The 144,179-nt window shown below is 44.6% G+C and overlaps 1 protein-coding gene across 2 annotated transcripts; it reads right to left on the reverse strand.

Moving 5' to 3' along the window:
• Nucleotides 1-37,830: 37,830 nt before the first annotated feature.
• ZNF703 (zinc finger protein 703) lies at nt 37,831-77,082 on the reverse strand. 2 transcript variants are annotated; one of them, XR_009758716.1, is made up of 5 exons: nt 76,559-77,082; nt 72,991-75,628; nt 47,628-47,697; nt 42,089-42,155; nt 37,831-38,081 (listed from the first exon to the last, which is right to left on the reverse strand). XR_009758716.1 is itself a non-coding variant. In XM_061593116.1 (2 exons), exons 1-2 carry the CDS (start codon nt 76,841-76,843, stop codon nt 74,171-74,173), a joined length of 1,743 nt encoding a protein of 580 aa, XP_061449100.1. In that variant the 5' UTR covers nt 76,844-77,082; the 3' UTR covers nt 72,782-74,170. The 2 variants fall into 2 exon arrangements, 1 of the variants encoding a protein (XP_061449100.1); XM_061593116.1 differs by lacking the exons at nt 37,831-38,081; nt 42,089-42,155; nt 47,628-47,697 and having other exon boundaries at nt 72,782-75,628.
• Nucleotides 77,083-144,179: the final 67,097 nt, after the last annotated feature.

Here is a 144,179-nt window from a genome sequence, read left to right on the forward strand (position 1 = left end):
ATCAGCATCCAGTGCAGCTTTCAGCAGTTCAGCCTCCCCCTTGTTGTGCCCCTTCCACCTCCCAAGAAGACACACCTTGCTCTGTTGGAGCCAGTGAGAAATCGTTTTGCACTTTTTACGAGCCAGCAAACGAGACAGGTTCAAAGGTCTTTGAAATATTCTCATTAAACACCATTGTCTCCAGCCTGTCTGCAGAGGCAGAGCTGCAAAACAACCTCCCCCGCCCACACTTTTGCACAGAGATGCACTATTTTATTGCATTACCTTCTGCTGGCCTTTTGCAAACTCCAGCAACACAGGCATGGGAGGGGCGGGACTGGTAATGGATTTAAACAGGTGGTCACACACCACCTTCCTCGGTCTTTGGGTTCTTTTGTCTTAATGGGGAAACCAAACATTAACTCTTTGTCTAGGAAACCTGGTGGTTGAGTGAAGCTCAGCAGGAGACAAAACTTTCTCACTCTCCCCAGACAACTAAAGTGGTGTGTAAAAAGTCTGTCTAACCTTATTAACTGCCATAAGTAACAATACTGAGCTGGCATTAAAGGCAATTTTGAGCTTGTTGGTCATTAATCACCTCCTGACAGTCATAAATAGAGGTGAACTCTCCCCTGTCTCTTTTGAGTTTAAGGTTACCTCTGTTTGGACTCGTATGTGCTTATGAAGGCAGCATCTGTGAGAAGCTGTGAGTGATGGTCATTAATTGTTAATAACGTTAGTAACAACACTAGCATCATGGCACAAGAATCTCATTCTTTCATTTAGATAAGGAGTTGTGGAACTGGGCCCTGGGTGATCTTTCAGGGTGTTCTTGATGTTGGAGGCGCAACAGCGGGAATAATTAACTTTGTAACTTAAGGATTAATTCTCTTATCAGTAAGTCAGCCAGCCAAGAAGGGTGGTGGAGGAGATGTTGCTTAACAACTAGGCAAAGCAGCATGATCTTTGCTGAGTTAGCACATGATCTGATTGGCTGTGTAGTAGGTCTGAGAGAGTTCCTCCCCTGTGTATGTTTGGTTATACGTCTCCCTGATCTGAACAAGGGCTGGACTAAGAAAGACAATATCTCTCTATTTGTTTCTCCTGGAATTATACTCTTCTTGTTCAGTTTACCCAGTAAAGTATTATCAGGATCTTTTCTCTCCGACCTCTGTTTGCATTATTTAAGTGACTTTGCTAACACTTGAGACCACAATGAAACTAATAAGGGGTGGAGGGAAAATGCTAAAGAGCCAGAGGGTTCTTTCAGATCTCCACCACATGCTGAAGAGGCAACTTACTTTTCAGTTTCAGTTCTAATACTGAACCTGAACAGAGGCTTGTCTCTTCAGCAGCACAAGATACAGCAGTCAAACCAGTGCTGGGATTGAACTAGATAGATTTAACAAAGTTCACTGAATTGGTTCAAAAATCTCTGACCTACACCTGAAAGTTGCTCCCATAATTGCCGGGAGAACTGAAGGTGAATTAAAGCCACACAGAGCTACAATTGTCAAAGTGGTTTAAGAGTCAGTCCCTTTTCCCAGAGAAGTCTGGGTATTGTACACAGACATCCAACGAAGCTGAATGTTGGAAGATTCAGGACAGACAAAAGAAAGTACTTCTCCACATAGCGCATAGTTAAACTATGGAATTCAGTCCCACAAGAGGCAGTGATGGTCACCAACCTGGATGGCTTTAAAACAGGGTGAGACAAATTCATGGAGGATGAGGCTGTCAATGGCTACTAGTCATGATGTCTGTGCTCTGCCTTCATAGGCAGAGGCTGTATGGGTCTAAACACCAGTTGCTGGAAACCGCAGGAAGGGAGAGGAAAAATGTAAAAAAAATGTAAATTTAATTTTTAGGTCGCCTATCTGGCTGAAGCCACTCTAGGCAACGTACATATCAAATTTCAATAAAATACAATAAAATACAGTAAATACAATAAAATACAATATAATCAGCAGTAATAAAAATAACAGCATATGCAGTACACAACAACGGGCATTCAGTATGTAATTAGCCCATCCTTTTGCATTCAGGTCCTGCTGCAGGTTTCCCCCAGGCATCTGGTCAGTCACTGTGAGAACAGGATGCCAGACTATATGGGCTATTGGCCTGACCTAGCAGGCTCTTCTTATGTTCTTATGTAGCTCTGTAAAGGGGAATAGGGGTCTTCTAACAACTCTCAGCGCTTTTCACAAACTACATTTCCTAGGATTCTTTGGGGGAAGCCATGACTGTTAAAAGGGGAGTAATAGTGGAATAAATATATGGTGTGAATGTGGCCTATGCTTGTTTGGGGTAGAATTTTTAATAATTTCTAGTTCATCTTCAGATTCATTCTCTTACATGTGTTTTTTTTCTCTTTCAGACTCTATGTGCCTTTAAGTTTAAAGATAATAATTTTGGGGGGAAATTAATTAAACAATTCACATTCCACTGTGTGTGTGTTTTCTTAGTCTTCTTAAGTATATTTTATACTTCAGCACAGCAGCTTGTGATGTTCTGAATGCTGGGGGGAAATTGCCAAAGATCATTTGGATAAACTTGAATTGAAATGTGAACTGAACATGAACCGATGTAGTTTCTTCTGTAAAGGGACTGGGGTTAGTTCCTTTTGAGACATGTTGAACTTGAACCAGAGCTAGTTCCTTTTAAAAAATGAACTTTCCATGCTCTGAGTCAAATTCTCTGTACCATTCTCTCCAAGATGGGCATATAGCTTTCTCATACCACATTTACAAAGGACAAATTGAAGTGGCGGTTGGCATGTCGGACTCAGACTGATGTCTTAGTTCATGTTCTGGCTATGTCTGAGCAGCAGCTTGGATTCCGGCCAGGGAATGCTGCCTAACTGACTGTGGGGGAGGGAGAGAAAGATCTGTCAATTTCAGTTCTCTGAGTTGCTCATGTTTTCCATTTGAAATTCAGTTCTCCACATTACTGCAGCAATTTGCACATTGTTTTAAAATCCTCATGAAAATGTTCCAGCATTTTAGTGCAAATTTCTCTTAATAAACACATTTTTGTAGGCAGTTTTGATTAATGCACACATTTTTGCAAGCATTGTCTCCTAATATATTTTTGTATGTTGTTTTCACTCATATGTTCATTTTTAGACACACTTAGCCCTAATAGATGCATTTTTGAAAATATTGTTTGCTTGGCGAACTGCACCGCAAAGTTCAAATGAGAGTGAATTTCGAAGGATGGCTGTGTTTGGGTTCTCATATTGGTTTGGAAAGTGGGGATTTGATAGACCTGGCTGTAAATTCAAACTGAATCGAATTATCCCCCATCCCTAGGGGGGTGGATGAAAAATCTTTTGGGGGGGAGGAAAAAAGAGGAATGGAATGTCCTGGAAGAGGATATGGCTGGTTGAAACCATGAGCAGGAGCACATTATGCTGCAACATTTTGTTGTGGGCCCCACTTTTAATAATTGCTGAGAATAAAATCCTACCCTCCCTCCCCGTTTTCTGAAAAGGTCTTTAATTTCCTGTCTGATGCCACATTTCAGTTCCAATGAGTTTGGGCAAAATTACTGGAAGGAAGAGACGAGGCGCTTCTAATCTTCTCTAATAGCCATGCTTAATAGTTATTTAATATGTTGTTTGTAAAGCGCCTTGAAGATGAAACACTTTATAGAAGCATGATTACTGTTTACAGGCATGCCTAGCCTGATCAAATGGAATTGAAAGGTGGCTGCTTTGACAGAAAGACATAAGCGGGCTTCTTTTTATCTGCCTTTTATTCCTTCTTAACGTCTTTCAAAAATGTTTTAGGGGAAGTTTTTGGAGAACGTTTTATGGACACGTGGCAACTTTCCTTAAAATCAAAGGGAGACTGGCACTTAGATAGCTTAGACCTTTTTTTTTTTTGCAAAATAATAAAAAAACAATAGCATCTCCCCCCTCCCCAGTATCAGCTTTGCAAGAGCTTTTCTACTCGAGGCTGACTCCAAGTTTGTGCAGATCTCAATCGAGCATCCTATTTCCCACAGCAAGCTGCTTTCAGGAAGCCCATACACAAAGCATGAAGATAATAACCCCCCACACACACACACACACTGTTGATCCCAGCAGTTGGCATTCAGCAACATACTACCTCAAAACCTGAATGTTCCTGGCTAAATAGGAAGATATCACACTTCCACTTTCCCATCTTAATCATTATAGTTGCTAGAGGATAGTTTTCCATTAAAAGGTGGTAAACATTGCTTTCGAAGCACTTCCTACTGGGGATGGAAGGATCTGTCTTCATTTCTCTTAGTTTCTCATTTTTCCAATCTTACATTCAGTTCTCCAAATTTCTGCAGAAATTTGTGCATTTTTCTTTAAAAAATCATCATGAAAATTCTTCATCATTTTAGTGCAAATTTCTCCTAATGAGCACATTTTGTATGCCTTTCTCCTAATATAATTCATTGCTGTATGTTGTTTTCACTAATATATTCATCTTTATGTACTCTTTCTCCTAATATACGGATTTTGCAAACTTTGGTTAAAGACCTGCATTGCAAAATTTGGGTAAGCACAAATTTCAAATGATGGCTGTGTTTCTGAACTCATACTGATTCAGAAAGTGCAAATTTGATAGATTCAGCTTTAAATGCAAACTGAATTGAATTTCTCCCCCCCAGCCCCACTTCCTACACTGTTGTCATTAATTAATTAAGTAATTAAACACACACACCCAACTTTCTGAGCATCAGGTGCCCCAAGCAATTTACAACACTTTAAAATATGATAGCATGTTCTTAACACCTCAAGTTGCAATACCTTCACCCTAGCTAAATGATTCCATTTTAGCCTATCCCTATCTGACATCTTATAGTCCATTCCTCCTCTCTATTTTGTAACTAATAAACAAAGCACAATTTCCCCACCCAGTAACTGCATGTCTCTAAATAGACGATACTGAGCTAGATAAACCAATGGTTGATCTCTGTTTAAGGCAGCTGCCTATGGCCCTGTGTGATAGCAGATACACACAATGAGTAGTCAGTTACCAGTACTCGCTAACTATTGTTTGCACTGATGAGCAACAGCTCTCCAGGGTTTCAGACAGGGAGGTTCCCAGCCCTACCTGGAGATGCCTGGAATTGATTCTGGGACCTTCCGCATGTAGTGGTGGCTGGACTGGAGCCCATTGGAACTGGTGGGGCGGAAGTCAGGGAAACCAACACTAGGTGGAGCCAGAGCCAATGACAGGCAGAGCAAAAGCCAATGACAGGCAGAGCCAACTGATTCTACTTTTGTCCCCATCCTCCTACTGGCTGAGTTCTACAAGGGCAACACTGACACTAAGGAGAAGGAATTTTACAGCCAGGGACACCCCGTGGACTAGTTGTAAGTAAGAAGGCAGGTGGGTGGGCTGGTTGAGGGCAGACTGAGGTTGGTGGGGCAGTGTCCCATTTGCCCTAATGGACTGTCTGCATGCAAGGCAGATACTCCATCACAGTCCTTCCCCAACGTCATGCTAATGGTTTAATGAAAGAGGGTTTTGAAGGAATGGGGATGGTGCCCTGTAGCATCCATTCTTGAGATGGTGTGTTAGAAGGTGTGGTTCACTCATGGTCATCACAGGTTGGATCAAATGACATTTACCCTGCACATAGCGGAGAGAGAATGTGCATCTCCCCGGCCTGCCAATCTGCTGTGTCTCTCATTCCTCCAGTGCCACCATGTGCAGAGTTTTAACTATTCTTTGTGATTATTATGAACATACCCAAAATCCTCATAATATATAAATCACCCCCCTTTAAAGATAAAAGTATATATATTTATATAAAATGTATCGTTGAAATTTACTACCACAACAATGCAGGTCACACTTGTCGCAGTGAAAATAATGTATACAATTAAATAGGTTGACATTTTGTATCCCAGCAATTTATAGATAAGCTCCATTTTTCAACACACTTGTCAGGTGAGTGTCTTTTTTTTAAAAAAAACTCTTATGGCAGGAGTGGGGAACCTTTTTCATCCCGTGGGCCGTATTCCCTTTCAGGCCACCTTCTGGGATCACGTTATAGCGGTGGGTGGGGCAGAGGCAAAAGTGGGTGGAGCAAAAAAATGTAAATTTTACTTTTGTACGGTGGGCTTATTTCTCCATGGGCTCTACACTCCCCTTTCTATCCTCCGTACAGGCAAGCGGGAGGCACTGTCAGAGTTCATTCCAGCCAGGCGAAAACACTCAAGCAGGGTGTGAAGAAGTGCCGATGAGGGGTGTGGCCTGGGGAGAGGAGGGCTGTCTGAGGGAGGTGTCCTGACCAGCTCCATTGGATTCAGACTCAGACTCACTGGCGTGTGTTTTTCTCCGTTATGTTTAATGTGAAACGTCAGCTCAGAGTGTTTCATAGATCAGCTTACAGATTACATAGAACTCTGCATTTCTACACAGCATAATCAGGGGTAACTCCTCAAGTGAAGACGTTGCACAGCAACTAGACACCCCCATCAAAACCCTTTAAATGGGCTTGGGGTGGGCATTCTATTCACGTGGGGAGGGTTTCTCTGAATGGGATTGGGCTAGCAATCTGGCCCTTCTACGAACAGGCCGACAAGCTGGTGCCCTCTGTGAGTGCCTGTGTATCTGTCTGCACATCTTTGGTCATGGTGACAGTGGTACTTCCTCAAGATCCTTGGCCAGCACCTCTGGTTGAGCCCCTGGTCCCTCCTCCTCAAGAGGAGGTGCGAGCGGAGGCGACTTAGGCAATGAGGGAAGGCTATGGGAAGGAAAAGGCACTGGCTCATTCTCAGACAGCTTTTCTTCAGCTGCAACTGGAACTATAGGAACAGATTTGTCACTGTCAAAAGTGCCAAAACCTCCTCCTCTTTCAGTCCCCTCCTGCTGCAGCCTACTGGGCCCCTACCCAGGACCCCAGAATTCCCTCTCTTCCTCCTTGTGATCGTTCCAGGAACACTCTACAGTGCCCTTGATGTAAAGGGTGTAGCCATGGGAGACGTGGGAGCCAGATAGAGAGGGCTGCATTTGGCCCCTGGGCCTGAGGTTCCCCACCCCTGATCTAACATGCAGCATGACCCTATGAAATCACTGCAGAGGGGGAGTTATAGAGGTATGGGTCACCCAGAGCATCCTGGAGATGGGAAAAGGACATTCTAGGACAGAGCCTTGGCTTGTGCTGCATGGTAATCTGGATTGCAAATATTTTTTGGGTGGTTTGTTGGTTGGCCCTGCCTTGGTCTGCTCCAGTTCTGTTATGAATCCAACGGCATTTATCATCAAAGAGTGCTTCTAATGAAGAGCATAGGTGTTCCCGTGTTGCTCCATTTCACTTCAATGGTGATGGCTTAGATTGGTGAGGCTCTCTAAGGATCTGCCTGCCCTTCTGCTTCTAACTGATTAAAAGGCATGACCTTCAGCCCCAGTGATGCCTAGTTGCCCAAAGAGAAGGCCTTAGAACAGGGATGAGGAACCTATGGCCCTCCTGATACTGTTGGACTCCAGCACCCATCCTCCATAACCATTGGCTGGCTGGGGCTGTTCTGTGGTCCTATTCTTAAAGTTTTAAATTGTCTTAGTATTTTAAGTGTATGTTTTATGGTTTTAATGTTACGAATAGTTTAATTCTATTTTAATTGTATATTTTTGTATGTCTTTTACCTATGTGTAGTTTTTATTTGTAAGCCGCCCTGAGTTCCAGTTTTGGAAAAAGGGCGGGGTAAAAATAAAGATTGATTGATTGATCGAAGGCGCAACAACATCTGGACACCCATAGGCTCTCCATCCCTGCTCTGAGGCCTTCTCCATTGGCAACTGGCCATTACTGATGTCACCTTCATAGCAATAGTTGCCATGGGGAGTAGAATGTTGGGGATGAAGGGAAAGAAGGTGGGAAAGGTCGGCTGGAGAGGAGAGCTGGAGCTGCTCTGTGAGGAGACTGAAGAAGAAAGATTTAGGAAGTGAGATCAAAAGAGAGTCAACATGGGACAGAACGGCCATGAGGAGCAGGGGATCCCGCAGCCTGCTATGCGTGTGTTCAGGAGGAGACATATTCATCTCATGTACCTGGGCAACAGGCAGGGCCCTGCAGAAGCAAAGGAGAACTAAGCTATAGGGCTTTATTCGGGACTTGGTTCCTTTTATGAGGTCCCAACATTTGTGAAGGGTTTGTTTGATAATAATTGTTTTTTCTAAAAGTCTGAAGTGCTTGCCTGGTTTCACTGTACACCTTCCAGATTCCCCGACCCTTGGTTACACCGGGGTTGACGGTCAAGCCTCGCCATAAATCAGAAGCTCCCATCATCCCTGCATATTGGCTGGGGCTGATAGGGACAGAGGAAGCTGCCTTATATTGAGCATGAGGCCATAAGTCCATCAAGCTCAGTACTGTCAACACCAGCTGGCAGCAGCTCTCCAAGGTTGCAGACAGGGTTCTCTCCTGCCCCAACCTGGAGACATCAGGGACTGAGCCTGAGACATTCTGTGTGCAAAGCACATGCACTGCCAGTGAGCTTTGACACTTCCCCAGCGAGCCCAGGGAGGAGGGTGAAGAGCAGAGAAAGACAATAATAGCAACTCACTGATAAAATCAGAGCTTGGAAAAGTTACTTTTTTGAAATACAACTCCCATCAGCCCAATCCAGTGGCCATGCTGGCTGGGGCTGATGGGAGTCGTAGTTCAAAAAAGTAACTTTTCCAAGCTCTGGATAAAATATTATTAAAAGGCAAGAAAGCAGGAATAAATGAAGAGAGAGTGGTATTCCAGGGGTAGGCCCCAGAAAACTGGCTGTATCAGATAAAGAGGAACAGTGGGTGCAAATGAGAGGCTTGAGGTTCTCCCCTAGCCTTATCTGGAGATGCCGGGGATTGACCTTGAGACCTTCTGCATGCAAAGCAGATGCTCGACCAGTGAGTGATGGCTCTTTCTCATAATTAGAACTGGAGCCCAACTGCAACTGGAAGGCGATAGGTTCCCCATCCCTGCTTTAGAGTGGTTGCCCAGGTTGAAGGGTTACACAATGATCAGATGCCAAGTTAGTTAAAGGGATGGGAAAGCTGGAGAGGGAGCTCCTAGCTATGCAGGTGTCCTGAGCGGGGAGAGGCCCTAAACCAGAACACCCTGATCAAAGAGATAATGCTGACAGAAGGGATTAGGATCTGAAGGAGAAGCTCCAGGCAAAACCCTGACGAAATGACAGCAGGGATTAGAGCTGGAAAATAACCTAATACAAAGGAGTGACTCAAATGAGAATTGTTTGACTATGAGAAGGGAGAAAGGATGGATGGATGATTCAATCAAAGGAAAGGGAGTGGAAGAAGAATTAAGTTTCCAAAATACCCTTCCCACAAGAACTCAGCTGGCTCCACAAATCAATCAATCGCTTAGATTTCAGTTCTATACACCGGAGGTGGGCAACCTTTGGCCCTCCAGATGTTACTGAGCTACAGCTCCCATCAGCCCCAGCAAGCATGGCCAATGACCAGGGATGATGGGAGTTGCAGTTCAGCAACATCTGGAAGGCCAAATGTTCCCCATGCCTGAAATGCACACTTACTTGGAAGTAGGCTCCATTGGATGTAGTGAGACTTACTTCTGGGTAGACATGCATAGGATTGCTCTGTTAATAACAGTTATTTCCCACGTTGACATCATTTGACATGCAACCTTTGATCAACTAAAAAACGTAATACCTTTTTGTTTACTAAAAAGGCACCAGACAACTTTTCAACAGATTAATTAATTTTAATGTAATATATTTCTAAAAACAGCAGGTGCATCAACTTAGAAGGGGCATGCCTGCTTCACTCACAGGGATTGCTTCTCAGAAGATGCCTTTGGATGTGGGGTGGGGGCTGACCAGATAGGTGCATGTCTCTATGTGAGGGAGTGATGTCTGCTGCCCTTAAACAAGCAGTTGTGCATCCACTCCTGAAGAAGCCAACCCTGGACTTTTGTGATTTACAATAACTACTGCCTGGTCTCAAATACCCCCTTTTTGGACAAAGTGGCGGAGCAGTGGCTAGAAGATACAAACTATCTGGATCCATTTCGGGCATTGTTTTGGGACTGCATCAGTCTTGGTTGCCCTGATAGATGACCTGTACTGAGAGCAGGACTGAGGGAATGCATCTCTTCTCCTGCTTCTTGATCATTCTGCAATTTTTTATAGCATTGACCAGTAACTAGGGAGAGCAAGATGTGTTGGATGAGGTAGCACAGGATGTATACTGCTGTTCTATTCCTATGAATAACATTCTGTCCAGGATTATGCTAATTTAAAACTGGTTCTTCCAGCTGGATGCAGAAGCAGGCAATGCATAGCACTGATTGGCTTGCTCAGGTGACATCATGAACATTCTCTCTCCCATCCCAGGAGCAGTTTTTGCAAAGTTTTTAAAAAGTATCTGATTTTGTTTTTACAAAATGAGGGAGTGAATGTGCGCTTAATTGAACAAATATCTATCTATCTAATCATATGGCATTTAATTTTTAAAAAAAAGTTGGACAGAACTCCTGAAGTGAGGGAGGGTGAGCAAGCTTGAGGACTGGATCAGTGCTGGAACCATTGGTATGTATGGCTGTCATTTGCTGGTCCAGTACCTAATCTCCAGCCTCCAGTGTGTTGTAACCCACCCTGGGACCTGCTGGTAAAGGGCAGGTAATAACAATAACAACAATAACAATAGCTCAGCCAATCAGCACCAAAGACTCCTTTGCCACAAGTTCAATACAATATATTTACCAGCATGCCACATAGCAATGGCTACTGGCTTTCCTATGTAGCATAAGGGGGAAGAGATTGTACTCAGCCTGGGTAACAATGAGTGAACAACATCTGAGAGTGAACAGTTCAGACTTCAGCCACAGATGGTCAGGATATTCATATGTAATCTATCAAAGCATGCCTCAATTGAATCTTAGCTTAGGTGAACTCCTCACTCTAGCTCTCAATAGAGTGATGTTTCATCTGCACATAATAATTCCAAATCCCCCCTGGAATATTGCCCATAGCTAACATTCTGATTATGCCTGAACTGTCTGAATGTAGCCCTCTGAACTGTCGGCCTGTGATGCTGATCTGTGCTGGATCCACCACGCTGGAGTCTGATACTGATGCTGCCTTTGGCATGCCCCGGCCCTGCCTATAATCTGTTCATGATCTATCCAAGAAATAAAACAAAGGATGATGTCCATACAGAATTCTGTTTGCCAAAGAATAATGGAGTAGAAGCAAGGTAAATTCGGGATGACACTCACAATAGTGAAGATTGTTTTGTTCTTTGCTGGGATGTATATTTACTACAGTTGTACTCCATTATGATATCCAAGTTATAACCCCAACTTGTAACAACAAGTGACAACACATGTAAAATAACTTTTGCAAATTAAAAATTAACTAAACAAAACAGCATTAAAAAGACCTAGAGATGAGGAAGGAATTTGATTCTGTTTGCATTTAAAGCCAAATCTATCAAATTTGCACTTTCTGAAACATCATGAGAATCAAAACACAGCCATCCCCCGAGATTTGCACATACCTGAAATTTTTCAGCGCAGTTCTCCAGTCAAACAAAATGCATATATTAAGGGGAAATGTGCATAAAAAGGCATATATTCGTGAAAATAATATACAAAAATGCATCATATTGGCAGAAAAAGCATGCAAAAAATGTGTACATAGGACAGAACTGCATACAAAAATACCTTTAGCAGGAGTAATTCACACAAAAATGCTGAAGAATTTTCATGATGATATTTTTTTAAAAAAAAATCACAAATTGCTACAGAAATGTGAAGTGACTTTAAATTGGAAAAATGAGAAACTGAGAGAACCAAAATTGAGAGTCTTCCATACCTAGAAAGAACACAATGTAGCCATCAGCTAGATTAAAAGTTGCCCAAACAGCATTGTTCTAGCTGCATGCCTAAAAGCAGATAAAGAGAGGGCCTGGCAGGTTGCCCCAGGCCTCTGAGTTAGATTTGAAAATGTGGGTAGGTTCCTATGGGGAAAGGGGAGGGGGTCCTTAAGATGTCCTGGTCCCAGGCTGTTGTAGGGTGGCTCGTTAACATTGCCAAAAAAAATAAGACACAGATTTGCATGAAATACTAATTTATAGGTATAGATGCCAATTTAGAAATAATGACTATAAATTGAATAGAAATACGCTCTATGTCATCAGAGCAGGGAAAACGTAACTTGTGTGTGTATGCTAAGTCTGCTGTCCAGGTGCTGTTAATGGGCAACTTCAAGGTCTCTCTTGCTCTCCCTTCTTATGGCTCTTTATCTTTCAACCACAGTTGGACTGCACAGTCCTTCAAACAGAGTAGTGTCCTGTTGCAATCCTTCAAAGAGAGGGCTGTAAAGCAGTCCACATGGCCACCCTAGGCTACCAGCACCTTGAATTGACTCTAGAGACAAACGGTTAGCCAAAGAAGATGGAAGATCAGAGCTGCAGGCGCCAGCTTCCACTCCTAACTATGGCAGTTGGATTTTGGGGCTGAAGCATTCAGATTTAACTTTAGGTCTGCCCATTGTTAGGCATGCACATACACAGACATTCCCATATTAACTGCCAGATAATGAGATTGCCTAGGGAGGCACGACTCTGGGTGCTCCCCCAATCTGGCATAAGGTGACTTACTGCCATAGACAGGACCTTCTTAGTAGTGGCACCTCAATTATGGACCACCCCTCTTGGGCCATATCTGCACCTTACATTTAAAGCATTATTATCCCACTTTAAACAGTCATGGCTTACCGCAAAGAATCCAGGGAATCCGGGGAACCATCATTTATAAAGGGTGCCCTCACAGAGATACAGTTCTCAAGAGTGAGTAACAATCAATTTCTCTTCCCAGGGAATCCTGGGAATTATAGTTTTCTGAGGGAAATGGATGTCTCCTAACACTCTCAGCATCTCTTAACAAACTACAGTTCCCAGGATTCTTAGGGGGGGAAGTGTGATGTTCCTATATTAATGTATATATGGTAAGTGTTGTTGTTTTAGAAGATACATGGTAAGTGGAGTGAAAGAGGGGGAGTGAATGGGCAGTAGAATGCGAGATGATTGGCTGAGTGTTTAAAATGGCTGAATGTATAAAAGGAAATGTGAGGTGGTGAATTGTGGAATCTGGGGGGAGAAGAGAAAGAGTGGATTGCTTGGTGGGGTTTGAGAGAGTTGTTTTCCAGGAGAGAGTGATGAAGGAGGGGGGTGGAGTTCAGATTAGTATTGAGTAAAACCATATGCTTATGTGCCTTAAGAAGAAATCTTGTTAATCTTGTTAGCTTTGTTATCTTTAATAAATACTTAATTTGGTTTACCAAAGGCCTGATCCTTGGCTGGGGTTTCACAGACCAGAAGGGAGGGTAAGGTAATGGCCAAGGCTGAAGGGGAACTGTAACAAATGGTGGCAGCGGTGAAGAGAATAACAATACCAGTATTCAGAGTCTCTGGGAATACTAGTATTGGGACGTTACTGGTGGTTGCCTAGCAGGGGGATCTGTTGAGATCTGTGCTAGAGCGGATAGGTAAACCATAAGAGAGTGCGGTCCGGACTGGTGGAGTCCCTGGTGGTGCCTAGAGACAGGCAGTAACCACGAGCAGGTAGGAACCTGACAGGGAGAGCCAGGGAAGGACGCATCACAGAAGCCATGACTGGTTATAATGGTATAATAATACTTTAAATGTATAGATGCAGGTGGGGACTTGGTTTGCCTGGCACCAAATTTATTAACCTTTAAGCACCTGAGCATTTAACAGTTTTTAAAATGGCTTTTAGTAGCATTCTAAGTTGCCATTATGTTTTTAAAATGTGTTTGCCATTGTACTTTAAAATACCTTGGAATTTTTGGAATTTATCTTGGAATTTTTTTCCTGACACCATGAAAGGTGGAGAGACATTATCCTAAATAAATAAAGTCCTGCGAATAATGCTTCGGCAGTCCACATCCCATATTGATTGGGCAAAAGCGTAGGCCAGCTGCTAATTAGCAGCCCAATTAGGCAAAACAAGCACATTCCTTAATGTGATCTAGGAAGCCAGCCTGGTTTTGCAATGTACCTGTGGCTTTGGAGCCTGGCACAGAAAGGAAACACCTGGTTTAAAGGGATGGGAAGGGGAGAAAATAAAGTTTTGTAATCCAGAATAGCTCGTAGGGGGTGACTGGTGAGACCTCTACAAGGCTGAAAGTCTGAAATAAGAAATCATGTTTCACAGGATATTAACTGCCAGGCTTTATCCAGCCTCCCAAGGACAACCATCAAAGTCAGTGGGAGAGCTGCAAACACATGCTTCTTGGCAGTGGAATTCCAACAGAGGTTTGCTGCATGCAGTTCTGGCATCAGAGGTTGGAATGATTGGGCAGCTGCTGGGACCACATCTCTCGGGGGGGCACTGGCTTCTGATGCTCCTCACCATTGCTGTATGGCTCACTCCCAGGCGACCTGTTTATTGAGCCTTTATCCTGATTTGTTCACACAAAATTTGTTGGTGGGGGTAGATAGGGATGTGCTAGAATATCACCCAATTCAGATTTGGTACCGAATTTTCCATTGACTCACTTATTCTCTATTGTTGTGGATTTTTTACGTAGCAATTTTCTGCAGCTATTTTCAAAAATTATTTTTTTAAAAAAATCTGCTTCTAAAATATTGATATTGATTTTATTGATATTTTCTTTCATGTATCAATATTTCTTTTCAAATATTGATATTTTCTTTAAAATTATCGATATTTTAGCACCTTGGGCAGCTCCTTGAAAGTTCAGAATAAAACCCAGAGTGGATTCACTGCCCCGTGACATTGGAGCCACCTGCTTTCACTGCCGCTTGGCAGGTCACAACAAGAAATATACAAATCCAAATCAAATCACAAATACTATACGGTTAAAAGAATAACGTGAAAAATAAGACCAACGTCAAGCAAACCATTCAAAACCAAGAGCAGCTAAAAACAACACATCAAAAAAGAGACAAAATCATCAATCGACACCAGATGTATTAACATATATTAAGCACACATACTGACCTAATAGGCCGAAAGCTTGTCCAAACAAGAACCGTACAGATAAAAGAGCAATATTTACAGGAATAAGGCAATATAAAAACAGACCAGATAAAGGAAGCAGCTAAACACACACACACACAAAGATAAAAGCACCAGTCAGGAGCAGAAGGATCAACACATATTGAGCACACTGGGATGTTCCTCTTGGCAAACAGAGGGTGGGAGGATGGGGAGGGGCAGAGGAATGTAGTCAGAGCTCCAATCCTACCTCTTACTGCAGAAGAGGCTTGGCGAGCCCCTTGTTTCTAATAAGGGAATACTGGGAGCTCAGCTCCTCATCAGACATTTCTTTCTGTCTTGACAGCCAGTGTGGTATAGTGGGTAGAGTGCTGGTCTAGGACCTGGGAGACCAGGGTTCAGATCCCCACTCAACCAAGAAGCTCACTGGGTGACCTTGGGCCAGTCACAGGCTCTCACCCTCACCTACCTCGCAGGTTGTTGTGAGGATAAAATGATGAGAGGGGAAACCATGTATGCCACCATGAGCTGCTTGGAGGAAAGGGGAGAGATAATTGTAATAAATAAATAATATACACCCACTGCTTTCCTCTACTCTTCCCTCTTTGTGATATCTACCACCTAGTCTCCTGCTTTGTGATCTCTGGGTCTTGTGACCCCCTCCAGACTGATTTTTATTCCCCTGTGGGTGTATTGTGCAACATGGCATTGATGCAATGATAGCGTGTTAATGGTGGATTACTTACAAGATCTGATCAGGGTGGTTTATAACAGATGCTATTGGAGGTCACTGATTCATAGGGTTGCCACAAGTCGTAATTGACTTGAAGGCACATAACAACAGTGGTGGATTTATCCTGGACCATTCACACACCATTCTGTTTGACTAGTTGTTCTGTGATCCTTCCCCAGTGACAACACATTATTATCATCTGGAGGGGCACCTTTGTGCAACAGCGCAACCACAGTGGGACAACCAGAAGACTATGTAGACAATACAAAACTAGATGAACCATTGGTCTGACTCAATACAAGCAGCTTCCTATGTTCCTATGAGAATGCTGTTGCACTCTTATCCAGGTTGTGGGCTTCCTGTAGGCATCTGGTTGCCCACTGTGAGAATAAGATGCTGGACTAGATGGGCCACTGTCCTGACCCAACTGAATTCTTTTTATATTCTTATGATTGTGCACAGCCGTAGTATTCTGATGCTCCCATCTGAAGCAAATATGTGTTGTTGTAGTAGATCTTTGGATTACAGCAAAAGCAATTTTGGATCACCTTGAGACCAAGTTTGTGCATGCCTTCTGAGTGAAAGGTTCACTGTCTTTCTCTCTGGACCAGCCCCTTTTGATTATATGTAGATTCTAAGGGAACATTCATATCAGGCTTCAGCGCGCCTCCTGGATATGCACAAAAGGAAATGCAAACTGAGCATTTTGTCGCTGCTGGAAATGTATCCTTGTCTGTTCATATATAAAAAGCTCTTGCTTGCAGCTTTGAATGTTTCTCTGACATATACTAAGACAGGCACCTAGGAAGGAGGCAGTGTTTCCCTCCATGTCCCCAGCACAATTCCACCTACCAAACTGCTAAACCCCCTTTCAGAAGGACCATTATTCCATCCGACAATATGGCAAGCCTTTAACCCTCTCTCTGGATGCTTTTTTGACACCATCTTGAAAAAGAAGTGGGGAAGGGAGAAAAAATACTTAACAAATTAACCGTCTATCAAACATTATTTGCAGATGATGGTGCCGAATTGTGTTCAAGTATGTCCAGGCTCATTAAATGTCAGCATTAACAATACAGCACTTGGCAATCAAGGCAGAGCTCTGGCTGTTAGTCATTAATCACCCTTTGACAGGCCTGAAGTGGAAACCAGGAAACTGCTTGCCTGTGTTCTGTGTACCTGTTTACTTGCTGCTGCAATCACGGCATGAACCATGTGCTTTGACAGCCTACCAAAAGCTTAGCTATGGTGATAAGGAAAAAGGGCCCTTATTTCATCCCACTCAGATTTATGGGAAACTAAAGTGTGTGTGTGTGTGTGTATCATAAATGAAAGACTTGTTTACTACTGTAAATAGTTTAATAGCACATGTATAGGGATATTGTCACTTAGGCATATTTTTCACAGAGAGGGTAAAACTTTGTCTCAAATGTATCTAGAAAATTAATGAATTCAAGGAGGCTCTTAGCCTACCTCTCCTTTTTTGTATTTAAAAAAAAAATGGTATGGAGGAGAATTCCGTTATCTGAGCCACTCCCCACCCGCAGTTTGATGCAACCTGGTAAGAGGCCTTTAACAGGCTGTGCTGATTGCGTTTTGTTTTATTTTGATTGCTGGTCATGTTGGGTTCTATCCAGCTAAGTTCTACTCAGAGCACGGATGGGGTAGAAATTTGATTCAGTTCAATTTTAAAGGTGATTCTATCTAACTTACCCTTTCAGAAACAATATGTGAACTGAAACACAGCCATCCTTCAAAATCTGCGCTTCTCTGAATTTTGCCATGCAGTTCTCTTGCTGAGTAACGCCGAGAAAAATGCTTATACTGGGTAAAATGTGCCTACAAGTGCACATATTTGTGAAAATAATATAAAATGCATTCTATTAGGAAAACCCCTTTGCAAAAATGTATACATTATGCAACATTGCATACAATAAGGAATTTTTAATAAGAAAATTCACATACTTATATGGGAATGTAGAGAACTGAACTTAAGACTGGAAAAATAAGAATCCAAAATTGACAGATTTGCCCATCCATAACCCAAAGTTGAAATCAATGGACATGTCTAACTTAGCTCCATTAATTTGAACAGGTCTACTCTGGGTAGAATACAACCTATTATCTGGTTTTTCATTGTCTGCATTGTTTCATTGTTTGTATTTAAGTAGTGACTGGAGCGCCATCCCTCGGGGATGCTGTTGCATCCTACCTTATAGATCCTTCATTGAGCAAGTAGTTGGACTAGATGACCTGCAAGATCCTTACTCTAAATCTTTATGGTTCTATGATACTTATTCCCTTTACCCTAGTTCAATTAAAATGATGACTTTCAACAGTGACAAAAATGGGGACTCTCTGACACCCAGGCCAAATTTGGCCTGGCATAACCCCCAGTTTGACCCATGAGATCATTTTCCCTAAACCATGCTCACCTACCCCATATCTGATGTCATATGGGGTTAGGTAGAGTCACAGCTGGATCGACTGTGTGGCTGAGCTCCCTATGGAGAACTCAGTCATGCAGCTGATCCCCACAGGAAGCAGGGTTGAACTCATTGTCCATCAGTTGAAGTGCAAGCTATGGGGAATTCGATTGTGCAGCTGATCCCTGCAGAAAGCAGCTTTGCCAGTCCTATGCTCGGTGCTTCGCCGAGCACAGGGCTGGCAAAGTCCCTTGCACTGCAGTTCCCAAATGCCTGACAACCAACTGGCTATCAAGCATTTGGGAAACACTGTGCAAGGGACTTTGAAAGGTGGCCGAGACAAGCCACCTGCCAATCATTTGGCAATATAGTGACATCAGCTGATTGGCAAGTGGGTTGTCCTGCCCACCTGTCAAATTTGGCCCAAGGGATGGGAACAGATAGTGATCTCTCTCTCTGACACACACACACACACACACACACACACACACAGAGGCAATAAAGATTTCCCACCCCTGCTCTAGGATCACATAGCCTCTTATTTTTGTATCCACCCAGTGGATTCCTGCCTTGCACACTTCACTCTGACTTGTGAAAGAGGCTCTCTCTTCCTATGAGATTTTTCTGACTGTACCATCTGCCAAGTGGGTTCCCCATGGAATGCTGAGCTGAACAACAGTGACTTGATCACTCTGTGTTGGGCTGTTGTCATTCCCCCACCCCACAAGTGCTTGCCTGTTTATCCACACAAGCTTTCATTGGGTGATTTATTTATCTAGATGCCCCCCTTTAGCCTTTGAAATCCTCCTGCAAGAAGGAGGTCTTTGACTGACATAAGGGCCAGCCAACCAGCACTGTGCAAATCTTGCTTCTGCTCCAGGTTAGAAAAATGGGCTCCTCCTGAGCCCCTTCCAGGCAAGCATGTGCTGGAAAAAGTGGGCTCATCGCTGAAACTCTGCATGTCTATATCAAAGGGTTGGACAATCTTTTTTTTCCTGATGAGGGTCCCATTCCCTCATCTATTGGGGCCCACATACAGCTGTGGATGGGGCCAAAGCCAGTGGTGGGCAGAGCCAGAGATAAAAGTGGGTGGGGCCAGCTCTTTCCTCTCTGTTCTGGCATCTCCCTTTTATGCCAAGGGTCACACAAACTAGGTTGAGGGCTACAGGTTACTCGCCTGCAGTCTATAGGCAACCACAGGAGGCCGCGACATTTGTTGTTTTATCTTTGTTGAGAACATATTGGTGGTGCAGCTGGCCTAGGTGGATGTTTGCACACCTGGGCTAAAATTGGGACCCCAGTGCCATGGGTATCTGTTGGCATTGCCTGGGCAACTCCATCTCTAGAGAAGGACTGAGGGAGCAGATCCAAAGACTGCTGCAAAGAGCAGGTGATAGTAGCAGGAATGGCCTTGTGGGCATGCAGAAAACCAGAAGAAATGAAGCCATGCAAAGGCTTCCCTTCCCAAAGAGCTTTCTTGTGTCAAAATGTCCGAGGAAAGTCACCAGCATATCATCTAACCAGCCATGGGACAATGGAGGGTTCCCCGACTCAACAGAAAGACCTGGCTGATGATGTGGTGAGTCTGGGGAAGGGCGGTAGCTCAGTGGCAGAGCATCCGCTTTGTATGCAGACAGTCCCACTTTCTGTCTCTTGCATCTCCAGGCAGAGCTGGGAATGTCCCTTGCCTGAAACCCTTGAGAGCTGCTGCTAATCAGTGCAGACGATACTGAGCTGGAGTCGTTTGACTCAGTACGGCAGCTTCCTATGTTTCTGCATTCCCATGTCTTGGGCATGGGTTTCTGGAGTCAGCAGGGGTTGGTCTAGATCATTGTTCTTCAACCTTAGGTCCCCAGATGTCATTGCAGGACAACTCCCGTCACCCCCAGCCCGCTGAGCCAATGGTCAGGGATGGTGGGAGGTGTAGTCCATCAGTATCTGGGGACCCAAGGCTGAAGAACAGTGATCTAGATCATCTAGTCTGGGGTGGGGAACCTCAGGCCTGGGGATCATGTGTGGCCCTCCAGTCCTTTCTATGTGGCCCTCAGGTCTCTCCTTGTGCCATGCGCTCTTCCCAGTCACACCCCTTTCCCTCAGGTCACACCCCTCACTGGCCCTGCTTTGCACCCGCCTTGAGTGTTTTTGCCTGACTGGAACCTGTTTTTGAAATATCAGAGGTTGGAAAAGTTACTTTTTTAAAACTACAACTCCCATCAGCCCTAGCCAGCATGGCCACTGGATTGAGCTGATGGGAGTTGTAGTTCAAAAAAAGTAACTTTTCCAAGCTACGATAGTGCTTCTTGCTTGCCTGGATGAGGATAGAGAAGAGTGTGTGTGAGAGAGTGTGTGCGCATGTACGAAGGTAAAATTTGCGTTCATTGCTCCACCCAGATTTGCAACCGGTCTCACCCATCACTGATGTGGTCGCTGGAAGGTTGCCCAGAAGGCTGAAAAGGACCAGACAGCTTTGTAAGCCCCTGGACTAGAGAACCCTGTAAGGCCCTTCCAACTCTATGTCACCCTGGCCACATTGACACCATACATTTATTCCACTATCATTCCACTTTAGACAGTCATGGCTTCCCAAAGAAACCTGGGAAGTGTAGTTTGTGAGGCATGCTGAGAGTTGTTAGGAGATTTCTGTTCTCACAGTTACACTTGGCAGAGTGGTATAACAATCAGTCTCTCTTCCTAGAGAACTCTGAGCATTGTAGCTCTATGAGGGTAATAAGGAGTCTCCTAACAAGTCTCAGCAATCTTCACAAACTACCCTTCCCAGGATTTGTTTTGGGGAAGCCATGACTTTTAAAGTGGAATAATAGTGGAATAAATGTATAGTATGAATGTGGCCCCTGTCTCCTCACTGGATAAGGACCTCTCATGATGATTTCTGCTCAGGATAGTATCAGGTCAGTTATATGTGACTCCACTTTCAATACTGTTTGTGCCTCCAAAAGTTTTGGGCAAGTCATTCTGCTCCATTTCCAAAGTCCTGCAGCTTTCTGCTCAAATCCTATGATTGTTCATACCACAGGTTTTTTAGGGGGTGGGGTATTTGTACTTTTCTTGTGCTATAGCACAAGGGTGCCCCTCTAGATGGCAATAATGTGGTAACATCAGGGATGCATCACAAAACTTGTTATGTGCCTTCAAGTCGATTATGACTTATGGCAACCCTATGAATCAGCGACCTCCAATAGCATCTGTTATAAACCACCCTGTTCAGATCTTGTAAGTTTAGGACTGTGGCTTCCTTTGGGGAATCAATCCATCTCTTGTTAGGCCTTCCTCTTTTTCTACTCCCTTCTGTTTTTCCCAGCATTATGGTCTATTCTAGTGAATCATGGCTTCTCATTATGTGTCCAAATTATGGTAACCTCAGTTTCATCATTTTAGCTTCTAGTAATAGTTCTGGTTTAATTTGTTCTAACACCCAATTATTTGTCTTTTTCACAATCCATGGTATCTGCAAGGTTCTCCTCCAACACCACATTTCAAATGAATTGATTTTTCTCTTATCTGTTTTTTCCATTGTCCAACTTTCACATCCATACATACAGACTGGGAATACCATGGTCTGAATGATCCTGACTTTATTGTTTGCATCTGAGGAGCTTTTCTAGTTCTCTCATAGCTGCCCTCCCCAGTCCTAGCCGTCTTCTAATTTCTTGACTATTGTCTCCATTTTGGTTAATAACTGTGCCAAGGTATTTGATAATCCTTGACAAATTCAATGTCCCCATTGTCAATTTTAAAATTATATAAATCTTCTGTTGTCATTACTTTAGTCTTCTTGACGTTCAGCTGTAGTCCTGCTTTGTTCTTTCCTCTTTAACTTTCATCAGCATTCATTTAAAATCATTACTGGTTTCTGCTAGTAGTATGGTATCATCTGCATATCTTGATATTTCTCCCTCCAGTTTTCACATCTCCTTCATCTTGGTCCAATCCCTGTTTCCATATGATATGTTCTGCATATAGATTAAACAAATAGGGTGATAAAATACAATGCTGTATCACACCCTTTCCGATTGGGAACCAGTCGGTTTCTCCATATTCTGTCCTTACAGTAGCCTCTTGTCCAGAGGTCACACATCAGGACCATCAGATGCTGTGGCACCCCCATTTCTTTTAAAGCATTCCATTATTTTTCATGATCTACACAATCAAAGGCTTTGCTGTAATCTTTAAAGCACAGGGTGATTTTCTTCTGAAATTTCTTGGTCTGTTCCATTATCCAATGTATGTTTGTTTATTTATTTATTTAAAATATTTCTATCCTTCCCTTCTACCCTATAATACCCTACCCTATAATAGGGCATACTGTTTGCAATATGATCTCTGGTTCCTTTTCTAAATCCAGCTTGGACATCTGGCATTTCTCACTCCATATACGGTAAGAACCTTTGTTGTAGAATCTTAAGCATTACTTTACTTGCATGGGATATTAAGGCAATAGTTCGATAATTGCTGCATTCCCTGGGATCCCCTTTCTTTGGAATTGGGATATATATTGAACGCTTCCAGTCTGTGGGCCATTGTTTAGTTTTCCATATTTCTTGACAAACGTTTGTCAAAATTTGGACAGATTCATTCTCAGGTGGAATAATGTCTGGACTGTCCAGTTTAAATCCACCACTAATGCACTATTTTTGTGTCAATGACATGTTGCAGCATACACCCCCCCAAAAAAAGAAATGCAGTCTGAAGGATCCATAGCTCTGCATTGATCATGCTTCCTATCCAAGAGATCCTTCTGCTCCTGCTGCTGGGACTGTGCACATTGGTGCAGATTGGTGGAATGCTCCCAGCTCTTGGCTCCAGCTTCAACAATGCTGTGGGATTTGCTGAGCATTTGTGGTCCTGGCAGAAGCCCTCCCAGATGAGCCCAGTGTGTTTAGAGAGGGAAGGGTTGGGGGAAGGCAGAAGACTTGGGAGTCTGCTGTGGGGAATTTGCCCAGAGGCTTTTCCTTCACTTAATCTTCCAGACGCCAGCTCAGTGGACAGCTGCCAGGATGCCAGGTCATCTTGTCAGTAAATAAAAAGGAGCAATGTTTCCAGCTCCAGATCCCATTTGTAAAAGGAAAATGATTAATGGCACAAAGAAACCACAATTCATCCGGGGAAAGAAAGTCAACTTGCCTCCAAAAAAGCCACGCATGAGAATTAGAGCTCAGATTGGCTCCCGGGGGTGGGCGAGGGGAGGCTAATGGCAAACAGAACCCATCTGTGCTGAGGGGGAGAAGGCTTGCAGCAACAAAAGCTATGCTGGAGAAATATGTAGAGGAAACTGGGATGGGCAAACTCCAGCATAAGGAAGAAAATGTGGAAGAGCACTGAAACGGAAATGGGCAGCCGAACCGCTTAAAGGGTAGGTCCGGAAGGCAGTTCAGTTTCCAGCCTCATTGGGTACAGATGCTTTCTCTTCCTCCAGAAGGTGCACACCTCACCCAGGTCTTGCACCATCAGTGCTGTGGCAGCAAGAGCCTAGGATGGTGGCGGAAGTTGGCATTACCAGGCATCTGCTAAGGCTCATGACCCAATCAGGGGCCTACTGCCAAACCGTGGAACCTCTTGTCCCTGTGGCTGCTGCTCTTTGCCTGTTCATCTGACCTCCCTGAGTGAGCAGTGGGAGGCACAAAGAGAAGGAACAGTGACCTTCACCCATCTTGTCCCCTCTCTTTCTCTATTCTTTTTCTCTGAGTAGTAGGGATGGGATCCGTTGGCTGGTGCTGCTTTTCAAAGCATTCTGTGAACCTAACAGGCAATATCAATTTGAATTCATTCTGTGTCTGCAATCCATTGCTTTTACCAGTCTGATTTTCCCCTCCCCTAAAATATTAATATTAATATTTTGAAAGAAAGTATTGAAATTTTGAAAGAAACTAGCAATATTTTGAAAGGAATTATTGATATTTTGAAAGGGAAGCAGCTTCGCCACCTCCTCCTCCTCCTCTGCTATTATAGGCTGTTATAGGCTTGGCTTGCTTCCTCCCTGCTTGGAGTGTGGATTGTTCGAGAGGAGGTGGGGTGGCAGAGAGGGAGGGAGGGAGGGAGCTGCACTGCTGTGCTGTGAATAAAATCAATAAAATAATATATTTGAGGGGGGGGATCCAGTGATGTGGGAAAGCCGCTGAAGTGTGGAGCAAACAGGATTGCTCCACAAAGATGGAGAATATGCAGACCACTGAAAAATCTGGTGCTAAATCTGAATTCAGTGGAATTCTTGCCCATCACTACTGGATAGTGGCACAGATTGGGCCCAAACCCAAAGGGAGAGACAAGCAATTGGGCAGCACCAATAGTGGTGGTGGGGAGGCGGGTGCACCAGAGAAGGAGATCCAATGACAGCCTAGCCCAAAGCCCCCCTAAAATCTGGCACTGGCAGTGGCAGGAGACCACCACACAGACAGCTGGAGTGTGGGGCATGCCCAAAGCCTGAAATCAGCTATCTCGATATGTTTTAAGTGGTACTGTCAAGCAGGGGTGGGGAATCTCAGGCCCAGGGGCCGAACGTAGCCCTCCAGTCCTCTCTATCTGGCCCTCGGAACTCACTAGGCCACACCCCCTTTCAAGGCCACATCCTCCGTGGGCCCTGCCCCATGCAATCCTCAAGCACTTTTGCCTGGCTGAAATGTGCCCTTGAACTGTGATGGTGCCTTTTGATGGAGAGAGTGGTGTGTGTGTGTGGGAGGGGGGATATAGACACTTCTGGTTTTTGTTGCAGCTGGAATGCAGCCAATAGCAGAAAGGTAAGCAACACGTGCATTGATCTGTCCACATTCGCGTCTGGCCCTGCCCACCACTGGCATTTGGACTCTGGAAGGTTTCCCAGCAGGAAATGTGGCCCTTAGACTGAAAAAGTTTCCCCACCCCTGCTGTGAAGGAAGCTGACTTGTATAGGCCACACAAGGTGTCTGAAAGAAAAACAATGGTTTGTATGTAACATCAGAAGAGCCTGCTGGATCAGAGCAATGGCCCATCAAGTCCAGCTTCCTGTTCTCACAGTGGCCATCCGGTTGCCCCTGAGAAACCCGCAAGCAGGACCTGAGCGCAGAGAGCACCGTCCCCCCCCCTGCGGATTCCAGAAACTGCTATTTGGAAGCATACTGCCTCACCTATGAAAGCTGAGCACAGCCATTGATAGCCTTATCCTCCATGAATGTGTCTAATCTTATAAACCCATCCAAGTTGGTTGCCATCACTGCCTCTTGTGGCAAAACTCCTACTCAGAGCAGACTCATTAAAATGAATGAACCTATATGAGCCATGCCCATTCACCTCCATGGGTCTACTAAACTACCTCAACCCAATGTGTTTCCCCAGGGCAAAGGCATGCAGTCTAAAGCTGTTGAAAGCATCTCGTCATTATCCAAGCATATTAAAACAATAGCAAAACACATATAGCACAACACATGTTGGCAGAGTGTTTGGAAATGCTTAATTTCTTGAGTTTTATCCAAGGAACCCAGTGACAGCGAACTGTCACGACCATTTTAGAGAAGGATATGTAACAAGCAAACCTAACAGGACCCAGTGAAATTATAACTCAGCAGATTTGAATGTAGGCCTCTGATTCTCTTATGCACCCTTCGCCATCATGGTGTCCTCCCAAAATTTTGAACTACAACTCCCATGGTGGGAGTTGTAGTTCAAGACATTGGAAGGGCGCTGGGTTGGTGAAGGCTGCTCTAATAATTGCACCAGATCTCAGTTAAGTAACCCCTCATCATGCACTTCTTTTTAGTACAGCATGCTTCTACATGTTAAATACACCCAGATTGTGCTATATCTCACCCAAACATGCAGTTTCCTCCCAAATGAACACCCCCCTCCCAAGCCAAGGTCCTCCATTTCTAACATAAATATAAAATGTGGGAAGAGCAGGGGGCCTTTGTGGGTGCCTAAGGGATGTCTGAGAGTATTGTGGTATCCACAGGCATCACATTGGACACCCTAGCTCTGGATAACATTAACCAAGATATTGCCACATGTTGCAATACTATGTATTCAGCAGCAGTTCTCTTTCCCCACAGACCACTTGAAAATTGCAGAGAGTCTTGATGGACCACAATGATTTTTCTGCCTATTTTAGCAATTGTAATGCGCTAGATGGCTATATGTTTTTTTAAAATTGCATTTTTACATACATGCTGCACACCACCTGAATGAAGCTCATAAACCCCCAGTAGTCCATGGACCACAGTTTGGGTACCCCATCTTATGTTGTGAACAGCACTGTGCAGGTGTACTTTAAAATACTTTAAGCATGAGTTTCACTGAAAATTATCCAGGGTTAACAATTGATAGCCTCTGTGGGATCAGATGATAGAAAAGAAAGGTACAGTTGAATGCCATCAGTACACTAATGACACTCAACTCTACTTCTTTTTTCCATCTTTTGATTTCAGGGAAGCTGTTGAAGTCCTCATCCAGTGCCTGGAGCCAGTCTTGGGATGGATGAGGGCAAAGAAATTGAGGTTAAATATCACCAAGACAGAGGTGCTATGGGCTGGGAGATTACTGGCTCCAGAAGGAGTCCTACTGATGGTTCTGGATAGGATGGCATTCCACCTAGAGATCATGTATGCATTACTGGAGTCAGCGCTGATTGGAGAACCTAGGTGGCAATGGTAGCCAGGAGTGCGTTTTATCAGTTTCAGCTGGTACGCCAACTGCAGCCCTATCTGGAGAGATCTGACCTAGCCACATTGATGCATCCTCTGGTCATTTCCAGGCTTGATTACTGTAATGTGCTCTATGTGAGGTTGCTTTTAAAGACAGTTTGGAAACTTTAGCTGGCTCTGAATGCGGTAGCTAGAGACTTGATCAAGGTGAAACTATAATTTTTGGTAATAACTTTGCTGTATCAGCTGCACTGATGCATTTCCAAGCCCAATTTAAACCTTTCAAAACTTAGAACAGTATGGGCCCAAGCTATTTGATGGGCCATCTATACCTGTATTAGCCTGCCTGCACACTCAGATCTACAGTGGAGGCCCTCCTGGTGTGTCCAGTGAAATTAGCGGCCATGTGGGAGAGGGCTTTTCCTGTTGAGGACCCATGGTTTTGGAATTCCGTGCCAATTGATTTACAGTGGGCTACCACACTGCAAATGTATTGGAAGGTTTTAGAGATGTTTCTCTTCCGGCTAGCTTATTTTGGATGATATATGATTGTCTGGATTGTGGGCTGCTATTATGTGGGGAAAAGTTCTAATTGTCTGGTGGGGTATTTTTTATTGGTTTTACTTTGGGAAGCTTTGAAGGTTTCAGCTGTCTGTGTCGTTGATTTCTCTCTCTCTCTCTTTGTATTTTTATTGTTGTAAACTGCCTTGGGTGGGCATTACCTAGAAAGGCACCCTTGAAATATCTGTCTATCTGTCTATCTGTCTATCTATCTATCTATCTATCTATCTATCTATCTATCTATCTATCTATCTATCTATCTATCTATCTATCTATCTATCTATCTATCTATCTATCTATCTATCTGTCTGTCTGTCTGTCTGTCTGTCTGTCTGTCATCTATCTATCTGTCTGTCTGTCTGTCTGTCTGTTTGTCTGTCTAATCTATTATGCACCTCTTTACCCTTGCTCTTAATATAGGATTGTGTCCAACTAATTTCTACTCAAAGTAGACCCACTGAAATTAATAGACCTAAACAGTGATGGCTGGTGCTCTTTGTCAGTGGGGGAGTAGAATCTGCTCTGGGATTTAGTCCAGATGTTCAAGTAGCTGTACAAGGTGTACCTTGCCACCAGCCACCACTGTACCTAAGTTAGCCATGTCTATAAATTTAAAAGGGTGTACTCTGAATACAACTAGTGTTGAATACAACCAATATATTTTAGGACCCACATTATTTTCTTGGTTGTAATCTGTTTTAACTGTTTTTAATATTGTATCTTTAAATTGTTGAAACCTGCCCTGAGACCTCATGATGAATGTGGGTAAGAAATCAAAATCATCATCATCACCACCACCCTCACGATCATCATGACAACAATAGCCTTGTATACCGCACAGTGACCAAAGTATCTAGGCAGTGATATGCAACAGCCAATGGACTGAGCAACACATCAGAAAAGGTGATGCGTAAACAGAACGGTCTTCAGCAGGGGTTTGAAACAAAATACTGATGGTGCTTGCTTAATGTTAATAAGCAAATCATTCTCCAACCTAGGAATAAACACATTAAACATCCTATTTTTTTGAAGAAGCGAGGCAAACTTCTAGAGGCACCCTTAACAGTGACTCTCTGAATGTAAAGATCAGGCAGGTATATATGGGATGAGGCAATCCTTCGGGTAAGCCGGTCCCAAGCTGTTCAGGGCTTTAAGCTTTGCTGCCCTGGGCTCCTGCTGGGAGGAAGGGTGGGATATAAATCAAATAATAAATAAATAAATAAATAAAAGATCTTGAATTTGGCTCGGTAGCATATTGGCAGTCAGTGAAGATCTTTAAGCTGAGATGTTATATGCTGTTTTCAGTGGGAAGCGTCCATCAGCAGCCAGTCTGCTGTACACTAGTTGCAACTTCTGGACCAGTGGAGACCAGTGGCTCCAATGTCAGTGGGGCAGTGACTGCACTCTGGGTTTTAGTGTGAATTTACAAGGAGCTGTCCAAGGTGCTAAGCCCTTTGGGAATAAGATTCAGCACCTTGGACAGCTCCTTGAAAGTTCAGACTAAAACCTGGAGCCGATTCACCGCCTCATTGATATCAGAGTCACCAGTCTTCACTGTACTGGATGAAACACAAAGTGCAATGCCTGAGTTTCAGTGGCCAAGGCTGCAATCAGACAGCACATTATCCCATTTCCCCCGCATTTCCCTACCTGTTAAATTTCACATTTTAAATTCCCCATTTTATGTGTAATTTCACATGACATAAAAGCCACTTCTGAAAAGCTAGTGGAATCATGTGGAAGTTCAGTGCTCATTTCCATGTTAATTGCTTCTAGAAAAAAAACCCATTTGCTACCCCACTAACCAGAAAAATTGGAAGAGTTCCGAATTTTATTTTTCCTGTGGTTTCCTTGGGACCATGCCACCACCACTCACATAACAACATTTGGGGGCAGTATTCTGGCATAAAGAAGCACGCATGCACATAAAGGGTGGAGGGGGTGACATGTCTGATGATATCTGCTGTTGTGTCACACCACATGCTCATTGGTATGAGTGAAATTGAGCCAGATGTGGTGGTATATTGATGGGATAGGTGGGGAAAACCACAGAAACTCTAGCATTATAATCGGGAAGAACAACATAATAAACCCCATGTCTGAATGCAGATGAAGTATTCTGATCGAAGAATGGCTGCAGTTGTCTCGTCAGACAAAATTTACTGAAGAAACTCCTAGCCACCAAAACGACTTGGGCCTGTAATGTTAAAAACAAATTCCAAGCAGAGTTCCCTGCAACTGTCGGGGAGTATGATAGGTAAGTAATTAGGGTGGATGTGCATTGTAACAAGTGAAGGTGGACACCATAGGAACATTTAATAGCAGGAATCAACCAAGCTTTGGTCAGCCGGTGCCATGCAGGGGCATTGGACTTTGACAAAGGAGCAGGGATGGGTGAGAAATTGAGTTCACATTTTAAAGCAAATCTACCTAATGTGCACTTCCTGAAACAATGTGTAAACTTAATGGAAACTGATGGCTCCAATGTCAGTTGGTCAGTGAGCCGGCTCCAGCTTTTAGTCTGAACTTTCAAGGAAGGGTCAAGGTGCTGAAAGTACAGTCTCCACTGCACAAACTGAAGCAGAGCTATCATTTGAAGTTTGTGTTCTTCAACTCCAACCCCCCAAAAAGTGTAAGGAATTGCATACATTAGGAGAAAATGAACAGATTGGTGAAAATAACATATAAATGTACATTATATCAAGCAAAATTGCATGCAAAAATGTGTATAGAAGAAGCAATGTGCAGTAATATGCTGGCAAATTTTTGTGAGGACTTAAAAAAACCAAAACCCTAACTGATGCAGAAATGTGGCAAACTGAATGTAAGGCTGAAAAGATTAGAAACCAAAATTGAGTTTTGTCCATCCTTACCAGGGAGACTTTGATTAATATCCCCAGTTATCTATAAAGCTGATTGAACTAGGCCGTGGAGACTGGTGTCTCTAATGTCAGTGGAGTAGTGAATCTACTCCAGGTTTTAGTCTGAACTTTCAAGGAGCTGTCCAAGGTGCTCAGCACCTTGAAAATTTAGACTAAAACTCAGAGCCTATTCACTGCCCCACTAATATAGGCATCACCGGTCTCCACTGGAACTAGGCTATGTACACACCATATATCCAAGGCACATTTAAAACTCATTCCCCCCAAGAATCCTGGGAACTGTACTTTACCACTCACAGAGCTATAATTCCCAGCACCCTTAAGAAATGACAGTTCCCAGGATTCTTAGGGGGGAGTCACATGCTTTAAAATGTATGATGTGTAGGCAGTCTCTGTCACCTCGTCTCGATTTAATATACCCTACAGGATTGTTGTGAGAATCAAAGTAGGTAACCCCCATGTTTACTGTCCTGAGTAATCAACAGTTTCAGAACTGTTGTCCAATGTGAGGTCAACTCAAGACCATAGATGTTTGCCCCCAGTTTACAGGGTTTTCCCAACAGCATCTGTCTTGCTAACATTATTTTAACCCATTACACAGAGAGAAACAACATGCCCATGGCAGGAAATGAATTTCACCTGGGTCTGGGCTCCAGTCAAGATGGCCGTCACCTGCACTTTGTTGCATAAAGCCAACATCAGCTCTACTCTTGTTCTGGATCCAGAGCTGTATAATTCTCCTTGTCAGACTGTTGAGTGGGGAGCTGAGAGAAAACAGGGGCTGATTAGTTTGGAAATGCATAAAAAGAGTTTTCCAGCATGATTCCTGACTGTAATCCAAGCAGCTGTGTTCTCTCTGCTTTGGCATGTAAAGCCCTTGTGTAATTTTCTGGGCTTGAGGAAAGCTAGTGGTACAGATTTATCAAGGCCTAGGTTTTTTGTTTTAAAGGGGGAGAGGGCTCTGCTCTTAATCAGGCCACTGAAAGTTACAATGTGGTTCAGGGCAAACAAATAAAGTGAGGCAGACCAAACCAGGACTTATGACTGCAACAAAGGCTGTGTACACACCATACATTTCAAGCACATTCCCCTGTACTACTACTACTGCTACTACTACTACTACTAATAATAATAATGGGAACTGTAGATTATCCTTCACAGAGCTACAATTCCCAGCACCCTTAACAAACTACAGTTCCCAGAATTTGTGTGTGTGTGTGACTGCTTTAAGTGTATGGTGTGTATGCAGCCAAAATACAACATTGCAGCCGATAAGGCATGCTAAGCAGAGATTCCTTTAAAATGTCAAGCAAAGGTCCTAGTGTCCAGGTTGTACGGTTTGTAAAGGATAAACAAATATATATTAGGGTGAGCAGGACAGGATTCAAGATATTTAATTGGGAATGCATGGAAAGAGGAGTGGGGCCGTACACACTAGCCTCACCCCTAATGTCCCTCTGTTCCTGCCAGCTCCACCCCTGAACTCCACATGTTTGACTGAATCCTTCACAGAATCCTGCAAGCAAGGAGGAACACGCTGCAGTGGATCAGGCTGCCTCAGAAGGTGGTGCACTTTCTTTCACTGGTGGTGTTTAAGCAGCGGCTGAGCCGCTGTCTCTCACAGATGCAGTAGTTGTTTCCTGCATTCCAGATCCTGCACTGAGCAGGGGATTGGCTAGATTGACAGGTTCCCAAGCATTTCCTCCTATAGACTGCTTGAAAATTGATGAGGGCTTTGGCGAAACCCTTAATGATTTCCCTGCCTGTTGTAATGTGCTGTGCAAGATACTGTATGATTTTTAATTTTATTTTTAGTCTTTACTTATTCTGTGCAATGCAAATTGTCATACAATAAAATACAATAAAAGAAATAAAAGAATAAATGAAAATACAATTAAAAATCAATGTGAATATTTAATGCAACAGATGTGCATCTCCTGCCTTCAGTGACAAATCCAAAGACATACTGTGGACCACCTGAATGAAGTTCATGGACCACTGATGGCCTGCAGACCATAGTTTGGGAATCCCTGAAGTATATAGCCTCCAGGGTCCCAACTCTAAAATTCTTTGATCTCACTATTCCTCATTATTACAGTGCTTGCTCTTCCCTGCTGTTGCCAGTTCACACCTTGTTGGTTCAGGGAAACTGTAAGGACACAGATTTTGGTTAAATATTAGGAGAAACTTCCTAATGGCAAGAGCTGTTCAACCATGGAACTGTTGGGAGTAAAGCACCAATGCACGTTACAAGCAACTGAACCAATAGGGGGGATAGACAGAAAGGCAATCTATTCTTCCCTCTGCTGATTCTTCCTCTAAAATATTTTTGCAGTCTTTGCTGCTCCCCTTCCTCCCTTCTCTTCCTGTCTTTGTTCTCAGTATGTTAGCGATGGATGTCTGAGTGGAAATCACCTGGCTGCTTCAGCATGTATAACTTTACCTCTTTGTAGTAATAAACCTTATGTTTCTTTATTCTTTCGGCTTCAACAGACTTCCTCAGGAGATGGTCTTAGGTCCAGGCTATCTGTCAGAGCGCCTCTCCCTCTATGAACCTGCTCGGACTCTAAGATCCTCCAGCGAGATTCTACTCATTACCCCTTCCTTCCTGCAAGTTCATCTTGCAGAGACACAGAATAGGGCTTTTTCTGTGGTCGCCCCTAGACTGTGGAATTCTCTCCCTATTGAGGTCCGGTTGGCTTCCTCATTATCGAATTTTCGTGCACAGGTGAAGACTGTTCTATTTAGACGGGCTTTTAACCAATGTAGTTAGTTTTAACCTATGTTTATTTAATTTTAATTGTATTTTAAATTGCTTAAACTGAATATCATGTTTATTAATTATTTCTGTTTTAATGTAAGCCGCCCTGAGTTCCTAGGAAAAAGGGAGGGGTATAAATATTTTAAATAAATAAAATTAAATAAATGGTAGGCTCTCCTTCGCTGGAGGTATTTAAGCAGAGGCATGCTGCAGTTGCATTCTGCATTGCAGATCCCTGCAATGAGCGTGTCCCTACCCTACCAACTCTATGATTCTATGGTTTCACATGTTGCTGCAAAGTTAATGTTGAAAAGAATAGAATGTTACAGACCAACCGTGCTTTCCCAGTATAACCTTACCTTAAAGAATAAACAAACCCTTTTTTTTAAAAAAAAAAATTAAATTTCAATCTGCACTGTGTAATCAGTTCTGCCATTCATATGGAATTTGTTACAGAGGAGTAAAGTTAAAAACAATATAGAACATAACATAGAAAAGGAAAAAAAATACCCCCCGATGAGTAAGGTAAGGCTGCATATATACCATACATTTAATGCACCTGACTTCCCCAAAGAATCCTGGGAACAGTATGTTATTACTGGTGCTGAGATTTGTAGTTCTGTGAGGGGCATACTACAGTTCCCAGTATTCTTTTGGGGAAGCCATGTGCTTTAAATGTGTATGCAGCCTCAGAGTCATGTCTAGATTGTCAGATATGTGTAGTATCATTCACAGTACAGGACATAGGCGTTGCCTATTCTTATGTTATCAATCTTGACGGGTCCCTCCAGAGGCAGCTGTGAGAGTGCTCTTTCTTCTTATGTACTGAGTAAAGCAGTACCAGTTTTCAGCAAAATCACCATGGTCAGTGTTTCCTCTTAAAGCTTTTAACAGCTTAAGATAGTTTCTCCAAAAGGGTGGCCTTTGAAATAAGTGGAAGACAGAGTAAAGGGATACAGAATGCCATGGGAGGCTCAGATACCAGCTGGGAAGACAAACAAGAACTTTATTGTCATTCTCTATTCACAAGAACAGAACAGCAACAGGAAAGTCCTACCTCCGCCAAGACACAACTAAGTCCAGTGCCACCTAGTGACTACATTATATGAGGGGGTACTTTTTTGACCCCCAAGGGCCTCATTCCCTCATTGCCATTCCTTTGGGGGACCTGCATGCCAGTGGTGATTGGAGGCCAAAAGAAGGTGGGGCCAAAGTTGGCTGCAGGCCACACTATGACACGCATGCACATAGATGCACCTAGGGTTGGGTGACTCTCTCAATTTCAGTTTCTCTCAGTTTCTCAGTTTCCCAGTCTTAAGTTCAGTTCTCCACATTTCCTCATCAGTTAGCAAATTCTAGTTTTTAAAAGTCCTCATGAGAATTCTTCAGCATTTCAGTGCAAATTTCTTCTAATATACAATTTTGCTGAATGTACACATTTTTGCAAGCAATTTTCTCCAATAGAGTGCATTTTGGTATGTTATTATCACTAATGTTTCCATTGTTATGCCCAATTTATGATGTATATGCGTTATTGTACCATTGCTTGCTTGGAGAACTGCATTGCAAAACTCAGAGAACTGCAAATTTTGAAGGATCGCTATGTTGCAGTTCACATATTGTTTCAGGAAGTGTAGATTAGGTAAATTCACCTTTAAATGTGCTGAATTGGCATTCTCCCTAGTTCTAGTTTAAAAAAAAGTTCTGCAAGCCTAAAATATCCTATCCACTCCTTGTGAAGATCATTCATCAGGGTTTGATTGGGGTGGGGGGGGGGGTTGCAGGAAGGCTTTGATATGAAAATAGGTGCCTTACATTTGTCCCTATTTTAATATGTGAAATTTTATTTATTTATTTAGACAATTTATATACTGCATATATTTAGATGAAACTCTCAGGGGTGTCCAACATAGGTTTAACATCTTAAAAAGCAAACACAACAGCAACAAAAACTACACCAATGTGCATAGAGATGTTATAATCCTGTGAATTAACAAATAGAGGGGAGGTATCACAGCTCTGCCCAGCAGGGACAATCTGGAAGGTCCAAAGCAGGAACAGAAAATACTACATTTTCCCAGCTTCTCCCTTCAAATAAATCAGGACTCCAGAACCTTTCAACTTTGCAAGCTGATCTGTTCTAATAAGAAGGGAATGAAAGGCTATGTCCCTCTGGAAGCCACCAGTGCAATAAATCTCCAATGTACAAACACATCACCGATTCCCAGATGCATTCGTTTCATGGTATTGTTTTAACAGAGAAATTATGCTGTAATCAACACAGCCCTTGGCTGGATGGCTGTGTCCAACATGCTGCTGGCAGATGCGACCCGAAATAAAGGAATGCGAATGGAGGCCAAAAAAAGCCTGGCAGGAACCAACCTACGGGCCTAGCGGCTGGGCTCATGTATGTACTTCCTGTGGCTGCCTGAATGTGTGGACTGCCACTGGGGTTACATCTCCTATTTAGAGAGGATCCATAGAAAAGGCAGTTATGGTGGGGTGATGAGGACAGCTAGCATGTTCTTGAGCCATGTATTCTATTTACAGAGGAAAGTCCTTTATTTGAAGGACTGTCCTATCTAAGTTCGGTTTAAATGTAATAAAACCTTAATAAAGGAGAGCTGGAGCCTTGAAGTTGCCCATCACCAGAACTGAAATCACCTGATCACAGTCCTCCCCACTATGATGAGATTTACTGCTTTTCTTTTTAAAGTATAGGGTTGTATTCAACTAAGTCCTACTTAGAGCGGACCTACTGAAATTAATGGTCCCAAGACAGTCGTGCTCATTAACTTCAATAGATCTTCTGTGACTATGATAGCACTGTATATAATCCATAGTTATTAATTCTAACATTGCTTCTAGACATTTTAATAAGCACATGCACATTTTATGTAAATATGTCCTTTTTATTGTTGTTGTTGATACTTATGCTTTTTTTTTTTGACAATGCGCAAGTGACCATTCTATCCTGAGGTGGTTTCCAGCCTGGAATCAGCCCCCAGCCCCCTCAGGCACCTGCCAGGACCTGAAACCTATGGGGGATGCCATTTTATTTTCCCATAATGCTTTAGAGTGGCATTATATCAAGGGCACTGTGGAAAATTTATAGGGCAGCTCCCAGACACCCAGTGTTATTTAGAGTGCTGCTGCTACTCACCAAGACCCACTGACATAAGAATGGGGCTTCCTGAGGGCAATTTGCAAGTGACCCCTCAAATCTGGAGTCAGACCCAGTTGGTTCTCAAGTGAGAGAGGATCAAAGTTATGCTATCTGCTTTCATATTCTGCCCTCTTCCCAAAACATGATTCCTTCTATTTCAGAGGCTGAAGAAGAGTGACGTATAGAGGTCTTTTCACCTGCAACACCCACATCTCCTATTTGCTTGCACGTGGTAGACATTGGAGCCCTATTCATGTGTGAGGGGCATAATCATGTTCACTGTTCTTTAACCTTGGGTCCCAAGATGTTGTTGGACTAGAACTCCCATCATCCTTGGCCCTTAGTTAAGGGGCTGGGTTTGATGGGAGTTGTAGTCCAACAGCATCTGGGGACTCAAGGATGAAGACCAAGTATAGGAAACCTGTGACCTTCCAGATATTGTTGGACTCCAACTCTCATCAGCTCCAGCCAGCTTGGCCAAAGGTCGGGGTGATGGAAGTTGTAGTCTAGCAACATCAGAAGGACCACAGGTTCCTCATCCCAGTCATAGATTGAGGAGGAAAACCACACTTTTAACTTTACCTGGACATCATAACTTCTTCTTTAACAACCACATGTTGTGCATTGTTTTCTAAAGAAAACCCAGCATGTGACCACCCATTTATGTGTAGGGACTCCACATAATCAAGACACCTGCACAATCTCTGCTGTGGTCATCTGGAGCCCATGCTCATGACCAGGAGATTATGAGTTTCGCTTTCTTTATAGATGACTACATACAATATGTGAGTGTGAAGGAAGAAGATGCGATGTCAAGGCAGGGCAAAAGCACAGTCCTGTTCCACAATCCACACAGTTATGCCCTTCATGTAAGTAGCATGTGAACAGGGCTTGGGGGAGCTTAATTTTAAAAAATAGGGTTTGCAATAGTTAAGCTTGCCTGGAAGTTCTCCCCTTGCTTTGGAGACCTCTAATACTGTTATGGGAGTTTATTGTAGATGCAGGGTAGGGACACATTACTGCTTAAACACCCCTGATCTTTGACTCTGGGTACACACAAGGTCGCCCACAACTACCAGCAACCCACTGGTTTCTTCTGAAATACTGCGTTTTGGTGTGGTATAAACAAAACCAGCTGAGTTTAAAACTGTTTGAGTGGAGAATCCCAGGTGTATACAGTGGAAAATTTTCCTGGGGGTGGTCCTACATACCTTCTGCCCGGTGTGTGTGTGTATCATAGAGGAGCAACCCATTTCCCACCCACCCATTCCCTGTCCACTGCAATTCTACCTGTGTCTACTCAGAAGTAAGGTACATTGAATTCAGTGGGGCTTACTCCATGGTAAGTGGGTTAGGATTGTAAGTATTGTTCATTTTAAAATGGGGAGAGGGGAAGAGAGATGTGCTCATCTCTGCCCATGGTCTCTGTAAACAAGAAAGGGGGGGAGGAATCTGTCTCATCTCACTCACTTTGATTATTCATTTAAAGTGCCAACAACACCAGGAGAAACAAGAAGACGATTTCCAGGGGGGTGGAGTTGGAAGGATGAAAGCTTCACCAATCCGAGTTTGGGTGGGTGGAGAAGTGGGGAAACCGAGTACAGAGAGCAGGCTGCTGAAGCCCCTGGGATTTGCAAAGTCAAATTGAAATACAACAAGAAAAAACAGCCGTACTGTGTTTTAAGCCTTTAATGTGCACATAGCTGTAGAATTGGTGGGGAGTTACTTGTAGCTTTGGTGGCAGCTCAGGCTATGGGCACACTAGTCGCTTGACAAGCAGCCAGAATGGTTTTTCTGGCTGTATTTTGAAGTGACTCTGTCCTCTGCTGGCTACACCTCTCTTCCCCACTGCTGACTCCAGACCTTTCAGGACCGCCCACAGCAAAGCGCTGGGCCAGTCCCCATTGTTGCCTGAGCCTGCAGCAAAGTGTTTCCATTGACCACACCTGAAAGAGAAATTGATTGATTTACCAATCAGTTGCGTAATCTGCCTGAAGCTGAATTTTTTAAAAATGCACTCAATTGGATTTGACCAAGGTTTTAGAGTAAAAAGGGGTGGAGTTTGACTAGTATCATATACCCCCATTTTCAGAAACAAGAGGTGGAATGCACTGGAACCGGCATGACAGTAAATGCTTCTCTACTTTTAGGCACTCTCTTGGCTACCTCACCCAGAAGACTTTGCTCTGAAGGACCACCTTATTTATTTATTTAATTTATTTATTGTACTTATATACCGCCCCATAGCCGAAGCTGTCTGGGCAGTTTACAGTAACTAAAAACATTAAAACAAATATACAAATTTAAAAACACATCTTTTAAAAACAATTTAAAACACAATTTAAAATTTTTATAACAATTTACAACACATGCTAAAATGCCTGGGAGTGAGTCAAGACAGAGAGGAGGACGTGGAGGGGGAGCAAAGAGCCTTGCCTTGCCAGGTGGCTGGCCGATTGGCCAGCTGAACAGTCACCCAGCCAAGCTAATAATGGAAAGAGTAGGGAGCACCAATGTGTTGCTGTTGTACCCCATTGCCTGAGACAGTTGCCTCACTCTGCCTCATCACTGGGCCAGCCCTGCACGTCCTCTTCACTAAGGAAATCCCAGGATCAACCCCCAGTTAAAAGTAGCAGGCAATAGAAAAAGCTGGTCTGGCTGAAATCCTGGGCAGCTGCTCTCCTTAAGATTAGACAGAATTGCCCTTTGTTACCCTTCCCCATCCATGAATCCTCCAGATACTGCTGAATCATCCCTGACTTGGCCATGCATGCTAGGGCTGATGGGAAATGTAATCCAAAACATCTGAAGAGCACCAGGTTGGGGAAGGCCAGGATACATGGACCAATCTTCTTACTCAATACAAGGGAGCTTCACCTGTCCGTATTGTAGCCTCTCCGTTCTTTAGGCAGGAGTTGTGGCATTTTTATGTTCTGTGCATTGTCAGTCATGCCTTTGTATTGTATTGTTATGCTTATCTCCTCTTCTCCAGGCAGTGACAAGTTCCAGGCTTTTGTTTCCTTTGGAAGGGGGTCACTGGAGGATTATTGGCATTTTGTTAAACTTGATTTATTTACAAATATACAGGTTGAGCATAGGTAAAGACAATGTAAAACACTCCGGAATATAGCCACTCTCCCACCAGATTTCCAGGGAGACAGGCAGAACACTAAGAAGCTTACATTGTCCAAATTCAGAGTTCTCTTCCTCTGCCTCAAAAATATAGTTCTTTTTACACACGTATAGCACACTGCCCCCCAAAAAACTGTCTAATGTGGGGAATGAATTGAGATGAGTCATATTTTCTGACCATATCCGTCTTTCTTTGCTCCCACAGAGATATGTCACCGGAACACCATGGGCTAGCAGTACTCCTTTGTCAAGTCTGAGTATTGCCCCAGGGTAATCCATAATGATAGCCCTATTCAAAGATATCTGATAGGATACCTATAACAATATGTTTGGGACCATGGCACTGCATGTGAACATCTGGTTCTCCAGGCCACTTTCCTAATTAGAATACCCTCCACTCCCTCAAATCTGCTGTTCTCCTTGTGGCAAACATAGGAAGCTGCCTTATACTGAATCAGTTAATTGGTCCATCTAAGTGAGTGTTGTCTACACTGACTGGCAGTGTCTCTCCAGGGTTTCAGGCAGAAGTCTCTCCCAGCCCTACCTGGAGATGCCAGGGACTGAACTTGGGACCTTCTGCATGCAAGGCAGATGCTCTACCACTGATCTACAGCCCTTCACCCCAAAAGTACCTTTTCATGGATGTTTCATGTTCACATCCCCACCATACAATTAAAATATATTTAAAGCATGTGGATTCCCCTAAAGAATCCTAGGAACTGCAGTTTGTTAAGTGTGCTGGGAACTGTTGCTCTGTGAGGGGTAAACGACTGTTCCCAGGATTATGGGGGGGGGAGCCATGACTGTTAAAGTGATATAAATGTGCTTTAAATGTATGGTGTGGATGTGACCTGTTGGGTATGCTTTAAGTTGGATTCCTGCATTGAGCAGGGGGTTGGACTCAATGGCCTGACAGGCCCCTTCCAACTCTGTGAATCTATGACCTTCATGTACAGTTTGGCCCTTAAGTTGTTTTATCTGGAGTTGCTGAGGATTGAACCAAGGTCTTTTGCATGCAAAACAGATGCTGAGCTATCGGTCCTGGCCATAAACAAAAAGACAATTGGACTGCACTGAACTATATGCATATTTACTACCCCACATCTGCCCTTGCCTCCATCTCCCTCTATTATCTCCGTTGTTATCAGTTTTTAGATTGTATGTTCCTCCAGACAGGGACCCCTGTTCTTGTATTTTGCTGGCCCTCTCCCTCCCACCCTCCTTGCCACACACCCCTACCATCCATCAACACATGAAGCCATGAGACTAAACAGCTGTCTCAGGAAAGGGTTTTGCAATAGTATGTCCAAACTCATTACACATCAGGCCAAACAATACCCAAAGTGGCATCTGAGGGCAATTTCAAGGTTGTTGGTCATTAATCACATGCTGACAATTCTGACAGGGCCAGTCACTCCAAAGAGTTCAGCCATCTGGGGAAAAGCAAGAGAAGAGCCCAGGGACAGGCACTTGCTTCCTTCATGTGGCTTTCTGTTTGCAGTGGCACAAAGGATCCGGGCAGCTTTTGCAAAAAGCGTGTATGAGGCGTCCCGACATGCTCTTTCTCCACTAGGGATAGGTGGGTGGAATAGGGTTAGGGAAGGAGGAAATGATCCAGTATGTGTCCCTTGCATGCAAGTAAACAGGCACGTCTGTTCTGTCCAAAGTCCACACAGATTAAAAAAAAAAAATTCTAAAGGAAGGTACACTTTCAACAGATTGCAATTGTTTGGGATCTGTCCAGGTAAAACAACCTACGTTTAAGTTGTCCAGGTAAAACAACTTAAGGGCCAAACTGTACATGAAGGTCATAGAATCACAGAGTAGGAGAGTTGGAAGGGGCTTATCAGACCATTGGGTCCAACCCCCTGCTCAATGCAGGACCACTTATACGGTGGGCTGAGGGCTGCCCTGGTTCTTTCTTTGAAACAGCTAGAAAGTGCAGGATTTGCTTCACTTGTTGAAATTTTTTGAGTAAAAAGTCCCTGGATGAGGCTGTCCGTTGATGTGCCACCCCTTCCTGGGCCATTGTACGGAGGAAAAGATGGCTGCCCTCATGTACCTCTGGGAGCAGCCATCTTTGTTCCATACAATTGGCCAGAGACAGAGGAGCTGCTTCTCCCAGTATTCCTTTTTGTATTGTAAACTAGCAAGTGGGGACTGTCTTGTTTTTCAATACCTCCACAGCACTTAGAACATTTTAGGTGCTTTTAAAGACAGCAACGGTGACAACAACAACGACAACAACAGGACATTGCAGTTGGTGTGTGAAACTGGTACATAGGCTGTTTCTCATGGGACCATTGGCAGGATGATTTATCTTCACATGCTTATGTACAACAAATCAGATGCATCACTGGAGCACATGAGCCATGAATTGGAGCAGAAATGAAGACTGGAGGGTGATCAGTAGCTCCCCATCTTCTTGTTCTCTGTGACCTTTGAAAAACTAGAAGATTGTCAGCATACCTTCTCATAATCTTCTCCTGCCCCAGCCTACATATATCCATTTCCTTTAACCTTTCATCATAGGATTGGCCTCCAGTCCGCTGTCATCCTTGCAGCTTTGCCCTGATCCTTTCCAGCTTGTCAACACCCTTCTTGAACGATGGTACCAGCAACACAGTATTCCCAATGTGGTCATATCCTAAGGCTGACTGTAGCAGATGAGTCCACTTGGACTTGTGTGATATGTTTGAGCAAGGATTTCTGTTTAAGCCTGCATACTTACTTGGGGATAAGTCCATTTGCCCTCAGTGGGGCTTACGCAAGGGGCCAGGTGTTAGGAGTAAACCCTGCAAGGTCAGGAAAAAGCACTTACTTTGCCAATCTGGCTATTGCCACTTGGTGTATCGGTGATACTGGCCTCTCCTCTCGACTCCTGGGATCTTAATAATAACAGCAACAACAACGCCATCAATGTTATAAAGTACAAGAGATAATATACGGCTCCAAGGAGCTTAGAGTCCAAAAATTAGCACAGGGAAGTAGGGGTGGGGGGACAAATTAGATTCAGTTCACATTTAAAGCCAAATCTATCAAATCCACACTTTCTGAAACCACATGGGATATTTCTACTTAGTCACCTGAGCTACCTCATGACAAAGGAGGCAGTGAACTGGGATGGGGGGCTCAGACGCTTCATGGGGACCAAGGGAAGTTCTCAAGGGTGCCATTATGCCTCTGGGTACCAGGTTGGTGTCCACAGCAGTAGAGAATGAGAACAGACACAAGGGGACACTTCACACAGCACATAGTTCAACTATGGCATTCACTCCCATAACATGTAGTGATGATCATCAATTTGGAGAGCATTAAAAGGGGGATTAGACAAGTTCATAATTGATAAGAGCAGGGCCAGCACCAGAGGCAGCCAGGTCAGGCCCTGGCCAAGGGACCCTGGGTCCCAAGGAACCCCTGAAGGGCCCCTCCTTAGGGTGGGTGGGTAGTGCTCCCTTCCATGATCCACGGCAGTGTTGGCTCCCGACCCTGCCACTGATCGCAAGAGGGAGTTCCCAGACACCCCCCCTACTACCACGCAGGCCCGTGACACCCACCTGCATGCCCCACCTACCTCTCCCTTGATGTAAATGCTGGTTGTGCTGTAGGCACAAGCCTGCCATCAACTAAGATGGCGGGTTTTCCTAAGGGCAGATTCCCCTTCTGCCATCTCGGTTGATGGCAGGGATGCGCACGCATAGCATGCACTCATGCCACCAAGCAAGATGGCGGCAGAGGCATCAGCCCCTTAGGGAAACCTTGGCTCCCATCTTGGCCATCAGGAACTGATGCTGCCATGGATCGCGGAAGGTAGGTGGGTGTGGCACGCGTGCGGGTGCCAGGGCAGGCTGGTGCCCAAGGGCCCGGGCATGCCTGGCACCAGCCCTGGATAAGAGAGACCATCTTCACTGTGCCAGAGACCACCTTGACTGTGAGTGCTGCAACATCCTCTCCCTGCTTGCTGCCCTCTTTCCACCTGGCCTGGGAGGGTGGGGCCCTGACTGACTGACTGCACCTATAAAAGCTGCTGCTGCTGCTTGAAGATGCCAGAGACTGTCTTGAGTGGGAGCTGTTGTTTAGGCCTCAATTTAATTCGACTGGTCAATTATTTTTGCTGTTCTTGGGATTATGTTTTTGTATTTTATTGTTGGACCTTCGTATGGATTATAAGGATATTGTTTCAATCTATTGTATATTTTTCAGCAAGGTGTTTTCTTTAACTTATTGTTTTACTGTATGAATTTTGTTTTGCAACAGTGAATTCTGCAGCTTTTTTTTTCATGTTATGAGCTGCCTTGAGCATAGATTAATATGGAAAGGCAGCATACAAATAAACCACGATGATGATAAGGCTATTGATGGTTACTCTCCACAATGCTAGGATATTACCTCTGGCAGTGGAAGTGGTATTCCTTTGAATACTATTTGCTGGGGAACCTGAGTGAAAGTTGCATTCATGTCCTCCTGGCTTTCTAAAGACAGCTGGTTGGCCACCGTGAGATCAGGATGATGGAGTAGATGGGCTTTTGGCCTGATCCAGCTGGGCTCTTCTTATGTTGTGACCAAGGATTCCTGGGGAAAGTGGGTTTTGAGGAGGAAGTAAGTGTGGTGAAGATGTAGAAGGTCCCTGTTGAATCCTTAGCATCTCCAGGGAAGGCTGGGAGAGACCCCAGTCTGAAACACTGAAGAGCCACTGCCCGTCAGTGTAGACATTACTGAGCTAGATAGACCAATGGTCTGGCTCAGTATAAGGCTGCTTGCTATGTTCCTATGGTGGCATCTCATCCACGCTCATGTTCTGTATGGGAATTGAATGAATGAAGCCTGAGCGAAGCTCACTAGTTCCCCTGAACAATTCTTGAAAGGCACTGAATGGTGGGATAGAACAAAAGCCTCCACTGACCAACCTTATCCAGACTTGGGCAAGAGCTGAGCTACTGTGCCAATGTTTCAACACGTGCTCATACTCAGTACACGACCTACATTCCAGCCTCTTTTCAATGTTGTGTGACTTTACCTATAAATCTATGCCCGAGCAGAGATTAGAATCCAGGTCCAGGGTCAACATACTATCCAATACACCAGAAGTAGGGGGGGAAAGCCACGGCTCAGTGGTAGAGCATCTACCCTGCAAGCAGAAGGCCCCAAGTTCAATCCCTGGCATCTCCAGTTAGAGGCGGGAGAGACTGTTTTGTTTGCCATGCCTGAAACCCTGGAGAGCTGCTGCCAGTCAGTGTAGATAATACTGAGCTAGATGGACCAATGGTCCAACTCAGTATGAGGCAGCTTCTTGTGTTCCAAGTTTTCACAGGGGAAGGGCCATGGCTCAGTGGCAGAGCATCTGCTTTGCATGCAGAAGGTCCCAGACTGAATTCCCAGCACCTCCAGGTAGGGCTAGGAGAGAACCCAGCCTGGAACCCTGGACAGCCTCTGACAGCCACTGTAGAAGATAATGAGCTAGATGGAGCAATGGTCTCACTCAGTATAAGGCAGCCTGTGTTCCTATGAGCGGTGAACTTTTTTGTTTGTTTGAAGGCAGTGCAGGCGAGTGGCTCCGATGTCAGCGGGGAAGTGAATCCGCTCCAGGTTTTACTTAACTCAGCACCTTGGACAGCTCTTTGAAAGTTCAGACTAAAACCCAGAGCAGATTCACTGCCCCACTGACATCTGCACTACCAGCCTCCGCTGTTTGAGGGTCACATACCAGTATTGGTGAGGCCAGAGCCAGTGGTGGGTGGAAGCAGGGCCCAGAAGGGAGTCTTCTTGTCTCCCTCTTTATCTTTCTGTCACCCCCTTTCTCTCTGTTTGTTCCCCTCTTGGCCACCTGCAGGAAATTAGACTGAGGGCTGCATGAAATTAGGCCAAGGGCCACAGGTCGCTCACCTCTGCAGCATGCCCTGCTTGGCCACACTGTATGAAGTACATCTGGGGGAGCACTGTAGTTCCATTCACCAGTGGCAAAACAAATTGTTTTCATTCAAGAAATGCATACTGTGTGTCCCATACCTGGCTGTGTGAGGAGATTTTTCTCTTCCCTTTCAAATCCTGCACCAATCAGCAGGACTCTCTGGAGACAATGCACAATGTCCCTCCCTGCGAGCAATAGATCAGGCTGGTAATGGCTCAGCAGACACAAGTAGAAACCCAGACGTGAATGAATGAATGAATATAAGCTTCTCTATATGGCGGTAGTAGGGGGAATAGCCTTTCTTCTCTGGGTGCTCCCTGCAGCTTTGAGGCACTAGGCTGGAGAGATGTCCTGATGAACATGATGAATGGGGCTTGGATGCAGATCAAAGGCAAGCAAGGCTTAGCTTGATCTCTGCGTGCCTGCACGTGTTTGCACAGGGAAAACATTTCGCTTGGATGTTTCTATTTCAGCAGGTCAGTGGAAAGAATCTCTCTCCAACGATAGCTCTGTTGAGGCCACGCAAGGGCCCAGGTGTTAGATGAAGATGGCAGACCCCAGAACCTATGCAGGCAACTGGAGGAATAACGGGAGCCAATCTCCGTAAGTAAATCAAAGAGCGTAAAGAAAATCCATCAAAACGAAGAGAAAGGCAAAGAGCTTCTTCCCAATACTGGATAGGATGGAAACAGAAGAATCTGATCTGAATTCATGCGCCAAGTGCCCAAGGGACTCACTGTGATAATTCAGTGCATGAGTGCACACACACAAGCTAACTAATCAAGAAACTAACCTTTCATGGACAAGGGCTGTAGCTCAACGGTAGAGCACATGTTGTGCACACACAAAGTCCCAGATTCAGTTTCCAAGTAGGGCTGGGAAAAGACTCCTGGGTAAAATCCTGGAGAGCCACTGTCAGTCAGTGTACGTTGTATTCAGGGGAGCTTACTCCCACGAAACGATGCAATCATGTGGGTCCTAATAAGGTGGGTGTTATGCTATGTATTACCATTCCTTGTTCTGTGTGTGGCTGTGAGATACATGCATGATATTGCAACCAGATTTGCATGATGGTTCCTGAAATCAAGGAGCAGGTTTTCGTTTATGTGGGACACCATATTGGACACCATATTGAATCAAGATGGCGGACTGAACCTTCCAAAACTGTACCGATTTTAACCACTAATTTCAAAAGTGCATGGATTTTTTTGTTTTGTAGAATTCCCAACCAATGCTGGGTGTAAGGCTGCTTGTGTATGTATGTATATGTGTGTGTGTATTGGAGCAATACAGCTAGCTGTCTGCATCCTCAGAGGTCATGGCTATGGGAGTGATCATGATAAGCTCCCACACCAGAGTTAACTATTATGCCACCATAGAGGACTGTCCTCTGACAGCCCTTCAAATAGAAAATTGTGCTCTGTAAAAAAGGACACATGGGTCCCTTATGGCATGAACGACCTTCATCTAGCACACCACACTGGCTGGGTTCAGACACAATGCCAAATCATGGTTTGTTTTAAAATCTGAATCTAAGCCTGCCTATAAACTGTAGTTTGAAGTTGCTTTGCAAACCACAGTAAGGGTTCATTGTGATTTGCTATTATATCTGAAGTCACAGACCACTGACAAACCACACTTAGGACCATTGCTCCATCTCAAGAGGCTGCTGCACCAGGGAGACAGAAAAGAACATATAAACTCACAAAGCTGTGGCTTGCCTTCTGTATATCTTGAATCTAAAACCACAGCATGGATTCTTAACTAGTTTGCACACATCCCATGGTTTTGTGTTATGTTTGGATCCAGCTGATATCTGAGTGGTGAACCACATTCACCTAGGTGGCCCACAAATTATGCAGTCCTGGTGTGTGTGTGGGAAAAGAGCAACTCTACCAATATAGCTAAACAGAAATGTAGGTGTGGGCAACCTTTTTGAGCCCAAGGGCTGCATTATGTCATGGAAAAATGTCTGGGGCCATATACCATTACTAGGCAGGGCCATATGCAAAAATGAGCATGTGACTGTTATCCTTGTATGGTAGTATATATTCCAGTCATGCAAAAGTCAGAGGTTTCTACACCCCCACATCTCTCCATCCAGGCAAGCAAGTGGCATTATCACAGTTCAAGGACACATTCCACCCAGGTAAAACCACTCAAGGAGGGGGTGCCTGTGGGAGTGGCCCAGAGAGAACCCTAAGGGCCAAATAGAGAGCCTGGAGGCCACATTTGGCTCCCAGGCCTGAGTTTCCACACCAATGCAGAAGGGCAAACCAAGGACATGCATTGATGGATGGGTGTCAAGCTGAATAAACCCTGTGGATTGACAATGCCGGGATGGAATTGCGGGTGAAGAGTTTCTGTCCGCCTTCTCAGAAAACCATAAATAAAGCCAAGGCTGCCTAAATGGGAGATGTAAAAGAGCCAAGTTCCGTCCGTCTCGTCTCACCCAATTTATGGCACTGCAAATTTCAGAGATCTAAGCAAGGTCTGGACTGTGTAGTCTGTTCTGCCGGTGCCTGGAGAAAGCAAGGAAGAAGAAAAATCCTGTCCTCACTGAATCATATTTATCATCTTTAAATACAGTATACATATGCAGGCCCATGTTCATCCCTGGATCCATAAACATCTTTTAACTAACTGGGCTCAGGCTAGGCTTCTTTCAGCAGTAATTTATATTTAACTTTTTCCATATGTGGAGCCTGTCGCCTTAGTGTCATTTCCGGGAAAACATGGGGGGTGGGGAAGAGAAAGAGAGAGAGAAAAGAGAGAGGGGGGAGAGTTATGGGGTGGGGGAAGTGAGGGAGCTCCATGTTCTAGCCTGCTAGAACAGGCTCACTGCCACTCCTGGCACCGCCAACAAAATCTACCCAGCGGAGCCAGCACTCATTAATCATTTGAACTACTAAACTGCCAGCTCCTTTCAAGATCTTTCAAGAAGTGTTTTCACCCAAAATAGAGCTTGAAAATGCGCCGGGGCCCTACTTTCAGAACCTCATCAATCTGGCTATTATGGGGAGTGTCAGGCAACCCCTGACAGACAAGGCTGCTCTGTTTGAGGGCCCCCGACTCCCTCAACCTGTCATATCAAGGACCTGATCAAATTGGACAGCTTCATTTGTACCTACAGAATAGATAAAAGGGCTGTTCATTGAAACAAATGGAGGGGAGGAGGGGAAGGAGCAGGGAGAAGGGCAAAGCAGGAGCCCTCTGTGTAGCGAGAGAGAGGGCAATCCAACACAGGGCAAGGTAGGAGGCAACTGGATAGCCTTTCAGGGGACACATGCCTAAGTTCACACTCGCAGCATGGTGTCCAGCAATACCAATTTAATAGGCACAGGCAGTGCTTTTCTTTTAGGTGTGTGTGTGTAAAAATGACATGCTGGTACTCATATCTTGATAAAGGTGCCATGAGTGTCAGCAGAAAATGGCTGCCAAAGGCAGGAAAAAAAGAGGCACCACTACTCTATACCGATGTATTAAGTGAGGCTGATGGCTCAACAATCAACTGATGATTAACTTTTTTGGGGCTAACTGAAGTTTCCTTCCTGAGAGAGAGGCCTGTTTCAAAGCTTTTACTAGTGATACTAAAAAAAGCTAACTAGCTTTGGCTTTATTTTATTTTGTTTGCTGACGACAACACACTTTTATCAATGACTGTAGTTTTCAGTAGCGCCTTGCATTCTAGCCTGGACATGCAAGCCTAGCTTTTAGCTGCTTTAAATCTATCACTTGGAGATTCCAGCCTCCTGCTTTTTTTCACTTAGAACAACCTAAGCTTTTTTAACCTAGGAAAACAGAGCTTGTTGGGGGGGGGTGTTCAAGGAAGGCTAAGCCTCCTCTTTTTAAAGCTGACTCTTCCATTGTACGTATTGGTGGAGTTTCCGTTTTACCCAATTCTCCAGAACTGGAGTTTAGCCTGGTTCACTGTGTTCCCTCAGGCTTTCCTGCTAGGGTAGTGTTGAAAACTAGGTTTCTATAGGCTTCCTATCTCTAGAATTCGGCTCATAAGTTCTTTCAAGATTTGGCTCCTAGCTCAAAGTGACCTAAGGTTGCCCTTATTACTCTGAGCTGTTTTGATTAAATAATGAAATGAATGGGTGTTACTTACCCTCTTCTTGCTCTGCTGCTTAACATGCCTTGATGCTTTGTCAGATGGGGCCTTGACGCTTCATCAGCTGGGTGCTTCCTCTAGCTTATGGTACTGTGAGTATTATCACTCACAAAAAAGTTCTGCATATAAGACTAATGCCAATACTTAACACTTGTATAGGGATTATATACCTTAGCACACTGTTTTTCTACCTTGGGTCCCCAGATGTCGATGGACTACAACTCCCATCATCCATGACCGTTGATCATGCTGTCTGGGGATGATGGAAGTTGTAGTCCAACAGCATCTGGGGACCCAAGGTTAATGAACCATGCCTTAGGGCTCCTTCAGATGACCTCTTTATTCAGCATTCATCCTGATTTGCTTGCATGAAGCTTACATGGAGGATAGCCTATGTCTGAACTTTATTAATCATTTGTTCTAATCTGTTGGCAGGGAGGTTACATGGCAATGAGCATTCATCCTGCATTAATCAGGATTTGCTTGGGTGGTGGTTCTATGTCTTCCCATTACTTATTTGTTACTCCCACCATTTTCAGTCCATTTCCCCATCAGTTTCCTAACCACAGTAAGTCTGGGTTTTTGTTGTTTTTAAAGAGGTTTGTTGCACCAGGGAGACAGAGCACTTTAATCCACTTCCATTGCGCAAACCTAGATTACCAGTATGTGCTTCATCCCCAAAAATAGTGACTGAAAGCGACCTCGGTGTCTGAGTACATGCTTTGCATGCAAAACAGCCCGTGTTCAGTCTCTGGTGTCTCCAGTTAAAAAGGGATCAGATCAGAGGTCCTCACATGAGAGTACAGTCCATGTACACCATAGCTGAGCTGTACACTCCTCGTAAGAGTTATCCAAATTGAATGTCCAATGAGGGCAGAGTCTGTGTATACAAGTGTTGAGCTATGCAAATCAGCAAGTGTATGCTCTTACACACGAACACTTGTGCATGTATACAGGCAGCTTGTACCAGTGTTAAGAAAATAAGAACACAATAAGAGCCTTCTGCATTGACCCAGTGGCCCAAATAATCCAGCATCCTGTTCTCACAGTGTCCAACCAGATGCCCATGGGAAGCCAAAAAGCAGGACATGAGCACAAGAGCACTCTGCCTTCCTGTGATTTTCATCAACTGGTACACGGGAGCGTGTTGCCTCCAACTATGGAGGCAGAGCACAGCTATCATGGATAGTAGCCTTTGATGCCATTATCCTCCATGAATTTGTCTCATCCTCTTTTAAATCCATCCAAATTGGTGGCCACCACTGCGTCTTGATGAAGCGAATCCCATGGTTTAACTATGTGCTCTGTGAAGAAGTACTTTCTTTTGTCTGCCCTGACTCTCCCAACATTCAGCTTCATTGGATGTCCACGAGTTCGAATGTTGAGAGACGGAGAAAATCTTTTCTATCCACGTTCTCCATGCCATGCATAATTTTATACAGTTCTACCATGTCACCACCTCTTACTCACCTTATCTCTAAACTAAAAATATGTTAGTTGGTGTAAAGTTACAGATGGATGAGAAATTCGATTCAGTTCGCATTTCAAGCTGAATCTATCAAATTCGCACTTTCTGAAACAATATGAGAGCCAAAACACAGCCATCCTTGGAAATTTACACTTACCTGAATTTTGCAATGCAGTCCGCCAACCAAACACTGTTTACAAAAATGCATGTTAGGGGACAATGTGCATAAAAATGAATATATGAGGGACGGCAACCCTGGACTTAATCCTCAGTGGGGACCGGGACCTGGTGTGAGATGTAAGTGTTGTTGAACTGATTGGGAGCAGTGACCACAGTGCTATTAAATTAAACATACATGTAACTGGCCAATTGCCACGAAAATCCAACACGGTCACATTTGACTTCAAAAGAGGAAACTTCACAAAAATGAGGGGATTGGTAAAAAGAAAGCTGAAAAACAAAGTCCAGAGGGTCACATCACTCGAAAATGCTTGGAAGTTGTTTAAAAACACTATATTAGAAGCTCAACTGGAGTGCATACCGCAGATCAGAAAAGGTACCGCCAGGGCCAAGAAGATGCCAGCATGGTTAACGAGCAAAGTCAAGGAAGCTCTTAGAGGCAAAAAGTCTTCCTTCAGAAAATGGAAGTCTTGTCCAAATGAAGAAAATAAAAAAGAACACAAACTCTGGCAAAAGAAATGCAAGAAGACAATAAGGGATGCTAAAAAAGAATTTGAGGAGCACATTGCTAAGAACATAAAAACCAACAACAAAAAATTCTATAAATACATTCAAAGCAGGAGACCATCTAGGGAGACAATTGGACCCTTGGATGATAAGGGAGTCAAAGGTGTACTAAAGAACGATAAGGAGATTGCAGAGAAGCTAAATGAATTCTTTGCATCTGTCTTCACAGTGGAAGATATAGGGCAGATCCCTGAACCTGAACTAACATTTGCAGGAAGGGATTCTGAGGAACTAAGACAAATAGTGGTAACGAGAGAGGAAGTTCTAAGCTTAATGGAGAATATAAAAACTGACAAATCACCGGGCCCGGATGGCATCCACCCGAGAGTTCTCAAAGAACTCAAAGGTGAAATTGCTGATCTGCTAACTAAAATATGTAACTTGTCCCTCGGGTCCTCCTCCGTGCCTGAGGACTGGAAAGTGGCAAATGTAACGCCAATCTTCAAAAGGGATCCAGAGGGGATCCCGGAAATTACAGGCCAGTTAGCTTAACTTCTGTCCCTGGAAAACTGGTAGAAAGTATTATTAAAGCTAGATTAACTAAGCACATAGAAGAACAAGCCTTGCTGAAGCAGAGCCAGCATGGATTCTGCAAGGGAAAGTCCTGTCTCAGTAACCTATTAGAATTCTTTGAGAGTGTCAACAAGCATATAGATAGAGGTGATCCAGTGGACATAGTGTACTTAGACTTTCAAAAAGCGTTTGACAAGGTACCTCACCAAAGGCTTCTGAGGAAGCTTAGCAGTCATGGAATAAGAGTAGAGGTCCTCTTGTGGATAAGGAATTGGTTAAGAAGCAGAAAGCAGAGAGTAGGAATAAACGGACAGTTCTCCCAATGGAGGGCTGTAGAAAGTGGAGTCCCTCAAGGATCGGTATTGGGACCTGTACTTTTCAACTTGTTCATTAATGACCTAGAATTAGGAGTGAGCAGTGAAGTGGCCAAGTTTGCTGATGACACTAAATTGTTCAGGGTTGTTAAAACAAAAAGGGATTGCGAAGAGCTCCAAAAAGATCTCTCCAAACTGAGTGAATGGGCGGAAAAATGGCAAATGCAATTCAATATAAACAAGTGTAAAATTATGCATATTGGAGCAAAAAATCTGAATTTCACATATACGCTCATGGGGTCTGAACTGGCGGTGACCGACCAGGAGAGAGACCTCGGGGTTGTGGTGGACAGCACGATGAAAATGTCGACCCAGTGTGCGGCAGCTGTGAAAAAGGCAAATTCCATGCTAGCAATAATTAGGAAAGGTATTGAAAATAAAACAGCCGATATCATAATGCCATTGTATAAATCTATGGTGCGGCCGCATTTGGAATACTGTGTACAGTTCTGGTCGCCTCATCTCAGAAAGGATATTCTAGAGTTGGAAAAGGTTCAGAAGAGGGCAACCAGAATGATCAAGGGGATGGAGCGACTCCTTTACGAGGAAAGGTTGCAGCATTTGGGGCTTTTTAGTTTAGAGAAAAGGCGGGTCAGAGGAGACATGATAGAAGTGTATAAAATTATGCATGGCATTGAGAAAGTGGATAGAGAAAAGTTCTTCTCCCTCTCTCATAATACTAGAACTCGTGGACATTCAAAGAAGCTGAATGTTGGAAGATTCAGGACAGACAAAAGGAAGTACTTCTTTACGCAGCGCATAGTTAAACTATGGAATTTGCTCCCACAAGATGCAGTAATGGCCACCAGCTTGGACGGCTTTAAAAGAAGATTAGACAAATTCATGGAGGACAGGGCTATCAATGGCTACTAGCCATGATGGCTGTGCTCTGCCACCCTAGTCAGAGGCAGCATGCTTCTGAAAACCAGTTGCCGGAAGCCTCAGGAGGGGAGAGTGTTCTTGCACTCGGGTCCTGCTTGCGGGCTTCCCCCAGGCACCTGGTAGGCCACTGTGAGAACAGGATGCTGGACTAGATGGGCCACTGGCCTGATCCAGCAGGCTCTTCTTATGTTCTTATGTTCTTATGAATGAAAATAACATACAAAAATGCATTAGATTATGAGAAATGGCTTGCAAAAATGTGTACATTAGTCAATAGTGCCTACAAAAATGGGTTTATTAGGAAAAATTCACACTAAAATGCTGGAGAATATTCATGAGGATGTAAAAAAAAATTGCAAATTGCTGCAGAAATGTGAAGAACTGGATTTAAGAATGGGAAAATGAGAAACGGAGAGAACCGAAATTGACAGATCTTTCCATCCTAACGGGGTGTTGCCAGTGATGGGAAAGACTCCCTGCCTGAGACTCTGAAGAGTCACTGCCAATCTGAGTAGATAGCATTGGGCTAGCATGGACAAATATATTCACCTGGTATAAGGCAGACTCCATTGCTCCCAGTGATGGATGGATGGTGCCTATTGGGACTAGCAGGGAGGAAGTCAGGGAGCCCATCAGTAGGTGAAGCCACAGCTAATGATAGGCTGAACAAACTACTTCTAGTTTTGACCCCATCCTCCTCCTCCCTGTTGAGTTTTACAAGGGTTGAGTTCTACAATTGAGCCTAAGCAGGAGGAAGGCAACAGCACGTGTCACCCCTTGGGCTAGAAGGGAGGCAGGTGGGAGCTGGTGGAGGTTAGTGGGGCAATGCTCCGTTTGCCCTAAGGGACCAGCCTCCACTGAATGCTCCTATCTGTATACTTACAACAGGCCTCTCTGATAAACTGCTATTATTATATCATCCTCACATTGAAGATTTGGGCGGGGGGTTAGCATTGAGGAAGCATCACAGGCTGAATTAAAGTGGAATAAATCCACCACAAATGCACTATTATTGTGTCAAGAACATGTGGCGGAATACACCTGAAATAAAACGCCAGTCTGGAGGGGCCCTTGCTTCAGCTTTCAGGCGACGTTTGCTGTATAACAGAGATGAGGAACTTGGGGCCCTCTGGATGTCATTGGACTCCAAATCCCATCAGCTCCAGCCAGCATGACTAATGGTCAGGGATGATGCAAGCTTAATCCAACAACATTTGGAAATGCCACAGGTTCCCTAGCCCTGCTGTATAAGCACCTTTTCAGTAGCAGTTGCAGTATTACGTTCTGGATTACATAGGATAGTTTCTGAGAAGCTGGTGGACGAAAGTTCTTATCTTTGGGAAAGGAGCTGGATTCTGATTTTTGGTCGCTTCCAGCTCTATGATTTTCTGAAAGTGGATTAACCTGGGAACAGCCAGAGTATGCTAATCATCTTGCAAAGAAAGGTATAGGCATCTGTTATGTTACGGAGGACCTCTGGACGATGCCATTTATTCATTCATTCACGGGGTAAATTTACAGAAGAGGAAATGATTGTAGAGTGATAATGACATGCCATAAAAGTACATGTTTTTTTTTTTGGATGAAAGACCCCTGCTAAATGAACCCTTCCAAAGCAGCCTGGTCACAATCTGTAGCTAGGGGGAGATTTAAACCCTACAGAGACTGGTACTCTTTCCAATTCACTTTTCAAAGTGCTGCAGTGATAAATACTTCCCTTCACTCCCCACTCTGGGTTTCACTCTTCCAAGAGAAGAATGCTTTTGCGGTTCCTTTCTGCTTTGCCAACAATGCTTAAACCGCTAGTTCAGCTTGTGGCCTGCAACAAATCAGCATGTGGCTAGCAAATGTGGATCATATTTAGTTCATGCTGAAGACTCTCTCTCTTCCTCCCTCTCTCCTTCCCCTCCAAACCCTAGCCTTCTTCAGTGTCTTTTAGGTATAGGTGAATCTGTCCATTTTGGTTTCTCTCCGTTTCTCATTTTTCCAGTCTTCAGTTTGTTCCTCCACATTTCCACATCGGGTTGCAATTTATTTATTTTTTCAAATAAAGTTCTCATGCAGATTCATCAGTATTTACATAGAGCTTGGAAAAGTTACTTTTTTGAACTACAACTCCCATCAGCCCAATCCAGTGGCCATGCTGGCTGGGGCTGATGGGAGTAGTAGTTCAAAAAAGTAACTTTCCCAAGCTCTACATGTGCATTTCTCCTCATATACACATTGTTGTAAGCATTTTTGCTAATTAACACCTTTTTGCAAAGCAATTCCCCATAACGCATACAATGCATGTATGCTATTTTCACCAATATATAAATTTACATGCATACTTTTCTGTCTTTGCTACCCTACTTCACAGGGTTGTTGTGAGGATAAAATGGGGGTGGGGGAGAGAAAAATGTGTGCCACCTAGAGCTCTTGGAAGGAAAAAGTGAGATATAAGGGGGAAGTAAGGCATAAATGTAATAAATCATATTTGAAAGGGTTTATCAACAAGAGGAACAGTGTGCAAGAAATGTTGAGACTGGAGCAAATTATTAGACTAAACAAAGCAGCATGTAGATGCATAATGTCTCTCGATGTGTGCATGCAAAAATAGGATTTTTTTGTTAGTGAACAGAAATGTAGTGTTTGGGGGCATTAGTGAAAAATAGGTATGCAGAGATAGCAACAGGAGCTCACAGAGTAGAGTAGAGAGGGGTGCAGGATGAATTTAAAGTTGTTGTTACTGGAGATTCTGGAAGTCTCATCCAGACAATATAAGCCTGAGCTAGCAGAAGGTACAAAACATGAAAGTATTTCTCTGGAATCATAAAAACTAGAAACCTGATTGTGTGTGTGTGTATCTGAAATTCATAGGATTCTGACTGATGCTAGTTATCCTATATAAAAAGTCAAGTTTTCATGGTACAGTTACCCACATATCTTTCCAAAAGGCCTAAGGCTACATCCTAACTACACTTGTTAGGATTGGACACAGGACAATTCACTCTTTCCTATTTGGATGTGTAAAAGGTAATTCTTCTGCGCTCAGTCATAGAATCATAGAACAGTAGAGTTGGAAGGGGCCTATAAGGCCACCGAGTCCAATTCCCTGCTCAGTGCAGGAATACAACTTAAACCATACCTGACAGGTCGCTGTCCAGCTGTCTCTTGAATGCCTCCAGTGTTGGAGAGCCCACCACCTCCCTAGGTAATTGGTTCCATTATAGTACTGCTCTAACACTTGGGAAGTTTTTCCTGATGTTCAGCCAAAATCTGGCTTCCTGTAACTTGAGCCTATTATTTAATGTCCTGCAGTGAACCTTTGGGGATTCAAGAAACCAGGAAGATACAAAACTACAATGCACAGAATCCTGAAGCTATTTCATTAGCAATAGTAGACACTGGCCAAATTATTTACACTGGATTATATCCAGCTAAATTCTACTCAGTGTAAACCCAACATAGCTCTTTACGATGTAGATTGGTACTCCTCTAGGACTGGGTGTTTCTTTTTGTATGGCCCCATCTGCACTATGCATTTAAAGCCACATCATACCCCTTGAAACAGTCCTGGGAAGTGTAATTTGTTAAGGGTGCTGAGAGTTGTTAGGAGATCCCCTATCCCCCTCACACAGCAACAATTGGTTTAAACAATTGGTTTAACAATCAATCCCTCTTCCCAGGGAACCCTATAATTTGACTATTTAAAGTGGAGTGATGCTGCTTGAAATGTGCAGTACAGATGAAGCCTATATCTTTGTCATATCTTACCTTTTGGCTGCTTTCCCCCTTCATTTCTGCTCATGTTCACTTCAGGAGCTCCTAAGCATCAAAGCATTTCACAGAGCAATCCTATATGTGGCTACTCAAAATTAAATCCCATTGAGTTCACTGGGGTTGATGCCCAGGAAAGCAGGGTTAGGCTGACTTTACTGTTCTTCTTGGTGTTGTTATTTAAACAGATTTTGGGTGCTTCCAGATGACCTCTTTACTGAGCGTTCATCCTGATTTGTTTGCAAGGAGGTTAGATGATGTTGCATCCAAGCAAGTGGGGAAGCAGGTTTGTTGCACAAGACCTCCCAATCATCTGTAATTGTGCAACTTGCATTTGCCAGGCTGCAGCTGAATCCCACCTGAAAATAGCAGCAGTCTTGAAGTGCCCTTTGCTAGGCCTGAAATCATGGCAATTCTGTAGCTCATATTTATATACATTTACCCCCCCCCCGGTGAAAAAGGTGCTACTATGATGTCTCCTCCTGCCTCGCTGAAAAAAGTCTCTGTAGCTGCAATCTATGGTTGAGTAGAGGTCTGTACTAAAAATCAACTCAGAAACTCATCCTTCTGAACACTAGTTGCTGGAAACCGCAGGAGGAGAAAGTGCTGTTGCGCTCAGGTCCTGTTTGCAGGCTTCCCAAGGGCATCTGGTTGGCTGGACAAGGGCCACATTCACACCATACATTTATTTCACTGTTATGCCACTTTAAACAGTTATGGCTCCCCCCAAAAAATTCTGGGAAGGGTAGTTTGTGAAGGGTGCTGAAAGTTGTTAGAAACAGGGCTGGTTCTAAAGGGCGGCCAGGTTGGGCACTGGCCTGACAGTCCCTGGAGCTACAGGGGGCCCCTCAGCTGCCCTTCCGCTCCCCTTCTGTGATCCACGGGGCCCCCATGCCCCCACACCCCCACCTACCTTTCTGCTGTCTTTTACCATTGCCCTTAATGAAGATGGCGGCTGTGGTTTCCCTAAGGTACTGAAGCCCCTGCCGCCATCTTAGTTGATGGCAGAGATGCCATCAACAAAGATGGCGGAGGAGGCATCATCCCGTTAGGGAAACAGCGGCCGCCATCTTCGTTAAGGGAATGGTAAAAGACAGCAGAAAGGTAGGTGGGCGCGCACGCATGCACACACACACCGGGGGCCAGAGCAAGCTGATGCCCAAGGGCCCCGGCATTTCTGGAGCCGGCCCTGGTTAGGAGACTCCTATTCTCCCCACAGAGCTACAGTTTTCAGAGTAGTTTAACAGTCAGTCCCTCTTCCCAGAGAACTTTGTGAATTGTAGCTCTGTGAGGGAAACAGAGGTCTAACAGCTCTCAGCGCCATTCACAAACTACGCTTCCCAGTATTCTTTGGGGGAAGCCATGACAGTTTAAAGTGGAATAATCGTGTAATAAATGTATGGTATGAATGTAGCCTAGATGAGCCATTGGCCTGATCTAGCAGGCTCTTCCTGTGTTCTTATCTGTGATCAGTTTCATTTTAAACATAGTCTTGTGAACTGAATGAATGCCAATATTAAAATACCTGATGTGTGTTCTTTCCTTTCCTTTCACCATGTGTCAAGGACAGAGGGTTTTGGGGGACAAAGAATGTTGAGTTTGATGGGGCCTGGGATTCTTGTATTCATATGCACCAGCTGTCCCTATTTACCAGGAACATTCTTTATTTTCTGGCATCTGTCTCTGGAAAACCACGGTCTCTGTTTTACCTTTTGGAGGAGATGTTGAGTAAGCCATTTAATATGTCTCTTAAGTGTATGTATACACACAGACCAGAGTTCATTGGGTTTCAGCCCACTCCTTGGAACATGTAGAACAGGAATGGGGAACATTCTGCCTGTGGGTCAGATGTGGCCCTTGGAGGATTCCCATCTGGCCTTCTCAGTCCCATACCTTCCTCCTTGGCTCCCATGCTGGCTCCAGAGGGAGCTGTGGTAGATGTTGCCCATTGGGACTGGTAGGGCAGAAGGCAAGGTGCCCACACTGTCGGTGAACCCAGAGCCAATGAAGGCTGGAGTTCTAACCAGGCCTACTCAGTTGTAAGTCTTATTGAAGTAAGTGGATTGCAGCCTTATTCTAGTGTTGTCCTAGCCTCTTCTTCCCTGTTGAGTCCTACATGGACAACACTGAGACTACGGAGGAGGAAGAAGATGGCAGGCAGTATTACTCCCTGGACTTCTAATATCTCAGAAGGCAGGCAGGGAAGGTTGAGGTCGGTGGGGCCTTAATGGAATAGCCTCCACTGAGATGGAGAAATGTCCCTTCCTCCTCCAACCAGCGTGGAAATACAGCACATTGGAGGTGCAGTTGTATTTGTGTTTGCAACCCAGATGAGGTCTCTGGCGTGAGGATATGGTTTAAATCCCCCACTGGCATCTCCATCTAGATCAGGGCCTTGTGCCTGCAGTTTGTGTTATGGAGGGGGGGAGGAGTTACTTATTTATTTATTATTACATATGTATCCCACCTTTCCTCCAAGGAGCTCAAGGTGGCATACAGATATGGTTCTCCCCCTCCCGATTTTATCCTCCCAACAACCCTGTGAGGGAGATAAGGCTGAGAGACAGTGACTTGTCCAAGGTCACCCAGTAAGCTTCATGGCCAAGGGGAGATTTGAACCCTGGTCTCCCAGGTCCCAATCCAACACTCTAACCACTATACCACACCGTTCCATTGGATCAAATGGGAGGTTTTCCCCAGTGCATATTACGGAGAGGCATGTGTGTGTTAGGGATGGAAAGATCTGTCCATTTTGATTCTCTCAGTTTCTTATTTTTCCAGTTCAGTTCTCCACATTTCTACAGCAATCTGCGATTTTTTTAAAAAAAAATCCTCATGAAAATTCTCCAGCATTTTAGTGTGAATTTCTCCTAATAAACACATTTTTGTTTGCATTTTAATGCACACATTTTTGCAAGCCATTTCTCATCATGTAATACATTTTTGTATGTTATTTTCACTCATATATTCATTTTTATGCACACTTTCCCCTAACATAAGCATTTTTGTGAACATTGCTTGGTTGGCAAACAGCATTGCAAAATTCAAATAAGCATGAATTTCCAAGGATGGCTGTGTTTCGGTTTTCATGTTGTTTTGGAAAGTGCGAATTTGATAGATCTTGCCCGACCCTAGTGTGTCTGTGTGTCTTTAGCAGAGAAAATGGATGGGTAGTTGGATGTGTCTGTAAGTCAACTCTCCGACAGTCCAGGGGAGGTACATCTTGACATACTGGCTCACATCTAGTTCCCTCCAGTAAGTGTGTACATGTGAGTTTGTTGCTTGTGTTGCTTCTATTGAGTAATGGTTGTTTTGTTATATTGGATTGTTTTTAACATTTTAGTGCATGTTGCCTGGAGGTTGTGGCAGCAGGCAACTAACAAATTTAGTTAAGATGATGATGAATGTAAGTGTACACTTCCCATTTGTTCCCCAACCAGATACTTGTTTTTGTAGCAACTGGGCTATATAACATACAGTGAGATTCACTATGATGTTAGATGTATGGAGGATGAGTCTCTTGATGGTTACCAGTCATGGCAACTGTATGCCATCTCCAGATTTCAGAGGAGCAGCAGTGAGACCGAGGGGCTCCAGGGATTGGCAGGGAAGCCCCTGTAGAGATATGGGTCTTTGGGAGGTGCTGGACAATGCCAGCTTCTGAGGCTGGCCCGGTGTGTTGCAACAGGTACACAAGAGTGGCTCTTGTTTGCATTGAAGGCAGGGGTGGGGAACCTCAGGACCAGGGGCCACCTGCAGCCCTTCAGATCTTGCTCTCTGGCCCTCAGAACTCTCCCTAGGCCCAGAGCTTGGAAAAGTTACTTTATAAAACTACAACTCCCATCAGCTCCAGCCAGCATGGCCACTGGATTGGGCTGGTGGGAGTTGTAGTTAAAAAAACTAACTTTTCCAAGCTCTGCCTAGGCCACACCCTTCGTTGTCCCTGCTTCACACCTTCCTTGAATGTTTTGGCTTGGCTGGAATGTTGACCTTGAGTGTTGATAAAGGCTCTTGCTTGCCTGGATGGAGGCTGGAGAGGGCTGTGTGTGTGTTGAAAGAGGCCAGCTGACTGTAAAATGGAAACATTTACACTTGTTGCTCCACCTTTTTTTGCCAATGACTCCAAACACTGGCATATGGCCCTCAGAAGGTTGTCTGGAAGGGAATGTGGCCCTCAGGTCAAAAAAGGTTCCCCACTCCTGATCTATGGAATGTTGGAGGGGGATTATTTAGTAGGGAGGCTTCTCCATTAGGGAGAAAGGGCTTTTATCAAATCACCTTTGGTTTTTGACATACGACTTGGCCTGTAAAGTTGCCTGTGTACAATAAGTACCATTATTGCTTTTCTTGGAGAGTGACTGACTGCAGAAGGTATTTGAAGCTATGGAAGGCTGTTTTTCTTTGTGAATTGAGTTAAAGAACTATCCTTTCCAAATGAAGTGGTCTGCTAAATGTTTCCCTGGGAAGTTCTTTAGCAAGCAGAGAATTATGTCTCTTCAGTGATTTGTCATGATACTAAACAGAGAGCTAATGGCTAGCCATACATCATCATCATCATCATGAAACAACATCTCATACTGAACAATAGATCTGTCTGAAAGTGAACGTCAGCACAGCCCTGCAGACAATCATAGCTATCCTGGCCCATTGTCTTGGATGAATATTCTGGAAAACAAAGAGATGTTCTTCAAACCTACAAAATGGAAACAAGGGTGGGGAAACCTGTGGCCCTCCAGATGTTATTGGAGGGCAACGCCCACCATCCTTCTCCACGCTGGCTGGGGCTGATGGGAGCTGGAACCCAACAACCGCTGGAAGGCCATGGATTCCACACCATATTACAAATGTGACATGCAACAGGCAAAGCTGGTTGGTCAAGGGGCTCTGGGCTGCAGCTCAGTGGTGAGAGCACATGCTTTGCATGAAAAGATCCCAAGTTCAATCCTTGTCATTTCCAAGTAGAGATGGGAAAGGCAGTGGTGGCGCCCACTGGGACTGGTGGGGCGGAAGGGAGGGAGCCCAAACATTAAGTGGAGCCAGAGCCAATGACAGGCAGAACCAACAAATTCCCATCCTCTTCCTTTCAAGGACAACATTGACTGAGGAGGAGGAGGGAGCTGACTGCCAGGGTCACCCCCTGGACTGGTTATAAGTACGAAGGCTGGCAAGTGGACGCAGACTGAGTTTGGGGAGGAAGTGCCCTACTATGGACCAACCTCCACTAGGAAAGACCCTTTTCTGAAACCCTGGAGAGTCTCTACCACTCAGTGTAGACAGTACTGAGCTAGATGAAGCAATGATCTGGCTCAGTCTAAGGCAGCTTCATAGCAGCATATGTTCCACATTTCCTGCTATGCAAAGAAGGAAGGAATTGAGGAACTGGAATAAAATTTTCAATATTTATTCAATTATTCCCTATAATTTTTATCCAGCCTTTCCTCCTCCAAGGATCTTGAGCTGGCTGGCACACATTTTTCTTCCCTCCCCCTGCCCTGTTTTATCATCATGACAACCTTGTTAGGGAGGTTCAGTTGAGAAATAGTGACTGTGGCTCACTGGGTGCCCTGAAGCAAGTTCCCCTCCCCTCAGCTGAGCCTACCTCACAGGATTGCTGTGAGGATAAAGATAGAGTGCAGTGGGCGGAAGGAGAGAAAGAGCCATGTTTGTGTTCCTCCAAGAAAAGACAGGCTATAACTGTAATAAATAAACATTTGTTTTCAGTGTCAAAATCTACAGAATGCCTGCAACAGACCATTTGTGTAGTATTTGTGTAGTATAGCACCATGTAGAATGACAGAGGCTCCAGCTGCTACGCTCCATAAAAGAAACCAAAGCCTCCACCCCAGTGGATGGTAGAGATGGTCTATCCCTCTTTCATGGTGTCTTGTCATGGTGTTTTGTCTTGGCTTCACTTCCCCATTTTTGCAGCGGCATCTGTCTTCCTTTAAAAAAAAAAGGCAGTGTGGAATCCATCCATCCATCGCGGACAATAGATCTTTGATGCTCTTCTCATTCAAGAGTTTCAGATTAGTGGACACACACACACCTCCTCTCTGCAACCAGCCTGCCTTTATGATGGATCAGCGAAGATATTTTAGCAGGGATCACACACCTTGAGGGAACAGCTTGTGCGTTATGAAGTCCAAATCATTCATTCCCCAGTCCAAACGTATAATGTTGCCTTTGTTAAGTCTGGGCTGCAAGGCTGAGTTCGAGTAAAAAAAAAAGGTCCCCAGTCTTTTGTGCAATCCCCTTTGACAAAAATCTCTGAATGTTTTCTGTTTAAACAGCAAGAATTTTTTTAAAAAAGCAAAGGGTCTTGACTCCTCTCTCCCCACTCCTTGCATACAAGTGCATGCACGTACATGTGCACCCCCCCATACACACGGGCCTGAGCAAGGGCTGCAATAAATCAATAGGAAAATAGAGGCTGCCAGTTAGACTAAACAAGTGCATTTGCAAAGCTTGCTAACCCTCATTAATCACTCTGACAGCCCTAAAAACACATTTCCCCTTTAATGACTGTATTTGGATAATCAGTGCTTTTTCCTCCTCAGTTAGAGTTTGAGTAACGGACAGCTGGTGTTATTGCAGCCATTCATGGGGGAGCACGGGGACCGGGGTCAACCGGGAGTCAACTGCTGAAGGTCTTTCACAGTCCCAGGCTAGAACTAGGAAAGTTGTTGTTATGCAGTAAGGGGAACAGCAGCTCACTGCCAATAAGAATTGGAACACAGACTTTGCAGCCTTCTTTTGCGTTATTTGAACAACTGCCCCCATAGGGCTAAAAAGGCTAGTTGCAGCTGGCTTGGATGAACCCTCTCTCTCTCTCTCTCTCTTGCCTTTTTCTTTGTTACGAAGCCACATTTGAAAACCCACCCATTTCCCTCACTTAAGTGTTGGGAAAGCATTCATGCGCCCCACATACATGAAAATGGTAATTCAAGAGCACGAAACTTGTAAATTAAGCCATACATTACCCATGCACTCAGCCATATATATATTTCATCCAGAAAGACAGGAAGAAATCAAATCACACTGAAAACTCTCAAGTACAGGTTGTTAAGACAGAATGATTAATAAAGTGCATCCCGGAGCTCTTATTAGAAGATGAATTCAGCAGTAACCAAGGCATACATCTGACGAGAAGTTCTTTAATCCATTGGCGGCACAATCACTCTGCAGCAGATAAAATTGCAGAGCATTGGCAGGTTGCAAATGATGCTTGACAGCAATTTTTTTGCACTTTTTTGCTTGGTGATGTGGGTGGTGGTGGTGGCAGCGAGGAATCTGTCAGGGTACACCAAGGTCTTAAGGAGTGTAGCTGTTTGTCTGGGGTAGGCAAGACTCAAGAGGTTAGCATTGATAAGCAGAAGCATTTGTCCACAGAATGCCTTTCCATAAAGTGTACACGAAGGGCAACGCTCAAGGGAGAGTCAAGAAGATGGGCAATGTTGCAGCATCTTAGCCCAGAAATCCTCCCTCTCCATCCTGCAGTTTCCTCTAATAGAGGGCAACAGAGGAAGCCATGTCCACTGGTGCCAATGTGGAAAATATGTACAGCAGCACCAGTGACATCAAAGGTTTGTCATTGTTGCTGTGCACTTTTGAACATGACTGAGGAATGCGCAAGGCAAGCAATGTAGGAAGCTGCCTTATACTGAGTCAGGTTTTGATCCATCTTGCTCAATACTGCTGACACTGACTGGCAGTGGCTCTCCAGGGTTTTGCATGAGAGTTGTTTTGTGTCCTACCTGAGGACGCCCAGGACTGAACCTGGCACTTTCTTCATGGAAACTTGTGCTCTACTATTGATCTACAGTTCCCCTCCAAGGAACTATAACAAGGAGGAAGAGACTGCATGAGTTATGTTTTGCAGCTGCTTCTGAATGGGTTGTTTTCTTTGGTCCTGGGCTTCTTCTGGGAGGAAGGGCAGGATAGAAAAGTAAAAAATACATAATAATGGCATGGAGATAGATTGCTCAACCCACTGTCTAGGAAAGCCTCCTTGTGGCAGAACCAGTAATAACATAGGCTCCATCTGCACTATGCCTTTAAAGCACTGTTATACCACTCTGTCACGGCTTCCCCCAAAGAATCCTGGGAACTGTCATTTGTGAAGCGTGATGGGAGTTGTTAGGAGACCTCCTCACAGAGTTACAATTGCCAGAGTAGTTGAACACTCAGTTCCTCTTCCCAGCGAACTCTGGGAGTTGCTTGAAATGCGTAGGACACATGGGGCCCCAGTCGCAAAGGCAGCGCATGCTCATTATACCTGTGGTCCTGGTGATATGCATGTTTTTAGGATGTTAAATGGATACTTTTTAGTGTTTTGATGGTTAGCTGTATTTATGGACTGCCATGTTTCTCTTATTTGTAAAGAGGTTTGGGAGGCAATTGCCTGAAAAGCGGTGTAGAAACCTTTGAAATAAATAATACATAAATATTTGCAGCCTGCCTGTCCTCTATGGAACTCAAGGTTCTAGTCTTAGCCCATCCATGCACTGGCCAAACCCAGACTTGCTTAACTTTAGCAAGGTTGCTCCACCGCAGATCTTCAAGACCAGGCATCAGATTCTAAGGTTAGCAGAATTCTTCTAATTGCTGCACGTCTTCGCTTTTTGGGGAGCAACTCAAAGAGTTATGGATTTCTCTCTTGGCACATTTTTTGCTTACCAGTAGGAATATCCTACTGCCTTGACTGGATCTGGGAGATAATCTGCTTTGCTTATAACAGTGGTTCCTAAACTCCCCCCCCCGCCCCAAGGACCGCTTGAAAATTGCTGAGGGTCTTGGTGGATCACTTAATTGTTTTTCTCCCTGTTGTAGCAATTGTAATTGCTGTCAGTGCAGCTGTCAGTGGCAAAGTAGCTATCAATGTCTACTAGCCATGGCGCTATGCTCTGCCTCCACAGTCGGAGGAGGAGGTATGCTTCTGAATACCACTTGCTAGAAACTGCAGGAGGAGAGAGTGGTGGCGCACTCAGGACCTGCTTGTGGGCTTCCCGTGGGCAACTGGTTGACCACTGTGAGAACAGGATGCTGGACTAGATGGGCCGCTGGCCTGATCCAGCAGGGTTGCTCTTATGTTTTTATGTAATGCACCGTGCTAGATGCTGTGCAATTTTGAATTCTATTTTTATTGCTTCTTTTATTTCTTTTATTAGATTTGAATTCCACAGAATTCACATGGTAGTACAATAAAATACAAGAAATAAAAGAATCAATAAAATACGACAAAAAAATTCAATATTTAATGCAGACATGACACAGACTGCCTGAACGAAACGTGTGGACCTGCTGGTGGTTCATGACCACCGTTTGGGAACCCCTGGCTTATAAGGACTTCAAGCTGGGAAGGTGTATCACTTCACTGTGGTAAGGTGTTACAAGTACGCAGACTCTACATCAGTCTTCCCTGAGCCTGGTGCGATCTAGATGTTTTGAACTGCAACTATCAGTCCTAGCCAGCATGGCCAATGCTCAGTGATGATAAAAGCTGTGGTCTAGAAGGCACCCTACACAAAGGCTGCCCCAGAAAACAAAATTAGTCCAGGCCGTATTGTTTACATGTATGTCTGACTATTTCCGTAACAAAATACATTTTAAAATCCTCATAACAACCCTGTGAGGTAAGTTAGGCTGGAAAAATAACAATTTGTTTGCCCCCCTGTGAATTTTACAGCTGAGCACAGATTTGAACCCAGATCTCCCTCAATCCAAGTCAACATTCCATCCATGAAGTACATCAAACCACACTGGCTGTTTACAGTTTGAAGTGAGCAGAAGGCCACACAATGTATAGATGCATATCTAAAATGCTTTAAGTGTACACCTACAAATGTAAGGTGAATGCAACATGAATTTGCAAACATGTGCATAAGGAAGGCACTTATCAGGGAATTGCAATTGCCCAAGTATACAGTTTTGCCCTGTGTAGTGTGTGAAAAGACTATATGACCCTTTTCTTAATCACTTGCATAACCTGAGACAGGATTTTTTTGCTGCTTATTTTTTTCTTTCCATTCCAAGTTACTTCTGTTAACTCGTCTCATAGCCCCTTTCCATCTGCCCATGTCCTACAGCATTTGCACACAAGTCCTGTGGAACATGATTTAATACAGTAATGACATGAATGAAGATTACAACAGTAAAATTTAGAATCCAAGAGGCTTGCTTCAGAATAAGAAGCTGAACAGTACTAACTCTATTTTCCATGATTTTTCTGAAACTAAAAGTGCTTTGGACTATCTGTAGCAAATGTGTTTTGCATCTTTCCTTCGCCACGCCCTGCAAATAGCTGGGAGAATTGGGCTCCTTTTCAAACTTGAAATGTAGAATGATGATCTGAATGTGCCTGCCAGGTTCTGTTCACATATCTCCTCATTTCAAAGGAATGGTTTATTACACAGAAACAGAAAATGCCAAACAAGGCCTCACTTCACACAGCCCATCATGGGGGTATTTTGAAATAACTGATCAGCTGCAATTCCAGCACAGAGCAAGGGGTTACAAAAGGCCTCCGTGCAAACCAGAAAATGAAGGAAAGAAGGGTTCCTATTCTTTGAACTGTAGGACTACATCACAGAGCTGGCTGGGGCTGATGGGAATTTTGGACCAAAACAGCTGGAGGGCACCAGGAAGGCTGCAGTAAGGGAAAACTAGATCACATGTGAAAAACATGCCAGAGTGCATTTGATTTCAACAGAACTTGGAAAGCCAAACAGGGACTGCCTTCGGTTCATAATGCATGCGCTTATGGAAAAATTGACATGTACAACGTCCACGAGCGCCTGTATTCCACATCTTTTCCCCATCTACAGAGACTGCATCCATGAAGGAAAATGTCCCATAGCCTCAGATTTGGCTTTGGACATGAAAAGAAGTAGCAACAAACAGATAAGCCAGAAATTTGGGTATCTACTTTTTGTCCTTCCAGTTTAATATCCAAACAGGGAATTTGGGCAGTTTCCTCTGAGCAAGAGAGGCATGTATAGCTAATCCATGGAACTTCTCCTTTTGGATGTGACACCAAATACAAGAAAAGCTGATGCACAAAGCACACCTATATAAGCTCATAAGAAGGGTCCTGCTGGATCCAGCCAAAGGCCCATCTAGTCCAGCATCCTGTTCTTACAGTGGCAAGCCAGATGCCTCTGGGAAGCCCACAAGCAGCACCACAGGGCAACAGTGTTCTCTTCCCACTTGCAATTTTGTGCTGGAAGGAACTGCTACTAGATACTATTTCCAGTTTTGTGCTCTATGGGCCACTTGCTTTTTACAGCTTTGTAGCATGTCCAAGGTAAACGACGAAAAAATAAAAGGAGCAGCAGCAATGCTACAGTTGCAAAGGTCATTTACAGCAAATGAAATCCTGGTATCCAGAACAAAAAAGCAAAAGCAGAAACAAACAAAAAAAACCAGCCTGAGTGATAGAACAAGATGCAACCAACTTGTCAGCACAAAGAGACTCCCCACTGTACCATAAGTCTTGTAAACTTCCCCCTCCTCATAGGAACTTGTTCCTGGACCTGCATTTCAGAACGGATCATGATCCTACCTGCATTTGCCATTCCAGAGATGAAACAGATTTAGGATTTTTTCTGGGATGTTTTGGAAAAGGTGAAAGCTGTTCCTTTTTCCAAATAATTCCTTGCAAGATTCTTCAGCATATTTGGGCATCCATGAGCCCACACACTAAAAAAAAAAACCCAAAACCCTCCAATTTTCTATGAAGTGTTTTCAACCTATTGTTGTTTAAAATACAACTGATTTTTCACAGGAATAGAAATGGGATTCTAGGCATCCCTGTCAACACTGGGTCAGCTCTGATCGCTCCTGAATTGCCATGCAATGATTCTATTAAATCGGAATGATTTTCTAAATCTGTAGAAAACAAAACATGTTCAGCTTCCGCCTGAACCCTCGTTCGGGGTTCCAAAAGGAAAGTAACCCTGCCTAACAAGGCCACAAATTCTCCAGCTTGTGAAAGCTGGCTTGCCACCTCCATCTCTGCCCTTGATTCCTTCGATCTGCTTCACACATTGCACTGGCAGCAAGGCTGCTGATGGAGAAGACTGAAAGCATGGCTGCCTTTCCGCATGTCATGTCATCAGCAGTTCCACACAGTTCAGGCCAAAGAAGTGGGATTTCACCAACACAGATGGAAGCGTTCCAAAGTATGTAGGAGATGCTTCATACCTATGGCTGCCGATGTGGAAGAATGAGCGGTTAACTTCCCGGTGGCAGTGATGCCATCCTATTACAGGAAACAGATGGCTTTGTGGCTCTGAGCAAGTCCCCACGGGCCAGCCCCAGTTCCTTCACTGAGCAGATGGAAATGTGACCTACCTTGTAGGGCTGTTGCAGGGGAAAAAGAATGACTTGAACATTTAAAAGGATATATAAATTAGACACTGTGTCCTGGATAGCTACAGCCTGGGATTAAGGGCAGGGAACACAAGCTTAACCATGGCACCTATCTCTTATTAAGACACTAACACTGCCAAAAAAAAAAAAAAAAGGGAGGATAATGTTTGTCTACGATATCTCAACTTCTCTATTTTGGACTTTGAACCTGGGCTTCAGTCTGTAATGCACAGGCTGCATACACAACATACATTTAAAGTATATTCTCCACCCCCCCCAAGAATCCTGGGAACCATAGTTTGCTCCTCATAGTGCTACAATTCCCAGCACCCTTAACAAACTACAGTTCTCAGGATCTTTTCCTGTGGGGAAATGGGCTTTCAATATATGGCATGTATGCAGCCATCAAAGATGATTTGGTGATGTTGGTGGGTGGAAATGATATGCAATAAAGCCTGTATATCACAATAGCAATGTAGGCCTTTCAAAAAAACCAAGGTGGGTTCCCGACTTGCAGCTCAAAAACAAAAATGGCTGGACCGGGTGCCAAAAAGTATCAAATCCTTGGATATTGGCCAGGCTGGGAAAAATAACCCCCAATTACATAATCATCATGACAGACAATTGTCATGTTGAAGAGAGAAGCTGTGCCCAGAGCTGGGGCCGCCCCTCATTGGGATGGAGTCTGTTAGCCTCCGGCTGGCTGCACAGAGAAGTAACAGAGGCTCTAACAAGGGCCTTGCAGCCCCAGCAGGAGAACCCCTTGCCCTGCCATCGCTTCCCAAAGGAATCAGGTGACTGGCTAGCATCCAGCAACCGGACAAACAGCTGCCAAACCAGCCACCCTACCTAACATGCAGTAGCGTTAATGCCCAGCACCCAATTCAGTCAAATCTACAGCACACAGAAGGATCTCTGTAACGGAGCCTGGTTTCTCCCCCCTTGCCATGCAGATGCCGTCAAGAGCATCAGAACATTTGGGGAGCATCTCCTCCTCCTTTCCCCGCTATGCTCGGGCAAGGACCCCAAACGTGGAGCTGCGTGGAGATACAGAAAGCACACACAGGCCTCCTGTGCCATCCATAATAGCTAGTGAGGCCCCGCTTCCCTGTAGGGTGAAGCCTTGTTGTGTCTTTTGCAAATCACTCCATGCATGTTGTGCCCGTGGTGAGCTGGACTGAGTGCTGGGGTTGAATCCCACTAAGTCCCTCTCAGCGTAGACCCACTGAAATCAATAGACTTAAGCCAGCCACACCCATTCATTTCAGTGGGTCTACTCTGAATAGGATTAACATTGGCTATAACTCAATGCATGCAAAGTACTTAGAATATTATTTATGTATTATTAAATTTATATCCTGCTCTTCCTCCTAAAGGGAGCTCAGGACAGCAAAAAACAAGCAATAAAACGTTAAAAACATCTTTTTTAAAAAAAAAAATCTGAAAAACAAAACATCTTAAAAACAATTCCAGTACAGATACAGACTAGGATAAGGTCTCTCCTTAAAACGCTTGTTGAGAGAGGAAGGACCAAAAAGACTGTCTCAGTATTGAAAGGAAGGGAATTCCAAAGATAGGTGCCACAACACTAAAGGTCCGCTTCCTATGTGAAAGTGCTAGAAAAATATTATGCTTTTATTTCTTCTTTTTTTATAATGTGTAGTGGGATGTATGTGTGGAAATGATGGCACATGAGAGACAACCCTGGGCTTTAAGGGGGGGTGGTATGCAACGTATTGTTCTGGAACACAATGAATTCAAGGTATGCCTAGATACAGTGGAAACAGCCTCAAGAAAAACCGTGTTTACTCAATTCACTAGCAATCCCAGGTACCCCCAATTCTGTGCTGCCTTTGACCCACTGCTAGTAGGGGAAAACTATGTCTCTAGCCGCCCAGCCAAGGAGCAAGCATTGCCAAGAGGTGGGTCTTGTACATTTCCAGATATCAACTGCAAATTACTGATGTTCTCCAGCTCTTGACATGTAGGGGAAAAAAAGACACAGACGGATACAGGAAAATGGTAGCCCCCGTCCCCAGGACCTACCACCTGGAACAACTGGTTTACATGGGTTATGCATAGGGATGGGGGAAGAAATTTGATTCACTTTAAATTTAAAGCTGAAACTATCAAATTTGCACTTTTCAAACAACATGAGAACTGAAACACAGCCATCCTTCAAAATTCAAACTTGTCTGAATTTTGCAAGGCAGTTCTCCAACCAAATAGCGACTACAAAAATGCGTGTATTAGGGGAAAGTGTGCATAAAAATGACTATTAGTGGGAATAACATACAAAAATGTTATATTCTGAGAAATTGCTTGCAAAAAGGTGTATGTTAGTCAAACCTGCATACAAAAATGGAGAAATTTGAGCTAAAATGCTGGAGAATTTTCATGACGATTTTTTTTTAAAAAAAATAGCAAATTGCTACAGAAATGTGGAGAACTGCATTTGACATTAAAAAATAAGAAACCGAGAAAACTGAAATTGGAAGAGCTTTCCACCCCTAGTTATGCAGCACTGTCATGCAGAAAAAGGAGGGGGCACCCCACAGTCACAAGGTCACCTGTTTTTTGGGCTGGTAGGACAAGAGGGTGAGCGATGGAAGGCCTTCTAGGAATTTGAATAAAATCAAATTGCAGAAAGGCACCCAGTTGCCCTCCATGCTCTGTGTCTTTCAGCAAATTTGCAAGAAGTTACAGTCATCAGCAGGGCAAAATGCATGTGTGCCCACATAAGGCGTTTGTGCTCGCAATACACACACAACTAGCCGGATTTTCTCCACCACTAGATGGCGGTGCAGCCCTTCAGTTCATCTCCAGGAAGGCTAGGAAATGCTGCTGGCTCCCCACTTTGTTCCTTACTGTCCTTCAGCTTGTATATTCCCTATAACGAGGAAACACTTTGGAGAGAAACTGAGGCAGAGCCTACACATGCAGCCAAATCAAGTGGCAGAATGTCAAGTTGACAGGCAGGCAATAAGGATGACAGGTATATGTGTGTGGGATACAACTTTCGAACATTCCCTCATGGAAGAGGCACTCTGAAAGCTAGCGTATCAGGGAGAAATTGGGAAGAACACAAGAAGAGCCTACTGGATCAGGCCAATGGCCTCTCTAGTCCAGCATCCTGCTCTCCCAGTGGTCAGCCAGGTGCCCATGGCGAGCCAAAAAGCAGGACCTGAACACGACAGCCCTCTCCCCACTTGGGATTCCCAGCAACTTACATCTGGGGGCATACTGTCCTTGACAGTGGAGGCAGAACACAGACATTGTGGCTAGTAGCCAGTTAGCCTTATCCCCTATCCTGCATGCATCCTTCCACACACAGAAAAATGTTCCACTTTTCATACCTTAGAAACTAAATTCTCACCTTTGTATTTAGGTTGCTCTTTAATGTACCCTGGGACGGCTATAAATGCACTGCTTAATTTACATTTTGGGATTATTTTTTTTTGCACTGCGGTTCATACAGAAAGGGTATACACAACAACACACAGGCAACCGAAGGGGGAATGCAAGACAGCACAAACTACAGGGTAGATATAGCCAAGTATTCATTTATTAACAAAATAAGACTTACCAGGATGGAGCTCCATTCACCCAAAATGATCCACAGCCTTCCGCACTGCGTTAAGACTGGGGATTTGGGGGGGAGGGGCTCCACACCCTAATGACAGTTCCATTCCCATAGGTCAAGATAAGTTGGGGGGTGGGGGGCATTAGGGAGGATTGGGTTTTTCTGTTTTTTTGGTATGTAGATTTAAGCTTGCAGTTGAGGGTGCCACTGGCCCCTGGGGGCTAGCCAGACTCATTTAAAGGATCCAGCCAGAGCTAGTCTAAGCAAAGTTCTTCCGAGTTCTTCCTTTTGGTGAACGTTGGAAAAAAAACAGTCCCTCAAGGATGCTTGCCAATGTTATTTAAATCCAGGTCTTTTTTGAAAAAAAAACAAGAAAAGAAAAGAAGAACCAAAAAAAATGTGATAGGTGCCCCTGTGATGGATCAACTCGGTTGCCACTCTGTCTGGGCTTCAGTATCATCAGCAACATCCAGGTCCCAGGATCACTGGTACATCAACCCTTGCCTCTGCATAGGGCACCCACTAACTCTCAATGCACATTTGACTTAATGGAGAAGAGAGGGGGGCACCTGACTTAATATGGAGCAGTCGTCACAACCAAAGCTGGTGGCAGAGGCTAGGCTGCTTCCCAGCTTACACCCCCGCAGTAAGGTGCCTCTCCCAGCACGGGAGCCACCGAAGCGATGCTCTTCCCATCCTGCAGAGCTAGAACAAAGCCGCAGAACATCTCCCAGCCGACCTCACACTGCCCCTTTTCTTGGAACACAATACATAAAAGGACAAAAAAAGGGTTACATTTCTGATAACTGTACAAACGGAAAAGAAACGGATTTTTTTTTTGTTTAAAAAAGATAAAATAAAGGAGGGGTGAGGGGTGCATTTTGTTGAGAATCATGCAAATGGCTCATGGGGATAAAATATTTTTTTAAAAAAGAAAAGGGGATTTTAAAAAGAAAATACAGTTAAGAGCCCCCATACAGACAAAAAGAAAAGAAAAAAGATTTGGGTTGGGTATTATTATTATTATTTTGGGGGACACAGACTTTTTGCATACCATTGATTCATTGGTGTATTAATGCACTTATTTTCCCAGCTTTAAGCTAACATACAGTAAATAAATACAGAGCCCTAGGACAAGGGCGCACAAGGAGAGGGCGAGGCGATAGACACAGGGCAGCTGTAGTTACTGATATCCAAGTGCCGAGGCTGAGGTTAGTCTTTGGCCATAAAGGGCATATGGAGAGTAGTAGGGTCCGGCCGCGGGCAAAGAGGGCACTGGCAATGCCCCGGCTGTGGGCAAATGGCTCTTGCCATATGGATGGTATCGACTGAGTCCCAAGGTGTGCGGGCTTCTCAAAGACAGGGATCCCGGTAACGAGCTGGGGCTCCCTGGGGCGGTGGGCGGGAGATGCAGGTGGCAAGATGCTGCAGACCCTAGCCCAGAGGTGGGGTAGCCAGCCAGGAGTTTTTCCGCCCCGGGCAAAGTTGTGTGGGTCCGTAAGTGGGCCAGCAGTTCCTCCGAGGTGGCAAACCTCTTGTCACAGGGTCCGCTGGCAGACACCCAGTTGCATATGTGGGGCAGGCCGTCGTTTTGAAGCATGAAGCCATATGTGTAGAGCGGGTGGCCAGGCAGGCTGGGTGTGGCACTGGAGGACAGGGCAGTGTGCAAGGGGTGCGTGGGGTACACCAACGGATATCCGCTTTTCAGGCTGCCCGGGTCATGCACGCAGCTGGAGCAGTTGCTGGTGCCCAAGTGGGAGGCGCTGTGATAGCTCAGGCAATAGGGGTCGCGGCATAATCCTTGCATGAAGGAAGGGGGAGAGGCCCCCGTCAGAGGGCTGGAGCTGGGGGGCTTGCCTGGTAGCCCCAAGGCTCCAGGCAATTGGCTGCTCACCAGGCTGGGCTTGGTAGGATCCAAGCTGGGCACAAACTGGGTGGGGTAGCCAGCGTAGGCCCCGACGATGGAGCCATGGTAGCCGATACTAGAGGGGGGCAAAGGAAACACAGAGTGTCCTGGTTTGTAAGGGGACACCGGAGCCACGTGGCCTGAGGCCAGGGTCGGAGGCTCCGACTTGCGCCCAGAAGCGGCCTCCCCATGAGCTCCAGGCTCCACACTGCTGGCTCCGCTGCCAGCTCGGCTTCCCCCGGCCCCTTGCGCGACGTCGGGGCTGGTCTTGGCTGCAATCTCCAGCTCCTTCTTGTCTTCCGGGCCTTTGCAATCCGCGTGCTGCGGAGAGCTGCCTCTCGAGCCGCCCGGGGAAGAGGCGGTGGAACAGGAGGAGGCGGTGGCGGCGCCTGCCGCTCCATGCGGCGGGAAAGGTGGGCAGGCGGCGCTGGGGACCCGGAAGCCGGTCTTTTCCGCCCCCGGCCCGGCCTGGCCCGGCGGGCCGCCGCCGCCGTCCTTACGCGGATCTCCGCCTCCGCCTTTGGAATAAGGCTTGAAGCTGGACTTGTCCTCGGTGGGCGGATCGCCCAGCTGCTTGAGGGCGCTGGCCGCCGTGCGGCTGCCTGGCTCCTTGTCCGGCCCGGCGAGCCCGGCGGAAGTGCCGGAGTTGAGCTTGGAGGCGGGCGGCGGGTCCGGCTTCCCGATCTGTGAGCAGGTTTGCGCCAGCAGCGCCAGAGGGCTCTTCTTGGCGTCCAGCTGGGGAGGGGAAGGAGAGAGAGAAACTGGTAAGGCGAGGCCGGGCTAAAATTGTTGGGGTGCATTGCGCCCCTCCCTATAATACACCCCCCAAGGGACACAACTCGTAAAGGCCACCAGAGCTCACCGCAAACAGTGCCCCCCCTCCACCGTCTAGTAACACGAACCCTCCCGCTTCGACTTCCCGTCTGTTTTAGGCTTCCCTTCCCCCTTTTATTAGCGCCGGCTTTCATGAAATTCTCTCCGGCGGAACTGGATGGAAGTCTCCCCTGCTAAACCCGTCGAGCCAGCAGATTTGGGCCAGATTCTCTCCTCCCGGGCGCTCGCCTCATCGAGGATCCGGACGGGAGAGAAAGGCTGCCCCTTGAAGCGACGGGCAAGAAGCTCACGAAGATTTAACACCCGTCTTCCTCTGTCCCCCCCCAATGGATTTTTAAGATCTGACCCGCTTTTGATCCACAAAAGGCTCAGGGCGCGCAACGAACGTTTATACGCCCAATAATCTTACATGGCAAAGTTAGGTCAGTAGATTTTAAAAAAAAAATAAAATAAAATAAAGTATTTCTCTCCCTCTCTGAGTTTTCTTAAACACACGATTCTATTAAGTCTGTTTGCATAAGGCTTGTCTTAAAAGGCAAGCCGGGGCAAAGGATTTCTTCCGTCTGGCCCCATAAATTCAGGGCGCCGGGGCGGGCTGGGGGGAGGTGGGAGCGAGCGCACAGACTTCTCCTCTTAGCCGGTAGAGATCAGGGTGGGGCTCCCGCACGCAGCACGGAAGGACATGGGGGAAGCGGGGCTCGGTTCTCTAGGGAGGCAGGTGAGACGCCGAGAGGAAGCCTCGGGAGAGCTGGGGGGGGGGACCCTGCGTGGCCAACGGGCCGTCGGGGAAGCGGGGACGGAGGGAAAAGGCTAGACCTGGTGGGTACTGACCTCGATAGGGCTGACGGGCGTGGAGGAGAGGGGCTGCAGGTATTCCGGGTGCAGGAGGTGTCCGCTATGGGCGCTCAGCATCTTCAGCACCCTGATGGGAAGCCGGTTCGCCTGGCGCAGGGGGTCCCCCGGGGGCAGGTGCGAGAGCGCCGGACACGCAGCTCCCGGAGACTGGGCTGAAGAAGAGGCGGTGGTTGTTGCTGCTACGGCGGCGGCCACGCTCTTCCCTCCGCTGCTGTTGGGCGATGTCCTTGCGTTAGATCCAGCGGGCGAACCACCGCTCATTTGGGGGAGCGGGCGGGGGTGGGGTGGGGTAGGGCAGGGCTGGGGAGGGGGGACAGAAAAGGGAGGAGAGGCGAGCTCCGCAGCACGAAAACGCGGGCGCGTCGTAGAAGCGCGGCGGCAAGGACGACCGCGCCGCCCCGGCGAGACTTTAATCAAATAATAACGATAATAATAATAAAAAGAGGTTTTTTCAAAACAAGCCCCTTTCCGTTCCCGGAGCCACACGTCAAATAGCTCAGATCTTGCAGCACACTTCAAAGGCACCGGCCCTGCCCACCAATCGGGGACGTGCCAAGGAGCTCTGGGCGGGGCGATCGGCCGGTGGGGGGAGCTTCGCCTAGTGGGAAGATGAGACTCTTAAAGGGAACTCGTTCGCTCTCGCCTTTGCTCAGGGAACGTCTTGGCGTCTCCGAGAGAGCAAAAGAGCGACCTAGATTTCGAAAGCGTTGCTTCCCCTCTCGCCCTCTTGGCTTCGGATTGCACAGAGGCGCAAGGCCTGCTTTCCCCGCACCATCGAACGGGGGGAGGAGGGCAGTGGGGGAAAGTGTGTGTGCGCGCGCGTCTGTCGGAAACGGGAAACATTTCACTCACCTTCTTAACTCAGTACCAAAACACTTCAAAGATTTTTTGCTTTGCTTTGTTAAGAGCCTGGAATTCAGGGGAAAAACGACAACACATTTAATATACTTTCATTGCTGGCGAGGGGAAAAGGCCTTCGCTTCTTCCCCTTTCAGCACTTCATTTCTAGGCTCTGTCTGTTGAATTGTTTTCTATTTTCCCTCTGTTCACCATTTCGGGCTTTCTTCCAGAAGGAAAAGCGGGATATGAGCAATAAAGGCAGAAAAGAAAAGAAAGGTGCTGGGTCTATAATGTCAGCCTGCTGGTAAAGTGGCTAAGAATGTGCAGCTGCGAACTGCAAAGTGAAAAGCGTTTACAAGAGCCTGGCGGCTGGATCAGACCCAAAGCTACAGGGACCAGCCAGATGCCTATGGGAAGCCGGCAAGCAGTCCTTAACAGTCCTCTCTCCACTTGCGCCCCAAATCTCAAGCCTCACCCCAAACAGGGATTCATTAGATGGACTTTAAAGTAAACCACTCTTCCCTCAGCATTACAGGGCAATCCTGTGCATAGGAATCTAGCAAGCTGCCTTATCCCGAGTCAGACCATTGGTCCATCAAGCTCAGTATTGGCTACTCTGACTGGCAGCAGTAGCTCTCCAAGGTGTTAGGCAGGGGACATTCTCCTAGAGAGCCAAGGACTGAGCCTGGGACCAGGGATGGGTGGGAAATTCGATGTGGTTCTCATTTCAAGTTGAATCTATCAAATTTTCACTTTCCAAAACAGTACAAGAACTGAAATACAGCCATCCTCCAAAATTTGCGCTTATTTGAATGTGGAGATGCAGTTCACCACCCAAAGAATGTTTACAAAAATGCATATGTTAGGGGAAAGCGTGCATAAAAATGAAAATAACATAAAAATGCTTTATGTGATGAGAAATGGCTTGTAAAAATGTGTACATGAGTCAACACTGCCTACAACAATGTTTTTATCTGGAGAAATTTGAACTAAAATGCTGGAGAATTTTGTTTTAAAATTGCTGCAGAATTGTGGAGGACTGGATAAGATGAGAAACTGAGAGGATCAAAATTGACAGAACTTTCCATCCCTGCCTGGGACCTTCTGCATGTAAAGCAGATTCACGACCACTGAGCCAAAGCATATTTACTTGGAAGCAAGTCCTGCTAGTAGCACCTTAAACTGCAGTACTGTTACCATGTCTTCAAGCTGTATAGCTCCATCTTTCTCTTTTTGCTTTTGTCCCCCGCTTTCTTCTGTTGTGTCATAGGGTGGCCATCTGTCTTGTTCTACAGAGGATAGTCCTCTATGGCATCCTCAATTTGAAAGGCTGACCTATCCATGTCCAGCTTACAGATAAAGAGCCATAAGAAATCAGAGCATGGGCCATGAAGTTGCCCATCAACAATTAGCACTGAGTAGGCGCATGAGTCACCCGGGCTACATCCACACCATACATTTAAAGCACATGGTTTCCCCCAAAGAATCCTGGGAGCTGTAGTTTGTAGTGGGAACTGTAGCTCTGTGGGGGTAAACAATACTTCTCAGGATTCTTGGGGGGGGGAAGCCATATATTTTAAATCTGAGTGAAATGGATGCTGTGGCCATGTGCTTCAAATGTATGGTGTGGCTGTAGCGCAGGTGACCCATGTGCCTGTTCAGTCTGCTATTCAGTGTGTTTTAATTGTGCTTTAAATATATGGTGCGGACGTCATTTTGGTCACAGTCTCCCCACTATGGAAACAGGTATTTCCATTTCTGCTCAAGCTATTATTTTTGGATTTGCATCTAGATACATCAAGGTAGCATAGGCAAATTTTGAGCAAATCTGTTTCTTTTTTTTTTTTGGTGATGCGTAAGTGGCCAGCCTGTTCTCCCCTTTCTTTCCTCTCCTATTCTTCATTTTTCTCCTTCTTTAAAAAATAAATCCTAAACAAAGAAAAGAAAATGGCGCTAGGACCATTGGTGCAACCCATCGCTGGTCACTCTAGACATACCCATTAGTTGAAGACCAGTGCTTCTAGGCAATAGTGTCACTTGTCTGCCTCTCCCCAAATACTGAAATCAGGTCTAGTTGCCTACTTCATCTATTCCATGGTTGGGGAACCTCAGGCTCAGGGCTGAATGCGGCCCTCCAGGCCTGTCTATCTTGTCCTCAGGACTCTCCTGAAGCCAGATCTCCTCCCCAGATACACCCTTTCTCCCTGGGCTATGCCCATCACTGGCCCTGCTCTGAACCCTCAAGTGTTTTTATGTAGCTGGGATGTACCCTTGAACTGATAGTGCTTCTTTCATGGATGGATAGAGAGGGATATGTGAGTACATGACAGAGCTTGAAAAAGCTACTTTTTTGAACTACAACCCCCATCAGCCCAATCCAGTGGCCATGGTGGCTGGGGCTGATGGGAGTTGTAGTTCAAAAAAGTAACTTTTCCAAGCTCTGAATGAACATTGGTTGCTCCACCTAGTTTTGGTTCTGGTCCTGTGCACCACTGACATGTGGCCCCTGGAAGGCTACCTAGGAGGCAATGTGGCCCTCAGGCTGATAATGGTTCTCCACCCCTGACCTGTCCTATCAGCCCCATGGGGTCTCCAACCTAGTTGTCTCCTTCACCCATCTCACCAGTCCTGTTGGGATTTCTTTGCCAGTGCCCTCCCCTGGTTCTCCTGCCACACAGTTACCCTTGCCCCCCCACCTCTGCCAAAGACCAGGGCCCTCTATTCCTCCCAGAGACCCCCTGCCTTTACTAGCCTCCCCTTTACTGCCTCATCCTTAGACTCGGGTCACATCCACACCATACATGTAAAGCACTCTTACACTACTTTAATAGTCATGGACAGGGGTGTAGTCATGTGGGGTCTTGGGGGGGGGTGTCTTAGACCTATTACTTTTTTGGGAGCAGGGTTTCTGTGTATCCAGCATCCTACAAGCCAATCAGCATGGACGGGGAGTGTGTTAGCCACTGAGAAGAGTCTTCTAACATGCTTCCTTGTCCTTTCCAGCTGGTTGGAGCCAATCAGAGCAAAAGGAGGTGAGTCAAACACTGAAAAAACTCTTCTCAGTGCTAATGCTCTCCACTTTCATGTTGATTGGCTCCTAGACATTAACAAGGATCATGTCAAGAAGACTAAAGCAATGACAATAGAAGATTCATGTAACTTCAAAGTTGATAATGAGGACATTGAACTTGTTAAGGATTATCAATACTTTGGCGTAATCATTAACCAAAATGGAGACAACAGTCAAGAAATTAGAAGAAGGCTAGGACTGGGGAGGGCAGGTATGAGATCTAGAAAAGACCCTCAAATGCAAAGATGTATCACTGAACACCAAAGTCAGGATCATTCAGACTCTTCTCAAGTACCATCACTCTCCCCTTTAGGCTTAGTATGGCAACCAAAAAGGGAAACTCAGCAAAGGGAGTTCCTTACCTTAGTAGCATCTTAGTACATTTGTCCTTGTATGTGCACAGAAAATAGTAGATCTAGATATCTGCATTGATTGTTGCAATTCATTACCAAGAGAAAGCACTCCAAATAAAGTAAGAGACTGAATGCTTATTTTATTGTACAATCTTAGAAGGCTGTGTAATTTTAGAAGAGGGCATGGCTGTGAGGAGGTGTGACATGATTATCATGAAAGGACCCTGCTTTTCTCAATTTGCCACTTTGCTATTGCTCTTTAGGGAGGCTCAACTATGGGAACTGTGTCTGTAGAAACAGTCTGGTGGGGTAGATTTTGCAGTTACCTAGATTCTAGAAGGGAGGGTGGGATGATCTTTGTGAAGATTACAATGCATGGAGAGGGGAAGGCTGCAATTAGTCCCCTCCCCCCGCACCAGTTAGACTTGGAAACAGCCTTCCATGGCAGCCAATGAGTGTTTTTTTCAAGACTAATTGCCATGACTGCCGTGGACAGTGAGGGCTAACCCTTGCTTCCTGAGTGTGCCCCTCCCCCAGAGAAGCCCTTCCTGCATGGAAGTTTGGCTTGGGAAAAAACTTTGGCAACAATGGTAGCTTTATAAAAGAACAAGCCTAATTGCAGTGCAGGGTGAGGAGGGGAGGCCCCACGGGCCACATCTGGCCCACAGGCTGGAGGTTCCTCATCCCTGCTCTCAAATATACAGTAGTTACCTCTTGGTGCATCAGGCTGCAGTTTGTCTGCATAAGGAGCAGGCAGAATGGGCAGGTCGACTTTACAAGGCTGATGAGGCCAGAGCATTTTTAAGACAATGAAAACTCACTTTAAGTGACTGTGAATACTATGAAGTTCTTACAGGCTAGGATGCAATTCTTTAGGGCTGTGGGGAGAAAAGTAATCCTGGGTTGCCGGAAAATAATTCATTGCAGAGATAGAAGCAAGTAACGGTCAAGTAGATTGATGATTGTTGTGGACAAGTGGAAAGTAGGCATCGATGACACCCAAAGCAGCAAAGGATATTGCCATAAATCTTTGCTGCTGGGACTTCTCCCAAGGCAGGTTCACACACACAATCATTTTGAAGTGATGGCTGACACTATGAAGCCGCTGCACACACACAAACATACAGACACAAAAGTTTAGTGACTCCTGCAAAACCTTTGAAATCTCAGTTGCGTCAGGAGGTAGTGGGTTAGGATTTCAACATGTGCCTGCAATTAACCTATAATGTTCATGTGGGTAGACGCTGTTGAGGAAAAGTGAATCCATTATATTAGCCACAATCTCAAAATAGTCCTACAAATCACCCCTCACCAAATTATGGGTTGTATCCAATGCTGGAGTAGGCCCATTGAAATTAAGAGAAAAGGCTAACATAGATCCATTAATTTCAACAGGTCTAATCTGAGTAGATGTTAGCTGGATACAACTAAGTCCTACTCAGAGCAGACCTATTAAAATTAATGAAACTAAGTTAGTCATGTCTAATAACTTCAGTGAGTCTACTCTGAGTAGGACTAGCATGAAATACAACCATACTTTTTTGGGGGGGAGTTGATTTGTGCTTAGTCCTCATTTGGCTATTCTTGTGTTTTTTTTATTCTCTCTCTTGGTGTTTTTTTTTTTTAAGATGATTTATACTTCTGCAGGCCTCAGGGTTTTCCTTATTTCATAGGCTGCATGCACACCAAACATTTAAAGTGCATGGCTTCCTCCAAAGGATCCTGGGGTCTATAGTTTACCCCTTCCAGAGCTACGATTCCCAGCACCCTTAACAAACTACAGGTCCCAGGATTCTTTGGGGGAAACTTATGTGCTTTAGATGCATGGTATGCACTGCCTCAGTGGCTGTTTTGTCTCTGCTCTTGTCAGTACTTACCATCTGAGGTTGATGTCAGATGGAATCATGATTGTGGTGACTATCAGGGCTGACCAAAGACACTTTGCTACCTGGGGCAAAGGACAATATGGTGTCTCCTTTTACAGCCAGGCTTCAATATTGGTGATAGGACAGCATCCTCCACCACATCTGAAGGCAATAGGCTGCATGACACACACAGTTCCCAGCACCCACCACCAGAGGTGTCATTGCCCAGTCAGGGCCGGCTCTACCGTTAAGTTCTCACGTTAGAGCTGACCCTGCTTATCATAATAGACGATGCCCTTAACATAGAGGATGCTTTACAGAGTTATGCAGACTAGACAAGTCCCTATCTCTGAAGGGTTCTTCTTGCAATCTAAAATGGACAGCAGGGAAAGTAAAAGGAGGAGGGAGAAATGTAAATGTGGCTATATGTACTTGAAGCTTGGCTTCAGCTGGGAATGAGATTCAAGAGGAGAAACCAAAGATCCTGCGGACAAGGTGGGTTTGAAAGTCAAGAGACAGATGGCACCGCAGACCTGTTCAGGGAGTGTGTTCTGTGCGTGGGAGAAATATATTGTTGCAAGCTCGGCGAGTTGGTCTGGCTAGTCCCTTGAGATCCCTTCCAAAGCTGGGATTCTCGTCTCTCAAGATTCATGGGAGCGAAACTAAGATGGCCCAAGAAGGCCAAGGGTGGGGAACCTTAGACCCAGGGCCAAACGAGGCCCTCCAGGCTTCTCTGTCTGACTCTTGGGACACTCCTCAGGTCACACACCCCTTTCCAGCCACCCTGCTCCCCAGGGCATGCCTCTCGCCTGCCTTGCTTCACACTCTCCTTGAGTGATTTTGTCAGGCTGGAATGGGTCCTTGAACTGGGTCAATGGCTCTTGCTTGCCTGCATGGAGGGTTCCGGTGTTGTGTGCGCACACATGCGCAAAACTAGCCTACAGCACAAAGGCAAAATTTACATTCGTCACTCTGCCCAGTTTTGCCTCTGGCCCAGTCCACTATTGGAATGTGGCCCCTCAGAAGGTTGCCCAGAAGGAAATGTGGCCCTTGAGCTGAAAAAGGTCACCCATGCCTAGCATGGTGATGGGTGGAGATGACTCATCCTTATCCCATCCCATCCCAGCAATTATTTGGGGGAGGGACTGAGTTGATGCTAAGAAGAGGAAAACGAGGGCTGAGTTGCGCTCTTTAAGGATCTGTTGGAGCTGGTGATTTCCCCTAGAAATTTAGATCATCTGTTGGAGTTAAACTGGGTCTTCACTTCTGCTCAACCTGTATATATGTAAAAAAAAAAAAATCAGAGGGGTAGCAGTGTTAGTATAGTGCTGCAAAAATAATGAAAGTTTTCTGGCACCTTAAATTCTACAAACTTACCATGTCATAAGACTTTGTGTTCTGACGCCCACTTTCCCAGATGCGTGAATTGAAATTGTAGTTGGTAGGCATATGAGAATATAAATTGTAAGGTTGGAGTTGAATGGCAATGAGATGCAAAAATTACAGTCAGTGATAATTAGAGCTTAAATATATATTAAAGAGGCACACCTTTAACATACCTTTATCTTCTATACAGTAGCAGATTGGTGATAACTGCTGAGATGATTTTGTTGACACCTGTAGTTTGGCAGGGAACAGTTCACAAGAAACAGTCATAGACAGCACAGATATCCTGACACTGGCAAGCTAATTGACACATGTTGTGTGATAAAAACCCTTTGTCTTAGTGTAATTCACAACTGATGGCAATAAACGTCTTGATGAATTGTAATCCAGCTATTTCACATTGTATTCTGTTGTTGAAGTTCCGACCTTTGTATAGATGTGTAACTAAGCCACGTATCACAAAACACCAGTCTTGTATCCAGTAACCTTATTCCAAGGAAACCCCAGAGTAAATACCAGAATCCCCGAAACTTTAGCAGTCCAATAATTGAGGTGTGTGCAACAATACATTATTTCCAATTATGGTTAGCCTATTTTCCCAAATGGAGGCTTCTGCAATTTTATATTTGGAACCAAGTCACTGGTAGAATTTCTGTGGGCTTGAACTCTTTGGGTCCAATCCTTAGAGCTTTCCCTCCAGGTTCAGTTTTCCCAACTGGTCTTGATTTGAAAGGGGCTTCAGCATCATTATTCTGAAGCAGACTTTGCCAACCTGATGCCCTCCAAATGTTTTTGCCAACAGTTCCCCTCAGCTCCAGCCAGCAAGGTCTTGTTGGCTGGGGCTGATGGGAGTTGTAGCCCAAAACATCTGGAGGGCACCAGGTCAGCAATGCTTGCTCTGAAGTATGTAGTTTGGAGAATCATGGCCTTAGTCAGACGAATCCCCATTTATAAAGGAAGCTTTATATCAGCCGGCACAGACTGAACCAATCTGTCAGTCCGTAGGCAGGAAAATCAAAAGGGCGAATACATAGTACATGTGGGGTGATGTCATTGCTATGATATTAAAAAATAAAATAAAAACCATGGCTTATCTGGAACAAATTACCCATTGAAAGCCCAGTAAACCTGCCTCTCTGATTGGCATGCCATACCACTAACAGATTTATAACTCAGATTGTTTGACAGTTTCCCACTTCCTTTTATGTATTTCTAAGCGACAGCGTAGAATTTGCCAACGGTACACCACACGGCAATTGTTGGCTGCACGGCTGGGCAGAATGGGGAGGAAAAAGCTTCCAGGAGAGTTTTCCTAACTGTGAGTAGACACATCACAGACCTCTAAGCTTCCATTCCTAGGAATCTGCCTCCCCCGTTCCCTTCTCTAAATTGTAGAGCACAGGTTTTAGGTTACAGCTACCTCAAGAAGAAAAAAGCAGAGCGAGCAAGCTGTATAATTAATCATATTAGATCCTGGCAGATGCTTTCGTTTGCAACAATGTTGCTATTATTAAGCGCATACGGCCGCCCATTAAAGCCAGGGTCCACGTGCTCAGAGTTCTGGGAAGGAGGACTTGGCAGTCCTTCCTTGAGCGGAGTAGGCTTGTCACATGGCATGCTTCAAGTACCACTTTCCCAACCACAATCAATCACTCCGCTTGTCAGATCTGTCAGTTCTGCCTCATTGCGAGACCTTTCTCTGAAACTGACCGCAAGCCTGATTCAAACTGAACGGCAATGGCAGGGAAGGGAGTTGGCTGCCTTTTCAAAGGGGAGCCATTCAAGTTCAGAAGAGAAGCGGGGACAAAGAAGACAAGGAAAGGAAAACAACCCAAAAAAAGCAGCAAAGGAGAACATAATGATTGCTTACAAGTCATCCAAGTTGGAGGAAACAACCCAGAAATATGTACACGCAAAGGTGGGGCAGGTATTCAGAAGTGATGGATTCCCTAATGAGGAGGGATGGGTGAATCTGTCAATTCTGGTGCCTGTCAGTTTCTCCAGTCCCTCAGTCCCCCTCCACCCAACCTTAACAGCAGTTCTTCACATTTCTTCATCAGTTTGCTTTTTTGTTTTTGAGGTTCTCATGGAAATTTGCTGGCATTTTAATGTGAATTCCTCCTAATACATACATTTTTGCAAGCAATTTTGCCGAATATAATGCATTTTTATCTGCTCTTTTCCCTAATATATGCCTTTTTATGTGCAGGCTCTCTTAATATATGCATTACTGTACACATCTTTTGGTTGGAGAACTGCATTGCAAAATTCAGAGAAGTGTGAATTTTGAAGGTTGACTATGTTTTGGTTCATGTATTGTAGCAGGAAGTGTGAATTTCGTGGATTCACCTTTACATGTGAACTGAGCCAAATTTCTCCCCCATTCTTACAAGATTTTTTTTAAAAAAACCAGAGACACGTATGAAAGCACATAAGAGCAAAGAAAGCTGCGATGATCATGGCTAATTTTTATTCAGAGTAGACACATTGAAATTAATGGCCATGATTAATTTAGGTACATTAATTCCAATGGGTTTACTCTGAGTAATAGTTAGTTAAATACAACCCATTATTTACTATTTCTACATCATAATGTAACCAGAAAGCAGTGGATGAAGTTATGGCACAACAAGTTTTGAGCGCGTTAATGCCTACACCTTTCTTTTTGTTGTTAAACTGTTTTGCTGATGTGTTTGCTGCCCTGGGCTGCTTCAGGAAGGGCAAGATATAAATTCAATAAATAAATAAAACTACACACCACCCTTCCTTCCAGTAGGAGGACATGATGGATGGTCCCATAACGGGAAGGGTTCTGTGTACTGGAGAGAACAACCTGGGAGCTTTTCAGACCATTTTTATGGCTTCTGTTCTCTCTGCTGAAGAGATAAGTCACTGCTCAGCTATTTTTTTTAAAAAATAGCTTCCTTTTCAGCAGTTGGAACAAGGATGAGATGATAGCTGGCCATAGAACAGGATTCCAAAGCTTTGAGAAAATGAATGGCAGAGCCAGTCTGCGTCATTTTGATGCCTGAGGCGGAGGACCCAATGACACCCAGTGCTGGGATCAATATTTGAACTGACTTACTGCACCAGTTCAGACAGCACTCCTTGCCTTCATCTCTCCTTCACCTAAATTCTGCCTCCTGAAACAGGCTGTTTCACCATAGGAGAACCAGCACAGAGAAAGTTTCATCCCAAACGATCAGTGCAGGCACTCTCTTGACAGTGCCCTTCTAACAATAAAATATGGAAGAAGTCCAAAAAGTCTGTAGTATGGTTTTAGATCATAGGCTATTATACATTTCCTGAGCAGTGACTCATGCTAGCCACTGATAGATGCTGGATATTGGGTTGAAAGGCAGCTTTATGACTTTTGGCATCCTACACAAAAAAATTAATTTGTATTATGGAGTTTCTGGTCTGTTTTAGTTCTTAATTTCTTGGCCCTGAGATGTTGCAACCCATTTTTTTTGTGTGTGTGTGTCCATTCATACCCCATTACCAACAATTCCTCTCACCACTTGAACTTTCAATGGGGTTTCCTTTCCCTGTTTACTTTATTCCAAAGTCATTTCCCTACCTGAGAGCTTATTTTGCTGAAAGCGTCCCAATGTGTAAGTTATTTTATTATTATTTATTTATTTAATTTATATCCCGCCCTTCCTCCCAATGGAGCCCAGGGCAGCAACTGTATCAACAAAACAATTTAACAACAACAAAAAGAAACACATTTGAAAAACAGTCAAAAACATTCTAAAACACAATTACAGTCAAAAATATTCTAAAACATAATTATATTTAATTAATAATTAAAGTGCCATTGTTTCGATGGCTTTCAGGGAGAAACTGGGAACATTTTTCTTTCTGAATAAAACTGTCCTGAGCTGGCAATCAAGAGGAAAGGTAGTGAAACAGAAGCAGCCATGACCACGAGGTTGTGGCCAGCACATTGGCAACAAAGCTGTCAGCTCAGGCTAGTGTCAGCAGGAATAAACTGTCATCAGAAGATCAAGACTGATGATGATCACTACCATTTAACAGACAAATATTATGGGGAAATATTGTTTCTGATTATTCTTTTCTTTTTAACATATACTCTGCTTCTGGTTTCCTGAACACAGCATCAGCTATCTGGGAAATCCATCCACTAACTTCATTGGCAGAGCATCTGCTTTGCATGCAGAAGGTCCCAAGTTCAACCCACACCATCTCCAGGTAGGGCTGGGAAGATCCTGTCTGAAATAATGGTGGAGCTGCTGACAGGCAACACTGAAGTAGATGCTCATGGACCAATGGTCTGATTTGGTATAATGCTGCTTCCTATATTCCCCTTCCATATTTGTGTGAATTCTTGGAAAGAGAAAAGGTACGCAGCAGAAAGTGCCATTTTTTTAAAAAAAGTATCTCTCTCAGAAAAAAATGGATGGAGAATGGAAATAAAATAAAATTGAACATTAAATCAACAGAACATAAGGCTTCTCCTGCTCTCCCCAAGTTCTTAGGCATGATCTTTCAGAGTGATTTAATAACCAACTGTCTAACTCTGAGAAATTGTTATGCACAAGGGAAGGCACAGTGAAGGACTTAGCCCATTTCCATGCGCTAAAAGCACTCTCTGCATCTCACAAGTCTGTAATTTGAATGTAAAAAACCTATGTTGCACAAATTGTGTGCTTGGTTTTTCAAATGTCTTGCTCCCACTTTCTAATGGCACATGGGGAAACATTCACATGTGCTAATGATCATCATCATCACATGGGCAAATAGCTTTCATGTGACTTGAGCAGCGAGGATGGCCATACACTACTGGAGTAAGCAAAGAACATTTCCTAGGGCTCATTTTGGTCCAAACTAGATATGGACACAGATGTTAACTGCATGAATGCAATTAATGCACACATATCTCCTGCTGTTTGAATTGCAAGGGAATTCTTTGTTGGTGCATTAGACCTAGGGAAGCTGGAGAATTCTGTCAGAAAACAGAAATGGGAGTGAAAACTGCCACAATTTGCATGTTTGGGCAAGGTCAGGATTGGAAATCACACAAGTGAATACGAGCGGCATTCACTATCATTGGTTTTTTTAGTCTGCAAACTTTACATAAATGACATTATTTTCTGCATTGTTTTTGATGCTTTTCTTCTTTTGAAATGAAGTGAATAATGTAATTAAATTACATTCATTTCTGCCATTACAGATAGCGAGATGAATAAGGGAAAGTTTAGCAGAAGCAGAACCATAACAGAACAGAAACACCGCTGATTCTGACGAACATTGGATGGGATAGAAATTGCTGCCTTGTTACACCCCTAATTAGACCTCATGAGACTGTGATGCAATGGAGGCTGGTCCATTAGGGTGAACAGAGAATTGACTCACCAAACTCAGTCTGCCCTCAACCAGCCCCCACCTGTCTTTTTCCTTCAACCAGTCCAGAGGGTGGCACTGCATGTCAGCTTCCTCTTTGTTAGTAGTCTCAGAGTTGCCCTTGCAGAACTCAGCAGTGAAGGGGAGACAAAACTAGAACGAGTTGGCTTTGCTTGTTGTTGGCTTTGGCTCCACCTACTGTGGGCCTCCTTCCTTATGCCCTACTAGTCCTAAATGCACACCAGCCACCAGAGCCATGGAAACTATGGTAGCATTGTTCCTTTGTGCTTCATGTAGGGAATTAAGGGTGGTATTCAATGCTAGTCTTCAGAGCAGAGCCATTGAAATTAATATACATGATTAATCTAGGTCCATCAACTTGAATGGGTCTACTCTGAGTAGGACTTAGTTGACTACAATCCGAAGGTGATAAGCCTGGAGCCATCTTTGATTATCGCTCTATGGCTTCTCCCCATTAAAAGGGGTGCCAGAGGCAAGAAAAGGGAAGGGCAAATGCCCCCCAAACCAAGAACTTCACCTGTTCCAGCCCCCTCACTCCATTCCTATGCTTTGGGATTTCTTGAAGGAAAGGCACTTTGCATGTACCAATTACAGCTGAACCCTAACCCAGAGAATAAAACAACACTGCGGTATTTAGCGTGCTTCCTTGGAAGCTGGCTTTACCCAAAATCAATAGGACTTAACTTCAAAGAGAATACACTGAGGATGGGAGTGGTACTGTGAAATATGCTGTTCTGTTGTTTGCCATTCAGAAATCTAATTACGTGGGACAAAGCTTGCCCTAGGCTACATGGGAGGGACCCCACACTGTAGCTGCTCCCCATGCCAGCCTCACCCCTTTGGGAACGGGAGTGATGCTGGTGTGGGAAGTTGTGGCAGCATCAGAAACAACAAAACAGGGAGTGTGCTCTCAGTTTCTCATTTTTTCCAGTCTTAAATTCAGTTCTCCAAATTTCTGCAGCAATGTGTGTTTTTTAAAAAAATCCTCATGAAAATTCTCCAACATTTTAGAGTGAATTTCTTCTACTAAACACATTTTGTAGGTGGGTTTGACTAATGTACATTTCTTTGCAAGCCATTTCTCATCATACAATGCATTTTTGCATGTTATTTTCATTCATATATTCATTTTTATGCACAACTTTCTTGAATATGTGAGTTTTTGCAAACAACTCAATATTTTGGTTGGCGAACTGCCATTGCAACATTCAAGTAAGTGAAGGATTTGAAGGATGGCTGCATTTTGGTTCTCACTGTTTCAGAAAGGGTGAATTTGATAGATTCGGCTTAAAATGTGAACTGAATTGAAATTCCTGCCCATTCCTATGCACCATACATTTAAAGCACATGGCTTCCCACAAAGATTCCTGGGAACTGTAGTTGACCTCTCACAGAGCTACAGTTCCCAGCACCCTTGAAAAACTACAATTCTCAGGATTCTTTGGGGATGTCATGTGCTTTGAATGTATGGTGTTATGTAGCCTTTGTGTCTTCTATTCATGCTCATCTTCCTCTTAATTTTAACCCTCTATTTTCTGCTTTCTTTCCCCCTCCTTCCCTCCTCCTCCAGCAAAATCTTTCCCCTTTTATTTAATTTATTTATAAAAGTACATACCACCCTCTCTGAAAACATCAGGATGATATATAGCAACATAAAAACATCAAAAAGCAATACAAAATACTCATCAAAATGAGTTGATACTAAAAACCCCCCTCCATAAAACATTTTAACCCGCTGCATAGGCCTGTTGTCATTTAACAGGTTTTTAAGAAACGCCCCAAAATCAAGAGCAATGAAGCCTGCCGAATCTTTGCTGGAAAAGTGTTCTATAGTATGAAACAGGTGACCCTAAAGCCTGGGTCTGGCTCGTGGCTTTGCTGAGTAGCTCCTAGTTCCAGATCCAATCTCTGCTCTTTCACACCTCCCCCCTTCCTGATTCCCCTTCCTTTTCCTGGGTGGTGCGATTTTGGCCACATAATGATTGGCACACACACACCGAACATGGCTATTAATAGGAATGTTATAACAAAGTGACAACAGTTCCAGTAGGGACAGTGGAGAAATCAGAAATAATTCTACTTGAGAGACCATATTTTCCTCCTGTTAGGTTTGCTAATTCCAGGCCATGAGAGGCCTCCCATACCTTAAAGCAGAACACAGAAGGGAAAATTCTACCTGGTGCAGTTTCTCCTATCAGCCTGATGATGGACAGTGATGGGAGGAACACACATACACACCACATGCAATTCTCTGTTTTGTTAAACTTTTAAAGGTACATGTGACCTCTCTGGTAACCAGTGGTCCAACGTTTATGCAGCCATTTGGATTGCATACACTGAACTGCAATTCCACCTAATAAGGGATGTTGTTGTTTTTCTCTCTCTTGCATTTAAGATCTTTCAGCAACTTGTAATTACATGTTGGTGAGATTTCCTTGTTGAACACATAGATTAGGGTGTCCATCACACCTTGTACATATTTCCGGCCTCATTCCAGTAGTTTAAAGGCATTCTGAAAAGAAAAAAAAGGGAGCTTTCAAAAGTGCTTCCCCACCAGCCTCAATGATAACCACGGTTTTGTTTTGTTTCTTCATTTGAAAGAGTGAAGGAAAGAAAAAAGCAGGCTGTAAGTGATGGCAAGAGACCACTGGAAAAAGTCCATCAATAACAGACCTGTCTACAGAGTCACTTACACAGGAAACATGTCAGTAATGATGGATACAGGAGGAACACTGGCTTCCCAAAGTGATTTCTGTGGTGGCCATTGCCCTAACTCTTGAAGGAAGCTATCATCGTTAGTGGCAAACCCATGTTTTCTCATTACATATATCCTAAAACAGTGTTGTTGTTGTTTTAAAAAAGATTTCTTAGCCCTTTGAAAATCCCTCGTGCGTGGAATGTCTTCAGACTGTTGGTACTAGGCCAGAGGTATTGTGCAAGAAGTGATGGACACTCTAATCCAGGGATGGGGAACCTGTGGCCCTCCTCCAGATGTTGTTGGATGACAACTTTGATCATTCCTGGCCATGCTGGTTGAGGGGAGTTGGAGTCAACATCTGGAGGGCCACAGATTTCCCACCCCTTGCCCTAATCCAGCTTTTCCCAACCAGTGTGCCTCCAGATGTTGTTGGACCACAACTCCCATCAGCTTCAGCCAGCATTGCCAATGGTCAGGAAGATGGGAGTTGTGGTCCAACAACATCTGGAGGCACACTGGTTGGGAAAGTCTGCCCTAATCTATAAAGGATCTCATTTGTTCGATCAACACATTTTTTTGTTGCGGTATAGCTACCTGTGGAAGGATGCATGAAGCCCTCATGGATTAAGACACAACAGTCAGGACCTACTGCAACAATATGTTGCAGCAGAGTACTCCTGTATAGGATTCTAACCCCTGGAGGCTGGCCCATTAGGGCACATGGGGCATTTCCCCACCAACCTCAGTCTCCCCTCAGCCAGCTTCTCCTTCCTGCCTTCTTGACAACCAATCCAGGAGTGGCCCTGGCGGTCAGCTTTCATCTCTTTAGTCTCAGTGTTGCCCCTTGTAGGTCGAAGGAGGGAGGGGACAAAACTAGAATGAGTTGGCTCCGCCTGTCATTGGCTCTGACTCCACCTAACATTGGCTTCCCACCCGACCAGTTCCAATGGGCACCACCATCTCTGCCAGCGGCCATGTCCTCTTCCAGGAAACTCCATTGAGTTCTCCTTTCTCCAGTTTGCCATCCCTCTTGATCTTCCATCCCCACTTAGCATGCTTGGTACTTATTAAAGCTCTTTTGGAGTTTCTCTTCCCCTCATCCAGGGTTATTATTTTTTTTCACCTGAAGGTTTTTTGCACTTCTACAAGCCTTGGGTTCTCCCAAGCTTGCTGACACCTCTCTCTGCTTGTGTATGGATGGTACTCTGTTTTGGATACCTGATCCACCACTTGGAGCAGGAGCTTGCTGTTCATGTGCAGGATTACTTCTGCATCTTGCTTCAGCTGTACTGCATTGTATCTGGGGCCAGCCCAACCATTTTGCTGCCTGAGGCAAAGGACTGGAAAGTGCACCTTGCCTATTCCATGTACAAATAAGACAATGTCTGTACGCAGCTCTGCTTCCTTAATGGAGGGTCCAGCTCCCTTGAATTATCTCCCTTGTCAGGATCCCACCCGGCGCTATGGTGTATTGCTTTCGCCTTTATTACTGCAAAGTTTGCATTTTTATTGTTGCTGCAGTTGTTTTAAATTTGCACTGTACTCCTGCAGTCAGTGTCAGTGTCAGGGGTAGGCACTACTGGGCAACCACTGAGGCCTTTGGGGACTCATGTCCCTGCTGCTGCTGCTGCTGCTGCTGCTGCTCCTTACTGTTGCTTGCCTGTTCATCTCCCCTCTCTGATCATAAAATTATCTGCTCCTTGCCTTATACCCTCTCTTGGAGCAGGTGTGCTCAGGGAGAGAGGGCTATCGAATCGGCAGCTGTGACTGTTGAAGAGGAGGTGGGCCCACTCACAGATGGGGGCTCATTAGGGATGTTGCAAAATTCTGACAGAAAAGGAGGCAGAAACGTCTGCCGTTTATGTGTTACTCTCTGTGGTCAAGAATGGCATATGACTGGTATTCATTCATTCATGATGTTATTCTTGTTTCTCAAGGCGGTATCCGACCATGTCCCATCAATGCAAGGATTTCCATTTGTGCAGTGCAACTCCTCCCCCCCTCCCCCTGTGTGTGCCCAGCACCCTTCCCAAACGTGCTCTGGAGGGCTGGGGGAATCCCTAGAACAAATTTAGGGGATACGTGCAGTGGGGGGAGTTCTGTTATGCAAGCAGAAATCCTTGCGCTGACAGAATTTCCTCAGCGCTATTTTGGATACAACCCTAAGTCAGCAAATGATATGTAATTAATTACTTTTTGATTCACATTGTTTTGACATGTCCTTTACATTAAAATGAGTGTAAGTTACATAAGGTACGTAAATAGTTTCATCAGTTACATAACTTACATGAAATAGCAGACAGCAAGACGAATCAGTATTTGGCAGAAGATGAACTGCAGCAGAATGGAAACAGCACTGATCATGACTAATGCAGGTCGGAATGGAAAGTACTACCTTCTTTTATCGCTAGGGCCCATTAAGGGCATTTTATGGATCCAACACTGTTTGTTGTATATTGCTTTCTTTGGACACTCTTTTGGCACAAAACCAGCTTATAATTTTCAACAAATGAACTAATGTTATAGTTCTTCACTATGGCACCTATCTGTCAAAATGTTTAGGGCTATGATGTGGGAGCCTTGCCTGTCTACTAGGATTTGCTGTTTCCTGAAGTTCTGCTTCTGAGCAAGAATCCTGTCTACGAATTCCACGGCACCGAGGGTTTCAGATCTTATTTTTATTTATTTATTTATTTAAAAGCATTTCTAGGCTTAAAAAAATCCCTAAGTGTGGCATATAAAGCAACATAAAAACAGCAGAAGGTGGGAGGGTGGGGCTGGTAGTGTGTGTGTTAGTGAAACGAGGTGCAGCTGGGATCCTGACTGAAGTCTGTGCTTTCTCCCTCTCTCCAGGTACCTATTTAAACTCATGCCTGGCAAGGGCCGAGCCAAACAGCGAGAGCGAAAGGGCTCTTGTTCCGTGGCTCTCAGGCAGGGGCGAGCAGCCTGAGCACAAGATTCTGGCCTATAAGGCATTAATGGAGTGTGGCAGCTTACTGGTGGGGAAGAAAAGTATAGTCACTGGATGGCTTCAACACGATGCATCTTCAGATCCCCGTCCATGGACATACAACTTGTGCTACTGTAGACCACTTTGTGCAATGTGCATTATCTTCAAGGATGGTGTTACCCTCTGTTGTTATGGGTGTTGCGTGGGAGTGGAATGATTGTGGGTGCTCACTAGTGAGAGGAGGGAGCTCCAGGGGTGGGGAGTGTGCCATGTTGCCCCACCTTTTGGTGAGAGCGTAAGTTGGGGTGGTAGCAGCAGAAGTGGGAGTAATGCTGCTACCTGCACATATGTGTGTTTGGTGGGTAGGGTTGTTTTGTCTTCCTGGTATACTCGTGTTTTAATCTGTTAGTAGTAATTATGAGTTATTATGTTAGTTATTTTAGGTTATATTAATGTTTAAGATTTAAAAAAATGTTTTGTATTGTTTTAAATGTGTAATTTGGTTTGATTTTTTTTCAACACTGTAAACCTCTTAGAGGTTTCTTTTCAAGTATGAAGCGGCATACAAATTAAATAAATAAAATGAACAGTATAACAGCATCATGAAAAGTGAAACAGGTAAAAACAGGAAACCAGAAGTAACAGGGTTTGATCTTATGGGTCAAGGAAAGCTATGTCTTCACAATAGGGAAGGAAAGATCTGTCAATCTCGGTTTCTTAGTTTATCATTTTTTTCAATCTTAAATTCAGTTCTCCACATTTTTGCAATGATTTCTGATTTAAAAAAAATTCATAAAACTCTCCAGCATATTAAGTGCGAATTTCTACTAATAAACATAATTTTGTGGGCAGTTTTGATTAATGTACACATTTTTGCAAGCTATTTTTTGCCATCTAATGCATTTTTGATGTCATTTCACTCCCATATTCATTTTTATGCACACTTTCCCCTAATATATGCATTTTTTGTAAACATTCTTTGGATGGTGAACTGCATCATGGATTTTGAAGGATGGCTGTTCTCATACTGTTTTGGAAAGTGTGAATTTGATAGAGATTGACTTGAAATGTGAACGAAATTCAGTTTCTTGCCTATCCCTACTTCACAAGACATCTGAAGCAACCAATAGCTGATGCCTCATGTGTGGCAGAGGGAAGGACATTCCATAGTGCAGGGGCAATGGCAGAAAATGCCCATCATAGCATCCTGTGTCACAGTATCCTGTTGTTAAAGTCACACCTGTGCTTTTAAAGAAACACTCCGTCCAAAAATATATTTTATTTTGGCAGGTCATATCCTTTCTGTTTCAAGTCTGAGCTCAACATAGCGAGGAAGGAAGCGATTGCTGTTGCAGACTTCCTGCAAAGGACTTCCTGATCAACTTTCACCAGCTACTCCCCATTCTGGGTCCTGATGTTCTCCACTCAATTCTGTTCAATATTTTCCAACTGCCCAGCAATATTCACCATAATACGCCTTTCCTCTCTCCCTTTCACCCCATATACTACCTGTCCTGGAGGGTCTCCTGCTGAAGGTTTTCTGAGTTTCCTAAACTCTTCCCAGCTTCTTCCCAATCTGATTCTCTCTTCTTTGTTCCATTCCTCATCTTTCTCTCCTTTGAAATTTCCACTGCAGCTGCTTATGATGTCGAAGAAGCAAACTTCCTGTGTGCCCCCCATCCACCCACCATAAGGGGAAATGGTCATAGGTCAGTGATGGAGCATATACTTTGCATGCAGAACTTCCCAGGTTCAATCATAAGAATGCAAGAGGAGCTCTGGTAGATCAGACCAAAGTCTCTTCCAGTTCAGCCATTTGTCTTCACAACGAATGACCAATCGGATGCCTTTGCGAAGCCCACAAGGAGATTGTGAGCACAATAGCACTCTCATGTCCATGATCCACCAGCAAATGATATTTAGATATTCAGCCTCTGAATAGTGGAGCCTGGTCCATTAGGGTGAATGGGGTGCTGCTTCAACAACCTGCTGTTAGCCAGCCCTCATTTGCCTCCCTCCTTACTTAAAGGGGTAAGGGGGTAGCATTGCTTCTTCCTTCTTACGGCTCATCTGCACTATACATTTAATGTAGTATCATATCACTGTTAATTGTCATGGCTTCCCCAAACCATCCTGGGAACTGTAGTTTCTTAGGGGTCCTGAGAGCTGTTAGGAGACCCCTGTTCCCCTCAAAGAGCTACAGTTCCCAGAGTTCTCTGGGAAGCAGGATTGATTGTTAAATCATTCTGAGAAATGTATTTCTGGGAGGGGAATACGGGTCTCCTAACAGCTCTCACCACCCTTTATACACTATGGTTCCCAACATTCTTTAGGGGAAGCACATGGCTGTTTAAAGTGGTATGATACTTTAAATATATAGCATAAATGGGGCTGTAGTCTCAGTGTTGCCATTGGAAGGAGGATGTTGCCAGCAGGAAGGAGGATGGGGACAAAACTAGAATTAGTTGGCTCTGCCTCCCATTGGCTCTGGTTCCATCTAATGTTGGGCTCTCTGCTTTCTTTCCCACCAGTCCCAAATGGGCACCAGCCACCACTGACTCTCATACTGGAGGCAGTAAATAACCGTCATGACTAGTAGACTTTGATAGCCTCATCCTTCATGAACTTGTGTAATCTCCTGTTAAAGCCACCCAGACTGGTGGCCATCACTGCATGTTGTGGTGTTAGTTTTAACAATACGCTGTGTGAAGATATACTTCCTTTTGTCTGTCCTAAAGGCTCTGGCATTATGAGAGAGAGAAACTCTCTATCCACTTTCTCCACACCAGCATCTCCAGGTAAAAGGATCACGTCAATGGGGAAGACCTCTGTCTGAGTACATGGAGAACTGCTGTCAGTTAATCAATACCAGGTTAGATGGGCAAATAACTTGAGCTGGTACTATAGGAGCTTCTGATGTTCCAGTGCTTAAATCCACTTAATGTATATTGTATTCATTCACTCTACAATATAACCTCTGTGTTACTACAGGGGTAGCCAACACGGTGCATTCCATATATTGGTGACTGCAACTCCCATCATCTGCGACCTTTGGCTAGGATGGCTGGGGCTGATGGGAGCTGTAGTCCAAATCATCTGGAGGGCACCATGTTGGCTACCCCTGCTCTTCTAATTCAAAAAGGCAAAGCGCAATAATATCTGTCATTAGAACTATATTGGAAAAACGCAGTTTGTAAATGGTACTAATGGGGAGGGGGAAATAAACCCTCTTTAGCGAGTAATGTTTAAAGACCTATTATATCCCACCTTTCCTCCCAGAAGGAGCCCAGGGCAGCAAACAAAACACTAAAAACACTTTAAACTGCCCTGGGCTCCTGCTTGCCGCCCTGGGCTTCTGCTGGGAGGAAGGGTGGGGTATAAATCAAATAATAAACAAACAAACAGGCTTTAAAACATATAAAACAAAATATATTTAAAACGTATTAAAACAAAACTGTAGTGTAGTGGCCCTCCAGGCTTGCCATACCAGGAACTGCTGAGTCAGCCCCTGGGTATGGTAGTTTTAGTTCCAGGCCCACCTTACAAGCAGCACCATGCTGTGGGCCTTGTTCCCTGTATATGATTAGTCATAGTAAAGTTCTTCTTGTTGTTTAGATCATCTGTGTGGCCTTTTCCTTCATGATACTTTTCATTGGCGACGAGAATGGGATCTACTGAGGCACAAAGTGTTTTCTTCATGCATTAGAGGCTGAAAGGGAGAGAACATTTCTCCTTAGACTGGATTAGGACATCGGTTTGGGCTTTGTGGAAACCACTGCAAAGCACTCCAGGTCAGGGTGTATCTTGTGGAATATGGCCACCCAAGGGCATCTTGAAGAATTTAACACTGTATGTCCCAGCAAGTGGAAAAGTTATGCAGCCAGACTGGAGTCTTACTTGGCAGCAAAAGGTATTACAGAGTCAAGAGAGGAAGCGTGCTGTGTTACTCAGTGTCTGTGGGGCAGACACTTTTGACTTAGCCCAGGCCCTCCTAGCACCAGCAAAACTTGCTAATACATCTTACGAGGATATCCTGAATGCTTTACAAGGACATTTCTCTCCAAAACTGTCTGAAATAACACAATGTAATTCTTTCTACAAACGAAATCAGGGCCCAATGGAGAGTGTGTTACTGTATGTTGCTGAACTTAGATGCATGGCAAAACACTGCAATTTCCCAAACCTTGAGGAGATGCTGCGTGATTGCCTAGTCTGTGGGTTGCATGATGAGGGCCTGCAAAAACGTCTTTTGCAAAAGGACAGCTCACGTTCAAGACTGCATTAGAGAAGCTCTGGCTACTGAAGCAGCAGCGACAAGCACCCGAGAAGTGCAGGCAAGAAACTCACCCGGTTCAGAAACCCAGCTGGCTAAAGATTCAAATCAACAACTTCTAGAGATCCACAGGCTGCAGTGCAAATGCCCATCAACCAGAGTAGGTGCTGCAGGACCTCTGAGATCCAGTTTCTTCAGTGAAATGTAAGAGCTGTGGTGGATTCCATGAACAGTGTGCCTGCTGTTTCAGAGGTGCACAGTGTCTGTATTGTCAAAAAGTTGGGCATATTGAGCGAGTATGCCAAGCCAAAGCAGAAGCAGCCACCCCCAGAAGTGCGGTGGAAGGGAAAACACCATCAAGGACACAAAGCAGTACCACACACACTGTACAGAAGTTTTCCACATATGACAATGCAGAGGAGGTGATTAACCACATCAAGCCAGGGTTGCAGTAGTCCGCCGATGTGAGGAAGGTGAAGGTGACAGTCACCATCCAGGGCACTCAATGCACCATGGAAGTTGATTCGGGCTCAGGTTATACTATCATCTCATCGGAAACCTACCAGCAAATATTTCCTTGTGGGGGCCCACAAATTGTGCCTTTCCACTCCAAACTTACTGATTACCAGGAAAATCAGGTTCCAATAAAGAGCGTCTCTGAAGTTGAGGTGCATTACCAAACTTTCCATGGAACTTTACAGTTATTGGTTGCTCAAGGGCATTGCACCAGTCTCCTTGGCTTAGACTGGTTTGAGCCATTGAGCACTGCTCTCACAGGGGTCCACCAGATTGGTGAATCATTATGGGATAGCATCCTAAATGATTTCAAAGCTGTTTTTGATAAAGGTCTTGGGAAATATAAGGGGCCTCCTATTTCGTTGTTCTTGGATCCTACTGTGGCCCTCATCCGTATGAAACCCCGTCGCGTTCCATTTACACTGTGAGCAAAGATTGATGCTGAACTTGATCGCCTCATACAGCAAGGCATCTTGGAGCCAGTGACACACCCTACATGGGAGACACCCATTATCACTTCATGAAGGCCAATGACGACATCTGCATTTGTGGTGACTACAAGTACACTATCAATAAAGCCTTGCATCAGCATCCATATCCAATCCCAGTGCTGAGTCATCTGTTGGTATCACTTTCACAAGGAAAAGTTTTTGCGAAGTTTGACCTGGGCCAGGCCTATCAGCAACTGTCTGGATAATGCTACTGCCAATGCTCAGACTATCATCACTCATTGTGGAGCATTCAGAATAAAACGGCTCCAGTTTGGTGTTTCTGTGGCCCCTGGAATTTTTCAGAGCTTAATGGAGGACATTCTCAAAGGAGTACCAGGTGCCATACTGTATTTTGATAATGTCTTGGTTGCCGGCAACTCCATTGCTGAACTTGCCTCATGGGTGCGGGATGTACTGCACCTTTTTGCTGTTGCTGGTCTCTGGGTCAAGCATGAGAAATGTGTATTTAGTGTTTCCCAAACTGAATTCCTTGGCTACAGTATTGATGCCGCTGGCATTTGGCCTACCCTGGAAAAATGTAAAGCAATTCATGAAACTCCAGTGCCCTGTAATAAACAGGAACTCCAAGCCTTATTGGGACTCTTGAATTTCTATCATGCCTTCTTGAAACATAAGGCTCCAGTGGCAGAACCATTGCATCGCCTTCTTGACAAGCATGCTTCATGGCAGTGGACAACCTGGCATGATAAGGCTTTCCATGATGTAAAACACCGGTTATCATCTGACAGTGTCTTGGTGCACTATGATGATGAATTGAAGCCCTTGATTCTCAAGTGTGATGCATCTCCATTAGGTATTGGAGCAGTCCTGAGCCACCAACTTGAGGACTCTCGTGAGGTGCCTATTGCTTTCTACTCCAGAACAATGTCTTCAACAGAATGGAATTATGCCCAAATTGATAAGGAGGCTATTGTGGCTAGTGTAAAAAAATCCCATGACTATGTCTTTGGTCGACCATTCACTATTGCTGCTGACCACAAGCCATTATTGGGATTGTTTGCCCCTAACCAGCAGATGCCTCAAATATTATCTCTACGCATGTTGCAGTGGGCAATTTTCCTGAACACATATGATTACACATTGCAACATCAGCCTGGCAGGAGCATTGCCCATGCTGATGCTTTGAGCCACTTCCATCTCCCTTCTGCTGGGGTTGATGAAACCCCTCTGCTGGACATGCTGTTATTAGAGTCGTTACCAGAACCACCCCTCCATGATGGGAATATTGCCACTGCATCATCGAAGGACCCAGTTCTTGGCCGTGTTCTCAACTGGGTGTGGAGGGGATTATAATTATTATTATTGTCTTTATTTATACCCCGCCATTTTTCCAAAACTGGAACTCATGGTGAGTTCCAGATAAAAATACATATAATCAAAAACATACAAAGTCTACATTAAAATAAGATTAAACTATTTCCAATATTAAAACCATACACACATATAGCTAAAAGAGTTCAAACTAGTTTAAAAATAATATAATAGACATTAGCAATGCAGCACCCTTCACGCCCTATCCTTAACAGCCTTCAATGGGATGGCCATTATGGAAGCTTGAGGAGAAATTCAGACCATTTGTATCCAAGCAACATGAACTATCAGTGCACAAGGGATGCCTCCTGTGGGGAAATAGAGTTGTCATTCCTACTGTGTTGAGACTTCGTGTGTTGGAGACCCTACATGTGGGACAACATGGTATAGTGTGAATGAAGGCGCTGGGGCGCAGCTATGTATGATGGCCCAAGATGGACAACGAGACTGAAGAATGAGTCAAGAGATGCAAGAAGTGTTAGGTTTCAAGACCAGCTCCACCACATGTCCCTGTGCACCCATGGGAATTGACAAAAACGCCATGGTCACGGCTTCATATCAACTTTGCAGGCCCCTTCCAGGGACAAACTTTCTTGATTGTTGTTGATTCATACTCCAAATGGGTAGAAGTGGTTCCGGTATTGTCAATGACATCTCGTATTGTTATCAAGACCTTATGCATGCTTTTCACAACACATGAGTTGCTAAACACCATTGTCTCAGACAATGGGGCCCAGTTCACATCTGTGGAATTCTGCACATTCCTGGATAATGGACTGATTCGGCATGTCACTTCAGCCCCTGTTCATCCAGCAACCAATGGCCAGGCCGAGAGGATGGTCAGGGCAACAAAGGATGCATTGAAACAGATTATAGAAGGTGACTGGGATTGACACCTTACAAGTTTTCTCCAGACACAACACATCACACCTTGTGTCACAACGGGAAGGAGCCCAGCTGAGCTATTAATGAACAGACGATTAACGACTCTGCTTGATTGGTTGCATCCTGACTTGACCGAGGACCGACCAAGGGATTCCGTTGCAGTTCAAGAACCTGCATGGGTGTTCACCCCAGGTGACCCTGTGTATGTCAGGAACTACAGTGCTGGTGAAACATGGATTCCTGTCACTGTGACCCAAGCCATGGGCCCATTGTCCTACAGGGCTCAAACACTAGATGGCCATGTGTTATGTCGACATGTGGACTAGATGAGAGGACGAAGCCGAGCTCCATTCGTTCTCTCTGAGGGTGCTGGAAATATTCAGGAGAAAAGAGAAAATGAGCCAGTAGCTGCTCCTGATGCTGGACAACAGCAGTTGCGCCTGGACCCTGAAGTGGATCAGCATGAACCAGAGCCAAATGGGGAACTAGGGGATGCACTATCAGCTTCAATGCAAAATTGTCGTCGATTGACCTGCACCAGAGCTTGTCCCAAGTATCTTCAGGACTATGAGAGCTAGGCGGGAGGGGTGTAGTGTATTGATCCTCCAGGCTTGCCATACCAGGAACTGCTGAGTCAGCCCCTGGCTGTGGTAGTTTTAGTTCCAGGCCTGCCTTACAAGCAGCACCATGCTGTGGGCCTTGTTCCCTGTATATAATTAGTAATAGTACAGTTCTTGTTGTTTAGATCATCTGTGTGGCCTTTTCCTTCATGATACTTTTCAAAAACATCTTTAAAATGTATGATGATGATGATGTCCCACCCTTCCTCTCAAAGGAATCCAGGACAGCAACCAACAAGTGATAAAACAATAAAAAAATCTTGAAAACAATTTCAATACAGATGCAGACTGTATTAAGAACCCCCCACTGTTGCTTTTGTATTCCAAATTACCCGCCCTCAAAGCAGCATTTCTTTCATAAAGGGGGGGGGGAAGGTGCTGGGGCACACTTGTTGGATCCGACAGGTGTGCTTCTTTACCCTGTAAGCATTTATCGGCAGGGCAGCCCATCTCACATTGCCCTGGGTTCCCAGCCACAAGCTTACTTGATGGTGGTGGTAGGAAACAGCCATTTTAGTTTCCCACAATGCACTACAGTGGGGGTGGGAAAACTTTCCTGAGGGCCATATTCCCTTCTGGACAACCTTTTGAGGCTCACACACCAGTGGTGGGCTAGGCCAGAGGCAGAAGGAGGCGTAGGTAAGCATTATCAGAGTTCAAGGACACACTTCAGCCAGGCGAAAACACTCGGGGATGGTATGAAGTATGGCCTGGGAAAGAGGGTGTGGCTGAGGAGGTGGTGTGGCCTCGTGAGAGTCCTGAGGGCCAGACAGAGGCCTGGAGAACCACATTTGGCTCCTGGGCCTTTGTTTCCCCATACTGTTCCAGAGTCAGGGCCGGCTGCAAGAATGCCAGGGCCCTTGGGCATCAGCTTGCCTTGGCCCACGGTGTGTGTGTGCGTTTGTGCGCACAGCCCACCTCCACCTCACCTACCTGTCTCCTGTCTTTTACTATTGCCATTAACCAAGATGGCGGCTGCGGTTTCCCTAAGGGGATGAAACCTCCGCTGCCATCTGTGTTGATGGCAAGCATGCATGCTACACATGCACATCTCTGCCATCAACAAGATAGCAGCAGGGGCTTCAGTACCTTAGGAAAACCGCGGCCGCCATCTTAATTAAGGGCAATGGTAAAAGACAGCAGACAGGTAAGGGGAGATGTGGGGGGTGCGGATCACGGAAGGGGAGCGGAGGGCAGCTGAGGGGCCTCCTGTAGCTCCAGGGGCCATTGGGCCAGTGCCCAACCTGGCCGCCCTTTAGAACCGGCCCTGCCCAGAGTGACACTATATTGAAGGCACAGTGGAAAATGCAAATGGCTGCCTGCTGCTGCTGCTGCTGCTGCTACCAGGTAAACCCACAGCCAGAACCACTGACACAGAAAGGGCCCCTCAGACCTGGAGGGAGCCTTTTTAATGCACCTGAAGCAAAAAGGTCAAATGATGCCCCATGCCTGCCTTATTTAGACAGCAGCAGGCCATTTTCTAAAGAAGACGTATGCGCAAAGGCTGCGTACGTACCCTACATTTAAAGCACATGGCTTCCCCCAAATAATCCTGGGAACAGTAGTTTGTTAAGGGTGCTGGGAACTGTAGGGGTACAGTGAGGGGTAAACTACAGTTCCCAGGATTCTTTAAGGGAAGCCGGGCCGCTTTTAAATGTGCTTTAAAAGCATGATTTGTGCATGGCCAAAGATGAGTGGAGGCAGGGAAATGGTGCCCCCTTGAGAATCTGCTGTCCCAAAGTGGCAGCTTCATGTTGATTCATAGTAATGCCGGCCCAGTCTGGCTCAAGTTAAGTCCTGAGTCAGGGCCATCCTCCATTTAGCTCGGACTGCTGAACCCCAGGCAAGAGCAGATCATATATCAACTCCTTTCCTTAATGGAACAAAGATGACTCAAAGGCTTTTTGGAAGGAGTGGTTTCATTTGCTCTTGGATGTTGCTTCACATCTTTTATTTTATGGGTAAATCATCATCTATTAGCCTTCCTTTAAACAAGATGATGGGAGCCTTTACTCAAATCATAACAGTCCCTTTCAGCTGACTCCATGAAAGAAAATGTGTGTCAGCGATTCCCACCACTGCCCCCCCTCCTCCCCAACTCTCGATGCAAGGCCTACCTTGTGGAGTGGAAGGGGCCTCCCTTCGTGCTGCTGAGCAAGTGCATAAAGACGAATTTATTTATTACAGGAGACATGTTTTAAAACAACTGACAAAACTGCAAGATGTAAAATGACAAGTAAAAGAGGTTTCTGGTTTTTTTAAAAAAAATACTGCATAGATTTCTGGCATTGATAAAAATAGAGTGTTTATATTAAAGTTGTAATTAGGTTTTTTTTTTTTTAAAGAGCAATAGTGTGGCAAGAAAGTAATGAGACATTCAAATACTAAGGTTGCCAAGTGAAGCACACTGGAAATGAGCTTTTGGGGAGTTCGTAATACTCCCCTCAAAGAAGAGCCAAGCACTATGAGGCCCCAGATTCTTCTCCAACTTAGTTTAAAATCTGAGTCAGAGAAGAATTCCCAACTTACCTGTCCTCCCAAGCAGGTGATCAATTCACCCACCTTCTTTCCAGTAAACTGCACTTACTGGTGGTGACAGCAGCAATGGTGGTGTCCTTTCTGCTGGTGCTTGGTACTGTTTAGCTGCTTAGACCTTAGGGGACCTGGGAAAGTGTATTTTCCCCAAGGCCCATGGGAGAGAAAGCAGGGAGAGACAGACCTTCCTTTTCCCTATGGCTGGAGCCCCCCCATTGTTGCTGCTGGGAGTAAGTGCATTTTAAAGAAAAGGGTATAGTTTTTTTGGGGGGTGAGGGGGGTGAGATGGAAGAGGGAGTTGTTTTGTGGGTCTTTGGTTTGTCAGGATAGATGAATTCAGAGCAGTTTCCCAATGTTTTGGCCAAGGGTGGGGAAAAAGTCGCTCATCTCTAATATTAACTGATAGGTCCTGAATCACAAGTTGTAGAGTTTCAATTGCTTCATTGTTCTCTTCTCAGCCCAGTGATTAACTTTAAAGAACTGTGTGAACATCAGTGGGGGAGAAAGGGGAGGTGAGATTTATTTCCCCCCTCCCTCTCTTTCATTCCCTTGATGTGTGACTAACAGCTGTTTTTTCTTTGTGACAAACCAGTGGGATCTTCCTGTTGTTGATGTAATGGAGATGCTTCCTGGTGTGAAATTCTGCAGGATGGATTGTGCACGGGGAGGAGGACTTCAACACACTTATCAAAGTGCTTTCAAAAAGGAGAACCACTCTCCTATTCCGTGGGGACAGGGAAAAGATCAAAACACACACAGAGTGGCTGACATCAGGTCAGAGTGACACGAGTTAATGCTTTTTTCTTTTTGGTGCTCATTTTTTTTTTTAAAGAAGAACATATAATTAAAGAGGCATCCCCATTTCCCAAGCAGGATCTAATTGTTGCTTTTCACTATGAACTAGGGGTATTGTCGTCAAGGGTCTTGGGGTGGTCTTAGACCTCTTAAATTTTTGGGAGCCAGGTCCCCGCAGGGTTCCAGTGTTTCCAGCATCCTATGAGCCAATCAGCATGAGTGTGCTGACCACTGAAAAGAGTCTTCTAACATGCTTCCTTGTGCTTTCCTGTTGATTGGAGCCAATCAGAGTGACTCTTCAGAGAAGACTCTTCTCAGTAGCTAACACACTCCCCTTTTATGGTGATTAGCTCCTAGGGATGTCTGTTGTTGTAGGAGAAGATATTAACAAGGACAGAGCAGCAGAAAGCAATATTAAACGTGGCCGGATTATTATATAATCTTAGGATGTTGTATAATGTTAGAGGGGGCATGACTGTGATTATCATGAAGGGACCTTGCACTTCTGAATTTGCCACTACACTACTGGTATGATCTACATGTGTTGTTGATATGGTACTACCAGCCGTCAATCCAATTGGACCACTAATACAAAGGGTGCACAACAGTCCATATACTACAGACTTTGGGAAGACCTCCCATTTAACCCCAGAAAATTATAGATTTTGAAGGGATCTTGCTGGTCTTGGGTGTAATCTAAGCTTTGTCTCCAATTATGTTTTACTCAGAGCAGACCCATTGACATTAATAGACCTAAGTTAGTCATGTTTATGAATGTCAGTGGGTCTATTCTGAGTAGAACTAGCATTGGATACCTCCCTAAATCTGTGAACTAACAGACCTTATAAAATAGGGGTAGGGAAACTAAGGGCCGCATTCCTTCCTGAGGAACCTGCCAGGGGCCACATGTCAGTTGAAGATGGAACTATAGGCAAAAGTGAGTAGCATTTTTAGAACCCTCCCTAGTCTTGCAATTGCAGTTTGTTTTAAACTGTTTTTAATGTTGCATTTTAAATTGTTGTTGCCCACCTGGGACCTTAAGGTAGAGGGCAGGAGCCAGGTTCAAGATCCTAGTATTAATTTACAAAGACCTGAACAACGTAGATTCAGAGACCTTAGGGACCGCCTGAACTCTTACATTTCCGCTCAATCACTGAGATCATCTGCTGGAGCATCGTTGGTTGTCCCTGAGTTGGCGAGGCTCATCTGACAAGAAATTGAACCTTTAGTGTCATCAGCGCAGTCCTATGGAATGCTGTGCCAATAGAGATTCAGCAGGCATCTTCTGTTCTGAGTTTTAAATGCCTGCTGAAAAGTTTTCTATGTTGCAAGGCTTATGCAGACGACTGAGTCAATATCTTTCGGCAATAGTTAGTTAACCTATTTATTTATTTATTTTATTTAACAAAATTTATATACTACTTGAATGTAAGGACCTCTAAGTGGTTTACAAAAACATTAAAATTATCAATAAAATAGTTAAAAACAAGTAATTAAAACATATTTAAAACAATTAAAACAGCTACTAATGAAACAAATTAAAACAGATCAACATCTATGTGTCCAGAAAGGCTTGCCTAAATAGAAGCATTTTAAGCAGGCACTTAACATTTTGAATTTCTGATTTTAAAATTTTACATGGTTTTATTCGGTGTTTATATGTAAACTGCTTTGATGTATTGTTAAAAAATGAATAGTGGTATATAAATATTCTTATAAATAAATAATCTAAACCACTTTGTGAGGTCTGCTTGAACAGTAGTATATAAATGCCTTAAATAATAAATAAATAAATAAATAAATAAGAATAATGGGTTGTCGCCAACTAAGTTTTACTCATAGTAGACCCAATGAAATTAATGGACATATGTAAGTCATACCTGTTAATTTCAATGGGTCTGCTGTGACTATACAATCCAATAATAATAATAATAATAATAATAATAATTTTCACAGTTTACATCAGCAAAAGCACTCAAGGAGGGGGCAGAGCAGGGCTGGTGAGGAGGGTGGCCCATAGGAAGGGGGTGTGGCTTAAGGAGAATCCCAAGGGCCAGGCAGTCCCAAAGGGATTTCCCCTGATGTTCCCCAGCCCTTCTATAAAGTATCCCCAACAGATGTTTCTTTGATATTTCCTTCAAAACCTCTACAAATGGCAACTCAACAGTCTACCTTCAGAGCATAATCTGCTGCTCAATTGCTTATGTTTTGACTGTTATGGTTACTCTCATGGATGAGAATTCACCAATTCACATCTGAATTAATATTCCATTCACATCTTACTGTGATATAATGTAGTGTTTCATGCCATCAGTCAGTGAAAAACGCTAAACAATTGTTCCACCACTTCTTCAATCATTTTCAATATTTGGAAAAATGTCAGTACTGCACCTTCTATGCATGGATCCATCTCAGTGCCTGAGCTTATCATACCAATGTCATCAGGTGAACTGATTCTTCTTTTTGCCAGGGCTGAGAGTCAGCTTAGATGCATGGCACTAGCCCCAAATCATCTGGGCTCACTCACTTAAGTAACCTAGGCTGCATACACACCGCACAGAGCTACAGTTCCCAGCACCCTTCACAAACTACAGTTCCCAGAATTTTTTGGGGGGAGTCATGTGCTTTAAATGTGCCTTAAATGTATGGTGTGTATGCAGCTGGGCTTCCAGCATCCCAAAGCCTGAGACCCAAGGCATGGTAATGTCACACAAAGCAGGGAAATGTGGTGCCATGATGAGATGGGGCCTAGTGATGTCATATGGCTGTCAAATATTTATGGCCTGCACCCAGGAACAAAGCCCATTGATAATGGCGGGAGGGAAACCAGGGATGCAAAGCCTTCTCCAGTGGATTTTTTTTTTAAGGAAAAACCATATCCCCCCCCTTTTTTTTTGGAGAAAATGAAAAACCTTTTATAAGGTCCCATGTGCAGTATACATTTAAAACAGTATTATACCACTTTAAACTATCATGGTTTCCCTCCAAAGAATCCTGGAAACTGTAGTTTGTTAAGGGTGCTGAAAATTGTTAGGAGACCCATCGTCCCCATAAAGAGCTACAATTCCCAGAGTGGTTTAATAATCAATCCCTCTTCCCAGGAAACTCTGGGAACTGTAGTTCTGTGAAGGGAAAAGGAGTCTCCTAACAACTCTCAGCATTCTTAACACACTACAGTTCCCAGGATGCTTTGGGGGAAGCCATGACTGTTTCAGGGGCGTCACTACCAGGGTGCAGAGGGTGCGGCCCGCACCCGGGTGTCACCATGAGGGGGGTGACACCCAGAGCCACCCCACCCCGCGCCATTGCCCGGCAAGGCTGCTCCAACTCCTCCTCGGAGGCGGGTGGGTGGGTGAGACCAGGAGCAACATCGGCGGGGCGAGGGAGGTGCGCCGGCGTTCCCAGGCCTTCTCCGGCTGGGTGCCCCTCCGGCGCACACCCTCCCAGGGGCATGGACGGAGTGGCTGGCCTCAAGTGCATGCGCACACAAGCCCAGACACCTCATCCATTCCCCTGGGAGGGCTCGCACCTCCGCACTCCTGCTAGTGACGCCGCTGGACTGTTTAAAGTGGCATTATACTGCTTTAAATGTATAGTGTGGATGGGGCTGAGTGGGATACTTTTAAAGCACTTTCCCCAGCTCTGCTTCTCTGTGCTGCAATTTAGCTCCCATGCAGCCCAAGTAATCCATTATGCCTGTACCCTGCTTATGTATGTAGCTGTTGATGTTGCACACATCCTAGTTGCATGTATAAAAGCTACCACTGGTTGCCGTACATCAGCTTGTCTAGCAAACTTAGAAGAAGCCATTAAGTGCTCAGGTGTGCTGGACTAACGGGTGGCCCTGAGGTTTGACTGGCTGTTCTCTGAGAATGAACTGCAAAAATCCTGAGTTCCAGGGCCAAAGCCTAGAGACTTTGTGGTCTGAATTTTTTATGTTGATCTGTAGAATGCTGGTGGGAAGAAAATTACATCTGGCTTTGCCAGCGCATATTTAAATTATGAGATTCACTCCCGCGAGATGTGGTGATGGCCACCAACCTAGATGGCTTTAAAAGGGATTAGAACACATGCACGGTGGTTAAGGTCATTGGTGTCTGCTAGTCAAGATGCATATGTGCTAGGGTGGGTAGAAATGGAGAAAAACTCAATTAAGTTTGCATGTAAAGACAAATGCACCTAATTTAGACTTTCTGAAACAATATGCAAACTGAATCGCAGCCATCCTTCAAAATTTGCAGTTCTCTGAATTTTGCAATGCAGTTCTCCAGCCATGCAGTGTATTCAAAAATACATACAGTATGGTACAGTTTGTACAAAAATGCATAGACAAAATAATAATGATGTATAGTAAAAAAAATAGACAAAATTCATTATATTAGGGAGCATTGCTTTGCAAAAATGTGTACATTAGGAAAAAATGCATACAAAATGTGTATAATTAGGATAAATGTATGCTAAAATGTGGATGAATTTTGATGAGAACTTTTCTTTTTTAAAAAATCAGAAACTAATATGGAAGTGTAAAGAACCAAACGTGAGAATGGAAAAATGAGAAACTGAGAAAAATCCCGATTGACATATTCACCCATCCCTAGGGTAGGCAAACTTCAGGCTTGTTGAATCTAGGTTTCTTTTTTTTTTTTTTACTAGAACCCCAGGATCCATTTGTTTATTAAATTTATATCCTGCCCTTCCTCCCAGAAGGAACCCAGGGAGGCAAACAAAACCACTAAAAAGATTCTAAAACGTTTTAAAAACAAAAGATCTTGTAACATATTAACATATTAAAACAAAACATCTTTAAAACATATTTTAAAAAAGCATTTAAAAACATATTAAAACAAAACATCTTTAAAAGCACATGTTTTTTTAAAAAAAGCTTTAAAAACGTCCAAAAGGATTTGCCAGCCTGACGCAGACATGTAGTTATGATTAGAGTCAGACTGTCAGAAGTTTGCAGGAGGGATTAAAGTGCATACCAGAACTTTAGGTTTGCACATTTAAAGTGGACTGAAGTTGTCTGATAACCCTTGCACAACAAATCCATTAAAAACCAACAAACATAAAAACAAACCTGGACTTTTCGCCGTTTGGAAAGTGAGGGAGAAATGGAGTGAAAAGTGTGGGATGATTAATGGGAAGACTTGCAAACACTCCACAAACAAATCAGAAGAAATGCTCAAAAGACCAAATATCCAGGTTGTCAGGAAGAGCCCTTAAAGCACAGGGGTTCTAAGTTTTACTTAGAGTAGACCCATCGACGTTAATGGACCCAAGGTAGTAATGTCCATTAATTTCAGTGGGTCTACTCTGAGTATAATTAATGCTGATACCCAGGGTGCATCAGAGCACATTCTGAGCCTAGGGATCGTATCAAAGAAATGCTAAGGAAAGGTCTTGCCAATGGAAGGAGTTCCACTTGCGCAATGAGATTCCCCCCTTCTAACTCTGCATGCACCCTAGATCTGTTCTAGGGGTCTCCCCCAACACTCCAGAGCAGATTTCGGAAGGGGGTGGGGTGTGTGCGGGGAGGAGGAGATGGATGAAAGTTGTGTTGCACAAGTGGAAATCCTTGTGCTGATGGGACATGTTAGTTAGATATTGCCCTCAGAGTTTGTTTTCAGTAACTGAACTGAGCTCACAGCTCACACAAACATCAACTCCTGGCTAGTTTCTTCATTTCAGCAGTTTAATTTAAATGATGTTACTGCTTTTATTACCCACTGGGAGTCAGACATCCTTGTTGATCTACTGCAGGTCACCCAGAAATCTACCGTTAGATCCACTGCTGTACATTGCCTCCAGTGGAGATTGGTCCACCAGGGCAAATGGGGCACTGCCCCACTAACCTGAGTCTGCCTCAGCCAGCCCCCCCTTGCCTGCCTTATTACTAACAACCAGTCCAGGGTGTGGTCTTCTCAGCCTCAGTGTTGCCCTTGTAGAATGGGGAACAAATTAGTTAGCTCTGCCTGTCATCGGCCCATTACCTGTTGATGATCTCCCTGCCTTCTGCCCCAACAGTTCCAATGTGTGCCAGCCAGGATCAGAGACAGCATATCTCTGAATATCATTTGCTGGGCAGCCAGAGCAGGAGTGGGCTATCGCTCTCATGCCCTGCTTGTGTGCTTCCCAGGGGCATCTGGTTGGTACTGTGGGACATCTTTGTCCATCTATGGCAAATCACCCAGAAATCTACCAGTAGATCCCCTGCTATATGCTACTTCCAGGATCAGAGGCCCATGTCTCTGAATATCGAGCAGCATGCACATATAAGCATGTTTCACCTTCCCCCTGAATCCTGGGAACAGTAGTTACGTGTGCTGGGAATTGTAGCTCTGTGAGGGTTAAACTACACTTCCCAGGAGTTTTTGGGGGGTGGGTGGGTTGGTGGGCTTGGAATGTGCTTTAAATGTAGGGGGTGTGCACAGATTCATTTGCTGGGGAGCAACAGTGGGAGAGGACTATTGCCCTAACACCCTGCTTGTGGGCTTCCCAGAGGTTTCTGGTTGGCTGCTGTGGGAAACAGGATGTTGAATCAGATAGGCTTCTGGTCTGATGCAGCAGGGCTCTTTTCATGTTTGCCCCACTAGATGACTTTTTCAATCTCTCCAACATTGTAAGAGTGTGACGAAAACGATTGTGGAGCTGAGACACGGCCACCATTTTTCGTTCCGAGGCTTTGAGGAAATAACGAAAGTTGTAAGATTCAGAATGATAGCAAAACTAGCAACTCAGTCCTGGAAAGCAGCAGTAGCTGCATTCTCGATAATGCACGAAGCCAAAAGCTTGTAGAGGAGATGGGATGGAGGGTCATATACAGGAAGGGCTTGTGTTTGTTAGCGGCAGGGAATCATTTGCTACTACTGGTTCCCCCTTTTTCTCTTTGACAGCATTACTTAATTAAACTATGCAAATTAAAACATCTTATAATGTATATAATATCAATAGCACAGCCTTAAGCCATTTGGCATCCATTGTCTGACACGTATGTTACATAAAATGTTTGGAATGGCTCTCATAAAAATAAAAACAAAAGTAAAAGAAAAGAAAGAAAAAGAAAAAAGGCTGTAAATCAGATTTAATTTATTCATTTTCTGTTTCATGTGAAAGCATGCCAAAATCTGATTATTTATGAGCCCTTCATAACAATAGGCATTTTTATGGGTTGGAAAGACAAAAAAAAGAGAGAGTCATTTGCTGATGGTTGTTCTCCTTCTCTTTTTCTTTTGCATTTTTGAATGCCTTTTCAAGAATGTTTTTTTGTTTTGGACTGCCTAATTTCAAAGAAAATATTTAATCATTGATATAGTCAAATAATTCATGTTTAAAATTGAGAAAAACACATGAGATATATTGAAAACTGCAAAAAGCACATACATTAAAAAAAACAGACGGTGGGTACTCCAATTTAAACTGCAGCACTCTTGAGGCTTGATCCAGTCCTATGAGAGGTGTGGCACCCACACCTGAAGAGAGTACATAAGACCAAAGGCCCATCTGGTCCAGGACCTAAGCACAACCAGCGCTCTCTCCCCACTTGCGAATCCCAGTAACTGACATTCACAGGCACACCAACTCCGGTACTGAAGGTAGCACACAACTTATCGCTAAAGATGGAAGGATATGTCAATTTTGGTTCTCTGGGTTTCTCATTTTCCCATCTTAAATGCAGTTCTCCACATTTCTGCAGCAATTTGTGATTTTTTAAAATTAAATCCTCATGAAAATTCTTCAGCATTTTAGGGCAAATTTCTCATAAAAAACACATTTTTGTATGTAGTTTTGACTAACATACGCATTGTTGTAAACATTCTTTGGTTGGAGAACTGCATCAGAAAATTTGGATAAGTTTGAGTTTCAATCTATGGCTGTGTTTTGGTTCTGATTTGGGATGATTCTGTAAGCCTCTCAAATCCCTGTCCAGTTCTACCCCTCTGGTTGGTCAAGAAATATGAGCTCCTGAGCAAAGAGCAGAGAGGCTGGATGAAGACGTCAAAGACAGTGGAGGCTGCTGCTCAAATGGGACTGATAGGGCGGAAAGCAGGAAGACCAACAGTAGGTGGAGCCAAAGCTAATGACAGCCAAGGCCGGAAGGCAGGGAGACGTGCAACAGGTGGAGCCAGAGCCAATGTCGGGCAGAGCCAACTAGTTCTAGTTTTGCCCCCAAGCCTCCTCTTTGCTGAGGTCTACATGGACAAGACTGAGACTGAAGAAGCAGACAGCCAGTGCCACTCCCTAGACTGGATGTAAATAAGAAGGCAGGAGGCAGGGGCTAGATAAGATAGACTGGAGTTCGTGGGCAGTGCCCCACTTTAGTGTTAGAAGTATAGGTATATCAGGGGAGGTCTGACCCCATTACATAATATTGGGAGGTGGAGGTCATGGGTTTTATTAAAAAAAGGTAAAGGTGTCCCCGCACTTATAGTGCGAGTCGTTTCCGACTCTTAGGGTGACGTCTTGCGATGTTTACTAGGCAGACAGTATATATGGGGTGGGATTGCCAGTTCCTTCCCCGGCCTTTCTTTACCCCCCAGCATATGCCAGGTACTCATTTTACTGACCATGGATGGATGGAAGGCTGAGTGGACCTCGACCCCTTTTACCGGAGATTCGACTTCCTCCTTCTGTTGGAATCAAAATCCGGCCGTGAGCAGAGCTTCGGCTGTGTTACAACCGCTTACCACTCTGCGCCACAGAGGGTCATTGGGTTTTATTAGGGGACCCTTAATTTTCCCATATATCTTGAGCATCAGCACAATTTGGCTCTCATTCTCTGTATCAGCTGATGCATAATACCTAGGATAAGTGATGGGGACGAGTTTGTGGTTGTATTACAGTATATGTAAATGCAGTAATCACATCTCCTCCTGTTCACCCAAAATATGGGAAAGGCTGGCCTAGATGACCTCTAAGATACTTTATATCTCTATGGTTGTAAGACTGTAAACAACAGGAGGACTCCTCAAGTGGTCTAATCAGTTGGGCACATCTGATCCAGGTACATCCCTTTATTAGGCAAATTCAGGTGTTAGGCAAAGAAAGAAAGAAAGCATAAATGATGGGTAGAAATGATTCATCCTTATCCTCCCCCCGGAGAGGGGGCAAGCTACATTTGTGTGTAAGAAATAGGAATGGGATCCATTGGTTCATGCCATTTCAAAAGCATTCTGTCGACCTAACAGGTAGTATCAATCTAAATTTGTTCTTTGTCCACTATCCACTGCGTTTACCAGTCTGATTTTTTTCCTTTCCCAAAATATTGATATTAATATTTTCTTTCAAAATATCAATATTTTCTTTCAAAATATTTTCAAATGGAAATATTGATAAATGAAAGAAAATATGAATATTTTTGGGAAAAAATCATATGTTGAAAGAAAATATTGATAAAGTGGATTTGCCGCCTCTTCCTCCGCTGTGATTGAGGCTGGACAGTTTTTGCATTAGCAAGCAGAAACTGGCTGTTTTCCTTTTGGAAAGGAAAGGAGGAAAGCAGCTTTCAGTGCTCCCATTCCCCACCTCCTCCTTGGCAAGCCCTGAGTCCTTAATATGGGCAAGACTTGCCTTGCTTCTTTCCCCTTGAAGCTTGGATTATTTAAGTGGAGGCTGGTGACAGAATGAGATACACACACACACACTTGTACTGCTGTGCTGAGAGTAAAATCAATAACAGAACAATATATCTGAGGAAATATTTGAGGGGGAAAAATCTGGTGTCAGCAGAAAGCCGCTGAAGTTTGGACCAAACAAGATAGCGCTTGCATGCCTGCCATGAACCAAGATGGCGGCAGCGGCTTCAGCTCCTTAGGGAAACCTCAGCTGCCATCTTTCTTAAGGGCACTGCTGCGTGCGCAACCACAGAACAAGGTAAGTTAAGGAAGGGAATGGCGGAGCCCTGAAGCTCTCACCGTGCACGAGTCGCTGAAGGGGAGCGCTGGGGTCTGGGGCCGGCTTTTGTCCAAGGGCTCCAGCTTGTCTGGGGCTGGCCCTGGGTGCGTGCATGTGTGTATGTGTGCATGTGCATATGCGTGCCAGGGCCCAGGGCAAGCTGGTGCCCAAGGGCCCCGGCATGTCGGGGGCCGGCCCTGCGTGGTCACATCCACATCATACACTTAAAGCACTCTTATTCAACTTTATGGTGTGGATGTGGCCCATTTCTCTCTCTTACCTCTCCTTTCTGAGCCAGTGCTGCAATCTCTCAGGCTTTGACCCTTCCATTCCTGCCCCTTGCTCTTAGCAGATACAGGGTGGCATTGCCATCTGCCTGCTTTCTTTATTATGCATAATCTCATGAAGATTTCCCCCTTTGACTCTCACAACGACCCTGTGAAGTAGGTTAGGTTTAGCAATATTTATTTATTTAAAGTGTTTTTAACCTGCTCCTTCACCAAAAACCAAAACCCTCTCAGAATCACTTACAAAGATCAGGAGTAAGACACTCTCTACCTTCAGGCTTAATATCTAAAATACACAAGGAAAAAGAGATGGGGAGGGAAGAGGGGGGATAAAGCCCGGGCAGCAGTTCTTAAAAGTTGCAATTCTTATAATGATCAGCTGGAATGGAAACAGTTTAGGTAGCCTGATAGAATTTGGGCTTCTAGATGATAGCTAGGGATGGAAGTATCTGTCCATTTCGGTTCTCTGTTTCTCATTTTTCCATCTTAAATTCAGTTCTCCACATTTCTGCAGCAGTTTGTAATTTTTAATCCTCATGAAGATTCTCCAGCATTTTTGTGTGAATATCTCCAAATAAACACATTTTTGTAGGCAGTTTTGATGAATGTACACATTTTACATAAGCCATTTCTCATCATCTAATGCATTTTTGTATGTTATTTCCACTCATATGTTCATTTTTATGCACACTTTCCCCTCATGTATGCATTTTTTTGGTAAACATTGGTTGGTTGGTGAACTGCATTGCAAAATTTGAATAACTGTGAATTTTGAAGAATGGCTGTGTTTCACTTCTCATATTCTTTTGGAAAGTGGGGATTTGATAGATGCAGCTTGAAATGTGAACTGAATCGAAATTCTCCCCCATCTCTAGTGACAGCCAGGGCTCTTCCTGCCATTAGACAGAGTAAGGGGGCAGGATGTGGGGATGGGGGTGGGCACAACACAAGTTGTGTGTTGACTTTGGTACGTGAAATGGGAGAAGCACCACCTTGTCCTTTGTCTCAGGCAGCAAGTGCTTTTGGCCAGCACTTGTGACAGTTGAGGTGGCTGGTCTCTCAGCAGGGGTGATGCTCTGCTTCTGTTGTTCAGTGCTAGAGCACCCACTTGGTATACAAAAGGTTCCAGACTCAATCCCTGGTATCTATAGCTAGGACTGGGAAAAGACTCTTTTCTGAAGCCTGGGAGTGCTGCTGCCAGTCAGTGTAGACAGTACTAGATGGACCAGTGGCCTGACTCAGTATAAGTCAGTTTCTCATGTTTTGCAGCTTGATGGAACAGCTGCTGGTAGGTAACTGGCACGAGGCATTCACGCCATACATGTAAAGCACATTTAAAACAAAGAATCCTGGGAACTGTAATTTGTTAAGGGTTCTGGGAATTGTAGCTCTGGGAGGGGTAAACTACAGTTCCCAAACTTCTTGGTGTGGGGGATGTGTTTAAATATATGGTAGTGTATATAGGCACAGCAAGCTTTGTGGCACAAGGGGGGACTGAATCCAGATCTCTTTGGCCTAAGTCTAACACTCTAACCACTGCACCATGCTGGTTCTTCAAGGCCAAATGATGGGAGGTGGATCCCCATTTCCCTTCTGGACACACAGATAACCTGGCAGGCAGAACCTTTCCTTCCCTTTCCTTCCTCGTATTCAACAGAACATGAAGGCAGGTTGCCTCTGCTTCAGGCATGAAGGGTGGGAGGAGGAAATCATTCCATTCATTAACAGCCTACAAACTAGCGCTGTGTACACAGTTATAAAACAATTGCACAGACTGGCCCCATCCCCCTTTCAAAAATGTCACATCTTTTCAAGCCATCTTTTGTTTATTATCCTAGTGCAGATGGAGCCAGAAGCTTAGAACAGCGTCAAATGTTTTCTGTGATGAGAAAAGGCCAATGGTTTGGCAGCAGTTTGAAAAGGGTGGTGGTGGTGGAGGGGGAGAGAGATGTGGAGTTGAGGCCTACAAAAGCACAAATCCACTAATGACAAATATGAACAGGCTATTTTAAAAGCCCCTCCCAAGAGGCTGGATCTCATTGAGGCCTCACAGACATCTGGCAGGGTTGACTCAAACCTAAAGAAATATCCTTCAACCACTTGATGATCTATCGCAATGGGAACATCATAGTTCCCTCAGTGCGGCCATTCCTGCTGACTGTTTATGCCTCATTAATAGCCTCTATGCCTCTAGCATTCTTTAGGGGAACGACCATAGGTCACTAGTAAAGCACATGGTTTGCATCCAGAAGGTCCCAGATTCAGTCCCTGGCATCTCCAGTTTAAGAGTCCAACTGCTGAAAAAGACATCTGTCCCTGTGACTCTGGAGAACTGCTGCCACTAGATCAGGTAAGGGGAACATTTGGCCCTGTAGATGCTGCTGGACTACAACTCCCATCATCCTTAGCCATTGGCCATGCTTTCTGGGGCAGATGGGAGTTGTAGTTGAACAACATCTGGAGGGCCAAAGGTTTCTCATACCTGAGCCAGATGAACAAATAGTCTGATCTGGTATAAGGTATTCCTCTATCTTCTTGTCTCTCCCTTCCTCTTCCCACTATTAGCCCTTAAACAGTAAACACTTAGAGGGCATGGGCCTGCCCAGTTTTGCCTCTGTGATTCAAAGGCAACATGCACCAGAGTGTCTGTTTCTCCAAGCTTTGAAGGCTAGAGTTTGGATGTTGCTTCAGCAAGGAAGCAGCTCAGACTGGGAGCTTATATAGGTGCTGGAGGCTCCACCCCTTCCTGGCTCTCAGTCAGGCCGTGATCCAAGCAGCTGTTTCCATGGTCACATCCACACCATACATTTAAAGCCCATATAAAGCTCAAGGCTCCCCCCAAAGAATCATGGGAACACATAGCAGCAAATTCCATCACCCTTAACAAACTGCAATTCCCAGAATTCTTTAGGAGAAGCCATGTGCTTAAAATGTGACCCATGTGCTTCCTCCTCCTCCTGACTACCCTCATGGGCAGTTTGCTGGCCACTTTGCCAGTGTCAATGTCTCCTCTGTCCCTTTGGGGGAGATGAATGGAGTATGAGGCTGCATACACACCATTCATGTGAAGCACACGTAAAGCACATGGCTTTCCCCAAAGATTCCTGGGAATTGTAGTTTAACCCTCACAGAGCTACAGCCTACAGTTCCTAGGCTTCTTTGGGGGGAGTCATGTGATTTAAATGTATGAGTGAAGTCTGAGTGGGGATGAAACAATCAGTCAGTTTTGGTTCTCTCAGTTTCTCATTTTTCCAGTCTTAAATTTGGTTCTCCACATTTCTGCAGCAATCTGCGAACTTTTTTTTTTTTAAATCCTCATGAAAAATTGTCAGCATTTTAGCACAATTTTCTTCTAATAAATATATCTTTGTATGCAGTTTTAACTAATGTACACATTTTTGCAAGCAAGTTATCCTAATAGAATGCAGTTTGTATGCTATTTTCACCAGTATATGCATTTTTATACACATTTCCCCTTAATATGTGCATTTTTATAAACACTGATTGGTTGGTTGGAATATTGCACACAAAATTTGTGTAAATGCGAATTTTGAAGGATGGCTGTGTTTCGGTTCTCATATTATTTTGGAAAGTGCAGATTTGATAAATTCGGCTTTAAATGCAAGTTGAATTGAATTTCTTGCCCATGAATTGAATTTCTTGTCTGAGTGTCAGCTAGGACCCCAGGCAATTGGTGTGGGGGGCTCTAATCCTGGAGCAGAGATGACCAGATCCAACGGATCCTGAAAGTCACTGGCAGTGTGGAGATCTGATGGAGGGCCCTGATCCCCTTGCTCCTCATCTAAGGAGACCTCAAGTTCATGGTCTGGGCAGGACTGAACTCTAACACAGAGGCAGTGTGCTGGGGATCACAAGTGGGGAGAGTTCTGTTGGGCTCAGACCCTGCTCATGAGCTTCCTAGAGGCATCTGGTTGGCCACTGTGACGTTAGGCTAGATGGGCCTTTAGTTGATACAGGAGGGCTCTTCTTACGTTTTTATGGAAGGCATCATGTACATTGCTCAATTATACAAGTTTCCTTGCTAGAGCCACTGGTTAAATGACGAGGAAGACACTCTCCCTGGAATAAAGGGGGTTCTTTTCAAAGCATGGCCTGGCCAATCCAAAGAAGAACACTGCCTCTCTCTCCAGCAAAATTAGCATACAGGATCTGTCAGTCATTGAGAACTTTCAGTAAAAGGGACTCCTTGTCAGCTTCCCTGCCTTTGATGTGATGGGGATGGAGGTGCTCAATTAAAAGCCTATCAGTCTGTAAGTAAATCAAGGCCTATCGGGCTTGTCACATCAAACAAACGATTATTACACTAACCCGCCCACACCATTTATTTAGCTGTTCCTTCTTGACAGCTCAGGGTCAGGGCACTGTAAATCCTGCACTGGATTCCAGCCACCTGGATCAGGATTAAAGCCACCATCCAACATGCCCTGCTGCACCCAATTATTTTCTACCGCCACAGTCAGGGCGCAAGGAGAGAAGGAACACATTGCAATTCCAGGCAGACGGGAAGCCAAACAAAAAAAAATGCCACATCGGTGGAAGAGAAACAGAGAGAGCGAGAGCAAGAAAAGCTACTTGTTAAATGGGCTTTATGTAATTGCTACTGTGACTGATACATCAATATAGGCAGCAGATTCCCTTAATTCTGATATTAAAAGGATTAAAAGGTAAAGGTGTCCCCGCACTGTAGTGCGAGTCATTTCCGACTCTTAGGGTGACGCCTTGCGACGTTTACTAGGCAGACCGTATATATGGGGTGGGATTGCCAGTTCCTTCCCCGGCCTTTCTTTACCCCCCAGCGTATGCTGGGTACTCATTTTACCGACCACGGATGGATGGAAGGCTGAGTGGACCTCGACCCCTTTTACCGGAGATTCGACTTCCTCCTTCCTTTGGAATCGAACTCCGGCCATGCCCAGCAACCACAGAAGCAAATCTCCCATGAATCTCAGATTTCAAAAGTGCCAAGATTATTAAACAGTCATTGTTTGAGTTCTAGTGAATTGTGAAGGTCAGACTCTTGGAACTAGGGCTCGGGTACTTTTATGAGTACCAGAAGTACTGTTCTCAAGGCAGAATTTCACCAGTTACAGTTCTGGGCATCACAATGGCAACACAAAACATAGCTAGTGAAATGTTTGCTTGTATGCCAGGAATGGGAACATCAGCCTCAGGGACTGAATGCAGCCCTCCAGGGACCTTCAGTACTCTCCAAGCCACACCCCTCACTGGCTCTACTTCATACTCCAAATATTTTTGCCTGGTCAGAATGTGTCCTCAAACTCTGATTATGCCTCTTGCTTGTCTGAATGGAGGATAAAGAAGGCTGTGTGTGTGTGCATGTACGTGTGTGCATGCACATGTGCAGAAAATAACTTACTGTATAAAGCAGGGTCACTAACCTTTTTGGATCGTGGGCACATTTCAAATTTTGAGAGAGTGCTGAGGCTGCCAGTCACAAAATGGCTGCCATGGGGTATGTCACATAATTCGATATGGCATATCACAAAATAGGAGACAGTACAATCATTGCTGCTTCTGTCTCTTTCTCTCCCCCCCCTCCCCGCTTACCATGGTAAGTCAGCTATGTCCCGCTGGTCCTGATTGTGATTGCCATCCTGTGGCAAGCCTAGGCTGCCATCTTGTACCCACTTACCTGGGAGTAAGTCCCATTAAACCCAAAGAGATATTACTTCTGAAGTAGAAATATACACCATTGTACTGTAAGTTAATTGTACAATGAATTCTTACTGAGTGTCTGGACATCAGCCCCTGCACAGCTTTGCAAAGTTTTCACATTTTGGATTTGCCTTTTGGGGGTTGGAGATTCTTTCACATACACCCAAATTTATTGTGTAATAGTATTTGCAGAAAATAACTACAAAGGAGTTCCTGATCTCAGATGAACCATTCACAGGAAAGATGCATCCTAGTTGCTAGGGAAAAAGGAAGGGCAAACTACAGATATTACAAGGACTGCTAGAAAAAAAGACAGATGCAGGAAAAATGTGCTAATGGGGAGGAGAAAACAGCAGCTCTTTAGGATCCCAGGAATTCCTACTGTCTGATGTCCAACTCACTCATCAGTCACAGCTCTGACTTCACTCACTGGCTAAAAACATTGACAGACAAGAGCAGCCAGGCTGGCTCATTTAGCAAAAATTGCTTAGATGGATACCTGAACATTTTGCTTCATAACTTTCTTTCAAGGACAGCTGAAGACAATATTTCCCCTAATATATGCATTTTTGTAAACATTGGTTGGAGAACTGCATTGCAAAATTTCAGATAAGTGCGAATTGCAAAGGATGGCTGTGCTTCGATTTCCTTATTGTTTCAGAAAGTGATAATTCGATAGCTTTTATCATGGGGGGGGGCATAGCGTTGAAGGAAAGTATTAAACACCATGAATGTTGAACCTGAACTTTGGCATTAAAACTGTAGGTACTGCTACCAGGTGTCATTTTGGCTAGTGCAACTATCATTGTGCAACTATAATTGTATTACTGGATGCCACCGGAAATCTCCCTCCCACAACACAAGAATGTATAAATATGAGAAGGTGTATGATACCCATGCATGGGTGGCTTGTCCTGTTTTCAGAAATGTTCTTGGCTGCCATTGAAAACATATTCTTCCTTCAGCCTGAGGCTTCTTCATGTACATAAAGCATTCCTCCACTCCACCACAAGTGTGGGTTAACTTGCTTTGGACTGGAGTGTTGGGTAATAGCAGTCAGTAGGCTTCATGTTCTGATTTTCAAATGTCTCATTTTCTAGTAATTGGGGAGTTTGGGATTGCATGTGTGCTAAATTGCAGGTTTTTCTATGTTGTCAATAGATTTTTAAAAGTCCAAGAATGTCTAGTTAGGTAGGTAGGTGGGTAGACAGACGTAAGGGCTATTTGGATGTTCTCCCCTCCCCTGATTACCATCATGCAAGGGGGAAAAAATGGGGATGAACCAATTTTTCTGCCTCCTCCGTTGCATCGCCATCACTGGCTTCATTGCCTTTAGCATGTTGGTAAAGCAAATTATTGCAGCGAAGACCTCACTACTTGTGGAGGCTCCCCATGAGATTTAGGACTTTAAGATGGGCTCCTACTGGAAGAAAAGGGTGGGATATAAATCTAATAAATAAATAAATAAAATAAGATGACTTTAACAGTAGTTTAGACAAATTCATGGAGGATAAGACTATCACTGGCTACTAGCCACGATGGCTCTGCGTACAACATCCTGTGTGGAAAGCAGTATGCCTCTGAATACCAGTTGCTGGGATCCACAAGTGGGGACAGTGTGGATACACTCAGGTCCTGCCTGCCACCTTCCCATAGGGACATGTGAGAAAGAGATGCTGGACTAGATGGGTCATTGGTCTGATTCTAGCAGGTGCTCTTCTTGTGTTCTTACATTAGGACCCTGGAAGATCAGAGTTCTAAATCACTTGGGGAGATAAAATTAGTATTACAGTAGGGCCTTGCTTTTTGGCGGCCTGCTTTTTGGCATTCTGCTAATACGGTGGCTTTCAATTAGAGTGAGGCCCCACTCATATGGCGCTTGTTCTGCTTTTACGGCGTTTTTTGGGCATCGGGAGCCATTTTTTTGATGGAGTTCTGCTTTTCGGCGGGTTTAGCTTTTCCGTGGGGATCTGGAATGTAGCCCGCCATATGAGTGGGGCCCTACTGTATTAAGAGAGAGAGGCTACATCCACACAACACATTTAAAGCACTATTATATCACTTTAACAGTTATGGCTTCCCCCAAAGAATCCTAGGAACTCTAGTTTGTTAACGATGGTGAGAGTTGTTAGGAGACCCCTGATCACCTCACAGAAGTACATTTCCCAGAGTTTTCTGGGAAGAGGGATTGATTGTTTAAACCACTCTGGGGAATAGTTATTTGCAAGGGGAATAGTTATTTATTTATTTAAGACATTTATACACCGGTTAAAGATTCACATGTCTAAGTGGTGTACATAAAACAATTCACACAAAAATGAAACAATAAAATCATCATAAACCAAACAGGAAAACAGGACAGCTCCCAGTCCCTTTAACAAGCTACAGTTCTCAGGATTTTTTTTTTTGGGGGGGGGAGGAGCCACAAACTACTAAAGTGGTATAAAAGTGCTTTAAATGTATAGTACAGATGTGGCCAGAGAGAGAGAATACTCCTTGGGAGGTTTAAAGCCACACTAGAAGGGGTTCTATAATCTATTCAACTAACCTTTAGTCAGAGATTAGGTCTATTAATTTCAATAGTTCTGCTCTGAGTAAAAGTTAGCTGAATAACTTTTCCGTGTGTGTGTGTGTGTGTGTGTGTGTGTGTGTGTGTGAGAGAGAGAGAGAGAGAGAGAGGAGAGAGAGAGAGAGAGAAAACACCCGAATAGGACTACGTAGATTATTATATAGCTGGATGCTTGGAGATAGGGTTATCATCATTTTGTCATTTCAAAAAGAGTACATTTGGCTTCGATAAGTGAAAAGTAAGAGTATGCTGTTGCACCATCTCAAAAAGAGTACATGTACTCTTAAAAGAGCACGGTTGGTAACCCTACTTGGAGATCACCAACTTGTTTGAATAGATGACAACCATGTTAAAGGATACTTGCACAACATGGAGAAAGCGGGAACAGATTTTTTTTAAAAAATAATCAAAACAAAGATAGCCAAAAATTATTGTTCCAATTAATAAATGATGATAAAATGTAATGTACAAAATATATCATGTTTAAATTGGGAAGCCTAATCTTTTGAGGACTGGGCCTGAAAGTAACTGTTGGTGTGCAAAAGGCAGGCAGCTAAGTGTACTAACATATAAAATGGGGAGAAGATAGAAAAGGCCTGAAGAACAAAATCCATCTGTTAAAAGGTTAGGGTTTTTTTTTTAACCCTTTCTTTAAAAGCTTGGGCCTTTACATGAGGCCAGCCTAATGGCAGTGGAGAAGGAGAGGGTGGTGGCTTGTGTTTATCCACATAAGTGTACTAGGCCATCTAATTACAAAAAAGCACAGTTCTAAGATCACATGTAACAAGCAGACAGAGAATTCAAAAACTCCATTTGGCCTGCAGCAATCTGTTATCTGGTCTGTGCCTGCTGCTGGATGAAATCCAGATTGCGTCTGTTATAGAGGTGGCCGCATTTGACAGATAACTGCTTTTTGTTAACATGTTTGCCACACCCCTACCCTCCCTGCTTTGCCATTAGTGTTTCCAGCCCCAGAATCCCCACTCATGGACCCCAGATGGAAATGAAGTGAAGAAAACCAGGTCATGTATGAATGTTGCCATTCAAAATTGCATCCTCCACAGATGCTAAAAAGGACAAGGACTAAGATAGTTCAGTTTGCTTGCTTCAAGGCAGCTGCGGGGAACCTTTGGCTCTCCAGATGTTGCTGAACTACTAGGGCTGTGCTCCATATTCAGCCAAGCCCTGAGCTGAATTGGGCCTCTTTGGAGGCTTTTGACCCTCGGCCGAGTTGGTTCAGATAGCTCCAGATTGCTACCAGTTGAGTACAGCGGCCCAGAGTGATCTTGGGCTATCAGGCGGTGGGACTGGGGTGTGTGTGTTGAGAGACAACATCCAATGTTGGGCACCAGCTTATGGAGGCAGGAGGCCACAAAGTGGCTGCCAGAGAGCACCTGAACAGATACTGACCAATTATGTCGCTCTTCAACAGTCCGCTTCAATGATGTCCGCCCTTTAAAGCCAACATGCAAAGGAAGAAGCTGATGTTGGGCAGGTCTAGGTCTAAGGCCTGGCCTTGATTTTGCCCTGCTCAGGCTCTTGTGCGATCGCTAACCATCACACAGGAGCAAGCATGGGTGGGAGGAGGAATCTCCCTCTCATTACTGCAGGGGCTGCACACTGCCTTAGAAATGCACGCCACACTGGGTGCAAAGCTGTCCTTGGGCAGTGCTAACTGCACCCACCTGTTTGGAGGGAGGGGGAGAAGGAGAAGTAGCATCTCCTTCTTTTCCCCAACCATATTTTTAATTTTAAACACCCCTTAGCCCGTCCCCCTGAATAATGTCGGGGATGGATCTGGGGCAGGGTGGGTGGTCCCATCTTTTGGGCAGAGCAGATTGGGCCACAGATCAAGGCCATGGAATGGATCTGGAGGGCTGTGCACAGCCCTATGAACTACAATGCCAATTACCTAGCAAGCATGGCCAATGGCCAGGAATGATAGGAGTTGCTTAGCAACATCTGGAAGACCAAGGTTCCTCACACCTGCTCTAAGTTATTAGAGTAGTGCTAAATACCCTCTGAATAATACCAGAAGTTGGGGACCCTCCTGCAAAACAAAACTGATTGGCAGTAGATTCAGAACAAACCAATGTTCTTATTCACAGAACACATCATTAATGTGTGGAATTGACTGACACAGGATGTGGTAATGGCTGTTAGCTTAGATAACTATAGAAAGAGCTGGGACCATGGGTGGGAAACGTGGCGATCTGGATGTTGTTGGACTCCATCTCCCATCAATCCCAGCCAGCATAGCCAATTGCCAGGGTTAATGTGAGTTGTGGTCCAGCAACATCTGGAAAGCTATAGGTTCCCTACTTCTGGCTTAGACAAATTCATAGAGAAGAAGTCTGTGAGATTCAGTGGCTATTATGTCCAAATACCATGGATATGCCCAAAGGAAGCATAATAATGAATACTAGTTACTGGTGGGCAACAGAGATAGGTAGTGGTGGTAGGCTTCATGCCCTGCTTGTTGTCTTCATGCCCTGCTTATGAGCTCCCCAGAATTGTCTGGTTGATCGCTGTGTTAAACAAGATGCTCAACTAGATAGACCTCCTCTAGTCTGATCCAGGTGGATTCTCTTGTCCATTTGCCAGTGAGAAGAATCAGATAGTATTTGAACTACAGAGCTAGAGGATGTGCTTGCTCAGATGAATTGTGATTAGTGCTGCATCTCTGGATGGCATGGTCCCCCCCTTTGCAGCCCAGACCTCTTTGTCACCATGCAGCATCCTCATACAGCTGCTCATTCACACAACACATAACACAACACAGGCCCCACTAGGGCAGGAGTAGACAATGTGGCACTCTTCAAATGTTCTTGGGCTTCACATTCTATTGTCTCCATCCACTGGCCCATGCTTGCTGGGGCTGATGGGAATTGGAGTCAAACATCTTCTGGAGGGCACCAGTGCCCACACTGACTACCCCTGCTCTCAGATTCTGGTCTGGCTCCACACACACCCAGGCTGGCCATTGCCCCCTCCTAGACAGGAAGTGATATAAAGGGCTGGGACCGTGCCTGAGCAAGGATGGTCTTCCTAGCTGTAGTGTGGTCTTTGGGAGTAACTCCTGGTCTACCCCATTGACTCCTGGCTCCTCACTGATAGCTGTCTATGAAGGCTGAATCCTGAACAGAGCCTTCCACAATGCATAATGGAGAAGGGCTCAGGCCATGACCATTGATTATTGTTGTTGTTGTTGTTGTTTTATTATTACATTTATATCCCACCTTTCCCTCAAGGAGCACACAGTGCCATACAAACATGGTTCTCCCCCTCCCGATTTTATCCTCTCAGTTACCCAGTGATAGGCTGAGAGACAATGACTGGCCCAAGGACACCCAATGAGCTTCATGGCTGAGTGGGGATTTGAGCGCTGGACTCCCAGGTGCAGTCTGACCTTCTCACTTCTATGCCAAATTGGCTCTCCTGATATGAGAACTGGGGCTATATAAGTGTGCCTTTATTTTTTTATTTGTGAAATGATAGAGAGTGTCTCTATTTTCCATTTGTGAAATGAGGAATTTATGTGTAGCATTCAATGCTAGTCCTACTCAGAATAGACACATTGAAGTTAATAGACATGATTAGTTTAGGCTCATTAATTTCAGTAGGCTTACTCTTGAGTAGTTGAATACAATCCCGTGTTCTTAAAATCACAGACATTTTAGACAGAAGAAGAAACCTCTGCTAGGCTTCACCCTAAGCAATGTGAAGCTGCTTCTTTCAGGCCATCCCGAACCCAAAGCGTTCCTGTGGTTGTTCAAAAAACAACCTTGTAAGCAGAATTAGAACAGGCAGCCAATGTTTTCTGGAACTAGAAAGCTGCTCTTTTCACACAGCAGTTCATGAGGCTGTAATTCTTGCTGTTAAAGAACGCAAGCTTGAGAGGAAAACCAATAGGAAGAGTGAGACAAAATGACTGGCTCTGAGAAGGCGAGGAGAAGCAGCAAAACCCAGAGCCTTTAGCACCAACCAAAAAGCACAGCTCATCATGTGGAACTCTGGAAATTGTCGATGGTTTGTGTAGGGCTGCCAGAACAGTTCCTCACTGCAGCTTGGAAAGTCTCGCAGGCAGGTTTCAACACCTCACTCTCACACCACATTATGCAAAAGCTAATTTGACATTCAGACTGATGTCAACATTCTCCTTTATTTTTATTGCCACGGCAAAATGTGAATACTACTTTAATTTGCATTTGCCGTGTCTCAAGTAACACATTCCAGATCCTCATGGTCACTCATTCTTGCAAGTGTATATTTACAAAATTCCTGGACGGGGAAAAAGAAAAGACAAGAAAAAAGAAATACAGGGAAAGGATCCAGGAGATGGAAAGCCATATTTGTTTGCTTTCCAAGCTCCACCTGGAATGGCCAGCTCACACAGTCGTTCTGGCAGCCTAGTTTGCAGTGACTGGTTAAGTGAGTGAGCTCACCAGTCATCCAAACCAATCCACATCATTAAGTATATAACATTTTTACCTGTAGTCACTGAGAGATGGGGTGGGGGAGAAATGTGATATAGTTCACATTTAAAGCATAACAGATCAAATGCTCACTTTTCCAAACAATATGAGAAACCCTGCCATCCTTTGAAGTTCACACTTATCCAAATTTCTCAGTGCAGTTTTCCAACCAAAGTTTACAAAAATGTATACATTAGGGGAACATATGCATAACAATGAACATATTACTGAAAATAACATAGAAGATGCCTTATATTTAGCGAAATGGCTTGTAAAAATGTGTACATTGCTCAAAACTGAAGGCAAAATGTGTATCGGGAAATTTGCACTAAAATGATGAAATCACAAATTGCTGCAGAAATGTGGAGAACTGAATTTCAGGTTTGAAAAATGAGAAACTAAGAGAACCAAAGTTGACAGATCTTTCTATCCCTAGCTGTAGTCCTGTGGTAGAGCACTTGCTATCCATATAGAAGGTTTCATGTTCTGTCCAGAGCTTGGAAAAGTTACTTTTTTGAACTACAACTCCCATCAGCCCCAGCCAGCATGGCCACTGGATTGGGCTGATGGGAGTTGCAGTTCAAAAAAGTAACTTTTCCAAGCTCTGGTTCTATCATAAGAATATAAGAACATAAGAAAAGCCTGTTGGATCAGGCCTGTGGCCCATCTAGTCCAACAACCTGTTCTCACAGGGCCAACCAGATGCCCATGAGAAGCACACAATTCAGCTAGACCATCACCATCACTGTAGACCAGGGGTGGGGAACCTGTCACCCTCCAGATGTTGCTGAACTACAATTCCTCTCATCCCTTACCATTGGGGATGCTGTCTGGAGCTGATAGGAGTCTAAGTCCAACAACATATGGAGGCCCCCAGGCCCCCACTACAGATGTAGACCAGAGATAACAAACATGGGGTCCTCCAGCTACGGTTGGAGACTCCAGCTCTCATCGTTCTTGACCATTTGCCATGCTAGCTGAGGCTGATGGGAGCTGAAGTCCAACAACCTACAGAGGGCACCATATTGGCTGTCCTGGTGTAGACCTAGGTGGCCCAATGGTCCCTAGGTTCCACTGCAGCTACGCACTCTCACTTTCTGATGTAGAGCACAACTGTGTCCCGTGGGACTTCTCCAGCAATGAAGAGTGTCCTTTAAGGGAATTTAGTTTATTCTAGGTAACACCTGCACTTAATTTCTGGGTATACGATCTGTTGGTGCCTTTTGGAGCCAGTGTTTAAAGAGCACACATTCTAAAAAAAGCTCCTGGTACAGTTGCATCAATAAAACATTTAATGCACAGTCACAGTAGGTGGCCTTTTCTCTATAAAACAAATATCCCATTGCTAACAAGCAGTTATCGGAGAAGTCAAATAATTATTACTTTAAACAGCATGCACAAAAATAGATACTTAAGGCAGCGAAATAATGACTCTTTGTTTATGGCTCTGATCAATATGTGGTTGTCTTATATGCATATAGAATATGGCAAAACCTGCCTTGCAGGCTGAGGTGGAGGGTAATAAAGGTCCCAGCTAGGGGGAGAGTACCCTTCAATTGCTTCTGCAATTATCCATATGCTCCAGAGTCTGCATTGATTAGTGTTCCTATTCCCCACCCCACCCCCATTTCAATCTAAGGCATTACTTTTGATGTGTTAAGCCTTACATGATGTAGGCCTCATAGACTAGGATGTTTGTTGGGTGTTGACTGCTCATTCAGGCTCTACATTGCTGTTGGTAATGTAAAAGGTTTCTTAAAGAGGTTTTGTGCAGCTCCCTGGTAGGGGCTTAATACAGGCCTGAAGCAGAATTGCTCAAAGTCCAGTGGTGGGGAACTCCAGGTGCCATTTGACTCTTAACTCTAAAGAACCCCAGTCAGCATGCCCAGTGGGCAGGGATGATGGGTGTTGTAGTCAAGCAACATCTGGAGAGCCACAACTTCCTCACCTCTGTCCTAGTCCAGGGGAAGAGAGGGAGTCATGGGGGTGTGGGCAGTGCACAGTTAATTTACTTGGCCCTGGCACAGAGACCATTGCCTACATCTGTTCCATCACAACAAGTAAGATCAACCAAGCATGCCTTCTTCACAATATCTTGCATTCCCCATGTTTGAATGAGAACAGGTAAACAAGTTATTGGTATTAAATGAAAAAGAATCAGCAATAATTTGGGAATTGTTTGGACAATTATGTTGATAAAGAGGGGCTATCCAGTCAACACTTGAAGCTTTATAGTTCACCACGACACAGAGAGATACTACAATTCAGAAGGTTCGACTACAGATTTATATCACAAGACCTTAGGAAGACACCTGCTGGACCAGACCAAAGGTCCATCTAGTCTACCATCCAACGCCCAACAGTGACTGGCCAAATGCTTCTGAGAAGCTCACAAGGATGCAGGAATTGGTCTTCCTCTGCTGTTGCCCCTCAGTAGTTGCTAGCCATGATGTTTGTGTTGTACCTCCACTGTCTCCACTGTTGGGGTCAGTATGCATCTAAATGTCAGTTGCTGGGAATCACAAGTGGGGAGAGTGGTGTTATGCTCAGGTCCTGCTAGTGGGCTTCCTATAGGCATCTGGTTGGCCACTGTGAAAACAGGATGCTGGACTTGGTGGGCCATTGGCCTGATCCAGCAGCAGGCTCTTCTTACATTCTTATGTTTTCCCAATTGGTATGCTAAAGAGTTTTGCCTCTGAACCCAGAGGCTAAATATGTCTGCCACAGGGAATATCCTATCCTCCTTGGCTAACAAACTCATCTCCATGAATTTGTCTAATCTCTCTTTAAAGCCTTTTAAGTTAGTGGACATTAACAGGGCTGGCTCTACCATTAAACCAGGGGGTGTCAACCTTTTTGGGCCAATGAACACATCTGCAATTTTGAGAACATGTCATGGACACCAGTCACAAAATGGCTGCCATGGAGATTGGCATAACACAAAATGGCTGCCGTATCTGAAAGAGCAGAAAAAGAGACCACAAAATAGCATGGCCATGCTCTGTCTCAACTGAGAAAAAGGCACCTACATCTGCCACTGTCACACTCACTCACAGAGAGAAGCTCTTTGCACCTCTCCTCTGTTCAGAATGAATTAGAGGGTGGGTGTCCAATCCTGACATCTTATGAAACGTGGCCATGTTTCAAGGAGCATGTTCAATGTATGACAGAGTGAGCCAGGACAGATAGGAATTGAGCAGAAAGAGCAAACTGCCTCTCGTGCATTGTGGATTTTTGAAGGGATATTTACTGTGACTTTTTATGGGCATCATAGGAGGTACTGGTGGGCACACTGGTGCACACAGGCACTGCGTTGGCAACCCCTTCATTACACAGAGCAAGGCAACTGTTCCAGGCAGCAGATGCTGATGGCTAGCAGCCAAGGTGTGCCATGCACCCTGTCCTACACGACCTTAAACCTGGCTGCTGCCTTCAGATGCCATGGAGGACAATGCTCCATCACCAATGTTGAAGTAAGATTCAGCAGCTAGTCCAGTCATGTTCAATGCATGGAACAGCAGGTGTCATCTTGTCCTTTGCCTCAGGCAGCCAGTCTAGGCCACATTTGGGAACGAATCCCATAGATTAATGACCCCTTGTGTGAAGAGGTAGAGAGCCAGTGTGGTGTAATGGTTAAGGTGTTGGACTATGACCTGGGAGACCAGGGTTTGAATCTCCACACAGCCATGAAGCTCACTGGGTGACCTTGGGCCAGTCACTGCCTCTCAGTCTCAGAGGAAGGCAATGGTAAACCCCCTCTGAATACCGCTTACCATGAAAACCCTATTCATAGGGTCACCATAAGTTGGAATCGACTTGAAGGCAGTCCATTTCCATTTCCATTTGTGTGAAGAGGTCCCAGCCCATGAGCCTGTTGCTATCATCTGCACATTCCTGCCTCCCAATGGACCTGTCTGCCTATCTAGGTCAACTTCAGCTGCATTTGGGGAGCCCACAGCGGCATGTAGAGGTGACAAATTCATTTCCATTTATGATCAATTACGATGATACCCCTGAAGAATAGAAGTCTATACATAAAAATCTCTCCCCCCCCCCAGCTTTGTTAACAACTTCAATTAAGAGACAGCTGTGTAATGCTTCACCAGCCATTTGGATTACAGATGAAATTAAGCCATCATATTTATGAACTACTCTGCAAGTTGTGGGAGAAACTGGCATATTTTACATTTAATAACAGGCCCTCTCATTTCATTTATAATACTAATGTAACCCCAGTTTTTCTCCCAGAAATCCCTTGTTGCTGAGAGAACAATAATGACTGCATTCAAACAATTGTGGGCTAGAGGAGTGTGTGTGTGTGTGTGTGTGTGAGAGAGAGAGAGAGGGGGGGGGATTACCAGAATCCCAAATTAGTGTGCTATGCCTGCAGCCCACCAGTTTCCTGACAGGGGAAATAACCAGTGGGCAACTTAATTGAAAAACAACAACATAAGGCTATCTGTGCCTTGCTCCTTGTTGCCACTGTGATGTCCCTATAGTTTGATAACTGTAAATATGGTAAGTATTTATTTATTTATTAAGTGATATATGGTAAGTGACTGAGTAAGAGGGGGCAGTACATGGGCTAGAATGCTGGAGAATGTTGGATGATGATTGGCTGAGTGTTTGAATGGCTGAAGGTATAAATGAGAGGATGACAGTTGAATGGGGAGTTGAGTTGTTGGGGAGTTGTTGTGGGAGTTGTTGTGGGAGTTGAGAGAAGGGCGGTTGGTTGTGGAGTGTGGATTGGAGTTGGTTGTGTTTGGATTATATTTGGCTGGTATTTAGGCAGAATATATAAAACAGGAAACATAAAGAGTGACACAATATGAAACCATATGCTTGTTGAACATTCCTAAAGTAACCTTGTTATTTCCTGGTGTTATCAAATAAATACTTTTATTGGTTTACCAAAAGCCTGATCCTTGGCTGGGGATACACAGACCAGAAGGGAGGGCAGGGTAATTACCAAGGCTGGAGGGAAACAGTATCAAATAAATGGTGGCAGTGGTGAAGGGAGATATTGTAACATCGTCAAGTATCCAGAGCAACACAGGATTGTATGCTTTATAGACAAAGATACAAGGGGATTGTGGATGGCAAGGGCACCCAGACACAAAGTAACAGTAAGCCATAGGGAGACTAAAGCAAAGTCTCTAGCAGTATTGTTTACAGGGAGTGGCTGGTGGTGCTGCCTAGCAGTGGGATCTTGTGAGATCTGTGCTAGAGCGTGTGAGAGAACAAATAAAAACTGAGTATCCTGACTGGTGGTCGCCCTGGTGGGAGTATCACAGGTAGAGCCAGCTGTGGGATGGTCACAGCCACTCCTCTCATGGATGGGTTCTACGCTGCACAACTGCTGTGCCCACTGGCCTGTGTGTGTTGTTGTTTAATACCAGATCGGTACACAATAAGACCACTCTTATCCATGATTAGATTGTGGATGAAGGTGCCGATTTGGTGTGCATTACTGAGACCTGGGTGGGTTTGCTGGGAGGAGTTGATCTGTCCCAGCTTAGCTCACCTGGATACTCGGTGAAACACCAGCACAGGCTGCAGGGACAGGGGGGAGGAGTTGCTGTGGTCTACAGAACTTCCATCTCTGTCACCAGGAAACCACTCTGTCTTGGAGCTGGCTGTGAGGGCCTGCACCTGGTGTCGGGCCGAGGAGACAGTAAACTAGGGTTGCTGCTGGTGTACCGTCCACCCTGCTGCCCAGCAGCTTCTCTGACTGAGCTGGCAGAGGTCATCTCGGCTGTGGTGTTGGAGGAGCCCAGAACGATAGTGGTGGGTGATTTCAATGTCCATGCTGAGGCTGCCTCTAGGGTTCCAGCTCGGGACTTCATGGCCTCCATGACGACCATGGGGTTGTCTCAAGTCGTCACTGGCCCAACACATAGGGCAGGGCACACCGTTGACTTGGTTTTTGCTCCAGATGGAGGAAAGGATGGTCTGGAGATAGGAGGGGTGGATCCTTCCCTGCAGGGGTGGTAGACAGATTAATATGGTCTGCCCCCGCAGCCTAATGGAATCCACTGGATTCCTGAATGCCCTGGGGGAATTCCCAGTAGATAGAGCAGGTGACCCTGTTGAAGCCCTTGTCACACTGTGGAACAGTGAGGCGCAATGATGTAGACAAGGTGCTTGCGATGATGCGGCCAGCAACATGTCCTCTTGACCCTTGCCCTTCTTGGCTTATTATAGCTTGCTGAGGTGGGTTGACTGAGTGGATCCAGAGTGCGGTCAACACATCATTGCTGGAGGGAGTGGTTCCACCCACCTTGAAAGAGGCGGTGATCTGACCACTACTATGAAAGCCCACTCTAGACGAATTGGTTTGTGACAACTACTGGCAGGTTGCAAATACCCCCTTTTTAGGGAAGGTGATTGAGAGGGTTTGGCGCAGCAATTGCAAGTACTCTTGGATGAAACAGATTATCTTCACCGATCCCAGTCTGGGTTCAGGCCTGGTTATGAGACTGAATCGGCCTTGGTCGCCCTGATGGATGACCTTTATTGGGAGAAGGACAGGGGGAGTGCTACCCTGTTACTCTTACTTGATCTCTCAGCAGCTTTTGATACCATTGACCATGGTATTCTTCTGGGCTGACTTAGTGAGATTGGTATTGGAGGCACTGTTTTACAGTGGTTCCTATCCTATTTCCAAGGTCACTCTCAGAGAATAGCATTGAATGACTGTCTTTTGGCTCCCTGGCAGTTGTGCTGTGGGGTGCTGGAGGGTACCATCTTGTCCCCCATGCTGTTTAATATCTATATGAAGCCCTTGGGAGCAGTCATCAGGAGATTTGGGGCGAGATGTCAGCAGTATGCTGACGATAACCAGCTCTATATCTCCATAACATCTGAATCGGGAGAGGCCATGCTAGCCCTGGACCACTGCCTGGACTCGGTGGTGGGCTGGATGAGGACCTATAAACTGAGTCTGAATCCTAGCAAGACGGAGGCACTGTGGGTTGGTGGTTCCTGAGTTCGGATAATTGGTCAGTTGCCTGCTTTGGATGGGGTTGTACTCCCTCTGAAAGAGCAGGTCCATAGTCTGGGGGTGCTCCTGGATCCATCTTTGTTGCTAGAGGCCCAGGTGACCTCCATGGCTAGGAGTGCCTTTTACCAGCTTCAGCTGATAAGACAGCTGCGGCCGTTTCTGGACTGGGATAGCCTGACCACTGTTTTCCACACACTGGTAACCTCCAGGCTGGATTACTGTAATGTGCTCTATGTGGGGCTGCCCTTGAGGTTGCAGTTGCAGCTGGTGCAAAATGTGGCGGCTAGACTGCTCACTGGGGCAGGGTATCGCCAACATGTCACCCTGCTGCTGAAAGAATTGCACTGGCTGCCCATTTGCTACCGGGCCAAGTTCAAGGTTCTAGTTCTGGTGTACAAAGCCCTATACAGTTCGGGACCAAGATACCTGAAAGACTGTCTTACCCCTTATATACCCAGTCGATCACTGTGCTCTGCAGGTGAGGGCCTCCTAAAGATACCATCTTCTCAGGAGGTTTTTTCTGCACAATATAGGAAACAGACCTTTAGTGTGGCGTCACCTACCCTGTGGAATTCCCTCCCTTTGAATATTAGGCAGGCGCCATCTCTGCTATCTTTTTGGCACCTTTTGAAGACTTTCCTCTTTCAACAAGCTTTTTAAGCTGAGGCCTATCCCAGTCTGCATCTGTGTTGGAATTGCTTTTAATATGTTTTTTTTAAAAAAGACCTTTCCCCCCCTAAACAATATGTTTTTAACCCTTTTTATTTAAGATGTTTTTAAAGCTTTTTTAAAGAATGTTTTTAATGTTTTGTTTTAATGTATTTTAAGGTCTGTTTTTATGATGTTTTAACCTGTTTTTACTGCTTTTGTTTGCCGCCCTGGGCTCCTGCTGGGAGGAAGGGTGGGATATAAATTAAATAATAAAAAATAAAATAAAATAAAGAAAAACTAGGATTTCCTTTAACGGGGAGAAGGAAAGAGGGGTGTACTGTGCCATATTAAGGCAAGTCTCTTAACAATGAAAGAGGAAGGGATGGAATCTAATAGTTAAGGGCACCTCCAGGTCCCCATCTGCAGTACACACTTAAAACAGTATCATTTCACTTTAAAAATAGCTTCTCCCCAAAGAATCCTGGGAAATATAGTTTGTTAAGGGTGCTGAGAGTTGTGAGGAGATCCCTGTTCCCCCCACAGAGCTTCATTTTTTAGAGTTCCCTGGGAAGAAGGATCGATTGTTAAACCACTCTGGGAATTAGAGCTCTGTGAGGGGAATAATGGTCTCCTAACAACTCTCAGCATCCTTCACAAACTGTACCTCCCAGGATTCTTTGGGGGAAGTCATGGCTGTTTAAGGTGGCATCATAATGCTTTAAGTGTATAGTGCAGATGTGGCCTATGTTATTACTTGTGCTGCAACGTAGAGAGTGTCCTGACGTAAGGACTGGGAAGAGTGGGGAGATCCATAAATGACAAATGGTGCAATACTATGCATGTTTACTCAGAAATACGTCCCACACTACTCACAATGGGGCTTTCTCTCCTGTGTGTTGAGGATTAAAGAGGAAGAGACCAATTCATGAAAGCATAGTAACTGAAGATGTGATCAGTGGGAGCAGTGTGCTGTCAATAACTACATTTTGCCCGCTTTTCCCATTCTCTAGTCCTTTTTCACATTTGATTGAATATCCCTAAGTACAAGGAGGCTACTGCTTGGTAATTGCTTCCCACTCGGCACTTTAGAATCCTGAAAGTGTCTAGTGTTAATAATTAAAGTCTCCAAAGTGGATCAGTTATCTCTACAAACCACTGGAGTCAGGCATACAGGAGGGATCTATGGTAGTTATGCAGAAAAATTCACTCGACCCAAGTTCTTTAAAACCGTATAAATGACCACCCTCTCTTCCTCAAACCCGTAGTGTGTGGATTTTAGGCCATCACCCAAAGCTCATTGCTCATTGTAAAGCCACGTTTACATGGCAGAGCCAGTGTGGTGTAGTGGTTAGAGCAGCCTTTCTCAACCTTTGGGTCCCCAGATGTTGCTGAACTACAGTTCCCATAATTCCTGACCATTTGCCATGCTGGATGGGGCTGATGGGAGTTGTAGTCCAGCAACATCTGGGGACCCAAAGGTTGGAAAAGGCTGGGTTAGAGTGTTGGACTAGAACCTGAGAGACTAAAGTTCAAATTCCCACTTAACCATGAAGCTCACTGAGTGACCTTGGGCCAGTAATGCTCCCTGAGCCTTAACTACCTCACAGGGCTGTTGTGAGGGTAAAATGGATAGGGGAGAGCCATGTATGCCAACCTGGGTGCCTTAGAGGAAAGGCGGGTTATAAATGTAGTAGTGATGAAGATGAGAAATAAATAACCGTAACAACTGCTCATAAAGTTGGATAAATGCTTTGTCTTCCTATATTATATTTTTGTAAGCATCACACTTACAAAAGGGAAAGCTTCAGTGACTCATGGGGGGAGGACTTTGGTGACTGTGGGAGGGTGCAGGGGAGGGCTCTGGGAACCCCTGTGGGGGGTGCAGGGGAAGTCTCTGATGACCCCTGTGGGGGGCATGGGGGAGGGCTCTGGCAATGGTGGATGGGGTTAGGGAGTGAAGCAAGCAGAGGCAGCCCGTAGTACATGAAAAATAGGGATCATGACTCTAGAAAAGCAAAGCAAAACTAAACAGGCACATCCCTCTCACCCCAATACCTGTGTACTGACAATGGGAAGTAAGTTATATATCATGATGTTCCTAGCCAGAATGATATGAAGAGTGTTGGACTAGAAATGGGGTGAGAGTTGGGATGAGGGAGAAATCTGCCCTACTTGGATTGCAAAGCAGACTCACCTGATTCAATCAGGGTCCTCTTCCTCATGCCCCCCCCTTTACTGACTGGGGTGGATGCACTAGGAAAGCATCTGAAGCAGATCTTAAGGTGTGGGCAGGATTCTATGGGCGCATATGGTCCAATAAATAGCTTGGATCCAAAATGCTATTCAGGATTCCAGCAAATCCATTCCTTTCCCTCTTCCTTCATTTTCTACTTGCCCCTTCAACAGTTGGTCAGCATTCTGTGACCTTGCAGCATGTTCTTTGAGTTGTTTTGGAGACATCTAGATTCCCCCTCCCCTTTAAAAATACTTCTGCCACAGCTTGGAAAGTTCATTTTAAAAATTCTAGTTCAAGTTCAACACGTCCAAAAATGAACTAATTCCAGTTCACGTCTGTCCCTTTACAAAACAAACGTGTTTAGTGCACGTTTACTTTGCAGTTCAATTCAAGTTCATTCAAATGATCCTTGTCAGTTTTTTCTCAGCATTCAGAATGTTAGAAACTGTTGTGCTAAAGTATAAAATATACTTAAAAAGACTAAAAAAAATCAAAACACACGTGTCCACACACACATGATTGTGAATTGTTTAATTCATTTCCCCAACCATTATGATCTTTAAGCTTAAAGTCCCCAAGAGGCTAAAGAGCAAAAAACACATGTAACGGAATTAACTTGAAGATGAATTAGTTCAAAGTTCTAGCCCAAAATGGACTTAATTCAGTTCAACCAGCTATTATGGGAAACTACTTCCAGGTATAGTTCAGAGATTTTTGAACTCATTCAGTAAACTTTTATTAAAGCACACAAATTCTTTCCCAGCTCTGACTTTGGCAAACCTTGGGATTCCCCCAAGCCTGCTGATGCTCTTTGTGTGTGTGTGTGGTGCTGTTTTGGCTACATAAGCATCAGCACTCACAGCTTGAACATCAGAAATAGAGGGAATCATAATTCAGTTATAACTACAATTCAGATGATAGACCAAATATCAAGAATTTAGCTGTTCATAAACATTTCACTGACTATGCAAGTGTCAGTGGGATTGTGAAATATTAACACAAGCCAGACAAATTATGTTAAAACTATCTAGGGCAGCAGTAATAGCAATAACATGCGTAGTATTAATACAAAAGTAGCAGCTATTTCACTCTCATTTCTTTCCAACCAATTTGTCATAACAATGGCATTAGCCACCTTCCCAACCTCTGCAAGCAGATTCATGCTAGGGAAAGTTTCCAACCAATTAACCTACATATCTAGAAGGCTGCCTTTCAGGCAGTCTAACCTCCCATCTGGGACATTCTTTCCAATAAGTTCCTCCTTCCACATCAGGATGACTAGAGACCTTACTCCTCTACCCTTTCCTCCAATATAAAACTAAATGGAATGGGCTCGTTACCCTCAGTAAAATCCCCCAAAGCTGGAGCTTTGTGAAGCACTCAAAAGACCCAGTATTCAAGCCCATAACACTAATTTGCATAACATCTGCATATGCTGATTTATGTGTACAGATGCAAATTTAGGCCAACTCTCAGAGGAAAAAAGAATCTCTGGCTCCTGTTGTCAGGGCATACCCTGAACCTTGAGTGCTAAGAAAATTTTTGGGGCCCACTGCATTGTATGTGGATTGGGCCCTCTGCAAATTAAGATGAGAGGAAGCTCAGATCTCCCTGGTTCTGCATTTTGCAGTGCATCTAGCTGCACTGTAAGCAAAGAACATAAGAAAAGCCCTGCTGGATCAGGCCAAAATGCCCATCTAGTCCAGCATCATGTTCTCAGAGTGGCAAATTAGATGCTTAAGGGAAACCTGCAAGCAGAATATGAGCAGAACAGCATTCTCTCCACTTGTGATTTCCGGCAACTGGTATTCAGAGGCATGCTGCCTCTTGACAGTGGAGGTAGAACATAGCTGTTGTGGCTAGTCACCACTGATAGTCTTATCTTCCATGTATTTGTCTAATCCTCTTTTAAAGCCATCCAAGTTGGTGGCCATCTCTGTATCTTGTGGGAGTGAATTCCATAGTTTAACAATGTGCTGTGTGAAGTATTTTCTTTTGATTATCCTGGATCTTCCAACTTTTAGCTTCATTGGATGGGCCCAAGTTCTAGTATTATGAAAGAGGCAATTTTAAAAAAGTATTTAAAAAGGGGGAGGGAGAGAAGGCATAGGACTGGGGCAAAAGCCCTCAACCATGGCCCTCTTTGCCCCCCTAACAATGCCCCTCCTCAAAAGGTGACAGCCAATGGGAACACCGTGTTATAGTTGTTGAAAACAGTGAAGATCATAGGCAGTGCAGACTGGTGGCTACAAGGTGCTGAACCTATTTGGGGAGCAGGTTTCAGCACCTTGGACTGCCCCATGAAAGTTCAGGCTAAAACCCAGAGTGGAATCACTGCCTCACTAACATTGGAGCCACCAGTTTCCACTGATTACAGGCTAAATTGAATTTCTGACAGAAGGCAAAAAAGAAGAAATTAGCAATTTTTTAAAAAGGGTGAATAATCACAGGACTGTTAAGGCAATCTCATAAATTTAGTAAGCTTTCACCAGTTTTGTTGAACTAGCTGGGGTTGGCCTCGGTTCCCACAAAATCATTGCAAACTCCTTTCTTCTGCCCAGTGATCTGAGAGCCTAGGCAAGGTTAATTAATCTGAGTGGAGAGGAGACTAAAGCCTTAAAGGATTGGGAGACAGAGGCTGAAAGATGACAGCTGGCAAAAATCATTAGGAGCATCTTTTGACAATCTATATCCTGTTATCGATCCAGCTACAGATCATGTTCTCTCTCCCTAACCCCCCCAACCCCTTGCTCTTTTTTTTCCTTGAAGATCTTTTGGGTCGATACAGCAAGTGCATTGAGACTGTAGCAACACATTTAAAACCTTATAAAAGGTTATTTAGTTGCTAACAGTGCAGCAGTTTCTGCAAAGCCTGCCAAAAGGTTACAGCTTTTGGGGCACCATAAATTACAGACGACAGGGAAGGGAAAAAAAGTAAGTGCGGTTTTCTTTATTGTCTCCATGATGGATGGGCTCCTGAACAAGACACAAAATACATCATATCACCTTTAATGGGCCCACATTTCTGTAGCCGTAACTCACCATTTTAAAATAGAAAATGGTGAAATATGGCATTGTATATTCCGCTCCTGACATATTTATGAGTCCTTCCCTTCTTATAAATACAGTGATTGCTATTTCAAAGTGCCATGTCAGGTATGAGCAGAGTGCAAACAGCTGGTGCGGTTGAAAAATTATAGCTAGACTTGGACGTTTTCAAAAACGCTCTCTCATAGCAGTAAATTTACAATGTTTGCACTAACTGTTATTAAAACCAAATCCATATCTTGGCAGCAGGAACCCATTGCTTCATAACAGCTGGAGTGACAATTTTGCAGGACAGCTGGGCTGAGTTGCAAAGCAGGGGCTCCCATGAACATAAAACCCAGGAGGGAAAAGAAAGTGAGGGTAGGATCATTTGCTGCATCTCCATTAGGCTGCACTGTGGGCTCTGTGGGCCTGAGTGGTGTCCACAATCCCATCAGTTTCTTCCCTTTTGATACTTAAAATAATAATTGCAGAGGGGGCGTCTCTGAAAGATTTTTGCAACTGCCCCGCTTCAATGGCCCAAACTGCCCTGAATCGTAAATCAGTGAGGTTTTTGACTGCTCAAAATGTATCTCATGAAAGCAGGGTTTCCTAGAGCACATGCTTTGAGTGCAAAAGGTCTTAGGTTCAGTCCCTGCTGTCTCCAGGTAAGGATGGGAAAGTCACCTGTCCAAGACCTTGGAGGCGCAGTCAGCATAGACTGGGGTGTGGAACCTGTAACTCCCCAAATATTCTTGGACTACATCTCCCATCATCTCTGAGCATTGGCCCTGCTGGATGGGGCTGATGGGAGTTAAGAACCTAACAATATCTAGAGGGCAACAGATTCCCCATCCCTGGTGTAGACAATACTGAGCCAGATGGACCAATGAGCTAGCCTGGTGTAAAGCATCTTGTGCTTTCACAGGAGTGGAAAGGGTTGCAAAAACATTAACCTTAAGTCATGCCCCCTCAGGTTTCATGAATGTTTTGGAGAGGCAAAAACAAAACAAACGAACCAGCCATGTTTCCAGCATTTTTGTTTCAGATTTTGTCAACAAAAAATGCTTTGATGTTATTGAAGTGGAATGGGAAAGGGCTGTAACTCAGTGGCAGAGCATCTGCTTTGCATGCAGAAGTTCCCAGGTCCAACCCCTGGCATCTCCAAGTATGACTGAGAGAGGGCCCTGTCTAAAACTGTGAAGAGGTGCTGCCAGTCAGCATAGACAACACTGAGCTAGATCAATAGTTTGACTCAGTATATAGCAGTTTCCTATGGGATATAGCCAACTAACTTCTACTCAGAGTAGACCCACTGAAGTTAATAGATATGACTCAGGCTGCAATCCAGTACAAGTCTACTCAGAAGTAAGCTCCATTGGTTTCAAGTCTGTATTGGATTGCAGTCTAACTTAGGTTCATTAATTCATTGTTTTGTTCACCGCCCAGAGAGCTATTCGCTATGGGCGGTTTAAAAATGAAATAAATAAAATAAATAATAAATAAAAATAAATTGAGTCTCCTCTGAGTAGGACCCAATGAAAATAAATTGCCCTAAGTTAGCCATGCCTATTAATTCCAGTGGGTCTACTCTGAGTATGGCTAGCATTGGATGCAACTGTGTACACAACCTTGAGCTCCTTGGAGGAAAGGTGAGATATCCATGTAAGAAATAAATAAATCACTCTTGTGTCCTTATGGGTGGCCTGCTGCCAACTGTCTGAATTGAGTCAGAACCAGGAACTGTGAGCCAGGTCAGCAGTT

This window comes from Rhineura floridana, chromosome 12, assembly GCF_030035675.1.
Source record: "Rhineura floridana isolate rRhiFlo1 chromosome 12, rRhiFlo1.hap2, whole genome shotgun sequence".
In the NCBI taxonomy this organism is placed as follows: Eukaryota; Metazoa; Chordata; class Lepidosauria; order Squamata; family Rhineuridae; genus Rhineura; species Rhineura floridana.

What these genes read in the sequence shown, in the direction of transcription:
- ZNF703 (XM_061593116.1), bottom strand. Translation starts at nt 76,843, where the DNA reads ATGAGCGGTGGTTCGCCCGCTGGATCTAACGCAAGGACATCGCCCAAC. An exon ending in CGCCCGTCAGCCCTATCGAG is followed by an intron (nt 75,629 to 76,558) that starts GTCAGTACCCAC and finishes TCCCCTCCCCAG; the next exon opens with CTGGACGCCAAGAAGAGCCC.